Source organism: Felis catus, chromosome A3 (genome assembly GCF_018350175.1).
Source record: "Felis catus isolate Fca126 chromosome A3, F.catus_Fca126_mat1.0, whole genome shotgun sequence".
Classification (NCBI taxonomy): Eukaryota; Metazoa; Chordata; class Mammalia; order Carnivora; family Felidae; genus Felis; species Felis catus.
This window is the reverse complement of record NC_058370.1, coordinates 120,358,799-120,480,694: the sequence shown is the minus strand read 5'-3', so window position 1 is coordinate 120,480,694 and position 121,896 is coordinate 120,358,799. Positions and strand designations below refer to the sequence as shown.

The 121,896-nt window shown below is 49.3% G+C and overlaps 2 protein-coding genes across 4 annotated transcripts; one reads left to right on the top strand and one right to left on the bottom strand.

The window, feature by feature from the left end:
* The first annotated feature begins 1,841 nt into the window (after positions 1–1,841).
* On the top strand, positions 1,842–85,053 carry EFR3B (EFR3 homolog B). 3 transcript variants are annotated; one of them, XM_023252039.2, is made up of 23 exons: positions 1,842–1,982; positions 37,576–37,652; positions 38,651–38,778; positions 46,035–46,185; positions 60,052–60,173; positions 60,986–61,135; positions 62,392–62,526; positions 63,008–63,086; positions 63,839–63,944; positions 64,203–64,364; positions 65,123–65,234; positions 65,626–65,677; positions 67,659–67,831; positions 67,948–68,023; positions 68,658–68,819; positions 70,023–70,154; positions 72,553–72,620; positions 73,371–73,498; positions 74,263–74,354; positions 77,297–77,345; positions 78,632–78,738; positions 80,055–80,104; positions 80,503–85,053. In XM_023252039.2, exons 1-23 carry the CDS (start codon positions 1,898–1,900, stop codon positions 80,606–80,608), a joined length of 2,502 nt encoding a protein of 833 aa, XP_023107807.1. In that variant the 5' UTR covers positions 1,842–1,897; the 3' UTR covers positions 80,609–85,053. The 3 variants fall into 3 exon arrangements, with proteins under 3 accessions (XP_023107807.1, XP_023107806.1, XP_023107805.1); XM_023252038.2 differs by having other exon boundaries at positions 63,836–63,944; XM_023252037.2 differs by having other exon boundaries at positions 63,809–63,944.
* A 2,495-nt stretch (positions 85,054–87,548) lies between these two features.
* POMC (proopiomelanocortin) lies at positions 87,549–90,659 on the bottom strand. Its single transcript, XM_023252035.2, has 2 exons — positions 90,513–90,659; positions 87,549–88,378 (listed from the first exon to the last, which is right to left on the bottom strand). Exons 1-2 carry the CDS (start codon positions 90,642–90,644, stop codon positions 87,734–87,736), a joined length of 777 nt encoding a protein of 258 aa, XP_023107803.2. The 5' UTR covers positions 90,645–90,659; the 3' UTR covers positions 87,549–87,733.
* Positions 90,660–121,896: the final 31,237 nt, after the last annotated feature.

The window sequence follows — 121,896 nt, the reverse complement described above, 5'->3', positions numbered from 1 at the left end:
ACTTTCCTTCCTGCCATACTTGCCACCATGTTTTGAGTTTCTGCAGAATCAGGAAAAGCCTAGTTAGGCTAGAAATCCCAACTCTGACTTTTCGTCCTCACCACAGTTCACCTAAATAGTTGATATCTGCTTGATGTTTTTTTCATGGGCACACCATTCTGGATATCGGGACCCTTGGATTTTACTCTTGTGTTTACACTGTGAGCCAGAAGACTGTGTCCTACCCCCACCCCGCAACTTCCTCATGGGGGTAACACCTGCCAGACATTTCACTCCATGAAGACAGTGTATTTCCCACTGTGCTGCCGACACCAGTGGTTAATGAGTCTCTTTTGTATTGAACAGAATTGTGGACTGGGGGTATCTCCCCGTGTCCACACCAAGCTTGACTCCAAATTCTCCCTTCCCTGTCAGCAGATCGCAAAGCCACCATCCTAAAACTGGAGAATACAGACAGAGCTTCTTTGTGAGTCATCTGGGGGTCTAGACTAAATGTGAGATCTGAGAACCCTCCCGGGATTTCCTGGGGGCGGCGGGGGGGGGGGGACAAAACCTGGAAACAGCAAGGGAGTAGGAGGGGATGATGAAGGCAGAAATAGGAAACATGGGTTTGGGGTACACAGAGAGAGCCCTGTTCCAAGAGTCCAGCAACCAGGATTATCCTTCCAGTTCTGTTTCTGCCCTGGGTGAGGAAAGAAAGAAAGAAAAGAACTGTGAGTTCCCACGGTATACTTTCATGTAGGTTTTCATATAAACTTCCCAATAGTCCTGCGGGAAGCTGAGATTCAGAGAGGGTAGATGACTGGCCTGCAGACACACAGCTCAGAATCTAGGAAAAAGCACACACAAATTAACCACCTCAGGTTGTTACCTCTCTCACTTCTCCTTGTGGGACAAAAAAACCTCAAGCTTGGGGCAAGAGGAGAAACTAAGGAATAGGGTACTTGAAAGGCCAGGTGAATGTGTGAGGCGCAGAGGAGGCTGGTTGGAGAAACCTTTAGGAAGCCCTGGGCTGGGCCAGAAGTCATTAGGGTGTGGGGCGTGAGCGTTCTGCCTCGGGTCTGTTTCTCACGCGGTCACAGAGGGTGAAGCAGGCCTGGGGCACAGGTGAAGGATCCTGCATGCAAATCGTATGACTTACACGTATAATCCGGGAGAGGTTTACAAGCAAGCGGGCTTCCTGCAGCAACTAGGGGGTGCGGTGGGGTGAGGTGCTCTTCCCGCGTCCCAGGCCCAGGAAGGAAGCTCTTTGGTAGCAAGCACCCAGGCAGAGATTGGCTGGAAGGCGGAGTTCTTAGTTCGGGAATGGGGTTTCGTTAAGGGAGCCAAGGAAGAGAGGAGAGTTATTCCTCAATTCCTCTTCCTTGCGCCCCCTGGCTTAGCCTAGCATCCTGGACAAATCTGGGGGAGGGTTGCACCTGCAGCTTCGGGCGCCCCTGCTGACCCTCGGGGCCCATTGGTTAGGGGTGATGTCTGTTGTCGTCCTGCGCATTCCGACACGAACGGGGAATTTGAGTGGGTGACTCCCCCAGCAACGCCGCATCTAGAAAACGCGCCGCCCTGGACCTGGGGGCGACAGGCTGGGAAAGGCGCGTCTGGGGGCTCTGGTTTCTGGCTGGGCTGCCCGGGCCGCTGCAGGCGGTGGGCGGGAATTTGCCAGGGGCGGGGCGGGGCGGGGGTCGGGGCGGCCTGGCAGTGGCCGAGCCGAGGGGGAGGGACGTTCATTAGCATAGCCTCCTCCCCTCCCGGCGCGGCCCTGCCCAGCAACCCGAGCGGAGGCCGGCGGCTGAATGGGCGCTCGGCTCCGGGCCCCGGCCCTCCCGCGTCCCACCCTCGCTCCCGCTCTCGCCCCGCCCCGGCCTCCGCCGGCGGCCGCCATCCGCCGCCCCGGCTGTGAATGAAAGGCAGGCGCCGCCGGCACTGGCTGCAGGCGACTCGGCGACGCGGCCTCCCAGGAGGCGCTCGCCCCGCAGAGATGTACGGTAAGGAGGGCTCTGCCTCCGGGCTCGCAAACTTGCAGGGCGCGGACCATTGTCCTCCTGCGGGGCCCGGCGAGGCCAGGGGACGCGGTCTCGGTGCCCGGCTGCGCTCTTTCTGTCTCTCTGTGCGCGCGCGCGGGTGCGCTGAGAGGACAAAGATGCTTAAGCCCGGGGACCCTGGGGTCCTCGGAAGTCCTTCGGGCCGGTCGTTTGCTGCGTGGGGCGGGTGGGCGGTGGTCCGCCAGGGGGCTGGGGGCTGGGGTGATCCCGAGTGGCTGCGTCCTGGGGAAAGCGGGTCTCCCTTGGAGCCGAGCTGGCAGAGAGCGTTGGTGGAGGTGATCGTGTGACAGCATTTGCAGAATTAACAAAAGCGTGTTGTGCTGGGGAGTTTTATGCGGGAAGCCGGTCTGGAATTGCGGTGAGAGCTCGCTGCCTTACGCTCGCCTCTGAGGATTTGGGGGGCGGCGCCGGTGCAGAGGGCTGGGGCACCAGCCAGTTCTGGGAGCCTCGTGTCGCCGCCCCTGGGTGGACGTGGCCTCTGCCTGTTCCTGCCGCCCGTGGGTCCCAGGTTCCCTAACTTCCAGCTGTGCCCTCCGCAGTGGTGAGGGGAGGAGACGCTGCTGAGGGTGCAGCGCAGCTCTGGGTCGTTGGCCACCTTCTGGCTGCCCCGACCTCTCTGCCTCCTTTCCCCAGCCATCCCCTCAGGTGACATGCAACAGTTAGCCAGACCCTTCCGATGCACTGTTCTGCTTCAAAATTTGCCCGGCATTTCTCTGGTTTGGAGGCAGTGTGGATGAAAAAAAGAAAGCGCTTTGGGTCTCCCATTGCACCTGTAATGAATGGAACACTGGAAACCCAGAGCAGTTTAGAAATCAACCGCGTTGCAAAGCCTCCAGACGCTCTGAGCTGCGGTGTGTGTGTGTGTGCGTGTGTGTGTGTGTGTGTGTGGAGGGGGGGGGAGAGAGATGTGATCCCAATGGACATAAGTCCATCAGCCACCAGAACTCAGGTTCTAGCAGCTATTTAGGGCCAGAGAAAGAACTGGAGCTGTGCTCATCTCCCATCCCCACCATCCCCTCTGCCAGGCTGGGCACCGGCTTAGGTGGCACCTGAGGGGTGAGTGTTGTGAGAAGAGCAAGTTCCCCATTTAACCCACCACGGAGACCGGCTCAGCTGCCTCTCTCTGCACACAGACTGTGAGTCACAAAGTTTGATGGAGGCAGAGGAGGACGCTGAGCATGGTACAAAGGCTCAGCGACTGGTGGGCCTCACTATTTAGAGAGAGAGAGAGAGAGAGAGAGACATTCAGCCTTGTCATGAGTGTCCTTTCCTGCCCCGTTGGTCCCACATCTGCATTTCTGAACCAGGTTGAGACATCAGCAGATCCTCTCCGCAAGTGTTATTTCTCTTGGATGCACCAAAGGGAGGGAGCTCGACCCGAGAGTGTGTTCTGCTGGCCAACGGGGACTCTGCAGGAAAGTAACAAGATGGTTGTTTTATAAGCTAGGAGGTTGTGAGGCTCCCAGAATATAGGTATAGTTTCTTTCTTTCTGTTTCCCTCCCTATTCTTCCCTGCAGACTATGCAGCCAGAAGCTGCAGATCACTTGACAAAAGCATGTGACCGACTGCAGGGCACCTGCAGTGGGGAAGGAGTTAGGATAAGTAAGGCCCATCAGAATGGGTAAGAATTAGGAACCCTGGTTCTGCTGGGCCACCTCCCTGCATTTAGCCTGAGACAGTTTTGAAAACTGATCCCAGATGTCTGGACCTTGGGGGTCCCACCCTGCCTCTGTTGTATGAAGCAGATCAAGGGAGAGTTGGTTGGTACAGCAAGGTGAACTGGGAGGCCAACATATCTGGATGTTATTTTTGGACGCGCCACAGATTTTCATTTCTCTGTTATGTTTTTATTCCTCCAGATGCAAACAGAGATGGTACTTCCTCCTAAATCATTCATAGAAAGATTGGAAGGAAGGGATCCTCTGTGCAGTTGCCTGCAGCAAGGGAAAAATCACGGCAATGCTGGTTGGGAGATTATTCCTGAGTCTTGCTTAGTGCAAAGCCTTGTCTTGGAAGGTGTAAAAGGGAGCCCACTCTCCAAGGGGAGGGCTCCTTGGCCTGGATTTTAGTCTTGTCTTGGTTTTTGTGAAAAGAAAGGGTCCATGTGATACTTACAATCATTCTCTCTCCAGAAGTCAAGAGTGCGATGCAAAAAGGAGGGGACAGGGAGGTTGGAAAGGCAGAGAGTCACAGAATTCTTATAGTTGGTTCTTCTCTTCCCATATTTTCCAAGTGATTTGTCCAAAGTGACACAGTTAGGTGGAACGGGGGAAAATGAAAACCGTTCAGTGCGCCCCCCATGCCTTGGGTAAATGCTTACTAGGAAAATGCCACTAGGAATTTTATTGGCTAATGGGCCGCGAGTCCCCTATGTGTGGCCAGAAGTCACCTAAGCTTTGGATAAAGGTGTGTCTTGACCACTCACCTTGATGACTTGATCCGCTATGAATTCGTAAAACCTGATTCCTGTTGCCACCTCTCAGCTGCTTGGCGATCCTGAGCAGATCTCCCTCCCCTCTCCTCTTCTCCCCTCCTCACCTTACCTTGGACCCCAGCAACTCAGTCTTCCTGTGTCGTCAGTCTCTTCCATCCCCTTCCTTGTGTCTGTGGGAGAATAAAGGCCCCTTGTCTTGGCTGTAGGATACAGTGCCGTCTGGGACAGAAAGACTCCTAGAACTAGGGTCAGACTTTCTCAGTCTAAGAGCCAGTTCATGGCTATGTAACTGCAGACAAGTGGGGCCATCTCTCAGAATTACATCTCCGTATGAAGTGGTGGAATGTCTCCCAGGTCTGTGGTGAGCCTCAAAGCTGGGCAATGGATGTCACGGTGCGTCAAGAGGTTCTGCACTCACAAGACCGGTTGCTCGAGAGCCTCGCCCCTCCAGGTCCTCTTGGCCCTTTACGCTTCTCTCTTCCTCACTGCCAACCCCTGAAGATGGCTGTTTGCATCTCCTCCCACCCCGGCTTAACCACACAGGCCATCTTCCCTCGCTAGCCCCTTCTGCTTTCCCTTCACCAAACTCCACCTCAGCTGCCTTCTCGCCACTCACTCATTCCTAAAGCCCAGTTGCTTTCTGGAAATGGCTCTCCTAAGGGACACAGGTGACTTCCCACAGCCTTGTGTATCTCCATGAACACAGATTGATAAGGAATCTGGAAAAATAAAAGCACTTTGTACTGAGGTAGAAAGGGTGTGGGCAAATTCTCTGAAAAAATGGGTTCCCCGTAGTGTTTCTTTGTGTCAGTTTCCCTATTCCTCTCTTTTGGGATTGGAGCCATGGCGGTCCTGTCCAGGAGTGTCCCACTTACCCACTGAGGGGAGACAGAGCTCTCTGAGAAATGCTACGAGGGCAGTGGGCCGTGGAGAGCAATTGGACAGGATGTCCCCAGAACCACAGTCCCGACAGCCCGATCCCGCCAGAGCAGAAGCTATTCCAACAGCTCACCTCCCATCCTCTAGGTGCTGCCTCATCCTCGACATCTGCCCTTCTTCAGGCTTTGTGATTGAGAACGCTGACTGTAGGGAAGTGAGCAACGGTGCACAACTTTCTGTGCAGATGCCTTACAGAGCACACACATGTGGCACCCATGTGGGTGGTGTGGAGAGGCTGCAGGGTGGAGCTGAGTCCCCCGGAGGTGCAAGGCTCATTGCTGCAGAAAAGCTCCGTAGTTCCTGCTGCTCCGTGTGGTAGGCAACTCCCACAACACACACACACGCACACACGCACACGCGCGCACACACACACATCTGCACACGCATGTGCAACCTCCTCCCCCAAATCTTGAGGCTCCCGCAGCCCTGTGGTGTCGCGTTTGGCTTGGGATGGGAGCTGTGTGGCCCGCCTCCCCTCATGCCCGCCCCCAACTCCTCTAGTCCCCTCAGGAGAACAGGATCTCTCTTGCAGCTCACTGTTCAGCGAATCCAAAAGCAGTTTTCTTTTTGCACATGTATAAAAGTGGAAAGTTAATATTACCTTATAGACAGTCTAGAAAAAGGAGGAGGGCAAAGACTGTCCACAATCCTACACACTAAAACCAACCTTTAAAAAATTACTATTACATAAATTACCACTAAGAGTTTGTACTCACCTGCTTTTGCCCATTCCTTGAGGTTTCTTGCCCCATCCTGGCTGTGTGACCCTGGGCATGATGGTGAGGGAGCACCCGAGAGCCTCATAGCCTGGGTCTGAACTCTGACTCTGCCCTTCAGGCGACCTAGGACCTGAGCCTTCCTGAATCTGTTTCCTGGCTTTACGATGATGACAACGGCCACCCACCTCACTTCAGAGATTAATCAGGATAAGAGAGCTGCCCCCACTTTTTCCTTCCTTTCCCTCAATTCTCTCTCCTGTTTCTTAATAAAAAGGTTGCAGGGAAACAAATATATATGTCCCATAAGCTTAATGTTAGTGCTTGTGAGACCTGTTCCTTATATATATTTAAAAAAAAAAAAAGAAAGAAAATCTAATTTGAAAAGCTTCTTGTTTTTCCTGGTAGTCATCCAATCTTTCTAGAAAATCTGGAAAACACAGTAAACTATAAACAAGTATAATTGCTTTTACTGTTTTGATATATTTCCTTCATGCATTTGTTTATGTGGTTGGAATTATTCATTTTACATATTTTTATATTGTATTTTTTTCTACTTAACATTAGAATATAAACATCCCTGCCGCTCCAAGTTAATGGCCACCATTTTTAATGTCGGTGTAACTGTCCACTGAGTGCAAGTGTCATTTCCTTATTGCACATTTAGGTTGTACTTACAGTATTATAAGCCTGGGAAAGGTACCTGATAACCCAAAGCTTTCTCTGAATTTTGGGATATTTCCCTAGGCTATTGCCCTCCAAATGGGTTGATCAAGAAATATAAACATTTAAAATATTTGTTACATATTGTCAAATTGTTTTCAAATTGTATCAGTTATAATCCCACTAGCATTCTTGAGAGGACCTATCTTCCTGTACTCTCAAAAATATTAAATATTGAAGTTTTTTTTTTACCCCTAATCTTTGCCAATTTGATGGAAAAGTTGTATCATTTTAACTTGTATTCTTTATTTCCAGTGAAGTTAAACACCTGCTGTGTTTTTTAACCATTTGCATTTTGGTGAACTTTCATAAGCGAGTGCTTGATTTATTGAGGATATTAACTACTTGCCTGTCATTTGCTTCATGCTTTGTGTTTTGAAGGGAAATAGGTATAATTTGTCAAGTATTTGTGGAGTGTCAGCTACATATGATATTCCATAGAGCATCAAGGGGGATACAGAAACATATAGAAGTTTTTTCCATCAAGAAAATTGCAATTTCAGTAGGTAACCAAGTGGTAAAACATGCAAAATTGTGAATGATACAAAGGTAGGTTCAGTGTTGCAGGTAGAATGGAGTTACTCGTTAGATGTTCAGCCAGCAGAATCTCAAGGTGGAAGAGAGCACTGCGAGGTGGAGCCTTTTGGGAGGACTTCAGAGGGAGTCCGAGGGCTGGATGGAGAAGAGGGTAAGGGTGTGCCAGGTAGGGGCCCCAATGTGAGAAAGTGCACTGGGGTGGGGAGAGAGCAAACTTATCCAGAGAGAACTTGGGGCAGGTACTAACGAGGTTAGGTGGAGAATGACTCGATGGGTGAGATTTTGTCAGGATAAGGGCTTTTCAATTATCCCTATGGGCGATGGGAGCTGTTGAAGATTTTAAACTGCCAAAAGGCTGATTTGCTCAATTGATCTTTTAGGGAAATAAAGCTGGGGGTACTGCACAGAATGGACAGGGAGATGAGGTGAAAATGAAAAGGAACAGAGGTAGTTGTTGCAACCACAGGTGGTAGCCAAAGGAGTGAGAAAACTTTGGACCAGTTACAATTGTGCATTTTCAATGGAAATGTTTGCCCCTTAAAAAAATAAAATAAAATAAAGGCAGTAGGACTAGGGGTGGGGGGTAGGAGGATAAGGGAATTGAAACTTTTTTTTTGTTAAAGTTTATTTATATATTTTGAGAGAGAGACAGCACGAGTGGGGGTGGGCAGAGAGAGAGAGAAAGAAAGAATCTCAAGCAGGCTCCGTGATGCCAGCGCAGAGCTCAATGTGGGGCTCAAACTCATGAAACCGTGAGATCACAACCTGAACTTAAACCAAGAGTTGCACACTTAACCGACAGTGCCCCCCCCCCCCCAGGGGCCCTGGGAATTGAAACTTAAAAAAAAAAAAAACCATTCCCATGCTTCATAAAATGTGGATTATGTAAGCACACATAGAAAATAGTTTATTTTGGGGCGCCTGGATGGCGCAGTCGGTTAAGCGTCCGACTTCAGCCAGGTCACGATCTCGCGGTCCGTGAGTTCGAGACCCGCGTCAGGCTCTGGGCTGATGGCTCGGAGCCTGGAGCCTGTTTCCGATTCTGTGTCCCCCTCTCTCTCTGCCCCTCCCCCGTTCATGCTCTGTCTCTCTCTGTCCTAAAAATAAATAAACGTTGAAAAAAAAATTAAAAAAAAGAAAATAGTTTATTTTGAAATAGGTGCTAAATCACTTAGGGCTGTAAAGTTATTATAATTTAACTTGTTCTAAAGATGATTTGGAGCATATAATTTATACGCGTACATACACACATATAGATATACCTGTCCTACAATAAATAAAGAGATCAAAGCAAAGAAAATCTAAGAATTATACAGAAAAAAGTAGAGCCAAGTATAAAGTTATTTCAGGAAAAAAAAAAACACATAGCAACAGACCCTGTTGTAAATTCAGTTTTGAGTTTCCTACAGGAAATTCAGTTTTGAGCTTCCTGTAGGCCAAAATAGAGGGGAAAAGTCATTTGTAAGACTCATAGCATCTGTAGGTATTTTTATTGTTGTTCAATTGTCTAGGCCAAAACCAGCTTTTTGAAATGCTGAGATGTGAGAGAAAATCCTCCCTGAGTTCCTGCTAAAAGAAGAGATGTTTCATAAATATTGGTCTAAATTAGATTTTTCTGTTGCAAATATAGTTCCCTTAATCTGCTCTATACCAGTTTGGAGAGTATTAGGACCTGTCCAAATACAAGTTTATGATTCTGGTTCCTCACCTTGAAATTGCTCCCGGCTCTGTCCTCGACTTCCTTCCTGATTTGACACAAGCCAAGACTTGCTGAGGTTCTTGACCCACTTCACGGCTGCAGGTATGAGTTCTCCTTCCATGGATGAATGTGAGTCTTCTACGGGTTTTCTCCCTGGAGAAGCCATTCTTGTCTTTCCAGCTAGAGAAGCCGTCTGGTCACTCTCATTCACGATCCTTAGCTTAACTCCCTGCACAGCTGTTTATCACCATCTAGTATTTCTCTTGTCTGTGCCCCCCTAGACCATCAGCTCCGTGAAAGCAAGGAACTCATTTCTCTCTTTCCCTCCTTCCTTTTTAGGGCATAAGTCACTGCATGGTACAGAGTAAAACACTCAGAAACCTCACTGAATGAATGAATCCTAAGTTAAGTGTCATCTTTTTTATTTACCTCTTTGTAACTTTTGACCCTCTACATGTTTCAGCCTTAAATGTGTTTTGAATAGCAATACAATTACTATTACTTCAGTTCCCATTCATTGGGCACTACTGTGTACCAAGCAGTAGTCTAAGCACTATTTATGTATTAACTGATTTAATCTTCCCCAAACTCTGTGGGTCAGGGATTATTATTTTCATTTTAGAAATGAGAACATGGAGGCATTGAGAGCTTTAGTAACCTGCCCATGGCTACACAGTCATGTGATGAGGCTGGGATTTCAACCTAGGCAGAGTGTGGACTCCCCCTCCCTGACACAGTGCTGTCCCCATAATATTCTGAATGTTTCAAAGAATACAGGCCTTTCCTTTGCAGAGCTCACTCTACCTCACAGACTCATCCATGTGAGTGCAGAGCAGTGCCGGGGAGTGCAGAAGACACAAATGAACCCCTGAGGAGGGTGTGCCTTGTCTTTGGTCCCAGGCCAATCAACACAGATGCTGAGAGCTCTCACTTCTGAGTCTGATCCTCTGCCTCTGGGCACCCTTCTCACCTCCTTTATCATTGTTTTGCTTTGTGGGAGAGAAAGGGCCCCAGGAAAGCCCTAGGTGTGGATAAGTAAGTAAGATAGGAACCAGGAGAACAGATTGGTAAGGGCAGAAGGTGGATACAGGAGCCAGTGATGGCATGAGAATCAAGGAGGCCCGGGCACTCATCTCAGAGAGAGGGGCAGGTAGAGAGTGGAGTGGGGCTCTCACAACCACCACTGAGTCACACAGTGGTGTGGTCTAGAGAACAGAGACTGGGGACCTTCTTTAGCAGGAGTACCTTCTGCTTCTCTGACAGTTTAGCTGAGAATTAAAACTCCTGGGGCACCTGGGTGGCTCAGTCGGTACGTATCCGACTTCAGCTCAGATTATGATCTCATACTTCATGGGTTCAAGCTCCATAGCAGGCTCTGTGCTTACAGCTCAGAGCCTGGAGCCTGCTTCAGATTCTGTGTCTTCCTCTGTCTCTGCCCCTCCGCTGCTCACACTCTGTGTCTCTCTGTGTCTCAAAAATGAATAAACATTAAAAAAAAAAAAAAAACCCTCCTTCCCTGTATCTTCAGGACCAGCCAATCTGGATGCAGTAATCACTGCTTCTGAGGGGTGGGTTAGGACTGAGCTGTGTGTGTGAGAGGACAGTGGCCCCAGTCTCACAGGGCCACTTTCTAGCCATAGGACCCTGGACAGTTCCCCTCTCTCTGAGCCCATTTCCTCCCATGTAAAATAGGGATAATCAGTCTGCCTGATGCAGTGACGGTCAATTTAGGGGAGGTCAAATGAGATAATGTCTAGGTGCATGTATTTACATTATTGGACATTATGCCCATTAAAGGTGATATTATCCCCACCCAAGCAATTCTAATGGATGCTTCTAGGGCATGTCCACTACCTCTCCAGAAACAGTGACCATCCCTGCGTACAAGGATGGAAATGTCATGTTTAGACTGTATTTGTTAAATGCCTTAGATGGAAGGGTCTGATACAAACAGTGTACAACCAGAGAACTGCTTCCTTATTGTGAGCTAGACATCTGTCTCTGAAATCTACCTGCCAGATTGGTCCCCCAAGATGCAACAGCGGTAACACTGATTATATTGAGCATTTTCCTGTCTCCTAGAAGACCATCCATGGATTGGACCATCCATGTCACACTGGTCATGGTCCATGACCATGTCCCTCTCATTCTAGCACCAGAAAGATGAGAAAATCTCTTAGGCCACAAAGAGGATAGACGCGGAACCTTTAGCTAAGTCTTACACTATGCTAAGTTCTTGTGCATTACTGACATTTAGCCATGATTATTCCATGTCATTCTATTCATTACCTCAACTCAGAATAGCCCTTTGGTGGTGGATGCCATTTTCCTGGGGTTGAGCTGACACAGAGATTCAGAAGTCCAACAATTTGCTCAAGCTCATGCAGCTGGTGGAAGTCATTTCTCTCCATTGTCTCCTAAGCAGGCCCTCATAGAGCTTCGTGGGAGATCAAACACTGCCTTTGTACCTGGTGGCAACTAATGTGCCTTATGCCAAACAGCAAATTTCACTATAAGGAAGAATTCCAAACTGAACATTTTAGTAGATTTGGCACAGTTTCGTTGTAGCTTTACATCTAGGACTTTTAAGCTCAGTGCCCTAATGCACATCTTGTGGTCTGACTATACATCTGAGAATTAGGGCTTCTGGGTTCAAATGCTGACTTTGTCATCACCGTACAGAAGAACCCAGATACATTCAAGCACCCGGGAAGCAGGAGTCTTAGATTCTTAACCTGGCAGAGCTCTACGCTTCATCTCATGCTTAGTGAGAAAGACTTTGCTCTGTGTCCCAACTTTCTTTTTAGGTGGATAATGCTTTAAATAACATTTATAAATTGTGTGAAGAAGAATCCCCAAATTACAGGAACATTTATAAAGATCTTGGCAGAGATCCCTTAGAAAGGAAATACCTGTAATAAAGTGATGTCTTCTCATTACTTTGTACAGGAGGGATGCTTCTAGGGAAGAAGCATACAGGATAATGCTGAAAAAATCCAAAGCCGTGCACCCTCCTGCCACATCTTCACTGTATCTTTGCTGTTATTTTTGTTATTTATTTGTCACACTGAATGTCATTTATTTCTTCCTCCACTAGATCTGTGAACCTCTTGAAGACACAACCTGTACCTTAATTTTCTTTATTTTTCCTAGCATCCAGAAGAGATCTTTGGGATATACTATACTAAGAGCTCAAATGTTTGCATTGAACTATAAAATCATTGGATGTTTCATCCATCCATCCATCCATCCATCCATCTAGCCAGCCAGCCAGCCAAACCGAGCAGCCTATGTTTCTAGGGTACGAATGGTAGTGGGTGGGGACAAGGTGGGGGGATTCAGAAAGAATCCTGTAGTGACAGCAACAACATTTCATCATCTTACTTTGTCTTCCCCCATTGGTCATAAGAATATACCAGAATATAGCCATTTGACTTTTCCTCTGGACTTTGATGGTGTTTAGTCATGAGAAACAGCCACTTGACCTGCCTGCTGAAACGGTGAAGGGCAGTGAGAGATACGTTCTCACACTTTTCCTCCTTGGTTTGTGGAGCTCAGAAAAAAATGCCACAGTCTTTTTCTTCAAAAAATGAAGGTCACTTCGTAGTATAATTATGGGTAAATCTTTATTTTGATTTCCATTCATATCTTTTGTGCATTATACTTTCACAAACCAAGGAAGATGAAAAGGCCCTTTTAAAAATTTTTTTTTAATGTTTGTTCATTTTTGAGAGAGAGAGAGAGAGCATGAGCAGGGGAGGGGCAGAGAGAGGAAGGCACAGAATCTGAAGCAGGCCCCAGGCTCTGAGCTGTCGGCACAGAGCCCGATGCGGGGCTTGAACTCATGAATTGCGAGATCATAACCTGAGCTAAAGTCGGATGCTTAACTGACTGAGCCACCCAGGTGCCCCAAAAAGGCTCTTTGAGGCAGAGGCAATGAAATGTCTGTTTCTCATTGCTTGGAAGCACCTGGCCTGAATGTTCCTGGGTAAAGCACTACATGGCCTTGTGCACCTTCAGTCTCAGAGCTGGAGTGTGGAGGCACCGAGTGGAATAGCGGGGATGCGAACCTTGGCTGAGGGTCATCGACAGAATAGAAGGGGAACAAACACCAGGGTCTTCCCATTGTTTCCATCAAACTCCTGAAAGTGCCTGGTCCTATCAGCAGCCTGGCCCAGCCCCTGACAAATACAGTAAACACGTCCGACTGTCTTGAGAAGTTTTGTCCCAAAGCTATTCCACAGCACTGCTAGGAATGTCCTCTTCTCCCCCAGACAACACCATCAGAGAAGAACAAGGGTGAGTGTTCTGGAGAGGAGTGGGTGGTGCTGGACGTCGTACAACGCTTTCCTTCTGCTTGATCAAGGACGTTCACTTCTGTGTCGGGAGGGAGAGCTCTCCATCAGGGCTGATTCTGGCTCTGTGAATTTGAGCAAAATTCTCAACCTCTCTCAGATTTAGTTTTGCCATCTGCAAATTGGGAGAGCTGGCCCGGATGGTCTTTAAGGGTCTCCCAGTTCTTAGATCTGCTAATGGCTTGAAGGAGCTGTCTGTCCCAAGGGCGAGGGAGCAGGGGCTGAGGGTATACCCACAGCAGGAATCTTCAAAAGATCTGGATGGCAGTATAGACACCTGTCTCTGAAATCTACCTGCCAGATTGATCTCAGGTCCTCTATGTAAACTGGCTATGCATCCATTTCCCCATTGATAACATGAGGATAATGATCTCTTTGTTAATCCAAACAGTGTCTGTCTTGGGGTCCTGTTGACTAGGGTGATGCAAGCTGACGAGTATGTTGGGTTGGGTGTGGGTAAGAGCTGTGTGGCTTCCAAGTGCTGGGCGCTACAATTTTGGCTTTATGTACATTCCAATTTCACACAAATCCTGTGTGGGCGGTATTCCTTTCCCCTGGCCCATTGTCAGATAATAATAAGAAAGGTCAGAAAAGGGGATGCCGATGGTCAGTTGGAAGGGCATGGGACCCTTGATCTCGGGGTTGTAAGTTTGAGCCCCACATTGGGTATAGAGATTGCTTAAAAATAAAATCTTAAAAAAAAAAAAGTTCAGAAAATTCAAATGACTTGTTGGAGGTCAACCAGCTCATAAAGTGGCATAGCCAAGAAAAGAACTAGATCTATTTCATTGCAATGTTATTTTCTTCTATTCTGCCTGGATTCTTATTGAAAACACCATCATTAATTGCACTACATCAAAATTTAAAACTTCTGGTACCAAAGGGCTTTCAGTTGCCCGCTCTGAGATGAGCAACAGAGTACAAAGGCAGTCCATGGAAGGGGAGAAAATATTTGCAAATCATACATCTGATACGAGATTACTATCCAGAATATACAGGCAGTGCCTACCGTTCAACAACCACCACAGCAAACTTGTTAGAGAATGGACAAAGGACTTGAACAGACATTTCTTCAAAGATATATAAATGGCAACAAGCCCATGGAAGGGTGTTCAGTGTCACTAATTACTAGGGATTTGCAAGACCACAATGCCATAGCACTTCAGCTCCCTTAGGATGGCTCCGGTGAGAATGTGGAGTGATTGGAACGCCCAGGCGCTGCTGGGGGAATGCAAAATGGTGCAGCCGTTCTGGAAAGCAGCATGGCGGTTCCTCAAAGAATTAAAAATAGGATTACCATACGATCCAACAATTCCACTTCTGGAGATATACCAGAAGAAGTGAAAACAGGGCCTCAAAAAGGTATTTGTACACCCACGGTCATAGCAACATCATTCAAAATAGCCAAGAGTGAAGGCAACCCAAGTGCTCATCCACAGATAAAATAAGGAAAATGTGATGTATACATACAGGGGAATATTATTCGGCCTCAGGCATGGTTGATGACCTGGCATTAGTCACCTGATTGCTCATGGGGTGTAGAGAAAAGGAGACTGGAAACTGACGTCATCATATTCTTTGGATCACTGAAAAACTCCTCCAACTTCAATGACGAATGTTAACTTTTTTTTTTTTTTAAAGAAAGAAGATCTATATAAATAAAACTGAGGGCAGGTCTGTTACTGCATTCGGTGAAAGGGGCTGGAATGGGGACGACGTTTGGCGGACGCGGCAGGGGCCGTCTGCGTGGAGCAAATGTGCATTCACCCGGGTTGGGGGTGGGGGGGTGTCCCATGGAGCTAGCCTCCGTGCTTCTGAGCGCTGAGACTGAAGCTCCGCGAGAGGTCTGGCGGGAAAGGCACACGACATATTCCACAGCGGAAAATAAACAGTGGATTCAGATGTTGACCTCAACTGACCCACAGGGGCTGGCATCTCAAATCGCAGGTTGATTTTTGCCGCAGCCGCCTCTCACACAGGCAGCTCTAAATGGCCTGCTCTGAGGTGAGCGGCAACAATTTTTATTTATTTACAAAAAAGCTTCGGCTCCTCGAGGGAGCCAGCCTATAATCAATGCGCGTGTACTAGCCCTGAAAGAAACCCGCTGGGATACTGACAGTGGTTATTTCTAGTGTGCTAGGATCACGGATGATTTTTGAATCTTCTTTAAAAAAAATATTTTGCATTTTTCACATTTTGTATAGTCAGCGTGTATTTTAATCGCAGGACACAAATATAATTAAAAGCGTTTTTCGGGGCGCCTGGGTGGCTCAGTCAGTTAAGCGTCTGACTTCAGCTCAGGTCATGATCTCAGGGTCTGTGAGTTCGAGCCCTGCATCGGGCTCTGTGCTGACAGCGTGGAGCCTGGAGCCTGCTTCAGATTCTTTGTCTCCCTCTCTCTCTCTCTTCCCCATCCCTGCTCTCATTCTGTCTCTTTCTCAAAAGTAGATTTTTAAAAAAACATAAAAAAAGCATTTGTCATCATCAAAGACCTGTGGATAGTTATCTAGAATCTTCTAAGTATGTTTTAGAAATGATTATGCAAGAATGCACGCAAAAACGATAGAAATTAGAAATCAGATAGTGGTTGGGTGAGGGGCTTGACTAGAAAGGGGAACACTGGGGGATCTGAAATGTTTTCTCTCTTGTTTCAGTGGTGCTTATACAAGTGTATAAACAGTTGTCAAAACTCAGGGCCGTGAACTCTTAAGATCTGAGCATCTCTTGCACGTTAATTATATTGCAACAAGACCATAGGAAACCCAGGAAAAGAAAACACGCATGCAAACAATAGCAGGTCTGTTTTGCATCGCTGGCAGTCGGGTGTGCCAGGAGACAGCCAAGGACCTGTGCCAGCCGGCACCGGGGATCTTACCCGCAGCCCAAGATGGTCCCCAGCACCCCAGTAAAAGCAGTCATTGAGAGCTGCTGGGCAGGGGCGTGTGCTGCTAGACAAAGTACGTGCTGAGCAGAGGGTGCAGGAAGCTGCTCCAGGAAGTCGAGCTCCTCGCTGGCAGCCAGGGAGCTGATGGTGCTGGCGGGGCCGTGGGCAGAGAGCCCACAGAGCGGGGCCAGCTGGTGTAAGGCCTCTCGAGCACTGCCACTGCCATGGCCGACTCTCTGGGACTTTAAACGACAAAACAAAGCCTGGCTTTACCAGCCCTGCAGCACGTCTCAGCTCTGACATAGTCACGGCTGATGGCTGGGCAGGGCCAGGCGTGTGTACCGGATTGATTTTTCCATTTCCTCCGTGGGGCTTCTGTGACCTCACAGCCCACAGGGATGTCTTTTGTCTAAGAATGCTGAGCCTTTAATGGCCTAATTATTCACCTGTTCTTAATAATTCTTAATAATGTGCTGGCTTGTGCCATTTCTGCACAGAGACCTATATCTTCCTGGCTAAAAAAAAAAAAAAAAAAAAAAAATTCTTTGTCTAATGACACATTGAAAGGGATAAACTTCAGTGTCTCCTTTGCAGGCAAAGGTCAGCTGTGAACAGTCAGACAGGCCTGGGTTTGAATTCCACCTATTTCACGTAACAGTTAAATGACTTTGGATAAGTCCCTTAACTGCTCCAAGCCTCAATTTTCCTCATCTATAAAATGGGGGCAGTAGACCACACCTCAATATCGTCGGGAGGATTACATAAAATAATGCATTCGAACCTCTTAACGGTTCCTGACACATAATGGGAGCTTACATGTTAGCCGATGTTAGTGTTAACAGGAGAGCTCGTAATAGATATTTTACTATCAACCTCCTCTTTAGTGACAAGATAGCAGTAACGGGGCCCGGGGATATGCTTCCAAGGAGGCATTCCGCACTCCTCATTGACAGCTTTCTAAGGAGCTGTTCCTTTCCAGCTGGGTTTCTGCTTTCAGAGACGCACCGCACTCTGCTCACCTGCCTTCTTAGCCCACCTGCTTTTTGCTCCATGCGGAGGGCAGAACCTTCTGGAGGGACTTTCTTCCTCGTGCAGGTACGTCCGGAACACCCATGCGCCCTGGAACCGCTTCATTAAAAATGGGTCTTGGCTGTGCTTGGCCTGCTGCTTACTTGGCATTTTTAGTATGACTCAACCTAGTACTTGTTTTGCATTTTTGCAGAATTCTGGTGCTCGCTCCTGATTCTGTTTTGCATTTCAAAAGTGTTGCTTCTGAAATTTCCCTCTGGCAGCGAGACCACCCTGGTCCCGGCTTTATTTTTTTAGCAGCTCTGGGCATGGTGCCTGTTTTGTGTTCTGGCACCAACAGCTCATGCTGTGACAGACTCTCTGATTATATATTTGGACTTTTAAATGATTGATCTTGGATTCATAGCCTTTGAGAGTCTGCATCTTAAATCTGCTAGTTCTTCTATATATTTAGAGCGCTCACACTTGCTCTCAATCAGTTTGGCTCCATAACAATGAAGCTTCCTCTGGTTTCTATATTTGGTACTGTGTGTTCATTTGGAAAGCTGGAGGTGAGTAGCCCTGCTTTTTATAGGCTGCCTGGTGACCGCAGTAGGAAGCTGGACGCATTATGGGAATGGGGAAGGCATACATGTGCCGTAAATCCTAAATCCTAATTTCTAGTTCTTAGCTCCAACCTTAAACCAAACTGCCAGGGAAATTTCCAATATTGTATTGTTTTCATGTAATGGATTCTACTGACTATGTCGCAAGCTTGTTGAGGGCCGGTCTTACTTACCAGAAGGCTTCTTCTCCTCCGTAGTTCACGTGGTCTTAAAAAAAAGAATCAAAGGGTGCCGGGTGGCTCAGTCGTTTAAGCATCCGACTTTAGCTGAGGTCATGATTCGTGGTTCAGGAGTTGGAGCCCCGCGTGGGGCTCAGTGCTGACAGCTCAGAGCCTGAAGCCTGCTTCGGGTTCTGTGTCTCCCTCTCTCTCTGCCCCTCCCTGCTGTCTCTCTCTCTCTCTCTCAAAAATAAACATAAAAAAAAAAAAAGAATCAAATGATCAGTGTGCTGAGTAGTAGGTATTGAGAAGAATACATTTCAGATGAATGAATTCCCACAGTGAGCTCAGAACACCGTGCAGACAGCTACACACATAAGCATTAACTTTTTTTCCCCTTTGCTCTCATTCATGAAGATTCCCTGGGCTTAAAACCGCCACAAAATACTTCCTTCCACAAATGTAACCAGTACACTACTTATACTGATAAACAATGCTAATAAAGTAATATTAAGTACATTGGAAAATAGCAACAATGCTCTGTTAACAGCAATTCTATCATCAAAACTACAAAATATGTCTAGGGTCCTGAGGCCACTTTCAAAGCACAAGGTGTGAGGGTCACCTCAGACGTTGGCCACCTGCCCAACACCCCCCCCCCGCCCCCGGCCCCGGGGGCCTGCACTGCTGATACTGGAGACGGCCTATGGGTCCTCAAGTATGCACACCCGGCAGCCGGGTGGGGGGTTGGGAGGTCATGGCCGGGGGCAGGGGGTGGGGGGAAGCTGCCAAAGCAACACGTCTGCCATGATGGACGCACAGATAGACCAAACATTACTTTTGCTGTTAAGTAAATGACTCATGTAATATTCTAGGTGCTTCTAAATTAGAAGTGAGGGAAGCTGACATTACACCCTACACCTCTTCCTCCCTTCATGGTGGCTGTCCACTTACCCATTGTATTTGAGATTCCACTGTCACCTCTCTACTGAAAACCTGTCCGGAAAGCCGCCAGCAGAGGCCTGACTGCCAAGCCCCATGCCTTTGCTGCCCACTTAACTCTCAGGTTTTTCCTTTCTTGACCGTTTGCACTTCTCGAAACTCTCTTCACCCCCAAACTGGGTGCTCACCTCCGTCTGGTAACAGACGTCCTTGCCTGTCACTGTGCAGATGCTGTGAGGCTCTGTCCTTGCTTGTCTCCAAGGGTCCCCCTGAAAGCCCCTCCACCCCCTCCCCTGCAGCTGTCAACTCCCCTTGGTGACCCCCACGGGGAAAGGGAGGGAGAGAGGCTGAGGGGAGCCCGCATTTTGCCCATCTCATCTCTGGTCCTCCACAACCGCCCCAAATGTCATCACTCGCTCTGGGGCAGGTGAGCCACCAAGCAGAAGCCCTTCCTTCCTCCTGGTTCCCTTTTTACCTGCTCACCACTCCACTGGCAGCGAGAGACTGAATTTGCACACCCGCCCAGTGTGACTCCCCACGTTTGTCACACCTCCAAGTGGGCACCGCCAGTTCACAGCTTGTCTCAATCCTCTGCCTGGGAAGCCTCATTCCGCGGCCGATGGGAGAGGCAGACTGCACTCCAACCCCCTAGGCACTGGAAGTAGATTCCTTACACATTCTACAGCACAATGAAAAGTGGTCGAGAGGTGCTTGGCTGGCTCACAGTCCATGGAGCGTGCGACTCTTGATCTTGGGGTCATGTGTTTAAGCCCCACGTTGGGTGGAGAGATTACCTAAAAAATTTACTAGTAATGGTAATTCTCCCCTTGGCCTGCCATCTGAGGGCACTTCACCACCTGGCCCCTCCCCACCACTCCAGCCACACCAACACTGCCCTAGGTAGACTGGCCATCCCTCTCCCGGAATGCTCCCTTGGACTCGGCTCCTCTGAGCTTTTGCTGATGCTGTTCCCCCTGCCTGGAATGCCCTCGCTTCTTGTCAATGCACTATCTGTGCCTCGTTTCTATTGGGAGGCATCTAAACTGAAACGACATCTCCACCCTCGGAAGTCTCAGCACGCTGTCTCTCTGACTCCAGTGACACTTGTACTTCCTTTTGTTATGGCTGTTTGCATACATGCTTTCACTCCAGGGGGACGGTGCCCGTGCATTCTATTTCTCTTCATCTTCCACCACGTCTAATGTACTCGATGTGTTTGCGTTGCATGCAGGGGTGTGTGCCTGCGTGAGTAAATGAAATAACTTCTGTGTCCTTCATACCAACACTGTGTCAAAATTCTAGCAAGAACCAAGCCGCGCAAGCGCAGAAAAGAGCCCGTGTGTGTGTGTGTGTGTGTGTGTGTGTGTATCTAAACTCTTAGATTCCAGATATTTGAACGGAAAATTATTCTTACCAGATTTGAAAAGAAAATGGAAAAACCATGAAAATTACGTACGTTTATGTATTGCCCATGCATAATACATTTTTGTATTATTGTCATCAACATTGTTATTGGGAGAGGAAACTGAAATAAAAACTAAAACTCTAAGTCAGAGCTGTCCAGGAGAACTTTCTGCGAGTACGTAAATGTTTTATATCTGCGTTGTTTGGCACAGTAGCCACTAGCCACGTGTGGCTCTCGGACACATAAAACGTGCCCACTGTGCCCGAGGAACTGAGCTTTAAATTTTATTTGATTTAAGTAACCACAGGTGGCTAATGGCTTCCATACTGGGCGCTTTGTTCCCTCAGCCCCAGGCCCCAAGCGCCAGCCCCCGTGCTGGAGGGAACCACTGCCAACCTGGCCCTGCCTATCCTTACCGGCCCTTCTTTGCATTTGCAGTCTGTTCTATACACATATTTATGTACATGCTGAGTGTGCTCGGCCTGCACGTGTGTCACACAAACGATGTGATGCCATATGTGTCCTTGTTAATTGGCAGTATGTTTGGAGAGTTACTGGGGCAGCGCGCATAGCCCTGCTTTATTAATTTCAGCTGCTGCGTAGTGCCCACTGCCTGGAGGTCCCCTGGTTTAGTTAGCCAGTTCCCTCTCGGTGAACATTTAGGCTGTTTCCAGACAAAGCCACCAACCCATTCTTATCTGCTCCCCTGTGCATGTGGGCAGATGCAGAGACTGAGAATGGAATTCTGAACCAAGAAGAGGGAAAGTGTCCGCATTCCACCCGTGGTTCTCCCAGCCCTGGCTCTCCTGGACCATGCGGGCAGGGTCAGGGCCAACAGACGGTGCCTAGGTGCCGTTATTAGTATTATTATTATTATTATTGTTGTTGTTGTTATTTTGTAGGAAGCTGGCAGCCGTGTACTACTGTGATCTTTGTTTTCACTGCTCACACCGAGAAGCTGAAAGTTAGATTTTATCTAACAGGTTGTGATGTGCTCTGAAAATACTGAGACATTAATAACAATTTGAAGATGCCACAGACAGCATTCAGCAATATAAGCAAGCTGAGTTCCATGCAGAATTTGAGAAAATTCTGGAATGTTCAGGGCCTCCTTTTTGAGTTAGATTTCTTTTTTTTTTTTCTTTTTTTTTTTTTTCAACGTTTATTTATTTTTGGGACAGAGAGAGACAGAGCATGAACGGGGGAGGGGCAGACAGAGAGGGAGACACAGAATCAGAAACAGGCTCCAGGCTCTGAGCCATCAGCCCAGAGCCCGACGCGGGGCTCGAACTCACGGACCGCGAGATCGTGACCTGGCTGAAGTCGGACGCTTAACCGACTGCGCTACCCAGGCGCCACAAGATTTCTAAACGAGGCAAAGGAGGCCCAGGCCGTGGGAATAGCCAAGAGTCCACGTGAATTAGAATGAGGAGAGAGGCCTTTGTCTGTTCTGGTGGCCACGGTGTATCTTATCTTGTGCTTTTTTTGTTTTTGTTTTCTTTCCCCCTCAATTGCGAAGCATGTTGCAATAAAAAATTGTTTAAGATTCCATGCTAGCTTTTTTTCCTCACTGGTTACCAGGGGTTACTGGTGATTTTAAAGTTTAACCCCGGAGGAGGAACGTGGTGAATAGCAGGTAGCATTCTTTGAATTAGAAACGACCCTCCGCAGCCAGGAGAGGGAATGGGCCGTCCTCCAACCAAGAAGGGAGAAAGGAAAGAAAGTGAGAGCAGGGAAGGGAGCAGCAGCTCTGAGGGAACAGAGCCTGCTAGCCACACTCACAGACCAGCGGAACTGGGGGAAAGAATGCAAACGTCCAGCGTTCATGGCCATGAAAACAGGAGAAGATTCACTGTGGTTTGACACCCCCAACAGGTCAGTCACGTGGTTTCCTTTCCTGAACATCTCCTGTCCTAATTTAATCATAATTTCCAAAGTTTGGGCCATACCGGGGACACACTTTAGTAGGTACCTTTCTCACTAAACACCCCATCCTAAAATGTTTCCATGTTGTCACCTAGTCTTGCAAATTCTGCCAGTGAGGTTTGCACTTAAATTACTTATTCAAATACATTTCAGCCCGCTGGCTGGGTTTCACTCCGAGTTCCTTTGTTTACAAACACCGTGGTGAGCGTGTATCCTGTGCCCCTGATCGGTGGACATCTGGAAAATGGGAGTTCCGGTGCCGAAAGGCTTCCCTCCATTGTTTTCCCTCCAGATTTTTATCAACTTTTAGTGCATTGATTTTACTGGATAGTTTTGAGACTCTGGCCTCGATTCACCTTCTTTCTCATGGCTGATCCCAAACGTCGCGCGTCACTCCGGTGCAGTGCTCCTGAAGCTGTCGTGCCACGGTGGCGGCTGAGTTTCTCACCCTGTTTCCAGGGCCAGTGTGGCTAGTGACGCGCTGCTGGGGATGGGGAGTCCCCACTTTGGTCGCGGGTTCCGAGCGCTGGACTTCCACCTCCACTTCTGTGCTGCTGTCGGCCTTGGCCTTGGGCTGTTCTTGTTGAGGGTGTGGCCCATGGGGCCCTTCCTTTCTCTTCTCATTGCCCTCACCCTGACTCTGGCCCTTATTGTCCTATGCCTTGGTTCCTGCTCCTCTCGATGGCCTCCCTTCTTCTGTTCTCCCTAAACTCAAATTCAACTGTCCGCATTACTGTTGTCGGTCTTCCTAATACACGATCCTCACCCTCTCACACCTGCTTTGCAACAAACCCTCAGATAACTCCTCACCTACGAGATACTTTCTCAATATCTGGGAAACTGTCCTAAGGAAATAATCCAGAAAAGGAAAAAAGCTGCAATGTACACGGACTTGTTTTTAACATTTCTAATAGCATGAAAGTGGCAAGAAGATCAATGTCAAATAATACGGAAAAGGTGCAGCAAATGATTTATTAGATCTTCTCACTGGGATTTTAAGCCACGTTAAAAATGATGATTATGGAGGCGCCTGGGTGGCTTAGTCAGTTTAGCGTCCAGCTCTTGATTTCGGCTCAGGTCATGATCTCACAGTTTGTGGGTTCAAGCCCCACACTGGGCTCCTCGCTGACAGTGTGGAGCCTGCTTGGGATTCTCTCTCTCCCTCTCTCTCTCTACCCCTCTTTGGCTCATGCTCACTCGCCCACTCTCTCTCTCTCTCAAAATACATTTTTTAAAAATGATGATTATGATGACAATTTGGCAACAGGAAAAATGCTTATGAAATAAGTGGACCAGAGAGCTCACATTTATGGAGCACCTACTGTGTGCCAGCTCCTGCTAGGTGTTCGGTTCATCTCTCACCAATGAGGAAACCAACATACGGGCTTCGATGACCTGTGTGAGGTCACATAGTTCCAAGTCTGGGTTTTGCTTAATTTCAAAGTTCCTTGTTTCTATGCTATAAAATACGAAACCGTAGTTCTGTCATGACACAGTTTCTATTTGCAGTGTGCACCTGCTAGGCCCACATCCTTCCAGGCTCTGCCTAAATCCTACCTCCCCCGAGCAATCTTCCTTAACCACTCAGCCTAAGGAGCGTGAACTCTTCTCTGAAGCGCTGTAACATGTGAAACTTCTCTTGAGAAACATCAGTCCACCCAGGCTGGCTTACGTTTTCTTTATTGGTTGTACCTTTCTCTCCAGCTAGACTGTCAGAGTCCCAAAAACCAGACCGGTGTCTTGTTAGCACCCAGGCAGCCTTTGGCAAGGGGGCGGGGCATAGTAGGTGCTCAACATATATGTTGACAAGCCTATTTCTCCCTCCAGTTGTAGCCAACCTAGTGCCGGGCTGGCTGGTCGCTCAGACGGGCAGGGAGAGAGGCTCTGGCATGACGATGGAGCAGATCAGAGTCCTAGGTCAAGGTCCTTTGCAGGTTACCACCTTCATTATATGCCAACTTTTAAAAAACTGCTTTAAAAATTTTTTTTAACATTTATTTATTTTAGAGAGAGAGAGATCACAAGCAGGGGAGGGGCAGAGAGAGAGGGAGACACAGGATCTGAAGCAGGCTCCAGGCTCTGAGCCATCAGCACAGAGCCCGATGCAGGGCTCGAACTCCTGAACCCTGAGTACATGACCTGAGCTGAAGTCTGACGCTCAACCGACGGAGCCACCCAGGCGCCCCAATCTGGATTTGGATTTAAATCTCTAAACAGTTGTTTGTGCTTCACTTCACACTCCAAGTATAAAATAAAACCAAAGGACTGTAAGGGTCAATCTTGCTCTGAAATTCCATTTTAGGGGCACCTTCATGAGTTTAAGCCCTGCATCTAGTTCTACACTCCAGTGCAGAGACTGCTTGGGATTCTCTCTCTCTCTCTGTCTCTCTGTCTCTGTCTCTCTCTCTGCTCCTTCCCTGCTCTCTCTCTCTCTCTCTCAATATAAGTAAACTTAAAAAAGAAAAAAGAAATTCCATTTTATTCTGTCTTGCCTTCTCTCTCCTAAGCTGGGAAAGAGATTTTAATAATGATTAGACTAATGTTGATGATAATACCTAAGAGTTTCTGAGTGCTGTCATATCCCAGAAAGAGTTCTTAGAACTTCACCTGTGTTGGCTAAGCCTGTCTTCACCACAACCCTATGAGGTGGGGTTGTTATGCCCATTGTGCAGATGAGTAGCCAGAGGCACAGAGAGCTGAAACCCCTTGCCTAAGCGTGCACCGCTGGTGAGAACCTGGAACTGGGGTCAGAAACTGGGCTGTCTGGTTCCGGAAAATAGTCAGGATACATTTTCCCGCCCGTCAGTGGTTCCACGAGACAAGGAATGGAAAAACATTCTGTTTATTTTTAATGAATTTCTCACTTGAAGAGCAATACTGAAGCCCAGGGAAGCTTACAGTTAGTAAAGAATGGAAGCCTGACATGAAATCAATTGGACACATTTCTTTTTTCTTTTCTTTCTTTTTTTTTTTTTTTTTTAATTCCCATCCTCAATTAAGGTGGTAATCAGATTAACCAAGATTGGCCGGAAAGCAGTGAGCACGTTGGAGATGCAGGGCGCTCCGAAAGGTCAGGCTGCTGACAGCTATTGGTTTGCTAGACATGGTCTGGCCCAAACTGTCTCCCCAGGGAGAATTCAGCTGCTATTTAATTCTATTTCCAATAAGATCCATCCTGAAACTTGGACCCTGCCTGCTTTCTTAAGCCCGTTTTTGTCAGCACATCCTCTTGGTCTGTTTACTCCCGAATCTTCCTGAAAGCAAGAAGACAGCTCCAGGCCCCTGCAGACCACTCTCCACCGCACCACCAGTCCGGCAGCCACATGTCGCCATTTGATTTCCTTATCGCCAATAAAACCAAACCAGCCTCTCCCTGTGCGATTCCCTGCTTTCATTACCAAGGGCGGATTGCTGCATCATTCAGAATGATGAAAACTTAGGGACAGCAATGAGAGATGATTAAATAAATCTGAGTCTGGTCAAAAGGCGCAGTAGTGAGTAGCTTAAAATGAGGTTCTGAAAAATATTTAGTAAGAAGGTAGATACAATACAAAGAGAAGAAAATAGATTTTAACACTACACAGGATGATCCCAATTTCATGCATATATTTAAAAGTATGCCCTGGGGCGCGTGGGTGGCTCAGTCGGTTAAGCATCTGACTTCGGCTAGGGTCACCATCTTACGGTTCGTGAGTTCGAGCCCCACATCGGGCTCTGTGCTGACAGCTCAGAGCCTCAAGCCTGCTCTGGATTCTGTGTCTCCCTCTTTGTCTCTGCCCCTCCCCATGCTCCCTCTGTCTCTGTCTGTCTCTCTCTCTCAAAAATAAATAAACATTTAAAATAATTTAAAAAAATAAAAATTAAAATATGCACCAACACCAAAGCAAAAACTAAAACACACTAAATTTTAGTCGGGGCGGGGGGAGGGGGAACCACAAACTTAACAGGAAACTGAAAAAAGAAATAAGAGTGAGAATTACTTGCGAAAAATAAAAACATGCAATTGTATCTGCAAGAATTTTCATGGGGCGAGGGGGCGCCTAGGTGTCTCAGTCAGTTAAGTGCCATGATCTCGATGTCATGATCTCGAGGTTCTCGAGTTCGAGCCCCACGTCAGGCTCTCTGTTATCAGCGTGGAGCCCACTTCAGATCCTCTGTCCCTCGCTCTCTCTCTCTATGCCCCTCCCCCACTTGCACACAGTCTCAAAAATAAACTTTAGAAAAAAAGAATTTTCATGGAACGTTACGACCTATCAAATTAAGATGTCCACATTCTCTAACACAAATGAACGGATCTGAGAAAAGGCAGTCTGAACACACCCTGATACAGTGCCACCCAACAGAACTTTCTGTGATGATGGAAATGTCCCGTTATCTCTGTGCTGCCTAATGCAGAATCTACCAGCCACATGAACGCTTAAATACACTAAAATGTTAATAATCGCAAATAGTGTGATTGCAGGTGATATTTCCATTCATCTTTACGTTTTCCTATTTTACACATGTATACGCATGAGCACGTATTCCTTTTAAAATCAGAAACAAGAATAAAAAGGAAAAAGAGAAGGTAGAACCTTTTTGGTTTTCTTACATGTTTCCCCTTTGGACAGCTGCTGAGTTTTCTCTCTGTGGATTCACCTATACGTACCAGCTGTCTCTGCCTCTAGAGATCCAGTTCAGATCTTGCCTCTTCAGGAAGCCTTCCTGGACTCATTCAACTGCCAGAGATTTCTTCAGGCTTATGGACTCCTTTGTTTCATTGTGACACATCATGACCTTTAAATGTGTGTGGTCTCAACTGGAGAGTAAATTCCTCGATGGCAGAAACTATATATTTTAAACTTCCTCCTCTTCCCCACCGCACCCAGCAAGCACAAGTACTGTGCAATGTGCTGGGTCAGTTAGCATCAGCTGGACACAGGCCTGGCCCTCTCCGGAGGCACTTGAGTCTACACCCCTTTCTCTCCGAACTTTGTTCTGTTTCCTCCAATTCATCTGGAAGGGGTGTCTATGCTATCAGCCCTGGGTGAAATTTTATTGTAAATTGCTTAAATAGAATTAGTTTGTTTTGGTAAGGGCGATCCAGGTCAGGCCTTGCCTTTACAAGGGGATTATAAAGCTAAGAAAATAAATATGAACTATTTTGAGCCGAAAGGCATTTTTCTTGGTGAGTGGGGAGAATGCAGTGGATGTTTCTAAAAAGGAAGCCAAGGGCCGGGAGAGGAGGTGACTTCTCTGGGTCTCACGCTGATCAAAGGCATTATACGTCACACCAGCCTTCCTCCAGGCCTGCTGGGCTCAGGATACTGTACTGCAGTCAGAGGAAAGAGACCTGAGGAATTTACAGTTTATCCGGGGGAAGATAATATGAGTCACTGGAATGACTTAGGCTGAGCAAGCGGTGGTAAGAAGAATGTGAGATGGTACAATAAAGCAGCTGACACCGGGGACGGTAATGCCCGGAGCTGGGGTGCTATTAATGGAGGTCATTCAAGGAGGACCTAGCAGGTGTTAGTCTGTGACCCTCCTGCCTCTTCACCATCTCCAGCTTCTGCCCGGTCCTCGTCACCCCAGCCCCCTCTCATCTGCAGCCGTGGGGCTGTCCATAACCGGGGGGCTCCCCCTGTCTGCTCCTCTGCAGACCCCCTCTCTCTTCTTACAGCTGGCATGGCCTCTGGCGGCTGGGCCAAGCAGTCGCAGGAGTAAAGCCTGGGGGAGAGGCCTGCCTACCGCCCCCCGGGGGGGCATGCAGACCAGAGCACGCACCCCCCCCCCTTTATGGGCCATCCTCTGTTGAATACAAAGTGGAAGTGATGACATCTAATGTAGTGGCTAGCCACACTCACTGCTTGGCTGTGAAACTAAACCCAGCAACAATTTGCCTCAAAAGTATACAGAGAATGACATGAAGCAAGGAGACCGGCCAAGTGGCATTTACAAGGACTGGATATCAGATGCCAAGGAGGCATCCTAGCACAGTGGCTGTGGCAAAAGAAAGCACGGGATGAACCTGAGAAATTGCTGAGGATATATTTTAGGGAAAGTGATGGGAGAATTAGAGAAGCCCTATGGCAGAATGTCATGTGCTGTGTTACCTTGGGCAGGGCACTTAACCTCTCTGATCCTGCTTCTTTATAAAATGAGGATAACAGTACTACATACTTTATTGCATTGTTAGGAGTATTATAGTAAATATTTGTAAAGTGCTTGGTGTGGTGCTAAGCACAGAGAAGGTAGTAAACCCTGGTGTTTGTGTGTGTGTGTGTGTGTGTTTTAATATTAAAGATCAGCACATGAGAAGCTGGGGCAGTGATGAAGGACAGGAAGGACTCCAAGGGAATGAACGCTGTATCTCAGGGGGCCTGGCAGATGATTCTGTGTTAATGGGACCCTAGATGTTTTAAAGAATGATGTATTTGGTGTTTGAGGTTTTCTGTTTGTTTCAGACTCCCGATTGCCCTGGTTAGTGGGTGGCCCCTGTCAAGGGGACAGATCAGTAGAGGAGACCGGATCAGGCAAACAGAGCAAAGGAGAAACAGGGCTGCAGAGCGTAGGAGTTGCAGGGACACAGATGCTGCTGGCGGGGAGGTGAGAGGTCCAGAGTCCCCAGAGGCTGCCAGCAGCACTGAGATCTGCCCACACATGCTGGGCAGCAAGGAGCTGGGCCGGTGCTTCTGCCCCTGGCTGTGCGCCCGAACAACAGAGCGACACCTCTGGCCCCTCCTGAGATTCAAAGGTGATTCTGATGAGCAGTCAGGGCTGCAGCCACAGGTCAAGGTGGGGCGGGGGGAGGGGCAGTGTGTGGCAGGGGCAGGGCACGAGGAACCCTGACACCAGGCTGCCCGCCCCCCTCACTACACCCCCCCCCCCCCCCCCGCCTGGAGGGAGATTGGCTCTGCGAGCCTAGCCTCAAGAGGCACAGGCGGTGACAACCCAGAAGATGGGCTGGAGCCAGTGGTTCTCCAACATGCCCATTTCCCTGGGCCCTGCTAGGGAACAGAGGTCTTTTGCTAAATGCCTTGTCCTCTCCTTACTGACTCTGACATTCGGGATTCCTTTTCTGCCCGGTCGCACACTCATTCTTCATTCAGCAAATATGTACGATCATCAGCCCCCGGCCCCAAAAGATTAGACCCTGTCCAGGCTCTGGGATTCAGCAGGGACAAACAGGCAAGGTTCCTGCTCTCCAGAAACTTAACCTGCAAGCGGGGGAGACAGAGTGCAGACACATAGAAAGTGTGTCAATTTGTAACAAGTGTTGTGAAGAGGAATGAAGCAGGGGTAAAAAAATCTGTACAATATGGCTCGTACAGTTAGGGCAGAATGAGCCACAGGGAGATGGCAGGAAGGGAGGGGTAGAGCCACTGGGGCAGGTCTAACGATTCTTAGAGTTTTCAAGTTCGAGGAAGCCACTGAAATCCTGTCATCGGACACTGTTAATCCCTACTGATGTGATTTCTCAGTAACCAGAGCAGCTATATTCTAGTGAAGTTGGCCATATCATTTGTCCTTCTCTTTCTTAAAATAGGTATAAAAATATTAGGCAAGACAGGTCCCAGAGACAGAGGAGGACCCTTAATAAATTTATGTTTAGCTTCGTGTGGTTGGATCTGCTAGACGTGATCCCTGGAGAGTACGAGACAGCCCTAAGGGAAAGTACTTCTGCCTTAAAAATAAAATGGCTCAGAATGTAAAAGGTTCCTTTACAGGCACATGGGGTGCGTTAAACCCCACCTACTTCTATGTACTAACATTAAGAGTAAGTATTATCGGTAGCGGGACTAAAAATATATATATAAATGTGTCACTGAATCTCTCGTGGCAGTGAGCTGTTTTCACATTCTTTTAAACGTCTTCTGTTCTTTGGTTTATTTCCCCAGCTGGGTTGTGGCTACTTTGAATCCATTGTCTTCTGGTTGGAAGCTTTCTAGCGGTGCCTGTGGGTTCCCATCACCCCCTGAGCTGCTTTGGCACCTAGAGGCCAGGGCTCCTGACCAAGCCCCGCCAGCTCTCTCCCTTATGAGAGAGGCGACTTTCATCTCCTGCATTCGGCTCTGATTACTTACCCAGGAAGTGCAGACTGCCGCTCAAGGCTTTCTGCCCTCTCGCTGAGATTCCAAAAAATCTCTTTAGTTATATGACTGGTCCCTTTCTAACCCTGAGCAGATAAGACGGTACATAAATAGCATTATGTTTCTTTTCCTGAGTGATTCTTTCTTGCGTTTCCTCCAATCAGGATAGGGTCAGCTATATGGCTTCAGAGTTGTCCACCCCTCCTCTTTTGAAAGTTACCTCTGGTTGCTTAAAAACAAACAAAAAAGCAATTAACTTTTTCTATACCTCCTCTCTGCCCCAAAAGAGCGAGCCTATTAATTTTGCTTCTCTACCTAATTTTCCTTAAAACCGGCTATGTAAAGGGTTAAAAAAAGGCAACAAAAACCTCCAAGTCCAGCATAGCAGATCAGTTTACAGACACTCGTATACTGGTTTCCTCATATAAACACTCTACCCCTGCGCCATGCCTCCAAGATTCTACTGTTAGAGATTATTTTGTTTAGCTTTTAGGGCTTTTTAAAAAGATGCATATGCCCCCTGGAAGACTGTTCATCAGCTGTTAGCATCTTGTGAATTAAATAATCAGATCACTGAAGCAGACAATTTTGATTTTCAGCAGGGTGCTAATAAGGGCATGTTCCTGGGACCGATGTGAGCAGCCTGAAGGTCCCAAATGCCTTAGTTGGAGGGCTTTAGGGAAGGTGAGAGAAATGAGGAAAAGGTGAAATGCTTTACAGCGAAGTAGAGGGAGGGGAAATAGGAAGAAAGCGTCAGAGGGAAAAGACAAGGCAGCCATCTTCGGGGTGGGGGGGGGCCTGCCTTTTGCTCCTCCTGCCCATTTGCCCTGAGCCATCGGATCCTGTCTGAAAGCGCTCGTGCTCAGGTCTGGGCTGACGAGGCTCCGAGCTCCAGCCTTGGTGTCTCTCACAAGCCCTTGGCCTCCTCACCAACTGCCTGTTAGACGCTGGCCCACCTGATGTCCCCCCCTTCCCTGGCCACAACCACGCGTGTCTTCTCCAGTTCGGTGGAGGGTGTTGCTGGCCTTCCGTCCTTGTACCTGAAAGCCTGCGGTCCCACGTGGTACCATCCACCTCTCCCCCCTGCAGAGCCCCTCCAGTCCGGCTGATTCTGCCCCTCCCTCTCCCATCCGGATAGCATCCCTCGCTGCAGGCATTTACCCTCCAACCTGGGGCGATCCACTCACTCATCTCTGCCTTAAGTCTCCGTGTCCGGTCCTGCGTGCCACCTCCAGGTTGACGGTCACTGTCACCCACTGCTCACTGCTCCCAGAGCTCCCTGGTAACGCAGGCAAAACCTAAACTTGTCGGCCTGTTGCTTAAAGCTGTCCTCAGTCTGGCCCAGCCTGCTCCCCTGTGTCTTTCCCTCAAGGGAGTTGAAGAGAGAGGATGTCGAGGGCCGAGGTATCCCTTAACCCCCACCCCAGCCCCCTGGGAAGGAACCATGACCGTCTTCATTTTTCATGTGAGGAGACTTGGCTTTAGGTGAGGTAACTTATTCAAGGTCAAACAGTCGGAAGTGGGGAGAGCTGGGACTTCAGCCTAAGCCTGTCTGACCCGTGAGCCCAAGTTCTTAACCACTGTGCCCGGGTGCCTTGCAGACTCAAAGTGCGGGTCCCTGGTCCAGCAGCACCGGGGAGCGGTGTGGAGGGGATGCAGGCTTTCAGGCCCCGGCCCCGGGGGCTCAACCAGGATCTGCACGTCTGTAAGTTCCCCACTGGCGTGCACTTCACAGTTGGAGATTTTAGGGCAGAAAAAAAAGCGTTCCTTACCCTCTGAGGCCTGGGTCTGAAAATCAGACAAAGACAGGGGCACTTGGGTGGCTCAGTTGGTTAGGCATCCGACTCTCGATTTCGGCTCAGGTCGTGATCTCACGGTTCCGTGAGTTCAAGCCCCGTGTGGGGCTCTGCTTGGGATTCTTCTCTCTCCTCCCAGTTTCTGTCTGCCTCTCCCCCACTCATGCTGTCTCTGTCTCTCTCAACATAAATAAATAAATAAACTTAAATAAGTAAATAAAAATAAACTGACAAAGATTAGCGGGACAAAAGCACATACGTTTGAAATTTTACACGGACATGGGGGCCTTCACTAGAGAATGCGACCCCAAGATCTGAGAAGAGCAGGACGCTTTCATACCTTTTAGGCAAAAAAAAAAAAAAATCGAACCCAAGAAATTTGTAAAGAATTGACAAGACAAACGGGTCGGGGCTGAAAGTGATGAAAATGGTAAATGGTGAAGAAGTAACTAGGGAGATATGGGTTAGCTTAACAAAGTTTGTTTGCAGATTCCTCTGGTGCCTTCTCCGCCTGCAAAAGGAGACTCTCCTGCCTTTCTGCAGAAAAGGGGGAGTTTTTTTCTACATTTATTGCTTCTTGATTACCTTCAGGTCAAAATACGTTTTATGTCAAAGAGGCATATTTGGGGGTGACGTATTGTGCTTTCCTCCAGGGCACAATGCCTTGGTGGTTCTTCTCTTTCCGTCTAAGCCTCTGGCTCTCCCAGCTCCGTGGCAGTGCTAACCCATCCCCTCCCTGGTATGGTAGTTAAGAACATCGTGGCCTCTGGAGAAGTAGATTTTGGGGGTTCAAATCCTGGGCTGCCATTTATCAGCTGTGTCGCTCTAGGCAAGTAACTTAACCCTTTGCTGCCTCAGTTTCCACATCTGTAAAATGGGGGTAAAATAGTGCCATCTATGGGTTGTTGTAAAGATTTAAGGAGCTAACACTTGTGAAGTGTTTTAGCGCACTGTGCCTGACATGTGAGGAATAAAGCACCCACTGTGTGTTTCACCCCACATCTTGCTTGTCCCTCTTTTGAGAAGCCCTTCCCCTGACCATCAAAGCTCTAGGTGATCTTGCCCTTTCTAGATTTTGTGGCAAATTCCCTAAGAATTGTATCTTAGGGAAAATCTTTTCCTCTTATTATATTGATGAGGAAACAGTCTCACGGATAAAATGGCAGAACCAGGACTTGAACCCAGCACTTTTCAAATCTAAAATTAACTCTGTTTCCAATGTGCTATGTTAATACACTTTCTATCCCATTGTGGTAGGTCGTGCATGTGCCTCGGAAAAAGAATGTTAAAAGTATTCATCAAGGTGATATTTGTAATTGCAAAAAAAAAAAAAAAAAAAAAGAGAGGTTGGCTTGAACATATCTCCACAGATTCCTTTACTTTATGACTTTCCAGAGGCTGCAACAGGCTGATTTACACTGTGAATCTGGAATAGGGAGATTTGGTATGCACACTTTCACATTTCATATATTTGCTCAGTTTCATATATTTATTTGTCCTTAGACCCTTTTTCTGGGGGGTTCTTGCTAGCGTCTCACAACCAGTGTGTCACAGAACATGGTTTGGGGAAGGCAGCTCTGTTCTCCCTCCACCCCATGTGCTTGTCAGTTCACTGAAGTCTGTCTACCTTCACTTCCACCAGAGTGATGCCGGCGGGTTGGGTGTGAGGACCGAGGGGGAGGTCCCGCAGGACCAGACAAGAGGGTCCTTGGCTTCACGCTGATGAGCCAGCAGGAGGCGAAAACAGGCATCTTTATTGAAGATGTAGAGAGAGCAGATATAGATGGACCATCCGTGAGAGTCGGAAAGAAAAGGGGCCCGAGTCTCGTCTCTCTTTGGGGTCTGGGGGTTTTTACTGAACAAAGATGAGAACCCAGGTGTCATTCCTTAGAGCCGGGGGGGCCTTGGCATCGAGATATCCAGCACCTGTGTTCTGGAACACGCATATGATGGCTTCCTCGGTCACCTGGTCCTTCCTTACATGTTATCTATTTCAGAGAAATCATTAACTCTTTGCAGCACAAGAAGGACATTACCTTTGCATTACAAGGCATGTGTGGAGTAGGGTACGATGCAGGTCCTAGCAAGACTAGAAGCCCAAAAAGAAGCCAAGCAAAACCCCAGCCTTTTCTCTCACTTCCCTTCTGTCTTCCTGTCTCAATGCATGACAGTGGCTGTGCTGGTGACAGACCTTCTGAGGCCCAGTCCTGTGCATTCTCTCCAGTGACCCCCTTGCTTGATCTCAGCTGCACCTGACTCTGCTCTGTCGCGTGAGCCTCTGGCATGTCACATCTGCATTGGGGTTTGCAGAGTTAGTGCTGAGGCAAGAAGGTTCTCGGGGACGCTGGCTTTGGGAGGGTGCTGGCAGTCACTAGAGGTGGAGGTCAAGTTATTGTGACTGGCAAATACATAGAGCTGCCTTGGGCAGGTGGTACACGTTTCCGACCCACAGGTCAGTGCGGTTTGATCTGAAGGAACGTGCCTCGAGTCTCACTTCTCAGGCCTTTGGATGTCCGCTGGCCTTGGTCGCTGTTGCTGAGCAAGTGCTCAGCGGGGAAAGCGTGGCGGAAAGCCCCGCTCAGCAAGGGCTCAGCGGTTCTAGGCCCGGGGATGCAGAGGGAAGGACCCTACTGGTGAGCCTGCTGTAAGGGCTTGCAGCCATCAACTCACAACAGCCTTTTGACATTCTCGCCCAGTGTCCTTCCTTGCTCAAGGTCACACATCTGGGAAGCGGCAGGCAGTGCTGGGATTTAACTGGAAAAGCCATGCTGTCGACCACTTTGCCTCATACGCTCTCAAGGAGTCTGAGGAGGTTGGAAAGAAAAAACAGACTAGGAAGGAGCACTAGGGCGCAAGTCAGGAAGCATCCCCGGAGCAATGGCGGCTTTGCTGATAGGGGGTATCTGCTCTCCGCTCTTGTTCTCCGGGCCTCCTTACCTCTCCCTGTCTGGTGGGAAAGTGCCCTGGGACCTTGAATATGACTGGCTCCCAGCGGGGCCCTATCCTGCTGGCTCCTCCAGGCCTTTGTGCATTCCAGGGAGAGGCCCATCAGAGAAGGAGGCACTGAAGCATCCTGAGGTGCACCCCTTCTAGAACACAAAAGAGCAGGAGATCAGCAGGCTGCCTGGTTTCTACTGGGAAGAAACTGAGCCAGCGGGCCTGGCCATGCTGCTGTAGCCAAGACCCCCAAACCCCCTTGGTGCCTCTGCACAGAGGTCTCTACCCTGAGTACCCAAAATGGGTATTTTCTCGACAAGTCAGAGTTTCTAACAACCGTGAGCTTGGCCTCTGTCCTGTGCAGGCCCTGCCTCATCGGTCTTCCAGAAATGTTTGGGGAAGGGACTGACACTGGGGCTTTTCAGTTCTAAGTTCTCTGTGTTGCTATTTTCTCACTCCCTTAAGACACAAAGGGCCCGTGTTCCTGTGTTCCCAGTTTGGGGGGTTTGGGGACAGTGAGGAAGGAGGCTGCCCAGAGAGCAGAGGGCACATCCTGGGGGCATCTTAGGAAGAAGCCTGCTGACAGCTGCACCTGGCAGAGGGCAGGGTGGCCTAAGGGGGGAAGGAGGACGGGTTTAAATCCCGGGCTTGGAGGCTCAAGATGGAGAACGCCACCCCCGGAGCTGCTCCGTCGTGAGAACTGGCCCTGGATGCCAGCCAGCCAGAGCCCTAACGCCTCCTCCCAGGCGTGGGCAGAGAGGGGATGAGGAGATGCCAGGCCAGCCCAGCAAGCCTGACCCGGGAGGGCCTGGCTCTGCAGCCGTGGACCAGTTCTGCTGTCCTCCTGTCCCCTAGCAGGTGGGAGGCGGGGGCACACAGCTACCCGTGGAGTGGGCGAGGGGTGTCGTGACTCAGTCCTTCTTCGGGGTGCCCCTTGGCGTCTCCAAGATAGCACCCATTCCCTTGTATCCCAGTCACCCCTATGGCCCAAATCTCTGCTCCTTCCTCCTCCTGGCACGGCCGCCCTGCACCCCCTCCCAATCAAAATTCCCAGAGAGCCTCTTTTCTCCACAGCTGTAAAGCTCTTTGTGTGATTAAAGTAATTCCCACTAAAGTAAGTCATTCTTTTCTGAATGACCCATAGGCTTGATCCTTCCAGGGTGCATTTGCATTTCAACTGGAGAGTTTGTACAAGCAGAATTAAGCATTAATTAGTAGAATGAGGGAGCAATTATTTTTTGGGGGGGGTGGTGGACTTTCCCAGGCCCTTCCCTTCCCTCCCCTCCGCTCCTCCCCAGAGTGCTCACTCCCCCCACCGGGCAGTGAGGGTTGCGGCTGGGATGCCGAAGGAGAGATCCCTGCAGCCAGAGGAAGGCTGGACAGCATCGGTTCCCAGATGGTTCAATTTCCTTTTCATTGAAAACTTGTTATGACCTTAAAAGAGTCAGTTTTTCATTTTCCCAAGGTTTGTTCTATTATTGCTGATTTCCTAACACCATCATTTGACAGCAGCAAACGACAAAGAGGTCATATCAAACAGTCTTCTAAATGGAGTAGATTCAGCTTTCTAAAAATGTACCACATTGTTCTTAGTCTCTCGTTTAGCCACAGACTGGTGGACTCTTCATGGGGTGGGGGGGCCGGCCTGCAGGACCACCACCCGGCTGGCCCCTGAGGCCCCACCCCCCCGCCCCCGAAACACCATGGTTTTCAAACACCACCGCACACTGCATTAAAGATGCATTTTCAAATGTTAATAATTAATGGTAATGTTAATTTATCATAGTTTCATCTAACATTCTGTAATGGAAATGGCCCCAGGGGACAGGATGGTAGAGGGGATTGAGGAACAGAGAATAAAAGAAGTAGGGAGTCCATGAGGGGCATTGGGAGGAACGAATTCCACCTTCCCAGAACACCGGCGAGATTCTTGGGCTGCGGGAGGAGGTTTATAGTCCTGCCCGAGAGAGGGAAAGAGAGAGAGAGAGAGAGAGAGAGTCCACGTGTGCACGCCTGCCTGCATGTCAGGGAACCGGGGAAATATATGTAGGGTAGCACCTGACCTTTGGGGAAGCTCCCACCCCTCCAAATGCTCCTCCACGGCCTGGCTTCGTGAACAAGAGCTGGTGTGCTAGCATCACGCTCCCATATGCCGCTGTCCTTGACCCCCAAGCAAAAGACACGAAGCGGAAAGGGCAAAGGTTTGGAATGTGTGCCAGTCGTGGGAGACGCCCAGCGCAGGGGCCCTGGCACTCTGGGGGAGGGACCTTTCTGTTCTCCACCTGGGTCTGGCTCCTTACGAGCCGCCTTGGCCTGGTCGCCAGGTCCCTTCAGCCTGCCTGGGAGGCTCTGCTCATGGGTGTTTCTTGCCATTACAGGTGTGTGTGGCTGCTGCGGTGCTCTACGCCCCAGGTACAAAAGGCTGGTTGACAACATCTTCCCTGAGGATCCCGAGGTGGGTCCCACCTCCGCCTGGCTTCACCCCGCGCTGTCTCACCCCATCCAGGGCTGCGAGGGGGAGGCGGGTCTCCCGGGCCTCCTGCCGCTGGGCCTGCTCAGACCCTGGTCCGTGGGGAGAGGCGGCCGGGGGCCTGCAAGCAGAGGAGGTCTGGATCTTTCTGGAGTCAGGATCTGCAGAGGGCTCTGGAAGCTTGTTTTGGCAAGCTTTGGGCCTTTGCTATACAATTGAGACGTCTTTCCCACCCATGTCTATCTGAGTGATGGTTCCTTGAACCGCTAACTCCCTTGATGGTTCTATGTCCCTGCCATTTAGCGTGAGTACTTCCATTCTCGGGTTTTGGCTCAGGAGCCCATGTCTTCTCTGTGGCTCCCTCTGGTACCTGTCAGGTGGTCTGGGTGTATGCACGCCAGGGGCCTGGCTTACTGGCTTCCAAGCTGCCACTCCCCACTCAGGCTGCATTACGGGTCGTGTGGTTTTGGAAATGTCAGGATGTGACATATTCTCGACTTGCTCTCTGGAAATCAATGACAGCTTCTTGATAGACAGCTGAAGGGTCACATTTCCAGCATCCTCTGGAGAATTCCCTAATTGCTGCTAAGCTGCCCCCTCTTCCCATTCATGCCTTGGTGCTGGATATCCAGCATATTTTAATTCTGAATTGCTTTCAATGAAGCCTTATTATTCATACACACATGCATATTTATACATTCATGTATATATATACACATGCACACGCATACACATACATATGTACACTTATACCACTATTCTCATTTATAGCTGGCATATTGTGGGCTAAGTTGTGCGTTCCTGGAAGGCAGGAACCATGCCTTGATCATCCCTGTATCCCTGAAACCCACACGGGGGGGTTGTCGCATACATAATGGCGCTCTGCTAAATGATGATTAAGTTGGCATATTATTTACTTTTAGACTTGAACCCTTCTAGCCATGGAACGGCCACAGTGACACATGAGGGCCTGTCTTTTGCAGGATGGCTTGGTGAAGACCAACATGGAGAAGCTGACCTTCTACGCCCTTTCAGCCCCAGAAAAACTGGATCGAATTGGCGCCTACCTCTCCGAGAGGCTCATCCGCGATGTGGGTCGTCATCGATACGGGTAAGAAGTGTGAGAAAGTGAGACGGATACTTTCAGAAGTGATATTACGTTTTTAAGGCCAAACACAGGGTCCTTTTATGAACATGACGTTAGACTGGGTTATCGAACAGACTGAGAAAAAGGGGCCTGGGACTGAGGGATGGGCTGCATGGGTTCTTCCAATGGCAGGGTAAAATCTGATGCTGTTGCCAAGATGCGGGAAGAAGATGTAGACTTCCTAGGAGCACCTCTTTTAGCATCCATGTACCCCTTGGGTCTCCATCTAGAAGCCCTCACGCGCAGTCTGGGACCTTGAAAAGTTAGTCTAGTCCAGAAAGTGCCATTATTCTCATTCAACCGATCAACCTACTGTCTTAAAAACCATCTATGGATGAGCCCTGTTGTATGGAAACCAATTTGACAATAAATTTCATATTAAAAAAAATAAATAAGCATTTGTAAAAAAAAGAAAGAAAGAAAGAAAGAAAGAAAGAAAGACCATTTACATTCTAGTGAAAAGGCAAGGTTAAGGGTAATTTGTCCGTTAAAAATACACTTAAATGAAATATTTATCAATCTTCTGAGAGGGAAGACTTGCTATGTTTAAAAGAGAGAAGAGGGGCGCCTGGGTGGTGCAGTCGGTTAAGCGTCCAACTTCAGCCAGGTCACGACCTCGCGGTCCGTGAGCCCAGAGCCCCGCGTCAGGCTCTGGGCTGATGGCTCAGAGCCTGGAGCCTGTTTCCGATTCTGTGTCTCCCTCTGTCTCTGCCCCTCCCCCGTTCATGCTCTGTCTCTCTCTGTCCCAAAAATAAATAAACGTTGAAAAAAGAGAGAAGAAATCTTAAATGCAAATGATCAATGGATTTAACTGTTTAAAAATTTAAATATTTTGATGTCAACAAAGAAACCATCGAAATTTAAAAGACAAACAACAAAAAGATGTGTTTTGAAAGAGGTGGGGAAGCTGAGAGGCTCAAAAATGTGAAGCAAGGGCCCCAAAAAACCAACCCACAGAAGAGGAAATAGGAATAATAATATTCAATAAATTTATAATCAAAGATGTGCCTTGAAATACTAAGATACCATTTTCACTTATAAACTGGCAAAAAAGTATTTCCAGTATTAACCAAGGAATGGCGACATGAGACGCACTTTGATACTTTTCTAGAATGAGTGTGAATTGATTGAAACTCTTTAGAAGGTAGTTTTGAAATATAGGTCAAATCTTCAAGAACTTTTATGCCCTTTGATCCAGTAAATTCGTTTTCTATTCATCTATCCCAAGAAATCAATCTTAAGTTATAAACTAGCTTTACACAGAGAGAGATTCATTATGGTGTTTTTTACAAGAAAGAAATAGTGGAAATTAATGTCCAATAAGAGGAAAATAGTTTAGTAAATGATGATGTTTATCATTTGGTGAAATATTATCTATCCAACAAAAATGATGTTTATAAACATGTTTTCCGTATAGTAATGAAAATGCCATAAGTACATGAAAAATAGAATACATAATTATGTATACAGTGCTTTATAATCAATTTAAAAAATAAACAACAACAAATCTCAATCCCTAGAAAATATAGTAAAAACAAATATGCCATAAAAGTGAAGAGTGCTCATTTTTTGAGCAGTGTGGCTGGGTGTGTGTGTGTGTGTGTGTGCGCACGCGTGCTTTGTTTTGTTTTCTATCTACCCTTTTTGTGTGTTTCCTAAATGTTCTCTGTTGAGCATGTGTTACTTTCCAATGAAAAAAGTGAACAGTAGGACCTGCCCTTCCCACACCACAGTTTGGAGCAAAGCTGAATGTAAGAGAACCCAAAGATGTCCCTGGTGATGGGGCGAGGGACGGGGTAGATCCACTGGGCACCTGGGTGGCTCAGTTGGTTAAGCATCCAAATTTGGCTCAGATCATGATCTCGAGGTTCATGAGTTCGAGCCCCACACCGGGCTCTGTGCTGACAACTCAGAGCCTGGAGCCTACTTTGGATTCTGTGTCTCCCTCTCTCTCTGCCCCTCCCCCACTTGCTCTCTCTCTCTCTCTCTCTCTCAGGCATAAATAAACATAAAAAAAAAAAAAAAGATGGGGTAGATCCAGAGCAGTTGTTCCTAAGTTCCATTGCTTCTATTCTCCACAAAGTCCATCCTGTACTTTCCTCTACTTCTACCTTTCTTCTGTTGCAGACTCCAGATTACGGACGGCAGCATTAGAAATTGTCTCCCTGCCCCGTCTTTCCTGTTCTGGTCTTTCCAGTCGAGAACTGCTAGCTCTGATCTCCAAAACACAGACCTGAAGCTGTCCTTTCCTGGCTCCTTTAGAATAAAATCCAAGCTCCTCAGCTTGACCTCTGGAGGCTTCTAAACCTGCCCCTAACTCACCACTCCGCCAGCCATGCTCACCACACCTGCCCTGCCTGCTCTAGACCCACTCCACGTGGGCTGGCTGACACTCCTCCCTGGGTCTCTGGGCCTCACACCTCTGGGTGCAGCGTTGTCTCCCCTCGACCCCCGTCATGGGCCCCCACCGCTGCGCATCAGCCCTACCACCCGCCAAGGCCCCTTCTTCCTGGTGAAGCCGGAGCAAGAATTGGAGTAAAAAGGTTTACATTGTGCTTATAGGGTGTAGACGTCCCACCTCTGCAGGACCCACCAACAAATCTGAAAGCAAGCTATCCCGAGGATAAAAGCAAGACCAAAAACAGTACATCCCTGTCATATTTATTTTACTTTTATAAAATAAAAGTAGGCTACATGCTCAATAAAAAGGGCACAAATACACTGTACATGCTGATTATATAAATCGCCTTGACATATTATAAAGCATATTCAGGCAAGTAAAAATGACTTTATCCTAGACTGAATCTAAAACTAATATGCTAGCAATAACATTAAGCATTTAATACTAATTTTATCTTCCCTCTCTGCAGTGATGGTTCTCTTGGTAAAAATGTGCTGTAGCCCGCCCAGCCACTTAGAATCATTCCACTGCCCTCAGAACTACAATTCAAAATTGGTGTCGTTCTGTTAAAAATAGGCATTGCAGCGTCTAAGTAAAGCCTTGAACGCCTCGTTGGAAGCTTTAATCATAAACATTTGGAGAAGAATCTGTTAGATCTGATCTCCTATTCTCTCTCCTTGCCCGCCCCGTCTTTCCCTACCCAGTGCCGCACTCATCATTATTCTCTTCCTTGTCATTAGTATCTTCCTGATGGCAGCTTTGGAAGGGCAAAATATTCACATGCAGACAGTCTGAGGGGTTGTGTCTCCCTGTCGTCATGCACGTGTCTGCGTTTGCTGTTTGATTTTACGGACGTGAACCTTGGGTGTTCGACCCAAGTCACAGAACCATCTTCTACCCCACGGCCTCCCCGCTTTATCACCCCGCTCCAGTTGTGTGTGAACTCTGCCTTAATATGTGTTTAGCATCAGGGGTGATAACGAAATGTGGGCAGAGAGGGAATAAGGTGTGAATTCTAAGGTGCTGCTCACTGACGTGAACGATGATGGGCAGAGATGTCTGCCTTTCCTCTCAGACCACACCTGGTTCCCAGGCTCTGTGTACCTACTCCTTCTTGGTTGAGCACAAGGTGTTCATGCAGAACGAGCTGCCCCTTCTGGAATTCAATAGGAGATACTCCTTGCTTCATTCCCTGTATATTTTCCTCAGGTGTTGTAACTCACCTCCTGCCATGGGCCTTGCCCCGGAGTTTCTGTTATTATAACCCCCAAGTGTCCTCTCTTGGTGTTGGTTGCTGTCCATGAACCCAGTTCTAGCCCAGACTCCTTGGGCTCTGCCTTACTCACCTGCCTTACTCACCTGACGGCTCTGAAGCCCTCCCAGTACATCCAGAACTCTTGCTGCTGTTGTCTGTACCTCGGGCTCCTGCAGCGGGCTAGTCTTCACCAGCACCTTTCTGCCTTGACCCACTCCTAGTACTCAGACCGGTTCAGTTTCCTGGACCTATTACTTCCCTGGATTCCTTCCAGGACACTGAGTCCAGATCACCCAGGCTGACTGGCCCTGGTGCTGTTGAGCAGACATCACCCTGAGAAGCCCACACTTTATTCTCTTGGAGACTATAGGCCCGGCTACAGGAGATTCCTAGGGAGGTTAAGGTAAGGTAGGACCAATGCAGAGAACCTTGGACTAGGAGGTTCCAAGGTCCCTTTGCCTTCTAATCTTCTAAGATGCTTTGAAAAGCTCAAGTTCATCGTTATAATCCTTCCATCCTTAGTATGGGGGCCCAAGATGGGGAACAAAGAATAGTATATTCAAAGAACTAGGCCTTAAACTTCTTGACTTTTCAGTTTCTCTTCTACCATAATTTCCAGTTTCCATCAAAATCTCCACTCCTGGTTAGTAGCCAATTTTTTTTTAACTTATATTTTTTAATCCATTCATTCATTCATTTTGCTAGCAAAGGATGGCTTTTCCTTTTTAGGATTTTCTGGGAATTTTTTTTACAGGAAAAGGAAAAGCAGCAATCTAAACTCAGGAATTTGGGAAGTCTTCTAGTTTCTTCTCTTGCCAAACCCCACTCCACCCCTTCCTTTCCCTCATTTGAACTCTGTGAGCTAATGGTGAAGCCTTTCCTACATAGGGTGCTGGGATGATTCATAGGAGAATAGAGTTCTACACTGCTTGCCCCCGTTTTCCCACCCGCCATGTTTGGTTGCTCAAATGTGGCCAGGTTTGTCTGCAAGGAAAGCCTGTTTCTTTTGAAAGGGCCCCAGCCAGGCTGCTTCGCTGACCAGGACAGCCAACCTGAAACATGCCAGGACTTCCGCAAGGCATGGCAGCTTTCCTGGGCTGTGACTACGATGGCCTCTAAAGAGCCAGGAATGGCCAGCACCTCCCCCACCCCCGCGCCCAGCAGGACATGGTGGTTCTGATTCACCCGAAGGAGCTCAAAGACCCAATGCCGGCTCTGTCTTTGAAAGACATCCTGTAAATAAGAGCATGGCCTGACCCATTTGTAAACATGCCCAGAGATAACTATGTAATAGCATTTAATGATATTAAGTAATAATTTAATAAGAGTGGACTCAATTCACCTAACATTTTAAAAAAGTGGACAGGATAATGTCAGAGAGGCTGTTTTTCTTATGATTGCTCAACATAGAAGTTAGCTCAGAGGTACCTAAGAAATGGTATCTGATGTCTTTTAAAAGATTAGGAGACGCCATGACTGCTGTTACTTTATATATTTGGATTTGCAAAGCTGGCTCGCGCACCGTGAGGCAGTTTGGACACACAACGTCTGAAAGCGAACGACTGCCAGGAGAAGCATCGTGCGCCTTGTGCCCTGTCCGCCTGGCACCTCCAGAATTCGCCTTGTCGCCATGCTTCCTGTGCTTTCTTTTTATTTAACCAAACTTTGTTTTAACAAGAAGACAAATGGGGAAAGGAAGGAAAAAGAAACTAAAAACAGAGAGCGAGGCAAACCATAAGAGACTCTTTTTTAAATATTTTTTTAATGTCTCTTATTTATTTTTGAGAGAGACAGAGACAGAGTATGAGCAGGCAAGGGGCAGAGAGAGAGGCAGACGCAGAATCCGAAGCAGGCTCCTGGCTCTGAGCTGTCAGCACAGAGCCCGACGCGGGGCTCCAACCCACAAACCTCGAGATCGTGACCTGAGCCAAAGACAGACGCCCAACAAACTGAGCCACCCAGGCACCCCTTAATGGGAACATTTTAATCATGTGGCCTGACCTAGCAGCAGAAGGGGCTGGGAGATGGTCTTGATGAACAGCCACGAGCTCAGTTAAAATTCTAAATTACTAGGGAAAAAGAGGGGAAAGAGATTCCGGGGGAAACTCACAGCATTCTGCCTCAGATACCTAACTCCCTAAAGAAAACTACAAAGATCTGAACTGGAATAATTTTGGACAGATTTGCAGCAGCTTCCTCAATAGAATTTAAATGATAACCTATCCCAGTAAATGTCTACTCTGTTTTCTTTAGTATGCAAGGGCCTTGCAAGTGGGGCATGCACCCCTTCATGCTGTGTCTTACCTGACCATAGGCTCCTGTCGCCACTGTGGAACAAATGTTGGGTTTGGGCTCAGACGTGCCCTCCTAATTCTCAGCAGGAATTTGATTCGTGGCACTTTTCCGGGGATTGAAGAGAGGGGTTGAAGAAGACAACCACCAGGATAATCAGGGGTTGTCCTGCGAAGGCCAGTTTGGAGAGGATTGGGTATTTTGAGCATAGAGAAGAGCAAGAAACAGGAGATTGCTGCATTCAGGTGGTTGAAGGGCTTAGCCCTCTTTTATAACTGCTCCCAAAAGTAGAATTATAAATACAGGATAAAGGTATTAAGGTTTAGCTTGAAAGATAAAAGAAGTTTTCATTTAGTTGTCAAAAAACAGGATGGACTGACTTACTAGTAAGCCCATTCACCGTTGGATGGTGAGTATTTCTGGTTTCAGAAGATGTTCACTCAGGTTTTAGACTTTAGAAGAATTAAGTAGTTAGGGCCTTAGAGTTGGCATAGAACATCATCTTCATTAGGTACAGTATGCATTACCTAAATATGGTAATACCATGAACCATATTGTGTGACAACCCTAGGACTTCTGAGGTCTTTAAACACAATACGTGCAGATTTTATATTCCTTAACCTTTGCAGTTGACTGGTCCTCAGGCCCATCTCAGATTCTTCATAAACATTCTTCCGAAAGTTCTTCTCTTCCTCCCACTAGGGCTATCTCTCTCCTTCTTTGGAACCCTTGTGAGATGCCCTGCATGATTTTCTTGTAGCGTTTCTTTTTAGAGGAGGTATCTGTGTGTTTATCTTGTCCATCCAACTCCAGGCCCCGTAAGTTGAAGGACTTCCTCCTTACATCCCTGCACTGACTAAGACAGAGCTTTTCTCCCGCGGGTGCTCAACAAACACTTCCTGACCTTGGATCAAATGATTCTCTGATCTCATTGGGGTTGGGTTCAGAATCTGCTCTTCTGAGCATCAATCCTTTCTGGTTGTATCTACTCACGAACTGGTACACCTCACCTGTCCTCGTGTTCTTCATCTGTGGAGGGAGGGGCTGGGGGGCGGGTGTCTGGGCTCCCTTCTGGCTCCGGTTCCTTCTGACTCTTGTGCTGGGCTGGAGTGGGCACTGGTTGGAATGGCTGTGCAGATGCTGGCCGCCTACGGAAGAGCCTCATTCCCCAGATGCTGCCCAGGTGGCCACTACGCTGCCATCTAGATTGTCCCAGTCACGTGGTGAGGGTGGAATGGGTGTGAGGCCAAGTGATGGTGTTGCTTTCCCCAGGTACGTGTGCATCGCCATGGAGGCACTGGACCAGCTGCTCATGGCCTGCCACTGCCAGAGCATCAACCTCTTCGTGGAGAGTTTCCTTAAGATGGTGGCCAAGCTGCTGGAGTCGGAGAAGCCCAACCTGCAGATCCTCGGCACCAACTCGGTAAGGAGCTGCCCAGGCGCTCCGGAGTGGGGAGTGGGGAGCATGGCGGTGGGGCGCAGAGGACGTCTGGGTCAGCATTGTTATCATCCAGTCCCGTTTGGTTTCCGATCCTAAGCACAACTCACCTCTTATCTTAGTGTCTGTCCCTCTGAATAAAGGGACTTGTCTGAATAAAGGAGTATTTGGGGGGTTTCTTTCATTTAAACAAATATATGAGAAATAAAGTAAATTTTAAAAATAAAATTCACCATAGTAAAGCATATGATTCAATGGTTTTTAATACGTTCACAAGGTTTTGCAACTATCACCATCTACTATATTTATCTTTAGATCTGTGATCTTGAAGCTTTTTTTCTAGCAATAGATTTTTCCCTTAAATAATTTTAAGTGGAGCCCCAGTAGATATAAAAATAGATGGAAAAGGAGTCATTCCTTTGAGGGCAGGGCGTGCCCTATGCTTGGCCCCTGACTCCATAGGGCATACTTTGAAAGCTGTCCAGCTTGTACTTCTTTCAAAGAAGCATAGCACAGAGGCATCGGTAAGTGGAAAGATCATGCAAAAACAGGAAACAGGGCTTCTGGCTTAGTTCTGCCCTTACCTGGCTGGGTAACTTTGACTGGGCTGTCTTTTATGGACCTGTCTTTTCATCCATACCATGAGCTGATTGAACTTGGTCCAAACACAGTGATGCTGATCTCTGTACAAGAGGCTGCTATCTTGATAGTTACGGCTTGGGGAGAGAAGGGCTATTAGATGTGTCAAGAACTCCCTGCTTCATATTTATCTATATATACTTGAATATCCTGGTGGCTTTCTTCAATGTCTTGCCCTCTGCCTTATTCCTCCCCCTTCAGGGCATACTTTCAGCTCCAGGTCTATAGGCAGCTTGGTGTTAAAAGCCCTGATAGGCACCTATTTTACAGACATCACAAAAGAAAAGCTAAAGGTTCGCTCCTAGCATTCCCAGCCTGACATTTCTGAATTTTTATTGCACGGATCACAACTGCTCTCCTGTTCTACCTAAGTTGATTTACCCAGAAGAAGATAGTCTTTAAATTTTAACTTTAAGGAGCAAAAGTGGCAACTATTCCCTTCTCTTTCCTCTCCCTGTGAGCCAGCTGCCTTTGACAAATTTCATATACGGTAGCTGAGGGTGAAGTCTTTTGTCAAGTTGCCCTGGCAACAGCTTCAGATACTGTTTCGTTTGCCCTGTTAAGATAACTCTAGTCTAGGAGAGAACATCTGAATGGAAAATAAACCAGTCATCAGGCATCCAGAGGGCCTCTCCCCATGGGGGACCACAGAAACAGGTGGCTGCCAGGGCTACCTTTCCCCATAGCAAGCCCTGGCCCGGGGTAGGCGATTGGTTAGTTCCTGCCTTGTAAATTCCTAGATTCCCATCACAGCCCATCAGTGCATCAGCAACAGATGAGAGTCGGCTAATGATTCCTGTACTGCAGACAATGAAGGTTATATAAGGACAAGCAGTTATGAGTAAGTTAAGTCGAATAACTAGTAGATCCAGAGTCCAACTTTGGAGGCAGCTTTTGCTAGTGCTGTCCCTCATCCACGTGCTCTTGCCAGCTCTCAAACCCCGGGGACGTCCACAAGCCTCCCTAAGAATCATGTTCTAATGCTCCTCATTGTCTTAGAACCGCCAGCATGCTAATACTCGATGTAGTCTTAGAGAGTATAGAGTAGGAGTTTCAACTGGTTTTCATGGGGGTTCGAGGCCTCGTGGGGGCAAAGGAGGACCTGGAGGGAGGACTAGAAAGATCCTATGTGGAGGTTTGCAACCTTTCATTTGGATGAAGGGTTTGGCTGCTAGGAAGTTAACAGAAAGACAGGGAAGGAGGGAAAGAGAATATAAGAGGAAAAGAAAAGGAAAAAAACCCACTGAGCTCATTTAAAACCTTCGTTTTGCTGGATTTCTCTGCTTGGAAAAAGAAGCCCCAAAAGTCGGATAGCTTGTCTGCTCGCACAGCTGAAGCGCTGGCTTTAGATGGTGATTTATTTAGCCCCGTGCCGTGTTCTGTCCCTAGAGTGCACTCCTGTCCCTAGAGTTCTGCTGTGCCACCAGCCTCCCTGTGGCCAGGCCAACTCCGTGACAGGTGGCCCACTGCCTTGTGGCTGAGAAGTTGAGAGAAACCTTCCCCCTGAGCCAGCTCTGCCTCCCTGTACCTTTTCCCTCAGAACTGGCTTTACTGCCTGAATCCACTCAACAAACCTCCACCTTCTGCAGAGCGTCTCTTCAGAAACCCTAGACACTTCAAGGTCCCAAACCTGGCCAATGACAGAGTCTCCTGCAGAGCTTTGGAAACCTACAGATTCCCAGGTTTCCACCAGACTCACTGACCAGCATCTCTGGAGGGGGCACGTGGTCACCTGGGAATCTGCATGTTTTCACCTCCCATGTGATGCTAGCAGTGGATTTGGGGACCACTGACACACTGTAGTCTTCAACCTGTACAGGGTTTCTCTCTCCCTCCCCACCTCCATTCCTTTCTTCATCCCTAATAGATGTTTATCTAGCTTGTAAGAATGACCTTGGGTTGACACTTGTCACAAAATCCAAATTTGCTAATACCGCTCCTGCACATTGCATGCAGTAAAGTGTAATTTTTAAAAATCTACCCTCAATGAGAATAGCTGAGTTTTGGAAGCTGATAAGTGACCAGGAAAGTCTGGAGAAGTCAGGGAGCCAGGGCCAGCTAAGCTCGCTTTACTTGTTTGGGGATTTGCATTTGTGCCTCTGCCTCATTGCCCGTGGGGTCTAAATGTGTGTCTCAGGGACAGCACAGTGACCATGTGTCCTGACCTTTAAGATTACTCACGAATAATGGGCGCCTGGGTGCCTCAGTTGGTTAAGGGTCCGACTCTTGGTTTTGGCTCAGGTCATAATCTCATGGTTCTTGAGTTTAAGCCCCAAACTCTGCCCTGACAATGTGGAGCCTGTTTCAGATTCTCTGTCTCCCCTCCCCCCACCTCTCTCTGATCCTCCCCCAAAACAAAATAAACATTTTTTTAAAAAAAGATCACTCACTAATGATAAACTGAAAATGTTAAGTCTGAAGATGCCAAGTTCCCCTACATAACCAATCTACTCTATTAGCCTATATACAAATAGTAAACTCTTATGAAGATTCATGGATTACAGTTTGCACTTTTATCCCTGCCTCACAACATATACAAAAATTAACTCAAAATAGACCAAAGACCTAAATGTAAGAGCTGAAACTATAGAACTCTTAAAAGAAACTAGAGGATTATGTGTTCATGATCTTGGATTTGGCAATGGATTCTTAGGTGCAACATGAAAAGTAGAAACAACAAAAGAAAAAATAGACAAATGGACTTCATCAAATTAAAACCTTTTGTGCATTCAAGGACACTACCAAGGAAGTGAAAAGACAACCACAGAATTGGAGAAAATATCTACAACTCACGTATCTGATAAGGGTCCAGCAACCAGAATGTATGAAAAATACTTACAACTCAACAACAAAAAGACAACCCAATTAAAAAATGATTAAAGGACTCGAATAGGCATTTCTCCAAAGATATACAAATGGCCAAGAAGCACATTAAAAGATGGTCAACATCACTAATCATTAGAGAAATACAAGTCAAAACCACAAGGAGATTCCACCCCACACTCACTAGGATGGCTATTAAAAAAAAAAAACAAACAAACAACCTATAAATGACAAGTGTTGGCAAGAATGCATAGAAATTGAAACCCTCATATGTTGCTAGTGGAAACGTGAAATGGCGTTGGCCCTGTGGAAAACAGTTTAGTGGTTCTCCAGAAAGTTAAACATATAGGATTACCATATGACTGAGCAATTCTTCCTAGGTATATACCCCAAAGAGCTGAAAACAGATACTCAAACAAATACTTGCGCACAAATGTTCACAGAAGCACGATTCACGATAGCCAAAAGATGGAAACGACCCAAAAGATCACATAGTGTGTAATTTCTATGAGCTGTCCAGTCTAGGTAAGTGCATAGATACAGAAACCAGAATAATGGTTGCCCAGGGCTGGGGAAGAGGGGCAGGAGAATGATTGCTTAGTGGGTACAGGGTTTCCTTTGGGGATGACGAGATGCTTTAGCTGCACAATATGAATGTATTCAATGCGACTGAATTGTGCACTGTAAGAGGGTTCACTTTCTGTTTTGTAAATTTTACCTGAATTTTTTTTCTTTAAAAAAAATTTTTTTTAATGTTTATTTATTTTTGAGACACAGAGAGAGACAGAGTGCGAGCAGGGGAGGGGCAGAGAGAGAGGGAGACACAGAATCTGAAGCAGGCTCCAGGCTCCAGGCTCTGAGCTGTCACAGAGCCCGACACGGGGCTCAGACCCACAAACCATGAGATCATGACCTGAGCTGAAGTTGGTCGCTTACCTGACTGAGCCACCCAGGCGCCCTGAGCGTCTGACTCTTGATTTCAGCTCAGGTCACAACCTGACAGTTCATGAGACTGAACTGCATGTCAGGCTCTGTGCTGACAGTATGGAACCTGCTTGGGATTCTCTCTCTCTCTCTCTCTCTCTCCCTCTCTCTCTTGCCCCATCCCAGCTCATGCGAGTGTGTACCCACACGCGCTGTCTCCAAAAAATAAACATAAAACAAAATTCTTAAAATACATTTTTGTCTTTGCCATGAGAAATCTGGGGAAACCAGGCAAGCAACCCATTCCCCACCCATCTCTCAGCTGATGTTTTATCTCAGGTAGCATTTCTCCCTGTTGACCACTCTTCCTTCAGCCCCCCTTGACATCCTGGTCCCATCACCCCAGCTCTTCCCACCTGGTTCATCGTTCTTAGTTTCTGTGGTTGGCTGAGTAATGGTCCCCCAAGGATGTCCATGCTCTAGACCCGTGAACATTACCTGAAATGGCAAAAGGGACTTCGCAGATAGAAATCAGGCTGAAGATCTTGAGATTGGGAGAGTCTCCGGGATTATCCAGGTGGTCTGAGGTAATCACAGGGATGCTTATGGGAAGCAGGAGGGTCAGAGTCAGACAGAAGGTGCAATTTTGATGGAAGCAGAGGGACAGAGGGAAAGATTTGAAATGCTACTCCACTGGCTTTGAAGATGGAGGAAGGCGGCCATGAGCCAAAGGATGTAGGTGGCTTCTGGAAGCTAAAAAAGGCAAGGAAACGCTCTCGTGGAGCCTCCAGAAAGCACACAGCCTGGCAGACCTGTTTTAGGCTTCTGATCCCCAGAGCCATAGATAATAAATTTGTATTGTTTTAGACCACTAAATTGTGGTAATTTATTACGGCAGCAATCGGAAATGAATATACTTTCCGGCAATGATTCTCTTCCTCCACACGCCCCTGAAATGTTTGTGGTCTCCACGGTTGCTGCCCCATCTTCTCAACCCGTGTGCTCCCCCTGGACCATTCATCAACTGTTGCGGTTTTGACTGTCATCTCTAGACTAGAAACGCTCCCGTATCCAACACCAGTACAGAAACCACTGCTGGAGGTGGGCTCCCCGAAGGCGGATTGAGTCTGAACGGCAAGGCCAGTGTGCAGCTTAGGTCATGGGGGTCGGCACCAGCAAATGCTGGGGATCCCTCTAGAGCAGAGGCAGCTGGTGCTTTCCTGGGTCTGTGTTTACCCGGCCGGCACGTGGGGGCTGCTCAGGGCCGGAGAGATCACCTTCCCGGGCAGCAGGGACCGGGGCTTTCCCAAAAGACCTTAAAACCGAGTCAGTTTTGCAAAGAATCTTGAAAAAGAGAGGGCATAATGTGGGTGGACAAGACAGGATGTCCTAGGTCTAGGGAATGACGGAGCCTCCTCTGGCCTCAGCAGGACATGATCGATCACATCACAGTGGGGCCGTTTCTCTCTGGCTTTACTGAAAAGTGCTCTGGGAAGTTGCTGTCAGCATGAGCAGCTGGCCGTCGGGGCAGGGGGTGTTACAGTCAAACCCGTGTGGCTTACAAGGTCTGCTTCCCAGCGAGGATTTGTCTCGGTGAAGCTAAGAAGCAGTTCCCGTCTCTCCTGGTGGAACAGCCTGCAGGCCTAGACCCCTGAGAGAGGTGGGCTCCTCTCTGTGCCCAGCGTTCCAGACTGCGGTTCTGTTGTTGATGGCAGGAAGCCGCGAGGCTCACAAGCCTCTTCTGCACAAGAGGGAAAGGCTCACTTCTGCTTGGAGACACTCTGTTAGCACAGACGTGAGGCCAACCAGCTCAGCTTCCATTTTCCACATGGGGTGGGGGTGGGGGGGAAGAGCTGTTTTTACAATGTCAATATTTGGAGATTACTTTCCCTTTATTAACTCAGGCCCTTAGTAACTCTCAGTATTTGCATAATTGTGGCTCCCCCCCTGCCTGTGCGGAGGGTCGTGATCTGCTCGGGCAAGCGCGCCCTTTGTTGTGTATAAAGAGCTGAAACTTTGATCTTGAAAGGGTGGCCCTAGCCTTGCCTGGAGCCTTTGAAGTGTCATGTGCTCAGAATCTTCCGTTTGTTGCTATGGAGACCTTCCTCATCATTACTATATCTCAGAAAAATAAAACCAAAAGCAAACCCAGCTTTATTATTTCACAATCTTATTCATTAGGCAAGCAGCATTCTAACAAAAGCCATTTGTAAGGTATGAATTAGCAATCCTGGGAATGAAGCAGACAGGAAGTCCCTGCTGTCTCATGCTTTATAAAAAAGAGCCACGGCCTCACAGGTAAGGTAAATGGGCCCAGTGGGAAGCCAGGGAGTGTTCAGAGCGAGCCAAAAGTGCACTGAGGGGAAAATGAGGCTGCACTGTCAACTGGGGTGGGTTGGTCATACCAAGTTGAAGAGGCAACTGCTCTCCTTAGCCCCATTTTACAGATGGGGCAACTGAGGCACAGGAAGCTTAATTAACTTGCCCCAGATAAGCTTCATAAGTAGAGGAGGTGAGATTCAGAAATGCAGCCTGGGGGTGCTTGGGTGGCTCAGTCGGTTAAATGTCCAACTCCTGATTTTGGCTCAGATCATGATCTCACAGTTCATGAGTTTGAGTCCCGCAGCAGGCTCTGCGCTGACAGCATGGAGCCTACTTGGGATTTTCTCTCTCTTTCCCTCTCAAAATAAAGAAATAAAAGTTTAAAAATTAAAAAAAGAAAAGAAAAGAAAAGAAATGCAGACTGTCTCCAGACCCCTTCTTATCACCATAACGCTGTGCTGTCTCTCATTAGAGGGACGAAGGCCTTACTCACTCTAAAGCCCTAATATTCCAAACGCATGTCTACTGGGCCTTGGCATTGCCCAGGCGGACTTCCACAGTGGGTGTGGTGCCTCGACCAGGGACCCCACGAAATACCCCGATCTGACCTTCTGAACCACGGTTACAGAAGGTTCCTGTCAGCCCCTGGAAGACTCAGGAGCAGCTTAGGGTGGGCAATCCCCAAGGGACAGCATAGGCCAACCCTCCCTGACCGGGCAGCCATACTTTCAGACTTGAGAGAGGGAAGCTCCTATCAAGCCATCACACCAAGGGTTCCTAGGGATGTTCAGAAATCTTGGTACCAAAAAGTTACCTATTTTACATTTATAATGCAATAAGCAGGGCACACACCCTCTGCGTGGGAGGTTCAGGATGGGCATTAAGTGCATTCTCATCATCAGACCTCTTAGCGGGGCGAGAGTCCTGGCACACATGGGAATGGAATGGTTGACAGCCTAAGTCTCAAAGCTGTAGCCCCCAGGCCATTCTGGGCCCCAGAGACGGAGCCAAGGGGAGCCAAGGCTGGGTCACCTATCCAACCCTTGGTTTCACCCCAACGACTCCAGTTCGAAGGAGATGGTCTTAGAAGGAGACGGCCATCTACCCAGCCTTGCCTGACCTCCATTACCAAGGACAGGCTTCTCTACATTTCCCAGCATCCTGCATAAGCGGGCTCCCTCCCAGCCTGACTGAGAACATTTCCAGATCTACGGGTCCAGCTTGCCAGTAAAGGGACAAAGGACACAGGGTTCATAAATCCCCTGCCCCAGAATTTCCAGGGGGAGAAGTCGGCTGAGGGATGGCTCTTCAGAATGCAGATACCCGGGCCCTCCTCCCCAGGTAGTCTTGTTTACCAGGCTTGGGGTGGCTCAGAAGTCTGCATTTTCTACAAGCTCCCCAGGTCATGCCAATGCACATCAAAATTGAAAAACCACAGGTGGGGATGCCTGGGTGGCTCAGTGTCCGACATCGGCTCAGGTCATGATCACATGGTTCTGAGTTCAAGCCCCACCTTAGGCTCACTGCTGTCAGCACAGAGCCCGCTTCAGATCTTCTGTCCTCCTCTCTCTGCCCCTCCCCCACTTGCATGCTCTCAAAAATAAATAAACATTAAAAAATAAAATAAATAAAATAAAAGCCACTGGTAGAGGGTGAAGAGCATCAAAGTATCAGAATTCCCAAGTATGGAGCTTGGTGGCCCAGCTCCACCTGTCACAAGCTGGTTGACCTGAAATAATTCCCTTGCTCCCTTACAGCCTCAGTTTCCCCATCTTCACAATGGGAGCAATATAATCCTGCAAAACTCACTGGTTTGCCAAAAGTTACATTAGATGATGCATGTTTTGATAGACTGAAAAATGCCCACTGAAGGATGTCCACGTGCCCGTCCCTGGGACCTGTGAACATCACAGGTTTATAAGGAAACAGGGTCTCTGCAGATGTGATTAAGCTAAGGATAGTGAAATGGGGAGATTATCCTAGATTAGCCCAATGGGCTCTAAATGCAGGCACAAGGGTCTTATAAGAGAGAGGCAGAGGGAGATTTGACCCAGAGGAGAAAATAATATGAAGACGAAGGCAGAGATCAGAGTGACGCAGCCCCAGAAAACTAATATGATGCGTAAGCGGCAGGTGCCATGGCAATATTTAATGTGGTTAACTAACTAAAATTGAATTTAAAAAAAGAAAAAGAGGGGCGCCTGGGTGGCGCAGTTGGTTAAGCGTCCGACTTCAGCCAGGTCACGATCTCGCGGTCTGGGAGTTCGAGCCCCGCGTCAGGCTCTGGGCTGATGGCTCAGAGCCTGGAGCCTGTTTCCGATTCTGTGTCTCCCTCTCTCTCTGCCCCTCCCCCGTTCATGCTCTGTCTCTCTCTGTCCCAAAAATAAACAAACGTTGAAAAAAAATTTTTTTTAATAAAAAAAGAAAAAAAAAAGATAGAGAATAAACTGAGAGTTGATGGAGGGGGTGGAGTGGGGGGCGGGCTAGATGGGTGATGGGCATTGAGGAGGGCACTTGTGATGAGCCCTGGGGGTTTTATGCAAGTGATGCATCACTGAATTCTACTCTTGAGACCAATATTGCACTGTATCTTAACTAACTAGAATTTAAATACAGGTGTGTGTGTGGTGGGGGGAAGGAAGCATTTACCGTCGTCATGACTTAGATCAGAGGTGTTAGCTGCTTCTTTTGCATACCGTTGCCATCCACACCCCACGGGAAAGGTGGCACGCTGGGCCCGGTGTGACTCCACCTGATACGAATGCCTACCTACCAATAGCTTTTACTAGGGCCCGTGCCATTTGAATATTTGGAGGACCTCCGACAGAACAAGGTATGAGTTAAACCAGAGTTCCTGTTAGGCCAGGCACTCAGGGAGCTTTTCTTAATTATCTCTACTTTATTCACATCCCTAAGAGATGACGTGTGCATTTGCAAGAGAAGAAAAACAACGTTTGGCCGATTTGTTCCTGGTCTTGCAGTGATGGCTGCTGGATGTCCCATGCCAGCCCCACCCTCTTGCCCCTGGGAGCTGTGCTCTGTCCCACCTTATTGCACTAAATGACCTCAGTCCCTGAATGGTGCTTCAGGGGGCCTGGCTTGGGGGTGGCTACGACTAGGTTTCTTCTCTCCACATCCCTAGACATCACATTCGAGGAGTGTTGCCTGCACGGTCCATGCTGCCCATCTGAGCTCCTCTTCTGTGATTGCCTGGCTGGGCCTGTGTTGGTGACACAAAAAGGACAAGGGTCACACTGCCTAGTCCTGGGGCTGATGGACCAGACCGTACTCAGCTGCTGTCACCATGGTCACTGCAGCACTGTTTCCCGAGCACTCCTCCGTGCCAGGCACTGTGCTGGTCACTCGGCATACGTCCCTTCATTTAATCCCGGTGTCTGCCCCGTGACACAGGTCCCAGTGTCTCTACTTTACAGATGAGGAACCCGTGGCTCAGAACTTACACAACTTGTCCACAGTCACACAGATGACAGGAGGCAGAGCAAGGAGATGGCCGTCCAACAGCGGCCCCAGCAGCGTAGGGGGGAGACCGTTGTCTACTCAAATGGGAGAACTGTTATGTCAAAAGCAAAATTTGAGAAGAAGATTCAAAACTAAGTTTTGGGGAAGAAGAGTGCAGAAGAGTAAACATCCAGGAATGCAGACAACCCCAGAAGGGAAGAGTGAGGGACGTTAAAAGAAACCGTTCAGAAGAAACTGTTAGCCCAGTCTAGAAGGCCACCCGTGGTTGTAGAAACGGAATCTCCATGCGTGTTTTCTATCCTGTGTTGTCTCAGCAGCTATCATGGAATTTTCTATTTTTTTTAAGTTTATTTATTTATTTTGAGAGAGAGAGAGCGTGAGTGTGCGTGGGGAGGTGCAAGGAGAGAGAGAATCCCAAGCAGGCTCCACGCTGCCAACACAGAGCCCGAGGTGGGGCTTGAACCCACGCACCTTAAGATTATGACCTGAGCCGAAATCAAGAATTGAACACTTAACCGATCAAGCCACCCGGGTGCTCCTCAATTTAAAAAAATTGATTGCAATCTCAATTCTCACCTTACAGCCAGTGAGTACTAGTCAAAATATTTAGCAGCCTGTACAGGATGGATAACAGCCCGTTCTCAACAGAGTCTGGGTGTGAACAAGTGCTCAGGCCGTGCCCTTGACCCGCCGGCTGTCAGTCCTGCTCCTGGCTTCATGGCGCTTTGAAGAAGAGGAAGGTCAAAGTTGCAAGTGAAGGGGAACTGGCTGTCACGTCCCACAGAGGTCAGGAACGGCTCCAGAGCAGAGTCAGTGTCAGGAAACGGGGCTGGTGTGCTTAGAAGACACCCAGGTGGTCTGTCAGTGACCCTGCCGTATTTCTCAAATGGGGACTGTCCCGTCAGGTTTCCTGGGTGGGACCCTGCTCAAAGGTAAACCCCTGGGGCTCCTCCTAGAGTGACTCAGCACGTCTGGAGCTGGTGGCAGAAATCCGTGTGGTTACCGAGCCCTGTGACTCTGTCGCACAGGAATCTCTCTAACTTCGAGTCATTCTGAAAATTGAAAGAGGTGATGTGTGTAAGATGCTTCGGGGGGTACGGACATGCCTGAGCTTCTACACGCTCCTCACCACTGGCCCCCAAACTCCCAAACCAGTGGACGTGAAGTCTGGGTATCCATCCTCCTGACATACATTTGAGTCCCCGCAGTCAGTAAATGTCGGAGACAAAATCTTTGACTATTTCTCCCTCTATAGTATGGTCTCTTTTTTTTCAGTTTTGCTTTAATTATTTTAAATGCGTTTTCTCTTGCATACACTCAGGTTATGTTGTTTGCAGCTGCCTCATCATATGTGAAGTAGATACAGTATGCACTGAAAAATAAAGAATCTTAGTGAATGAAGACCGTGGGAAAACCAGAACATGAGGGAAGTGACATGTCCCACTTGAAAGCCACACCGCCAGCGAGAGGTCGATCTGCAGTGAGAACTCCCCATGGTTGCGTGTCCCCTTTGAGTAGATGAACATTTAAGAACTGTCTTGAGAAGTTCACATAGACAGGGGTGCCTTGAGTGGCTCAGTCGGTTCAGCGTCCAACTGTGGCTCAGGTCTTGATCTCACAGGTCGTGGGTTCAAGCCCCACGACGGGCTCTGTGCTGACAGCTCAGAGCCTGGAGCCTGGTTCAGATTCTGTGTCTCCCTCTCTCTCTTTCTGCCTCTCCCCTGCTTGTGCTCTCTTTCTCTCTCAAGAATAAGTAAATAAACATTTAAAAGGTGGGGGGCACCTGGGTGGCTCAGTTGGTTGAGCGTCTGACTTCAGCTCAGGTCATGATCTCACAGTTTGTAAGTTCGAGCCCCACATCGGGCTTGCTACTGTCTGTGCAGAGCCCTCTTTGGATCCTCTGTCCCCCTCTCTCTGCCCCTTCCCTGCTCATGCTCTTTCCCAAAAATAAATAAACATTAAAAAAAAAAATTCATGTAGCCAAAGGCTGACTTGATTGTTGTTTCTAGACTTCCTGAACTCATGTCTAATCGGTGACCATGACACCTCTTGTGCAGAACCACATTGATAATGCAAGCAGTGCCATTTGGATTTATTGCTAATATCAGAATATTCACTTTCAAATAGATGTAAACGTTTTAGATGTTAACTTGGCAAGAAAGATCTCCTTATCTGCCTTGTATGTTGAGATTCTCTCAGTCGGCAGAAAATAAATGCATATTTATTAGTGAAAGAATAACTAATGATTTTGTGGAAGTTACTAATTGTCATCCAGGAAAAGGTAACAAATTTTTCATAGTTAAATAGAGAAATAGACTGGCAATCGATCATGAATATTATGAGTGCACTAACTGGGTAATTTTAGAAATAATAGCATATCCTTTTAGAACCAACAAATGATGGCAAAAATTAAATAACAACACAAGACAGAATAATGGAGAATAGATTTTATTATAAGTGTAACCTTTTGAGTCGTTCGCAGCACTAAATTTATAACATTAAACGAAATAACCTATAAGAATTATGCTTAATTTTTAGCAATTTAACTCCACTTAGTCCAGGATCCTTGCTTCTCCGTGAGATTCCCTTGAAATTAAGTCCCTATTTAGAATTGGAAATGTGCAGCCCGGGTGACGGCAGGAATCTAGCGGCTGATAACCCTGAGCAAGACTTAACAGAACTGAACGGGCAAACTTTAAAAATGTGCTCAAATTTTAATCAATAAAACGGAATGACATTTTTAACATTTGTTTATTTATTTATTTTTTTTTCAACGTTTATTTTATTTTTGGGACAGAGAGAGACAGAGCATGAACGGGGGAGGGGCAGAGAGAGAGGGAGACACAGAATCGGAAACAGGCTCCAGGCTCTGAGCCATCAGCCCAGAGCCCGACGCGGGGCTCGAACTCACGGACCGCGAGATCGTGACCTGGCTGAAGTCGGACGCCTAACCGACTGCGCCACCCAGGCGCCCCAACATTTGTTTATTTTGTAGAGACAGAGAGAGACAAAGCATGAGCAGGGGAGGGGCAGAGAGAGAGGGAGACACAGAATCCGAAGCAGGCTCCAGGCTCCGAGGCATCAGCACAGAGCCTGACGCGGGGCTCAAACTCACGAACCGCGAGATCATGACCTGAGCCAAAGTCGGACACTTAACCGACTGAGCCACCCAGGCGCCCCAATGGAATGACATTTTTAAATCACATTTCAGATTTGTTCTTGATTCCCCAGAATTCGCTCTAAAGGGTTGAGGTATGGTTTGACCATTGGCTTTGGCTGTTTCGGTGACTCCCTAACTGCTTTCCGGCCTCTGTGTGTTTGGTGCAGCTCTGGATGCGGATGGGGGCAGGAGCTTAAGGGAGACGCCTTCACGTCCTCACCTCTTCCATCCTCTGCTCACCTCAACAGGGAAGGGCCAAGAAGGGCCATGGGGTCCAGTCTTATAGTGTAGACAGGAAGAGCGAGCAGGATTTGGAACCCATAGAGGTGTGCAGGCCGCGTGTGCTCTGGGAAGTGGACCAGAGCCAATTCCTGGAATGCATGTGTCCCGTGGCTTTACTAGGGCAGGGGGCCAGGGGACAGCAAGTCCCAGAGCCTAGAGCCCGAAGTGCAGAGCGCACTGGGTCACCTCTCACCTGTACTTCTCTCTCTCCTCCCGGATAGTTTGTGAAGTTTGCCAACATCGAGGAGGACACCCCATCCTATCACCGGAGCTATGACTTCTTTGTGTCCCGCTTCAGTGAAATGTGCCACTCCAGCCACGATGACATGGAAATCAAGACTAAGTGAGTAGGGGAAGTGAGGGGACCCCTCAGCTAATGACAAAGGCATCAATGGGTCTTACAGGGTTCCCAGCCCATAGTTTGCGGTCTGATTTCATCAGTATTTACCTCTGCTCTGACGTTTCTGGGGAGGAAGGGAGCACCTGGCAGGGCTTAGTGGGGAAGTGGGCAGAGATGGGCTCCCAAAACAGCCTTTCAAAGGAAAACCTTCTGGGGCACAAAAGAGGATCAGATGGAAAGTAATGGTCCCGGGAGCCAAATTGGAGAGCCAGCAACAGCACACACATATACACGTGCACATACCTGTGTTCTTTCGTTCAGAAGTACATGCATTTAGACACCCAGAAACACACCCACTCACCACTCTCGATCACAGTATATACTCTGTGCCCAGAGTCTGGCAGCTCTGTGCCTCTCCTTCCAAACCCCCTCCTCCCCCGTCAGTTGCTCATATCCCTGCATTCTGCTTCATCAGTTCTTGACATACTTTGAGCCTTTATATCCCGGGCTCAAGCTGGAACAAACCCAGAGGGGTGCTAACGAGGAGGAGATGAAGCCCAAGTGGTACTGGGCAAGGGCAGTCTGGCAATCTCCAGGATAGGCCAGGGGTCGTGGCTTCCTGGGCTCACGCCCACCAGCACAGGAAGCCAGCCAGCCAGGGGCTGGGTCACACGAAGGGTAGAAGGTGAGCTCCGTCCTGCCTTTGGGTGGACGAATGCATCCCACCCCCCATGCCCTCGCCTCTCCTTACCGCAGACACTGGGCTTCTCGGGGCCCGGGAACTACCTGGCTGCATTTTGCCCCTTTCCTTACAGAATCAGAATGTCAGGCATCAAAGGTCTGCAAGGGGTGGTGAGGAAGACGGTGAACGATGAATTGCAGGCCAATATCTGGGACCCACAGCACATGGACAAAATTGTCCCATCACTGCTTTTCAATCTGCAGCACGTAGAGGAGGCAGAGAGGTAAGCAGGAGAGGCTGGAGCTTGGGCAGTGACACACGCAGCCCTCCCAGGCTGCCTTTCCCATCTGCTTGGGAACCACACGGCTCGGGCTGGTCGTTAAAAGCCTAGCTAAAAGGCCAGTGATCTTGGCTTCCGTGGCTTGTTCTGCAGTGAGTCCAAGGCCGGCTCCCTAGGAGCCTCGGGTCTGGCCTGCCAGCTTGCTGCACCCCCTAAAATCTGCATTCATGAAGGAAGGCTAGTACCTGTGCTGGGCTCTCTGGGGGTGAGTGTTTCCTGGTAGGAACACGAAGGACCAAGAGTCGGGTTACCTCTGTGCCTCTGAAAGCAGCAGGCCAAGGAGGTTTTTACATGCTTTTCATGGCTCTAATTACTGAGGACTTTCCCTTCCTGACCTTCCTTCCTCCCTCACTTCCTAATGCTATTTCGGGCCCTTAAAACATGCTTCACCAGCCAGCAGCCACTGGACACAAGTGGCAGATACTGGGTTTTAATCTGGGAGCCCTCAGACGTGGGGTTCATTCTGTCCCCGCCCCTCGCTCTTCCCATCTGTAAAACGGGATGCAGGGAAAGACTCCTGTTGCTGTGCATCCGGGCGGTGCGTGAGGTTGTTTGAGGTCCTCTGTCCTTTGAGCCTGTGGCAGGAGACAGAGGGGAGGGAAATAACGTGCCCCCTGGTGGCTGTTCCTGGAATCGCACCTCACCGACAAGCTCCCTCTGTGGTCTCTGGTGGTCTCAGGGCCCAGAGGCCTGGGGCTCCTTCTTCTGTCCAGATCTGAGCCCAGCCCCTGTGACTTCGGTACCACTGAGTCACATCTGAGGTAACCACCATGCCTCTCTCTTTTTCCTCCCTCCTCTCGCCCACTTTCTTTTGCTTTCTCTTACTCTGTGTGCCCCATCTTTTTCCTTCCCAAGCTTGGGGGCACGGAGACACTCGTGGTCTGTGCCTCACCAGGCCCATGGTGTGCAGGGTATCTGTCCTTCCCACAGGGGCACATCAAGCCTGTCCTCATGGATTTCCAGAAAGAGAATCTGACTCCTTCTCTCATGATCTTCCTCCACCCTGGGCTTCTTTACCCTATTTAATCTCCGACGGCCACGAAGTCTCCCTCGTGGAGCTACCTCACGTAGCCCACGTCAAATCCCTGCCTGTCCTCCTGCCACCGCTTGCCAGGATGCAGTGCAGATACTCAGGCTGCGCCAAACCCGACTCCGGCTTTGCCTCCTGTCCCTGACCCACACACCGCGTGTTTCCGCAGCCGCTCCCCCTCGCCCCTCCAAGCGCCAGAGAAGGAGAAGGAGAACCCAGCAGAGCTGGCCGAGAGGTGCCTTCGGGAACTGCTGGGCCGGGCCGCCTTTGGCAACATCAAAAATGCCATCAAGCCTGTCCTCATGTGAGTGACCCCTGCCCCCAGCCCCAGCCCTCAGAGAACCGGTCGGGGTCCCGGCATCTTGCTGACTCGGAGACAGGGGAAAGAGGTGTTACGGTTGTGGTGCCGTGGCTAAGTCGGTCCCTTGTCTGTGTCTGCGTTCCCTGCGCCGTGACAGCAGAAGCCATCACACGGTGGCCGTGCGCAGTGTCGGGGACAAGAGTTGGTAGGAGGCCCCCAAAACTGAAGCTGGGTGCCTGGCTTCATTCCCGAGTCCACAGCGGTGGAATTCTGTTCCTCGGCTTGCCTCCAGCTCTTGCTGTGGGACTGCCCGGGGGTCCCTCATTCCTTCCGCTCGCTGCCACCTACAAGCCCTTCCTCACTTACCGGGGAGCCCTGCGTGGGGCTGGGTCTCTCGGGAGGCCGCTCCGCCGGCAAGTTTGTCTCTCCTCCCCAACGTTGCTTTGCATTTCATAGTCGTCCCCCCATGTTTTCTCCTGCACAGCCATCTGGACAACCATTCTCTTTGGGAACCCAAGGTGTTCGCCATCCGTTGCTTTAAAATCATCATGTACTCGATTCAGGTACGGTGGCTCCCTGTCCAGCCTGTCCTCCTGGCCGAGGGCGCCTCTGGGAGCAGGACAGTGCACCAAAGGAGAAAGCCAGCTGTCCTCTGTGACTTCTCCTGAGCCCCTAGGTGTCTACACGTGCTGCTCGATCTAGCTGAGAGGAAGGGCAGTTTTCGTTTTCTTTCTGATACAGCACAGATCAATACTGTCTAAAATACAATTAGTGAGAATTCTTAGAAAAAGTAAATGAAAAACTCATGCAAAATACAAGCCCACAGACCACACTTGGCTGCCATGCATGGCCTTCTCACATCGCTTACTAAACACTTACTCTCAATTTCTGTACTATCCCCCTGTAATTGGGCTACGCTTCGTGCAGCACCGGACTAAATAAACCCTGTGGCCTACGGTGGCCCTTATCAATATAACCTGGGACCCGGGAACGAGGAAAAGGAAGACAATATTTTAAAACTGACTTTTGACCCACTTGAGGCGGAAGGGCCCAGGACAACCGTGGCAATCCAGGTGGCCACCGGGACTGGGCTCTGCTCCTGTTGGACCAAGGGAGAGGGACTGAGGAGAAGGAACCAGGGTATCTGGGCACCACCTCCAGTGCCCGCCCGCCTCAGGACCTCACTTTTGTCCACCCCGGCCTTTGGGTCCCAGGCGAGGGCTGCCCTGGCGCAGAGGCCGCGTGGGGGTTGCTGTTTGGGGCCAGCACGTCTTCCTCCCCCCAGCCGCAGCACTCCCACCTGGTTATCCAGCAGCTCCTGAGCCACCTGGATGCCAACAGCCGCAGCGCGGCCACGGTGCGGGCGGGCATCGTGGAGGTCCTGTCGGAAGCTGCCGTCATCGCCGCCACCGGCTCTGTCGGTAAGGGGGCCCTGGGTGACAGCGTGTGGGGGCTGGGAAGCCTCCAAGGACAAAGAGCTGCCCCTGGCAGGAGGCTGCCTCCCCTTCCAGAAAAGGGCCAAGGGAGCGCAGGGAGGCGTCAGAGCCGGTTTTCTTAGAAAGCAGTCAGCCGGGGCGGGGTGCAGAGGAAGAGGAAGCCCCTGGCTGGAACGCAGGGCAGGGGGGAACGGGCCGAAGGTTCCAGCCCTGGATCTCGGGTCTCCCACCCACTGTGCTCAGGGCCCACCGTGCTGGAGATGTTCAACACTCTACTGAGGCAGCTGCGGCTCAGCATCGACTACGCCCTGACCGGGAGCTACGACGGGGCCATCAGCCTGGGCACCAAGATCATCAAGGAGCACGAAGAGCGCATGTTCCAGGAGGCCGTCATTAAGACCATAGGTGGGCGCCGGGACGGGGCCTGAGTGGGCGGGGCCCGGCGAGGGGCGGGGCCTGGTGGGCGGGACCGGGCGCCGGTGCGGGGTCCGACCGGAGTCGGGTGGGGCGGGCGGCGGCCTCCACCAGCGGCGCGCTGGGGCGCTGGGAAGAGGGTCACCCGCTCCTCCGGGCAAATCGCGTTATTCGCGGACGTTGGAGAAAATGGAGTCGGTCAGCGGCGCGCACGGCTCACGGCCTGGCCCGGTTCTGGCCTGAGGGAGAGCACAGAGCGATGTCCGTGGGTTGCTGGGCTGGGCTTCAGATCAGAGGCTGAGAGCGGCGAACTCTTCTGCACCCCAGTCCCCGGCCGGCCTCTCTGATGCTTCCCCGTTGGAGCGATGGGAGGGGAGGCGAGAAGGAAGAGAAAAGGCAGGAAGGAGGAAAGGGGAAAGGCCACGGATGTGCACGTGGTTGCCAAGGGGAGAACCGTAGGGTCACCCCTCCGGCTCGCAGGGCCCATCACTTCGGAGCCTTGCTGGCTTAGCACCGTTGGCTCCCCTCTCCTTCCCAGGGACGCTAGCCAACCGCAGCCTGGGCGACAAGTGAAGGAGCTGGAGTTAGGAAGAGCCCCCTGGAGTCATCTGGGTTTCTCCCTCTGCTTGCCTTACTTCTCTTCCTTAGAGACACAGCCGCTGCACTCTGGGCGGTAGTTTCCTCATCTGAGACCCCGGCAGCTGTGGGTCTCACCTGGGCCAACCCCCTCCACCATCTCTTTCCTGCAGGCTCCTTTGCCAGCACGTTGCCCACTTATCAGCGCTCCGAGGTGATACTCTTCATCATGAGCAAGGTCCCACTGCCTTCCCTGCATCATCCCATGGAGACCGGGAAGACCGGGTAAGCCTACCAGCCGTCCTCCCCTTTTCCTCTCTTGCCCATTCCACCCCAGCTGCCCTTCCAGTGTTTTCTGGCTGAACCCTTTCTCCACTTTGACTTTCCTGGTTATGCCCTCACTTCTCTCCTTCTACTCTCAAATCCCTCAGCAGCCCTTAGTGGGATCCTTGGACCCCACAACTGTTCCTCAGGCTGCCCCACCACTAACTGCCTCCCACCTTTGGGGCAAGCCATTAATTCTCTGGTCTGCTTCCTGGCTCTGCAAGTCAACTGTCCTGAGTAACTCAACAAGATAAGCCTCATGGAGAATCTAATCACAAGGGGAACTGGGCAGGCAAGTGTGGGGTCTCTGCCCACATCACCATCCTGGTGAGTATTTGTGTCTGGTCTACAGAGAGAACAGGAACCGGCTGACCCAGATTATGCTGCTGAAATCCCTCCTTCAGGTGAGCCTCTCCTGTCCCCGTTCCTACTAAGCCTCTACAGGAGGCAGCTCCTTCCCAAGGGACCAAGAGAAGGCTACCACATACAGCTGTGCAGGTTGCACACTGCACAAATGTGCCCAATCAAAAGGGTGAATAGGGGGCTGAAATCCAGCCTGTGTTAAACTCACTAGCAGTCTGGGCATCCACAGACCTGGGTCATCCAAGGCAGGCAGGGCATGTGTTCCAAATTTTCACAAAGGTTCCTTATCAGCTACGGATCGCCTTGTCACTCAAACATTGTCTCTGTACTGGGTTAGAATCTATTGGTTCCTGCCTTTTTTCTTCCCTTCCAAATACCTGCCTAGGTCCCTTCCACCTATTTCCCCCTCAGCACTTGTGCCCATTCCAGTCTCCCAGCCACTATCTTTCCTTTCATCAGTGTTTTACATTCCTCTTCTCTACATCCTTGCAGCCATCACCGGAGTCCAGATTCATTGTTCTCAAATGCCATCTCCGTGACCAACTTGTTAAAATATATAGAGCTTCCCTAGAAACGTTGAGCCCTCAGTCTGAGTGGGGTCCTGGAATCTGTATTTGTAACAGGCCCCCCAGGTGTTCTCATGCACAGTCCTGCCTAAGCTCTGGACATCTCACAACTAGATTATTCTCATCATTGCCCTTATCTCCATCTGTCCTCACCAATCATAAATACACAACCACAACAAGGATTTTCTAGAAATACTGTTCCCCACATGTTGCTCCTTTCCAAATAGTAGGTCTCGGCTTACAACTGATGTGCCTCTAGGTTTCAGACTTCTCAGACTAAAGGCAGCAAATCCCCAGTCGCCGGGGCGCCTGGGTGGCTCAGTCGGTTAAGCATCTGACCTCCGCCCAGGTCATGATCTCACAGCTCGTGAATTCAAGCCATGCGTCAGGCTCTGTGCTGAGCCTGCTTTGGATTCTGTGTCTTCCTCTCTCTCTGCCCCTCTCCTGCTCCTGCTCTGTCTCTCTGTCTCTCAAAAATAAATAAACACTAAAAAAAAAAAAAATTAAAAAAAAAAATCCCAGTCACCTTTCCCTCTCTTGACTCGTCATCTCATCCCTAGCCCCAGTTTCTGTTCCAGCCACGCCAATCTGCACAGCCCAGTTACTCTCATTCATGCCTTGCCTTCCCTCTCCCTAGCCCATGCCGTTCATTTCACTAGGTTTTTATAAGGGCTTTTCATGCCGACACCGCCCACATCTGGTTACCTCCTCGGTCTGTGTGCTCCTGCCATTCCTGCTGACTTTACTCTCATTATCTTCATTGTACCCAGCACCTTATCAAGGTGACGGTTTGCCCTCACACACACCCCCCCTTCAGTGGATGTTTACTGTTGACGCCACCAGGCTCTGCTAAATCCTCAAGGGCCTGCTGAGTCATCAAAGGCATCATTTTCCAATACGGACTTAACAGTAAACACAGTTTTGCGGCTTTTGAATGCTTTGACAGCATCATGTGTGATGTGTCTACTGATGCCCCCCGGCTTTCATCAGAAGACCCCCAGTATGGCCACATAGAAAAGATGGAATGGAATGGTTGTTGCCCTTGTGTGGGTTCTGGTTCCTCAGCCCAGCTGTGAGTTCTTCCACCGTCTCGCCATGTCTTTGCGACTGTCCTTGCTCTTAATGCAACGCTGTGTTCCTGGCGGGTGTTCATCAGCTGAGCCCTGACGGCTGGAACATTAGGTTCAGAGGCTCCCTGTTCCCCGCCACCCCCCCAAAAGTGCTTAGCCCTTGCTTGCTTTTAACAATTTAAAACTTGTCTAGGTGGTTGTTGGCATGTTCAGAAAAGTTGCCACAGGCATTCAGGGCCTAGGGTGAAGGCCAAGGGGAGCTGGACCGAGTGATGGCTAGAGAGGTTGGGTGCTTTAAACCCCACTTCTGCTGGCTGCTCCCCATCTCCTCACTGCATGGAAAGGGCCAGCCTTCCTGAGCACAGCCGTGCTGGGCTCCCTTGCAGGTATCCACAGGTTTCCAGTGCAACAACATGATGTCAGCCTTGCCCAGCAACTTCCTCGACCGCCTTCTGTCCACCGCCCTCATGGAGGACGCAGAGATCCGTCTCTTTGTTCTGGAGATTCTCATCAGTTTCATTGATCGTCATGGCAACCGCCACAAGTTCTCTACCATCAGGTGAACTTGGGGGGTCTCCCCTCCAGTTGGTGTGTGATGGGGCAGAAGGCTCCCAATAAGTGTCACACCCAGGTGAGAGGACAATGCCCATAGTAGCCGCTTGTGTCCCCTCCCAGTACCCTTAGCGACATCTCTGTCCTGAAGCTGAAAGTGGACAAGTGCTCCCGACAGGACACCGTCTTCATGAAGAAGGTTAGCAAGTGTGACCGTAAGGCCCAAGGAACCCCAGGTGGGCCAGGCTCTGTGGACTCCCACCTCCCAAACCCCAAGTCAGTGCTGACCCCTGTCCCCAGGCCGGCTCTCTCCCTCTTTGAGTTTGCTTAGTGGGGATGACCAGTTGACCCCTCGGGGGATCAAGCCCACAGGGTCACGCTCAACACTGAGGCCGGAGTGAGGAGCACTGCTGGTGAGCCAGTCCCGGGCTGGGCTATGGACCTCTGCACACAGCTGGATTTGGGCAGCAGCTTCTATTGCTGGTTTCACTGCACTCACCCTTCCTTAGACGTGTCCTCCTGCACAGTGGCTTCCACTGGGGTCTGCTCTAAAGCCGTGCTCTCCCTGGGGTGCCTGGCTGGCTCAGTTGGAAGAGTGACTCTTGATCTTGGGGTCATGAGTTCGAGCTCCACGTTGGGCGGAGAGATTACTTAGATAAATAAAACTTAAAAGAGGGAGAGAGAGAGAGAAGGCATCCTTTCCCGGAGGGTGGAGGTGGGAGGGGCACCCAGCTGTGGCACCGCCTGCAGATTAGTCCTCCTCCCCGATCTCCTTGCCCCTCCTTTCTCCACCCACCCACTGTGCCCTTGCCCCCACCCTTCCCCCCACCCAGCACTCCCAGCAGCTCTACAGACACATCTACCTGAGCTGTAAGGAGGAGACGAACATACAGAAGCACTACGAGGCTCTCTACGGCTTGCTGGCCCTCATCAGCATTGAGCTGGCCAATGAGGAGGTGGTGGTGGACCTCATCCGCCTGGTGCTGGCTGTTCAGGTGGGACCTGGTGTGGGCAGCGCATAAGGGTTGGGATCAGGGCAGGGGACCGGTTTGGGCCGAGCACTCATGACAGCACCAAGTAGAAGTGGCTCAACAGCGATCCCCAAGCCTGGGAATACGGCACCCTTGGTTGGCCCTTCCTCCAGAGACCACAAGCCGTGGTTCTGTTCGGGAAACCACCAAAGAGTGCTTCAGTCATGGCTCAGGCTAAAGGAGACCCAGGGAACGGGGTCTTTCAAAAACACCCTTTAGCCCCTAGTGTTTTGAGTCTCGCAAGGTCCGAATGAGACCCCAAGGACTATCAAGAGGGCGCTCATATAAGCTCCGCGTGATCCCAAAACAAACTTTGTCTAAAGATTGTCTGATCCCCAAGCCTGGCTATGCCTCAGAATTACCATAGCGTTTATTAAAAATACATGTTCCTAGTTCTACCCCCAAGCCCTGGGACCTGGAGACTCAACAAGGCTCCATCACGACTCTTAAGAGAGCCATGCTTCACCACAGAGGGCTCCAGACTTGCAGAGTCTTTCTGGGTGGAAGTATACTGTCAACGATGCTGGGATCTGGGGTGGGTCCCAGACCTCAAAGGACCAGGGTCTCCAAGGTCCTGCAGCTAGGTGGGCATCGTATCCCACCCTAGGAGCACGAATTATGGCAAATCTGAGAGTTGAGTGGTGGAGAATCTTAGGCCACCAGTGCTGCCTTGAATCCTGCAAGGCCAACCCAGCTGCTATGATGGTGTTCAGCCTAGAATCTGAGATTCCTTTGTGTCCCAATCCCTAGTAACTGTTGCTTCTTTTTCAACTTAACATATGGACCCAGTTTAGCAATCCAGTCCAGTCCCCCAAGAATCATTCAAGGTCTATATTGAAGGACACAGCATCCTAGAGGTAGGATTAATGATGAAGGTTTGGACAGTCAAGGTCACCAAAGCTGGAACTGCAAAGTGGAGAATGAAGTCAATACCCCTCTCCTCAAGTACTTATGAGCCTCCAGCTCATGGATCGTTCTAGGGATGATTCACTTCAGCTGTAATGAGGATGACTTCTGTCTCTCAGCAAGTTATGGGGCAAATGCTGGCAAAGGCTTAGTCTAGAGAAATGGGCCATCTGTAAAGAAGGTTGGGGGAGGTTGGGGGAAGGGGGGCACCGGTATAATTTGTCAGTTAAGAAACTCCAGGGCCCCTCTGTGTTGCCACAGGATGTGGCCCAGGTCAATGAAGAGAACCTGCCTGTATACAACCGCTGTGCCCTCTACGCGCTGGGTGCAGCCTACCTGAACCTCATCAGCCAGCTCACAACAGTACCTGCCTTCTGCCAGCACATCCATGAGGTTGGTGTCCTTGTGACCCCGACAGCTCAGGAGCCCCTCAACCCTGGGTTTCCCCAGAATAACTTTTCCTTAATTGTATAAGCCCTGTGCTCAGTCCAGGCATTGAGGAAGGGTTGACGGAAGAACTAGGGACAGTGAGGAGTTACTAGAAGTAACATTTCCTCCTGGGTAACATGACATAGCATGGTGGGGTCGGCCACAGGCAAGAACCTATACCCCTTCCTCACCTGCTGCTACCTGCCCACCTTGACTTCCTGTCCCTCTGTGCTGCCCTCACTCCCAGAGACATAGGTACACATGCCTCTCATGTGATTTGGGACTAAAACTACTTAAAACAATTTTTTTAACATTTCTTTATTTTGGAGAGAGACAAGGCATGAGCGAGGAAGGGCAGAGAGCCAGGGAAACACAAAATCTGAAGCAGGGTCCAGGCTCTGAGCTGTCAGCACAGAGCCCGACATGGGGCTCGAACTCAAAGACTGTGAGATCACGACCTGAGCTGAAGTTGGTCACTTAACTGACTGAGCTACCCAGGTGCCCCTGAAACTACTTTTTAGAAAAGTTTTATTCTGAAAGTTTTCAAATATCACAAAAGCAGTGTGAGTAGAACCATGCAGATTAAAGAGTTATGAAGGTTTTCCCATGTTTGCTTCATCTATCTTGTTTTCTTTTTCTTATTTTAAAGCAAATCTCAGCTATCATGTCCTTTCACCCCTACATATATCAGCATTGTGCCTCATGAAAATATGGACACCTTCCAACATCATTGCCATGCTATTAACAATACCTGATTAAGTTCTCGGTAATGCCTTGGTGCTAATACCCAATCTATAATCACATGTCCTCATTTGTCCCCAAAAGACATTTTAAAACACACTGAAGTATTGGGGCACCTGGGTGGCTCAGTCAGTTGAGCATCCGACTCTTGATCACAGCCCAGGTCTTGATCTCAGGATCTTGAGTTTAAACCCTGCATTGGAGCCTACTTAACAACAACAACAACAACAAAAGGTGCCTGTGTGGCTCAGTTCAGCGCCCGACTTGATTTCAGCTAAGGTCATGATCCCAGGGTTGTGAGTTTGAGCCCCACATCGGGCTCCACACTGAGTGTGGCACCTGCTTGGGATTTTCTCCCCCCCCCACCCCTTTCTTTCCCTCCCCTACTCATGGGCTCTCTCTCTAAAAAATAAAATAAAATAAAAATTTAAAAACAAACCAACAGGGATGCCTGGGTGGCTCAGCTGTTTAAGCGTTGAACTCTTGATTTCAGCTCAGGTCATGATCTCACAGTTTGTGAGATCGAGCCCCACATTGGGCTCTGTGCTGACGGTGTGGAGCCTGCTTGGGATTCTCTCTCTCCCCTCTCTCTCTGCCCCTACCTTGCTTTCTCTCTCAAAATAAACTTAAAAAAAAAAACAAAATAAGGAAAGCAAACCACAATGATAAAAACCACTGTAGTATTTACAGGTGGAATGGGATAGTGTCTACGATTAACTTTATTTTTTTTTTAATTTTTTTTTTTCAACGTTTATTTTTGGGACAGAGAGAGACAGAGCATGAACGGGGGAGGGGCAGAGAGAGAGGGAGACACAGAATCGGAAACAGGCTCCAGGCTCTGAGCCATCAGCCCAGAGCCCGACGCGGGGTTCGAACTCCCGGACGGCGAGATCATGACCCGGCTGAAGTCGGACGCTTAACCGACTGCGCCACCCAGGCGCCCCAAACTTTAAAATACACTAGCAAAATGAAAGAAAATGGGAAACCTCCAGTCTCAGCTGGCTTGGGGGTGCTGGGGGGATGGGGGAGGGTGCTGTGTCACTGTGCCGCCCAGCATGGGCCAATGAGGGGGTGCAGGAAAGGCAATGCCCTGACATCCTCTTCATTAAAATAGCAGCATCGTGGCTTCCTCGCCTCCTGCACAGACTTGTGCACCTGCTATCCTCCCCCTGCTTGCATCTTGGTAACTTCCACCTTTACCGTCAAAAATTTGCAAAGGGTACTGAGGGAAACTCCTCCTGTGACTGTCCCTCAGGATGTTTTTGCAGTGCACCTGGGTTGGGGGGGATGGTATGACTTATCCCCCCTTTTCCTGTTCACATAGAAAACGGAAGTAGGGCACAGGAGCCAGAAACCGCAGTCCCTTGGGGGGCTAAGCACCTGCATTTGCAGGACACTTAATGCATATATGTTGTGTCATTGGGGATAGCCTGAGCAGTCTGCCTGCCCTGAGGACCCCTGTGGATCTGAGTTTATCCCTCAGGAGCCTATCGGTAAAGGGCTCCGCCAGGGAGTTTGCTGGAGGAAGCAACTGCTTGGAGGGAGAGCGCCGTCATTTGCCTATGCAGAGCTCCCCCTCCCTGGCAAACCCAGCTCTCATGTGATTTCCTCCCAACTCCAGGTGATAGAGACCAGGAAGAAAGAGGCTCCGTACATGCTCCCTGAGGACGTGTTTGTGGAGAGGCCTAGGTGAGGAGCATACTTGGGACATGATCAAGGACACCCAAGGTAGCTGAGTAGAGGGTAAGGGGTCTGAAGCCAGGAGCTGAGGCCTCTATGGGCTCAAGGGCTGAAAGTGGACCCTGCCTGTGGCCCAGAAGTCCTGGGTCAAGTGTGGCCTTCCTCACATGGCCGTAATCCACGCCTCGAGCCATGTCGGTGCGTTGTGCGATAGAGTATGTGACATGCCCTCTGGGAGCCTCGCCCAAGCCCATGGGACGTGCATCTTGGAGGAGCCATTCCTACAAGACACTGGATCCATCCAGGTGGCATTCTGGGACTGAAGTCTGTGGGCCAGTGTCACTTGAGCCTCAGAGGAACTCAAGGAAAATACTGGGAAAAAAACAAAATGTCCAACAATAGGGGTTTATGATATTATTAATATAGCTTTATGGACCGTGGCCTTTCCACCGCAATGTTTTGGAAGAAAAGTTAATGGGAAACAGGTGCTGTGTAATCGGTGGATAAAACCGATCACAGAACAGGAACTTAGGGGGTGGGGTGGTGTCTGTGTGTGTGTGTGTGTGTGTGTGTGCATACAAGTACGTGGCTGAGGGATTCTGCACAACATGTAATGATGTTGTCTCTGAAGGGTGGGACTATGGGTGGTTTTCTTTTCCTTCTGCTTCCCTGTCATTTTGTATGATGGATGTTCCTTGTGTAACAAGGAGAGTCATTAGGAAATCACTCTGGTTGCCTCTTTCCTTCTTTGGCTCCCAGGTTGTCTCAAAATCTTGATGGAGTAGTGATTGAGCTCCTCTTCCGCCAGAGCAAGATCAGTGAAGTCCTGGGGGGCAGCGGCTACAATTCAGACAGGCTTTGCCTGCCCTACATCCCTCAGCTGACAGGTAGGAGCCCCGTGCGAGGACTTCCAAGGCTGCCTCTGCCTCTTCCCCACCAGGAAGGGTCCTGAGAGTGAGGGACTTGTGTGTCCGTAGGTCGCCTCCCCGGCACCTTGCGTGTCACCCAAGAGCTGAAAGACACAGTGAGATCCTCTTGATTCCCCAGCCTCTTCTCCTCAGGGCAGGATCCCTGGGGAACGTGGCCCACGAGATAGGCTGGCCTGTGGCTGAGAGAGGCCCCATTGAGCCGGAAAGTGCCCACATGGGCTGTGCTATAGAATCAGAGACCCAGTTCTCTGCAGCTCACTTCCTGAAAAATCTTAGACAAGTCTCCTGGCATCTCTGGGTTTCGGGTTCCTTGACTATAAAATTGGGATTAACCACACCTGCCTTAGAGGGTTGGTGTGAGACGTGCGTGAAACAATAAAGGCAAATGCACTTTAGCAAGTGCTTCACCAGTGACAGCTAGCTACTTGAGCTGTGAGTGGATGACACTTACTCCAGGTGACATGTGCTCTCTGGTCACGAGCAGCTTCTTTGTGCTCATTGATGATTTCAAAATCTTAGCCACGAAGAACTAAACCCACCACCCTAAGATGAGCAGAGGAGGCCGGCAGCCTTCGATAAACCAGCTGTCGCCTTGGTGTATACTGAGCCCTCAGAGGACTGTGGGCCAGGCAAAGGTGGGGGCGGGGGAGATGGTGCTAGAGGTGTGACCCTGGCTCACTCTGAGCCCTGGGAACTCTAGCGTCTGGGCTTCCCTTTCCCAGATGAGGATCGCTTATCCAAGAGGAAGAGCATTGGAGAAACCATTTCCCTGCAGGTGGAGGTGGAATCTAGGAACAGCCCAGAGAAGGAGGAGGTGAGTGTCCTCTTCTTGATATATTGTCCTGCATCCCAAGGGGAGGGGACCTGCTCTTGCTTCCTATGCAATCAGATGCTCCATGTTCCAGGCTTCCTTAACTGCATAACCCATTTAAAGTTGCAGGGAAAGCAAATTTCTCAACTATCCCATTTTCTTACTGACTCATCATATATGTCATAGACCTTTCCATCTGGAAAAATTACATGTGCGCCCCCCACCCCCGGTCGCACACTCCCATGACAATGTCACACAAATCACCCTTGAAAGGCTTTCTGGTAGTTATTCCCCATTTCCAATGGAGGCAGACATGCACCATGTTGGATATTGGAAGGCCTAATAGGAGAGATGGGGGTGAGAATAGTTTTCACGGTGTTTCTTCCAGATCGATCAATAGAGGTGCTTTTTTAAAGACCAAGTTGCAGCTTCAAGATGTCTCCTCCACCATCTCTTGGGGGCTGTGAATATCTAACTTCTGTTCAAAATAACTTGTGGCATCTCCCCTGCCCTTACTTCCTCTACCTGAGAAAATAAAGCAGATGTGCCCATGAGTCAGCGAGAGGAAGGAATCACAATGAAAATACCCAACTTCTGCAGAAGAGACGAAAATAGGAGAGGGGCAGAGGGGGAGAGAAAGGGGTCATGAGGGAGGTGAAGCCGTAAGACAAAATACACTTGTGTTTAATGGTGTCTCCTGCCATGAAGGGAATTGATGGAGACATGGGGAAGCTTCAGTGAGAAGCAAGGAGGATGTTCATTGGGGGTGGGGTAGGCCAGGACAGTTTGGGTTGGGGGGGGGGGGTATGCATTCTGCCCCTTGGGCCTGGTGTAGCCATGGAGGACAATGTCAACCCTGAGCCTTTCCTCAGATGCACTGGAGCAAGGAGAAGTCACTGGGGCCCGGACCGAGCCTCCCTCTATGCCCTCAGCTGCTTTCTCAACTCTTCTCTCATTGGGGCACTCGTCTGGAACTTTCCTATGGAAGGAAGGAGGCTCTGACTCACACTAATTGGAAGAGGGGAATGAGGCTGAACCAAGTGTCCTCCAAGGCCTCTGGCTCTGCAGGACAGGGAACCTCAAATGTGTCAGGACCACAGCATGAGCTGGCTGCTGTTTCCTCCAGAGTTGTGGTTCTCCCTTCCCGGAAGTTAACAGAGCCTCGGGAATCGAGGAGTAAAGCGAGGTGGAAGGAGAAATGCTGGCATGTGTGCAGAGCTTCCTACTCTCTAATGTCTCCTGGGCCACCAGAATGGGTCCCTTTCCCTCCTGGAGAGTCCACCTAGCTCGGGGGGTGACTTGGTAGCTGAAGCAGGGGTGTGGGGGCCTCCACCCCATGACCTTCTGCCAGGCTACCCTTCTTTCCACCTTCAGCGCACCATGCCCCACCTGAATCCTGTGCTGGCTCCCTGTAGCCTTCTATGCCAAGTTCATAGCAGTTGATCAATAAATGCAGGTTTAGTCAAGCCCCAAACCCAGTACCTGGCATTCAGAGCCATTTATAGTCTGGACTGGTCCTACTGGATCATGTTACTTCCCTCTCCTCTGTGGCAGAAGCCACTGTGTCCCTGGGGCTGGTCTGCTCGGTCTCCCCCACGTGGTCCCCTTCAGCTGCCGGTCTTTGCTGTAATCCCCTGTGTGAGTCCCTTCCTCCGCACCTTTGTTCTCATGAGCCACCCACTCCTCCGTGCCCAGCTTGTGTCCTGTTTTCTCCATAAGCCTCTCTCTACCTGCCCTTAACCAGTGACCTTCCTTTTCTCTGTTGCCACCACCCAGTTCCCTAGCACCTCACACGTTGGTCAGTGCTGAGTGGCTGCGTGGATGGATGTGCAGGGAGGATGACTCCTGAGAGTGACCGATGGCACAGCTGTCTCAGGCTCATAATTCCCGAGCTAACAGATTATGCCATTTCTACTGAGGGACCAGCCAAGAGTTCTGCACAGACTCAGTGTTCACTGAATATTTCCTAAATGACTGTATCCCAATACGTACATCTCTGGCTTTTCCAGCCTCCATTGAACACTAAACAAATCAGAAAAATACAGTAGCTCAGTGAATTTTCACACAAGGAATGTATCTGTGCAATCACACCCAGATCAGGGAATAGAACATTGTCATTGCCCAAGAGACCCCCTTCGCAAAGGGAGCCACTAGCCTGTCTCAGGTCACTTCCTGACCTCTGTGTCAGTGAAGTCATTCTCTTCTGTGTCTCTTTCTTCCACTTAATGTAATGTTTAAGTGATGGGAGATGAGTGAATCATGGGGCCCGCCTCGGGCAGCTCAGAGTCTACTGGGGACTACCTGGGACTTAGTACAAACGTCTCATGACTTTCAGCCTCTGGCCTGAGGCGACGATCCATGGGGTAATCCTTCTTTGGGTTCATTATTTGCCACCTCCTTTAATAGGCTCTTTGAGGACTGAGATCCTGGGACCCAGGTCCTTGGACCAGCCCCAACATGTCTTACCTTTAGTAAATACTCAAATCACCTCGGAAGATAATTTTATATCCTAAGCCTTCAAAAGTGTTATCCAGTTCTTGAAATTTACATTTGAGATATTTGCCAACTGCTTCCTCTCGCTGCCAATATTTTCTGTTACATTCTCAGATTTTTTTGAGTTTGGCAGTGTTTTCTTCCCACGGGGCTTAATGCGACCAGCTAGGGGTGAGGGCGGTGAGTTCTTTTAGGTGATTCTCAGCACTCTGAGGAGGAAGGGACCTTCCCCCTCCATCTCACTGCAGCTCTGTCCTTCAGTGGGGAGCTCTGCGCCTGCCTGCGTGGGGAGCTTCGGGGACCCTGGTGAGCAGGTGGTGTCCTGGGGGCGTTTCCCCCCATCGGGACGGTCTTTTGAGAAGCAAAGGGGATGCCAGATAACTGAGGAAGCCAAGGCTGCCTCCCATACCTCCAACCCCCTTTTCTGAACACTTCTGTTCCTTCTCCCTCAGCGAGTGCCTGCCGAGGAGATCACCTATGAGACGCTAAAGAAGGCCATCGGTAAGTTGGAGGGGATGCTGGGGCTGGGTCCTGGGGGGAGGCGTGGGTGTGGGCAGCCTGATGCAGGATTCAGCCCAGAGGTACAGGGAGGCCGGCGGCTTCCCCTAAACTCTCAACAACTACAAAGCTGCAATTATCAATTCTGCTTTCCGGATGGGGATCGGTAGTGCTGATCGGTAGTGCCCAGCATATCCACGTCAAGCCACCCTTTCTCTACTGACAGCTCGCTGCCTGTAAAAGTAATCAGCGGAAGGGTGCCTGGGTGGCCTAGTCAGTTAAGCGTCCCACTCTTGGTTTCGGCTCAGGCCAGGATCTTGTGGTTTGTAAGACTGAGTCCTGCCACAGGGCTTTGCGCTAACAGCTCAGAGTCCGCTTGGGATTCTCTCTCCCTCTCTCTCTGCCCCTCCCTTGCTTGCTCGCTCGCTCTCTCTCAAAATAAATAAACTTAAAAAAAAAAAGTAATCAACTGAGGGTTGCAGACAGTTAGGGAAAAAACAATTTTGTATAAACACTTTGACTATTTTTTGGTGGGTTGTGTTACAGAAGAACGGGCGGACCAATGAAAGATATTAAAAGCAAATCAATTGATATTTATTGGCAATAGATCTTAAAATGTAGTACCTCATTTATCTGGATTATTGGGCAATGCAGTATTCCAAATAAGAGAATTTTTCCCAAAACTGATAATAAATTACTCTCAAATGTCAAACGGTTTTAATTTTTGTTGTCTTTGAGGGTATTCTTTCTGAATGTGCATAAAGTGTGAACATACTTGACCATCTTCATTTTTGCCGACTCATTTTGGATACTAAAAGGAATATGTAGAAGCCTCGAACTAGACAGCCTCGGACTGCTGGGCCATAGGGACCTAACTTTGTATTGCCTCTTGTGACCTGTCTGGCTTTTCCATTATTGATGTCCCTTTCAAATTAGCACCAGAGTACTTCTTGTTCCAGGAACTCCCTTTGAGAGTCCAAGTGGTAATGCCACTCAGGGCTTTAAAAGCCCAGCTTAAGGGTCCACTTACCTAGTTCTCAAACTCTTTCGTAAGGAAAGTGGCTGAGCTCTCAGGCTGAATCAGGAAAAGATCTAGACCTCGTGGGCCAAATAATGGCACCCACCCTCCATGCCCCGCTATCATCCTGCCCACCAGCAGAAGGCAGAGCCTGAACCACAATCACAGACAGTGCTCCCCTGGAGGGGTCCTCCCGTCTTCCCATCTCCAGCCCTTGCCCCCACATCAGCGGAGCAGGACCTAGGGGCTGACTCGGCTCTCTGTACCACAGTGGACAGTGTGGCGGTCGAGGAGCAGGAACGTGAACGGCGGCGACAAGTGGTGGAGAAGTTCCAGAAGGCACCCTTTGAGGAGATTGCAGCACACTGCGGGGCCCGGGTGAGTGAGGCACAACAGGGGTAAGTCTTTGGGGAAAGAACAGATACTGGCTTTAGGTCCAGGATGGAACTGAGCTTCTAGGAGACTTGGCACTTTTGTTACCCAGAAATTAGAGATTCGGTCCCCCCAACAATGCCCTGGCACTACATTGTTTCCCCCCAAACCAAAAGGCTTGGCTATTAGCCATACACTCCTTTAAACCTCACAATCTCCATGTAGGGAAGAAGTCCTGACCTCAGGAGCTCCTGTGTCAAGCAGACTGTAAAACTTATAATAGCAAGTAGGCAACTAGCACTTAGGCACACACCCGAGCATCTTCCATTTATTAGCTTATGTCATTCTCATGACAACTCTGTGAGGCTGGTGCCTTTGTGCTCACCTCGTCATGGAGTGGCGGGGAAAGGAGCCATGGCTTAAGAGAGATGGCCAACATTTGCAACACAGGGTTCCGCTTCCAACCAGGGGACCCCAGCAGGGGAAGTGGAACAGCCTGGCCCTGGAAAAGAGATTGGAAAGAGAAGATGCCAGATAAGTAAAAAGAAGGACTCATGTCTACGTCTGTACTTAAGGGAAGAGCACAGACTTTTCTTGAAATTGACTATAGGCCAGGATTTGTTACTCACAGTGGCCATCTTAGTGACAGTGAAACATAACTGTAAGCATCCAGAATCCACAAATAACTTCTATTTTATTGTAATTTTTCCTCTCAGTAAAAATACACGTTATTTTCTTTTCTGTTACATATGTGTCATATATTTCTAGTATATCATAATACATAATAATAACATAATCGTTTATGTAGATACATATAGATTTTCCTGGGCCTATGTTATTCTAACCTCATGGCCCATCTCCAGAGGCAGGTGCTGCTGGTTTCATGAGCTCAGAGTTGAGGTCCATCCCTGAACACGTACACAGCCTCACTGTCTGTGCACGTGGGCTTAGTTGGAGCCAGAAGGGACCGAAGACAGCATCCTCCCTAATCCAACTGTGCACAGCTGCTCCTTGGAGTTAAGGGAAAGTCTGAAACCAGCTCTGAGCCTCCTGACAATATGCCCACCAAGCCTTACTGCCCCGCTCGGAGGAACTCGGCCCCTTAAGGGATGCCTGCTGAGGTCCTTCTGGTGGTCCTGGCCTCTGTGCTTTTGTTGGGTGGCCCTCCCTGATCTGAACCCGCGGCCAGGATCCGCAGATAAGTGCTGTCGATGAGCTCACACCAGTTCCCTTCCTAAGACGGGACTCTGGACGGGTGGGCTCCCAAGAGCCAGCACGGGTGCGAGGGAGCCCCCAGCTCACTTCCTTCTGTTTGTGTCTAGGCATCACTGCTGCAGAGCAAACTCAATCAGATCTTTGAAATCACCATCCGGTAAGTGGCAGCCCTGAGCCGGGCCCCCTGCTCCCAAGTCCTCCCTCTCACCCCTGTCTCCAGGCCTCCCTGTCTGCAGCCTCTGTCTCCAGGGCTGCAGTCAGCCGCCAGCTCTCCCGGACAAGGAAATCGAGACAGCTCAGTGAACCCCACAAAGAGCCAGGGGCCCCAGGGTCCAGGGCTGGTACTTCCTAAAACAATGATGTCGTTGTAAAAAAGCCTTCAGTAAAACTAGACTTCAAGCTGGATCCTAGAACTTGAAACCTAGGAACCCATGGAGTGACAGTCTCTGGTCCCTGTGCGAAGAAAAACCCAAATCAGCTACTCTTTTTGACTGCATGGGTTGGGACCCGGAACCCGCTTCTCATGCCTTTGTCCTCCGTGTGTCCCTGCCTCAGCCCCCCGCCGAGCCCGTCAGGCACCATCACCGCAGCCTATGGCCAGCCTCAGAACCACTCCATCCCTGTCTACGAGATGAAGTTTCCGGATCTGTGCGTATACTGAATGCCAAAAGACAGAGCTCCTCGTAGGGGTGGGGTCTGAGGGAGGGGCTCGCCCTCACAACCCACCCCGGGGACATGGGAACTGAACTGGGATCGCAGAGAAAATGCACCTTGGTTGGCAAGCACCTCCCCAGCTGAGCAAAATGGAGTGGCGGAGGGGGGTGGGGGGCTCTCTCGCCCCTCCCGGCCCTCCCACTTCCTCCTTGTCTTCCCTGAGGGAGATCAGCCTCCTGCCCCTCTGGGGCCAATAAGCATCCCACCTGCCCTTTGTTTCCTCCTTTGTGTCAGCCTGGAGCCGGCCGCCATGGGGGTCTTTTCAGAGGGAGGCTGGAGTCTCCAGAAGCTCCTCCTTGGTATAGCATGGCAAGGGCTCTCATGGGGACGGGTCCGGGGAGCAGAGCCGCCAGTCCCCCGGGAGGGAACTAGACAGAGCCAGGGTCAGGCAGAGGAAGGCACAGACTGCAGTCCAGAGGAAGCGGGGGCAAGGCTCCCAGCTCCTCCTGGAAAGTGGTGGCATACGAGGCTGGAAGATGGCTGCGCTCTTCCAGAGTATTCCCTCCCCTCAGCCCGGAGGCCTCCGGCCTCTGGGTGTCCCTTCCACTCTCCTGCTCACGCTGCCAGTTGTGTCCTTGTGAATCTTTCTAGTATTAGTTCATATCGAGCCCTTCCAACAGGAGTCCTTCCAACAGGAGCCCTTCCACACGGGGCAGGAAAGGATGAAAAAGAAGGGCGGCAGGCTGGCCACAGAGAGGGCTGCCCCTCCCCAGGCTCGGCCTGCCTCCTGTAGAGGAGCGGGCGGGCGGAAGTGGGCGCAGTCACGCCCTCTGTGGCATCTTCTCACTTCCTTCGTTCAGAGGGAGCTTGTTGGGTCCACCTGTGGCCCTCTCCCTTCCAGACGTTTCTCTGAGTGGAGCTTTCTCTCTCTGATGCCTTTCTTCCTGAGGATCCTAGCATGTTTCTACAGCCTCTGGGTTGCGGGAGGGCAGAACGAGAGAATCTGGTTCAAGAAGATCTGGTTCTGCATGGCACGAGAGGAGCCGCAAGGGCCCGCAGGCCTGCCCACATCACTTTCTTTGGGAGAAGCTCCCAGCCTGGTCTGGGGAAGGGGCGGGGGAGGGGGTTATGGGGAGTAGCACTTTGCATCTCAAGGATGTCAGGAGTCAACCTAGTGGATATTTCGTTCAAGGAAAGAAGGACCCAGCACCTAATACTGGAATGATCTCTTCACTCTTTGGATGACGTCAGGACATCATCACTGCCAGCTGGCAGAGCTTGAGGCTTGGGGAGAGGCAGTAGAGACCCCTTTGGGTTCTGGGTTTCCATTTTCCCTGAGTGCCATCCGTGTGCAGAGGAGGGGCTGCTGCAGAGCTGGTAGGCCGCTGTGCTCCCCCCCTCCCCCACCCATCCTCCCTCCAGGGGCCTTTGTGCCTCCAGAGTCTCCTGGGCCCCCTCCAGCGGCAGAACCCCATGGTCCAAAATAGCCCTTTTCTTCTCTTCCAGGCAAACGTCCCCTAACTTTTCTGAGCCGATGTAACTCACAGTAAGGTGTGAATGGTCAGATGATCCCTCCCTGGAGAATTTGTTTTTTAAAAAGAGGGAGGGTGAGTAGATTTCTTGACCCAAAGGAAACCCTTTTGAAGGTACAATTTTAGGCAGTGCGGGGAAGGGTCAGAAGCGGGATGTTTCCGCCGAGGGGAGGGCAAGCTTCTCGGGCCACTCTCCGGTCACACCCGTGCACACAGCCCTGTGCAGACACACGATGAAAGCCTGATTAGTAGGACAAATCTGTATTTTCCCAAACTGGGAAAACCTTAACATACGCACTTTCCCATTACATGTGCAATAAACGGTTTGGGTGGAGGGGGCTATCTGACTCTCTTTCCCGTAGTTTCTACCCTTGGTCGGTGCCCCTGTGCTGTGGGCCTGTGGCTTCCAGACAGCCTGCATGATTACAAGGCCCAAGGAGCCTGGCTCCCGCGCCCCACCCGCATAGCTTCCGGCTGGGTTCTATGGCTCTTGGCTAATGCTCAACCCAAATTTCTAAGCATGAACTTAGATTTCTCTTTACCTTACTATCTCTTTATTAGGAAACAAAGTCTAAAATAAAATGTGAAGGCAAATAACCTTTGGAAGAAACTTGAGAGAAAAATCTCAATCTTGAGCCACACACGTGTCTTCCCTTACTGGATCTTTCCATCTTTATCCCCTACTTGACTTTGATGAGAAACCTGGTTTCTTTCTCGCGTCTACTTGACTTTAGGGTCTACCCCATGACAGCTGCACCCTGAGCACTGCCCTTTGGGGTCCTGGTCCTGGGGCTTGGGCGTCGCGACCCCAGAGCCTCTTTCTAGAGCCAGCCCCAGAACCAGAGATCGGTAGTCCCACTCAGATGCCTCCCCCTCTCCCCACCCTGGGAATAGAGTGAAGAAAAAGGTACAGGGCTCTCATTCTTCCTACACTCAACCCTGTATCTGTCTGAAGCAGGCCTTTCTTTACATCACGGCTGCTTAGCAGAGATGTGCTTCTTTTGGAGAACTAGCCATTTCTCGAGTGCTCTCTTCTCAGTTTCAATTTAAAAACTTACACTCACTGGAATATCGGATTGCCTGCTGACATGAAGCAGAACCTAGATTCTAGCCAAATATGCCTCAGAGTCAGAAAGTGTAAGGTGACTGTTAACTCAGACAATTACTTGGTCAACACAGCAGCGTCCTACACACACACACACACACACACACACCCTTCCCGCAGGCTCAAGGAGAGAGGCAAAGCAGAGTGTGGGGGGCGCTCAGACCCTTGGCTTAGAACCACTGCTTACTGCCTTCCAAGCCCTCTGGCGTCTGGCAGTCCTTTGTCACATGACCGACCCTTTTGGCCACCTGTCTCTGTTCTGATTGTAAGCCAGCAAGCCCATCCAAACCAGCTGCTCCCCAGAGCCGCTGAGGACTCTTGCTTCATGCCCAAGGGGTAGGTTTGGTTAGCACTCAAGGCATGAATGTATTTGAGATTTGAAGTTCTATTAATTTGGTTGAGTCATGTAAGTGGATAAGAAGCCGGTCCGCAGAAAGTACCGATATGATGCTGGAGGCTCCTTGTTTTCCTTGCAGTGGGGTCCCCAGTGCCCTGTGCCTGTTCCCATTTTCCTCTCTCTGAAAAGCAGAGATAAGTGGTTTCTTGACTCCTAGATGCCTCCTCACCAAAGAAAGAGCCCAAACAGGTGAGAAGAATTAGAAAAGCCCTCACTCAGAGGCTGTCTTCTGTCCAGCCTCCTATACAAGTATAAACGGATGAGCAGTGAAAAGGTGGGACTGGGACCACCTACAGTACTTGAGAAGTATGAGGGACATATACATGCTGCCCTTTGCCCTGGGTGTTCTGGGTCCCATAGGATGTGTTTCAGTCTGCCTAAGAGTCACAGCAGTCTTGGGGTACCGTTAAACAGTTCAAAGACCAGACTTGTGGGCTTCCCTGGGGGGCCCCTGGGTCATGATAGCTTCCAGTTGCTATTACGTGGTCCCCAGGCCTTCTGTCCTGGGCACAGAGAGTGTCACTGAGAAGCGAGACCATTTCTCCCAATCTTTCTCTGTGACCATAAAATGGCAGCTGGCCTATGGGGGTCTGTGGGAAAGGACTAGACCTGTGTGTAAGGTTGAGCATTAAGCTTAAAGGTAAATAGGGAGGACAACTCATCAGAGAGGTCATGCCTGCTTCCCCTAACCCACAGACCCTGGAAGGCACATCCTCCTGAAACAAGGTGTCTTCCTGGTATCTGAGGAGGTTTAGGACCCTGTGCTGCCTCTTCATCCCCTAGAAATCTTCTGGTTAGAGTGACCCTAGGTCTGAAGATTGGGCCTGGCCAGCTGGGCACGTGGGGAGGAGGCGGGGACTGTGAGCAGGGTTCTGTGGCCTGTTGGAGTCAGAAGGCAGTTTTCTGTGCTCTCCTTTAGCATTGGCCGGGTTGGCCGGGTTTTTTCTCCTTCAGAGGACCTTGGGGCCTCGGGCGGTCACCTTCCCCTTCTGAGCTCTTCCTCCATGAATGTCGATTCTGGCCCGTGGAGTGCAGAGCGGCAAATCCCCGAATGCCACAGCATTGCACAGATTGTAACGTGTCTGTGTCCACTCGGACCTTCGTGACCTGGCTGAGAGTGTTATGTGCCCACCTGCACACATGTGTGTGTAGTGTAGTTCATAGTTGGCAATATATGTACATAACAGCTGAATTATTTACATGGGAGTGCAGAATTAGTGCCTGTGGCAGTGTTCTGTATTTTAAACTCATTGAATCAAATTAGTTTTATTTTAAGAAAGGGGAAAGAGGCTAGGGGTTGGGGGGGGGGATTGTAGGAAGAAGAACTCTTAGCAAGATCGTTCTTTAGGATTATTAGTCATGGTTTCCCAATGAGTCTTCATGATGCCCTTTGCAAATAAATGTTAATGTTGTCACCACACAGTTGTCTATTTGATTTCTTTAAAGTAAATGGTTTTGGGGGGATGCAAACAATCCGAAAATACCAACATTAACAACTGACATTTAGCCACCTCCGCCTACCATACTTTACTCACCTAACAAGGAAGGAGAAGAGGAAAGGATGCTAGCAAGATGTAAACATAAAGCTCAGGATTCCCAGCATGGGAGCAGCATCTTCAGATGGGAAAGCCTGGGCCATTTCTTCATCACCATGACTAGACCCTAGCCCCATAATATAACCCACAGCGGGGGAGACTTTATCTTAAGAATCTGGCTTTCTGATTCCCTTTACACAGGGTTTCCTGGGAAGCATTCAGTTTTCTTTAATCATGAACTCTTAGAGCATCAAAATATGGGGTTATATGTGCAAGTGCCCTCCACAAATGTTTCCCAGTTGGATTTGATCTATGCTGCCCACTGGTATTAGAGCAATTGACACGTATGTGTATCTCTGTGTGTATATAAGCATTTGGGGGTTTCTTGTGAATTGTAAATGTGTGTGGCTGTAAATCCATGGCCTCGGCATTGTACAAACACCATGGGGACATATAAAAGAAGCATAACCCCTGGCCTCTGCCCTTTGGAGCTTAGAGTTTCCCTAAGGAGAACACAAGACATACGCGCAGCTAGAAACTTGCCACTCGAGCTGGTCTGCGTGCCCTCCTGTGCTGAGAATGAGGAGGCTCGGCTGGAAGAGATCACAACTTTCCCAGCAGAATTGGACTCAAGTCCAGGCTCGTGTTGTAAAAAGAGTTTCAAAATGGTGGGGGAAGGTGGAGAGTTCGGGCAAAGAGTGAAGGAGGAAAGGAAAAGAGAAGATCAGTAGGTGGAAACATGGGAAATGGGGTTTGGTAAGGAGAGTGAAGCTGATGGACAAGGGTCCTGCATGCCACGTCCCAGAATTGGACGTCGATGGAATTGACTCTTGAACCAGGGAATGTGAGGAAAGCGAGATTTTATATACATTAATATGAAGAACTTGTGTGTGATGGGTTGGGGAGGAGAGGGACTGAAGACAAGGGCACCAGTTGGTTAGGAAACTGCTGGATGATCAAGGCTGAGCACTGAGAATAACGAGAAAGGCTGCAGCTAGGCAATATGGGGGGGGGGGGGGTGCAGTTTGGGAGTAGCTAGAGGAAAAGGAAAGAGACACGAAGGCTTGAGCCTGAGGGACCGGAAGAAGCATCTGTGTATATTGTGTTGTATTTATGCAGGCGTGTCTCTATGGCTGTGTGTGTATGCAGGTGAGAACAAGTGTTTGAGAGTATCTGTGAGTAGCCTGGAAGTGCAGTGAAATCTGAATTAGCAACCCTCAGCTGTCACACGTAGCTTCTCGGTGATAAAAAGACCACATCCATATTCTCAGGCCTACAATAGCCCCCACACTAGGAAGGGAGGGACAGCTGGATGAGAGCACTAAATCTTGGGAGAAGTTTAGTGACTTGCCTGAGGTCACACAGCTAGCTAGATCCAGGGAAGCGTTACCATAGCTTCCCACCCACAGCCCACAGGGGGCCCCCCAGTTGCAGCGAGCGTCAACCAATGTTGGGCTTGCTCTCGGAGGTGTTAAAAAGAAAACCACAGGCCCAAAATGGCACCACTTAGGCCATGTCACCAGGGCTTAATACCTTACCTACCTGCAGTTTCAACCTCCCTAAGAAATGTAAGTCTAATTCCTTAATCAGGCATTTCCTGATGAGCACCAATCAGGTCATCTATCACACAGGCCCTTTCCATTTGCGCACAGGTCAAATGCAGGCCTGCGCAGGCGCACGTGTGGACACCCTCCCACCCCCAAAGGTCAGGTGATCAGCATAAGACTTCCTGCTTTTCCAAGGGCAAGACCCTGCCTGGAACAAGCCTTCCTTTTCTTTTGCTGGTAACTTTCTTGCCCAACCCTCCTTCCTATAAAAATCTTCCATCTTGGGGCACTTGGGTGGCTCAGTCAGTCAAGCGTCCAACTCTTGATTTCTGCTCAGATCATAATCTCCCTGTTTGTGAGATCTCCCTGTTGTGAGTCTAGTCGGGCTCTGTGCAGATAGTGGGAACCTGGTTGGGATTCTCTCTCTCCCTCTCTCTCTCTCTGCCCTTCCTTGGCTCGCACTCTCTCAAAATTAAAACTAAAAAACCAAAAATTTTAAAAACCTTCCGTCTTACATAACTCCCCTAAGTCTCCCTCTACTTACTAGATGGGATGCTACCGGACTCATGAAGTCACTTAATAAGACCAATTAGATCTTCAGATTTACTCGGTTGAGTTTTTGTTCTTTAACAGAGGGGCGGTGGGGAGACCCTGCACCCTTCCCTTTAAGACCCACGGAGGGATGGGCATTTTCATTCCCACCATGACCTATAAAACGTACTACCACGTGGCCACACGGCAACCACTGTCTCTCCAATATATGCTTTTTTTTTTTTTTTGGTATATGGATTATGTATTTTTATTTCATTCACCCAACGGACAAAGTCGGAGTCAGATGCGAAACTTGAAAGGTTTTATTTCCTAACTACAGGCAGCTTTAAGAGGCTGACTATCTGGGGCTATACCCGGCCTGAGCGAGTAGCACACCCAGGCTGGGAGGCGGCAGGAGGGCAGGGGAGGAGAAGGGGCCTTAGGGTCGACTTCCTGGGAAGAGAAGCCTCTGGCCCCGCTGCACGTCACTGGCCCTTCTTGTGGGCGTTCTTGATGATGGCGTTTTTGAACAGCGTCACCAGAGGCGTCTGGCTCTTCTCCGAGGTCATGAAGCCGCCGTAGCGCTTGTCCTTGGGCGGGCTGCCCCAGCGGAAATGCTCCATCTTATAGGGCCCTTCGTCCTTCTTCTCGGCCACCTCGGCCTCTGCCACCAGGCCGTACTCCAGGTCGGGCAGGGCCGCGGCGCCGTCGGCCGGGCCCTCGGGGCCGAGCGCCGGCTCCGGCCGCTCCCCGGCCAGCTCCCTCTTGAACTCGAGGGGGAAGGTCTCGACCGACTCGTCCTCGGCGCCGTTGGGGTACACCTTCACGGGGCGTCGCTTCTTGCCCACGGGCTTGCCCCAGCGGAAGTGCTCCATGGAGTAGGAGCGCTTGCCCTCGCGCAGGCCCAGCTCCCCGCCATCGCCGCGGGGCCCGGGGCCGCCGTCGCCCGCCGCGACCTCTTCCTCCTCGCGCTTCTGGCCCGCGCTGCCATTCCGGCGGCCGAACCGGTCCCAGCGGAAGTGGCCCATGACGTACTTCCGGGGGTTCTCGGTCAGCGGCTGCTCGTCGCCGTTGCCGGGGAGCACGGGCGTCTCGGCCGAGAGGTCCGGCTTGCACGCCCGGATGCACGCCTGCGGGGAGGGCGGCGAGCGCGGGGTTAGGGCGGTCCCGCCCTGCAGCCCCGCCCCCGCGCGGCGCCTGCGCGCTCCGCCCCTGCGCGCCCCAGACCCTGGGCACGTGTGGGCGGGTGATAGGCTAGGGCTTTGGCGGCCGTGGCCTCCTTGCCGAGGACCTGTCCTCATGGCGCCCGCGGACCTCCGACTCGGCTGAGGCAATCGCCTCTTTTGTCCCCTGGGCCCCTTGGTTCTTCTGCCTCGCAGCCACTAGAGATACCCCATCCCATTCGGTGGTTTACTTATCCCAGGGCTTTTGTGAATAGGGTCAGTTCCTTACCGTTATATGCGTGATATATAGGAATTGATCAATAAATGGTAAATCGGAAATAGTTGTTGGCATTTAATGAGTATTGAATAAATAAATATGGTTCAGTTCACGTCTGGGAAGGGCATTGGGCTGAAATTGGGGGCAGAATCTATTCAGGTGGGAGGAATCTGGCCTCCAGAGCCTATATTTTCAGTTATGCCTCAACCTGACCCCAGTGATCTGCAAACCTAACTCATGCCCTACCCCGGCCATCTCCCTATGCATGCGTCAAATGTTTTCCCATGCTATCTTGCACTTTTTTGCGTGGGTTTTCTTTTTTTTCAAGTCTTTTGAGCTGATCCTGCACTTTCCCCAATCAGTGAGCTTTCGGAGGGAGTGGTTCACTTCCCTGTCACCTCATTCTGATTGGAGGGAGGGGTAAACAGCCAGGATTGTTTCCATTGCTTGGGTCATGGAGCCTATGTCTCTGCTCTCTGTAAGCAGACAACTAGAGTACAGTGCACATTTGCTTGGGAAAATGACCTGTAGGCTGCAGCCTGGAGTTCTCAGTTATGTGGGACTGCAAAGGAGGAAACAGAATGATCCCCACCCCTTCTGTTGAGTTGGGAATTTCATACTCCAGAGATTCAGAATTATGAAACTGCAGAACATTAACAGTGGAAAGTAAAAACTATCTCATGCTCCTCCCCCCTGGACACATAACAAAGCAGGAGGCTCAGGGACATGAAAGGAGCTTGGCCAGTTCCCACGACTCTTCGGTGGCAGAGCTTAGAACCCACGGGTTCTGACCACGCTCGGAGCTCCTTCCCTGGTGGGCTCTCAGCAGGAGAGGCTGCGCGGTGGGTATCTCCCACCAAGAGTCTCTTGGGTCTCTCCCTGAACTGGAACTCACAGAATTCCCTGGGCCCATTCTTTCTATTTTATTGTTTACTATTTTTCTATTTTAATTTTTACTTTCTATTATCTTTCTATTTTGCATGAAACACATGCAGGTTGCCCTGTGTTTTTGAGTTCTCTCTCTCTCTCTCCACCCTAACTAGCTTCTCCACTGACAAAACACACTGAATGTAATGACGTACAGTCCACCCTCACGAGGCAGGTGCTGGCAGCAGGATGGAGCTCAGTCACTGACACTGGCAGTGTGTCTTTTAGTCCTTGGCTTGGTATAGCTTCTCATTTGTGCCACACACACACACACACACACACACACAATTCCAGCCTGGCACAAAGGGCCTTTACATGCTTCTGGAAAGGCCAGGGAAGGTCAGTCCTCCAGAAGAATCATGAGACATTTGGCACCAGTTAGAGGAAAATGGCACCCGGGTTCTTCCTTCTCCCTCTAGAGATGATTTGCAGTACTACCTAGCTGCCTTTGTAATTGATAGTAGATAGAAAGGGAGTAAAAATGGAATGAAAATGGCAAGGGACACGAGGTTATTTAAACAGGAATAAAAAGGCTGAAAGGTTGAAAATACAGAATCAATAGAGCGATAATTATTATTACTGTTACTATCACTCTTATTATTTTAATGGTGATATCTCGAAATAGCTTAAACGGAGTGGGGTCTTCATACAAGAAGACAGGGCAGGAAGATAATCAAGTGGAAATTGTGGGCCAGACCCATCTCCCTAGAGCTGCTTCCTCCCCTCCTTGGCTCAATTCTGGCTTCACCCTAGAGATCTGTTTCTGCCCTGAGCTGAGTTACCCATATCTCTGGGAATGAATTTCCCCTTCCCCACTCCCCTTTCTTTTGTGCCTTCCCAGTTCCAGCCCCAGTCCCAGCTGATGCCCAACCAAGATGGCGGCCATAGCCCACATACCAGCAGGTTACTTTCCGTGGTGAGGTCCTGACACTGGCTGCTCTCCAGGCACCAGCCACTCACTTCCATGGAGGCCTGAAGCAGCAAGGCCAGCAGCAGGGCCCCTGGGCGGCTGCAGCACGATCTCGGCATCTTCCAGGCAGGCTGAGGCTCTGCAGAGGCAAATAAGATTGGTGGGACCCCTACAAGGAGCAGAACAATGTTGGCCACTGACCAGGAAGGACTGTGAGCCAATATTAACAACACATTCACTTGTGGAGCTCAAGGCTTTTTGAGGACAGGAGCAGTTCAAGGAGAAGTTTGGTGTGAGTTGTGGTGGAGAGGAGGGGAGCGGGACCTGGGAAATCGATGTGCAATTTCCCCTTTGTCTCTTCTTAAAATCAGATCCCAAAGGAGGTTAGGGCTGGAAGCTGTTTTAGAGATCATTTGGTCCGGCCCCTTATTTGAGAGATGAGGAAATCATTATCTCCTCTCAGAGAGAGATAATAATTTGGGTGTTCATGACAAGGCAAGGCTAATTGTCCTGTTTCCCTGAACTTTCCTATTTCACCGTTTTCATGAAGCTCCAGTCCTAACATGCCAGATTCAAGGAATAACTTGGGAAAGACAAAGGATTCTGAAATTCCTGCTCAAGATGGTCTATTTCCCTCCTGCTCCACCAGGATCCTGTCATTCTTCAGAAATTGTTTCCTACAAATAGTAGGTTTGTATAAAGGCAAATAAAACCCCTGGTCAGTGTGGCCAAAACCTAAGCTAACCTAATTGGATGTCTTGTGCACAAATCACTCAGATGATCACTATTTCTCAGATTCCTGCCGCTTTGAGATTTATTTTTAAAGCAGAACCCCATTGTTTTAAAACTGGCTCATCTTCTTGAACATATACCAGACCTCCTCTTGTTCTCAGAGCCTCTCAGATGCAGTCTGAAATAGCTGGACTTGAAGACACTATAAATGTAGAAGGGAAGACGATGGACCTACAAAGCAGAAGGGCACTACCCACCCCCCATTGTGAGCACCCACCAAAGACACTTTCCGAGAAGCCAGAAAGTACCTGGGCAGATGCTGAAGTCAAGAGGTCAGGATGCAGTAAAGGAGAGAGCAGTGATGCTGCCTTTTGCCCCCTGTGCCCAACACTTTCCTCTAGCTCTCCCACTGCATTGTCCCCCCTCACCCAAGTCAGCTTCCAGAGTTGACCCCAAGTTTATTCATTAGCTCACCACCAACCCACAATCATTTTGGATTTCAGAAGATCTCTTCAACCAGCTGTAGAAAGAAACCTCATGAAATGAGAAAAGTAATTCACATTAAGGGGTGGATGACTAATTTTCTTATCTCTCTTAATGGACATTTGCATTTTAAAATGTTTGCCTAAAAGAAACCTCTCATTTGTGGAAGGGTGGCCAAGGCTTTTTTATAGAGAAGGCTTTGGAAATGAAACTTCTCTCTGGCTCTTGTTGTCTACTTTAGAAAACCATTTCCTTTTCTTTGCCCCAGCCCCACTCCCCTCCACCCCCCACCCCCCACCCCCAAAGCTGAGCTAGCTCATGGCTCCCTTCTTGAATGATTGCCAGGCACAATCGGAGTGTTTTCAGAGCAGCCATTAGATGGCGCTGGCAGCCAGTGAGCTGGCCCATCAGCACCTCAGGCTGAAGGAGCAACTGGGAGAGCATTGATCCACCTTGGTGTCCAGTCTTGACCAGGGGCAGACTGCTCCTGTTGTAGAATGTTGATGCTCTAGTTCAATAATGGAGCCCTAAGTTGGTGGGCAAAGCAATTTAGATTAAAGCTCTGAGACCACACAACACATTTGGGCCATAACGATGCCAAGATTTACAAGAGAAGCAGAAAAATGGTAATTACAGGGGCACCTGGGTGGCCCAGTCAGTTGAGCATCTGACTTCAACTCAGGTTATGATCTCACAGTTCGTGGGTTCAAGCCCCACGTTGGGCTCTGTGCTGACAGCTCCGAGCCTGGATCCTGCTTCAGATTCTGTCTCCCTCTCTCTCTGTCCCTCCCCCTGCTCGCTCGCTCTCTCTCTCTCTCTCTCTCTCTCTGTCAAAAATAAATAAACATTAAAAAATTTTTAAAGAAAAATCATAATTACATATCACTATGGGCAAGTGTCAAATAACATATTCATAAAGAAAGAAGTAAAATCATACAGATCTGGCAGTCCCCTCAACTATACTTCAGTTCTCCTCAAGGTTGGTCGTTCTGGGATGATGATTTCCATTTTCTAAAAACACACCTCATGATTTCAGGCCTACCTGAAAAGCCCCCAGAGAGCATTTCCTCTCTCTCTACCCCAGTGACTGTCTGTGTTGTGCAACATGGTAACATTCTCACTGCCCACCCTGTCAGAGTTCCATTCTATTGCTAAAAAGTTAGTTTTCTGAAAGCAATTTGTTTTCTTTTTACTTATGTGTATTTTCCATTTTCTACAATGAGCAAATATTACCTTGTGTTATTTTTTTCTTACAAACAATAAAGCAATGGGGAGATGTCGAATATCGTGCTTTTTGTAGGTAGGGAGAGTGTTATATGTAATACAATAATTGAAAACCTTGGAAAAATAAATCGAAATTTGTAATTTACTAATCTTGATATTAACTTTATAACGGAACTATACTTATTAGAATTTCATATGTGTAGATGAACGCTCTTTGAGCTAAACAAAGCATTGTGTTTGTCAGTCTAAAGCTGTACACTGGCCATGCCTTTCTGTAAAGATCAGAGAAGCAGAGATGCAGAGTTTTCTCCTTTCACCATGATACACAGGCATCCAGTCCTAAAACAAAGTGCCAACGGCATATTAAACCATCAAATAAGGTGTAATCTGGACATATCTTCACAATGGACAAAATAAGTGCACACTTTACTTTCCTTGGCTTCTTCCAGCAATTCTGTGAGAACCACCACCTCCCCATTTATACATGAAGAATTCGGGGGATCCAAATGCCCTGCAGACTCTCCCTGTTTCCCAGGAAACCTCCTTTGCCTGAGACTCCATCAGCTCAAAGGGCTGCTTCCTCCCTGCAATCTAGGGTCTTGGGGCTGGAAGATCCACTGTGCGGTCCCGTGGAGGGCACACACACGAGGTGGTTCAGAACCTTGGACAGTTCCCACACAGGCCACCTCTTTTTAACCCCAGCTGGGTAGAGGAGACCCGTGTCTTGATGGGAGCTTAGCCACATCGGGTGCGCTAAGGTGGGCAGGGAAACGGAGACTCAGGGCTCTGAATCCAAAGACCTGAATGCAGGGAGTTTGTTGTAACTTTTAGCCTTTACTCTCCTGCTCCCATACCCAACGTTCATCTGCGCTAGAGTATATGGTATCTTTTAAGAAGTGACATGTACCCAAGAAAATCGGGAGGAAGAGGAGCCGAAAGACCGGGCTTTGCCTAGATCTCCCCAGAAGTTTGTTGGAGACTCAGCGGTCCTAGCAGCCCAACTCTCCGGAGAAGGCGAGGCAGCAGGCTCCTGGAAGGCACTCACTGCTTTCAGCGTCGCAGCCCAGCAGCCGAAGCCTGGCCCTCTCTGCTCCTCTTTGGGCGGCTTCCCACGCCGCATTCAGGAAACAGAAAGTTTTCAAGAAACTCGGGACCGCCACGAACCTAAGGCTCCTCAAGTCAGCGATCGGAACCGGGCGAGAGCATCCCGAGGCCCCGGGGCCGGGGGTTCCGGGGTAAGAGCGAGGTTCTGCGCCGCTGCGCGCTTACCTGTGGTGGAGAGGCTGCGCTCTGGGCGAGTCCCGCTGCGCCGGGCGGGGATGCTCCTCGGCCTCGCTAGGTCACTTTTCTTCCTTCCTTACTCCCCGTTCGCCGCCGCCTGGTCCGGGTCGCTCTCCTCGGTCCTTATATACCTGCGGGGCTCGCCCGGGTGGGCAACCGACGTGAACTTCCCGGCAGCGTAACCAGCAACTCCCGCGACCATGAGAAGGGGGGGCCATGGGGAGTTCCAGGTAGGGGCTAGCGCGAGAGCAGATGTGCCCGGAAAGGGGGCTGGATCTCTGCCTCCGGAGGCTGGAATTAACACTGTTCCGCTGAAGGGCGCACCTGGCAGCCATCAGGAAAGAACTTAATTAAGGATGGTGTTGGGTCTCCAGGTAGGACGAGCAGGCGGCTTAGCACCCCGGTGTGGGGCAGGCCTAGGGCGCCTGCTGAGATCGTTGAGGAGAGGGTGAAGTTACTTGTGTGCGTGCTTGGACGGGCATCTGCCTCCTTCGCATTTGGAGGTAAATATCACCGCAAAGGGGAGTTACGTCTGTAATGCCTCAGATTTCCCCATCGTTTGGAAACTGCGGTGAAGATGTCATGGGGAATCACAATCCCTCTGTTCCAGGTTAGGGGTGTGGTTGGGAGTTTGGGGGGTAGGGGAAAGGGGGGGGGGGTCCAGAGAAGGTCAGAAGTCACTCACCTGAGGCCCAGGGAAGGCCACCTTCTTGGGGGTGCAAAGTCAAGTTGCACTGCCCCTCCTGGGTCCCAGTCCAGAGCAGGCTCCCTCCCGCGCCCCAAATCCCCGGGGGGAAAAGGTGCTGTTCCCTTTGAGTATTAATGAGGAGTGGGAAGGAGTTGCTCTGTGAAGAGCAGGCGAAATACTTTCCCTGTGGCCTCTACCTTAACCTGGAGTAAAGAAGCAGAAAAAACTGTGAGGAGTCATGGGAGTGGAAGGGAGTGTTGGAACTAAACAGAACTTCCAGTCAAGGCGCTTGTTTTATTTTTTTAATTCTTTTATTTTTCAAGGAGCTTGCTTTAACCTGCCAATCGCAGGAGCTTTCTTTCTTCCCGGTCAGATGTTCTTTCGGATTCCCAAGACTCCCTTGAGAAATTCTGGTTGGTGACCTTGGCTTTATATGATTCCACAAACCTTTCCTTTTGGGACCCAGGAAAAAAATCTACGCTCCTAAACAGTAAACACTGTACTTTATCAGCTGGTCTCGCCCTCTTTCCAGGGTCGTCTCCCACCTGTCCATCTTGCTTCCTCGCATTTCAGTCATCCACAACGTCCCCATTCTCATGAACACTACTTTCTCAAGCCGTCATCTCTCTGTCCGTGCCGCTCCCACAACTGGGACCTCCTTCCTGTCTCCACCCGCCCAGGAAAATTGGACTCTCCTGCGTTAAGATTTACCTTGTCAATTATCACCTGTTATCTGAAGCCTGACTTGGTTAATTGTGCTACCTGGGGCATGAAACACGGCTTTCTCTGCTCAACAGAGACTCCCATTCCCACCCCACCTGTACGCATGGCCTTTATTGCTAGAACAAATTCCATGCTGTCTTCCGTCTCCCCTCCCACCTACTCCTGTCCCTCTACCACCAGGCTCGTGAGTACTCTAAATCAGATTGTGATTTTCTCTTATTGTTCTTTGTATTATTTCATAATACAATGAGAGGGAGCTGGTGGTAGCAGAAAAGCCAGACCAAGAAAAGTTCAGACTGACCCAGCTTCTGTCCTCCTTTGTTAGCTGGAGTTCTTAATTCCCTGTAGCAGAACTGAAAGACCGCTGAATTGCATATAGAATCGCTGGGCGGGTTGGGGAACCAGGATCCAAAGGTGGGGGTGGGGGGGCAAAAGTTGGCTGGAATCAAGACCCAAAGCAGGCTGCTGATCAGATCCAATTAGAAAGAAAACCAGATCACTCCTGAAGTAGGAGGTTGCTGTTCCCACTTAAGCAGATCCCACCAGGAAGGACTGACCTGTTTCTTTAGCACTAGCTTCTCTTTGAAAGCCTAGAACAGGTCACTTTGATTGAGGTGACAATGTGATTCTCCCCCTTTACTGTGACAATGTGGTGAATGACATCGCTGATTTTTAGTGTTACACCAACCATCTACTCCTGGATTGAGCCTAATTTAATTATGCTGTGTTATCTTTATACAGCACTGGGTCAAATTTGCTAATATTTTATTTAAGATGTTTTATCCCTGCTTATGAGCTTGGCGTGTAATTTTCCTTTCTTGCAGAATGCTCGTCAGATTTTGGTATCAAATTTAAGCTGTCCTCATAAAAGAAGCTGGAAATCTCTACCCGCCACTCTTTTTTTATAGTTTGGTACAATTGGTAGTCAATGGTGTTTATCTCTTCCCGAAATGGTTGAGATAACTCATCAGTAATATCATGTTTGTTTGTTGAATGACTTTGAATTACAGATTCAATTACTTGAATAACACTATGCTAATAATCGATTTCTTCTTGTGTCAGTTTTAGCAGGATGCATGCTTCTAGAAATGTATCCATTTCATCTAAATTTTCTAATTTATTGTCTTAAATTTGTTTTTTATATCTTCTTATTATCTTCTCAGCACCTTTGGACTCTCTAATTATGGTCCCCTTTTATCTCTAATGTTGGTAATTTATGGCATCTCTCTTTTTGCCTTGACTAGTCTCTTAGGAGTTTATCAATTTATTAGTGTTTTTAAAGAATCAATTTTAGTTTCATTTATTTTCTCTATTGCATGTACACTTTTATCTATTTCTGAAATTTCTACTGTTATTACTTTTTGCTTTCTAATTCCTAATTAGTTGTTCTTTTTACCCTCTTGAGTTAGACATTAAATGAATGCTTTTACTTACATAGTTGATATTCAACCTTTATTCTTTTCGATATTTTTGTTTATGCTATAAATTTGTTTTAAAGTATGGCTTTAGTTTAATCTCACAAGTTTTGCTATGTTGTATTTCTATTGCCATTTAGTTTAAAATATCTTATTTTCATTGAGATGTCTGAATTAACCTATGGGTTACTGAAAAGTGTTCTGCTTAACCTCCAAACATTGGGGATTTTCTAGTTATGTTCTGAAACTAATGTTTAGCCTAATTACCCTGTGGTCAAAGACCATGCTCTATTTTATTTCAGTCCTTTGAAATCAGGGGGGGTGGGGAGAGCTGCTTAATAGATGGACATATCCCATTTTTATTAATGTTTTGTATGCACTTCAAAATAATATGTATTTTATGGTTGCTTAAATATTCTATATCCTTTCTTTTTTATTTTTTAATTTTAAGGAATCTCTACACCCAACGTGGGGCTTGAACTCATTACCCCAAGATCAAGAGTCAAATGCTCTACTGACTGAGCCAGCCAGGCACCCCTCTATATCGTTTCTAATTATTTGTCATCTTATTTTATTAGTTACTGATAGAAGTGTGATTTTTAAATCGTCCCATTATTTTCATGGATTTATCTTCTTCTCCCTTTAGTCCTGGCATAAAAACAACTTTCTAAAAATCAAATGGTGACTATGGGGCAGTGGTAGAGGGTAATATAGGATCAAGGATAAAGAGAGCAGAAAGATACTGAAGCATGGTTACATGCTGATGGGAATAGTCCAGTGGCGAGGGGGAGATTAAGAGGGGGAAACCAAATAATCCAAGCCTTCTACGAATCCAAGTATTAGTAAGATGAGATCCAGAGGAAGAATCTGACCTTGGAACAGTAGAGGGTCTTCCTCTTCCACAATAGTGGTGGAGGAGAAGAAGGAGGTATAGACACAAGTAGACTTGTAGGATAAGCCATAGGAAGATGAGTGGACTTCTCTCTGAACCAAAGCCTTTAGCTTTTAACCCGGTATTTCCTGGGAATTATCCTGAGGAAATTACCTAACAGTTACACTAAATGCCGTTCAAGACTATTCATACAACATGGTTTATAGTAGCAATAAAATAAAATAAAATAAACATCTATAATGGGATATAGTTATAAAAATCATGGCAAAGCCATGTAATGAAATACTTTGAAGCTATTCAAAACAACGTAGATATTTATTTCCAGACACAAAAAAAATGGCCACTATGTGTCGCTAAGTGGAGAAAGTATAGTAAGATATAGATATAAATAGAGACAAAGATAGGAATTGAGCTAAAGATGAAAAGATTTCAAAGTGTTGGGGCATCTGGGTGGTTCTGTCGGTTAAGCACTGACTTCGGCTCAGGTCATGATCTCACGGTCTGTGAGTTCGACCCCCGCGTCAGGCTCTGTGCTGACAGCTCAGAGCCTGGAGCCTGCTTCGAATTCTGTGTCTCCCTCTCTCTGCCCCTCCCTGCTCGTGCCCTGTTTCTCTCTGTCTCTCAAAAATAAATAAACATTAAACAAAAATTTTAAAAAAGATACAAAGTGTCAGTAGTGGTTATTCTGGTTATCTAATTACAAACCACTCTCAAAACTTAGTGATTTGAAACAACACTGATTTTGCTCAGAAATCTGCAGTATGATCAGGGGCCGGCATATCCCTGCCCCACTTGGCATCAGCTTGGGTAGCTTAAAGGCTGGTGTCTATGATTATTGAAGCCGCTCCTTCACATGACTGGTTCCTGGGCTGGAAAGAAACATCTGGGGGCAAGAAGAGGTGGGGCTCCTCAGACACTCCTTTCTGTCTCTGTGTCTCCTTGCCACGTGGTCTCTTGCATGTGGCTGCTTTGCGGGGGCTGGACTTACACAAGGCTCATGCCTCCCAAGCATGCACCTGGAGGTGGTTTGCTCTGCCAGGTAGAGGCAGTGGGGGTGGTCAGCAAGAGCTCCCCAGAGAAGCAAATGCTGAGTCGGGCCGAGCCTTAATACAGTAGGTCACCAAGACGAAGAAAGGAAAGGCAATCCAGACAGAGGGAACAGCATGTGCAAAGGGCTTAAGGCAGGAGAAATCCGGTTATGTTCCTGGCACTCTGGGTGCCAGGTAGCAAAGGGAGAGAGAGAATACTGGAAACAGAAGCAGGAGGGGAGGAAGTGAGGACCATTTATGGACCAAATGTCTATGGCAGTGAGGATAATCAGAGGGGAGGGAGCCCGGAGACAGTAAGGGATGATCAGAGAAGTCCAGTGCTCTGCTCCAGGGCCTGGAGACCAGCGCAGCCAGGAGTGGCAGCGGGGAGGGGGGAGATGAGACAAAGGCGAGGGCATGAAGCACAAAGAGGTACGTCAATGTGGGGGAAGGAGTCACGGACTCTTCCCTGTCTAAGGTTGTTGTGGCTGCGTGGCTGGCACAAGGCCATGCCGTGGCTTTACAGCTCCACCACCAGGCTCCCTGATCCTAACCCCCCTCAACGACTGCTGAACTGTGTGACTCGCAGCAAATTCCCACCCTCTCTGTGCTTAGTTGTCCCATCTGTGAAACGAGGGAAATGGTTGCGCGAACCCATGAGGCTGTCATGTGGATGCAATAAGGTAACACACGTAAAGGTCTTAGAGCAGAGCCCGACCAGCCCTTCGGAGTGCTAGCCCTTGTCCTTATTATTATAGAAGCGCTGGCCCAGGAGGACCCGGCCTGGGAGGGGGAGAGGGGAAAAGGCAAGAAAGAAGGGAAAGGAGGAAGGAGCATACAGGGGGTCTCTGGACAGGGTAGATGAGGGCTCCTTTAGAGACGCGGAGTGTGACGACCCTGGGGCTGAGGTGACGCACCCACACCTGGCGGTGGGCACAGGGCCAGAACCGCTCTCGTCATCCCAGCTTTTCACCTTTGAGGGTTTAATTGAAAAAGCAGTGTCACCAGGGTGTGAGTGCGTTACAAAGACAGGTGCAGGGGTGGCCTCCAGGGGCGAGGGAAGAGCTGGGAGGACAGCAACAAGGATGGGTGGCTGGGAGCCCAACACGGGAGGGTGGCCTTGCCCTCAGCCTCCAGGCACTGGAGCCAGGCAATGGGGGACATTTCCCTGGGAGAAGAGGAGCCTCTTGGGGGGGGAAGCCAGGGAGCAGGACCCCCGCCAGGCTGGTGGACCGGCCCTGTGCTGCAGAGAGGAGGGTCTGTGAGAAGGTTACAGCAAGGTGGATGGGGTGACCAGGGTGGGGCGCTTTGGGCGCATTCTGCTTCCCTCCCCCACCCAGGAGCGGAGGAGGGAAGGGAGGGCAAGGAGTAGGGGGAGAGGCTGGGAGGGTCACTGAAGAGTCAGGGTCTGTCCTGGACTCTTAGGTTAGGACAGTTAGGCTCTGATTGGATGCAGGGTTTGCGGAGAGGGAATTTGGGCAGAATTTAGGGTGGGGCTGGGGGCGGGCAGGCTGGGAGGACTAGCAAGGGAGGGGGTTGGGGGTGGGGAAAGGCTGAGACATGCCCACTCGGAAGCAGCTACTGTCCAGTCTGCTCTCTGCCCCAAACCAGGCCCCCCAGGCCCCCGTGGTGCCCACACAGTGCTCCCTCGGAGGTCACCAGGTGCGGTGGGCAAGTGCTGGCCCGGAATGCCCAGATCTGCTTCCATCACTCATTCACTCAACAAATGGCTATCGACCCTCACACGTGCCTGGACAGACCTCTCCTGTGGGGGATTCAGCTCTAGGGAAACTGAAAAAAAGTAGTCAGTATTAACCTGAAAAACAGACACTGCCAGGGCGCCTGGATGGCTCCGTCGGTTGAGCGTCCGGCTTCAGTTCAGGTCATGATCTCACGGTTCGTGGGTTCGAGCCCCCACGTCGGGCTCCGGGCTGACAGCGCGGAACCTCTTGGGACTCTCTTTCTCCCTCTCTCTCTCTCTCTGCCCCTCCCCGACTCGCTCATGCTCTCTCTTTCAAAAATAAATAAACTCTTTTAAAAAAGATAGGCAATGGCTGTTATTTTGCCAGCAAAAATGGGTTTATTCGGGGGAGGATGGCAACCCAGGGCACACAAGCTGCAGCAAAACCACAGGCCAGTCTGAGGAATAAAGGAGAGGCGTGGTTTTTAAGGACAGAACGGGTGAGTTGGGAAAGCTGTTATAAACTAAAAGGACACTGGAGTAAACTGGGACTTTGACGGATGACTTTTCCCTGGTAGAGCTGTTGTCCTGGGTGATGAGAAAACCTTCTCTTCCTCCAGCTGGAGTAGTAGAGTAGTATCCATGTGCAAGGTCAGGTCTAGGTAAGGTCAAGTCGATCTCTTCCTGTCGCCAATTGACCACAGGTGGGAGGGCATGAGAGCTCCCGACTCCATTGCAGTGAGGTTTCCCATTACTAATTTTCACGTCCATAAACAATTACGAGTTGTGATTAGCACAAGGCAGGCAACTGAGTGGGAGAGGGGAGGGCAAAGCTCCTTAGCAGAAGCAACGGCTGGTGCCAAGACCCCGGGGCAGAGGAGATAAGAGAGTTCCAGGAGCTGCTGGAAAGGGAGGAAGGGGAGGAGGGCAACCCTCGGGACGGAGGGACGTGAGGGCACAGGTCTCGAGGACTGTGATGTCGACTTAGATGACGACTTAGATTTTATGCCAAGAACAGAGGGACACCAGTGCGGGCTGTTAATCAAGGGAGGAACTGGATCCTCTCGAGTTCCTCTAAGACATGGTCCCGGCTGTTGTCCGCAGAACCAAGCAGAGGGCGAACAACCAACGGCTTCCGTTTAGAGTCAGGATCAACAGGACTTGGAGATGTGGGAGTGAAGCAAAGGGAGAGCTTAAAGAAGTTTCCGGATTCTGGTCGTGAGTCGGTGGGAGCTGGGAGCCTTCAGAGACATGGGGGGAAGACTCCGGGGGCGTGGAGGAAGTTTGAAGGAGGAAACCTCGAGCTCTGCGGCCTCAGGCAAGTTACTCCTCCGAGTTTCCCTGGGGACTTTCAAAGCCCCATCTCCTAGTGCTCACGAGGGTTCTTGCACACCGAGCAGGTGTGAGAAATGCTAACTACCAGTAGATTCTCGGCAACTGAAACACTAAGAATTCTCCAAGGGGAGGGGGCAAAGAGCTAGCCTCCACAAAGGGGCCCTGAAACCTGGAGCAGAGCAGAGGGGAAAGTCCCTGGTGCCCCCTGGCCCAGGGAGTGGGGAGGGTCCCGCTGCCCCCCTCTATCCCCTGCCACCCACACTTCCCGGCCCCCAGCCCCTTTCACGGAGCTGCCCATTCAGTACAGCAGCTGGGCCACTTCTCGGGCCTTCAGTTTGACCCCAAGGGCAGAGAGGAATCAATTTGTGCAGAGAATTGGAATGAAAGCGATTTCAATTGACCTTTGAGTGGGGTTTTAATTTGCTTTATTACAGCCAAAGGGGCCTCATGAAGAGACCCTTGAGACTGCTTTTATCCACTAATGCGTGCATTAGCGCAGCAGCCTGGGCCTCGTCTGGATGCGGGGCGGGCAGAGGGGGAAAAGGCCAGAGAGGGCCCAGGAGCCAGCGTCCACGCCCCTCCCAGGAACCGGTTCGCAGGCCCCTCAGGGTCCAAGGCAGAATCACAAGTGGAGGAAGAGGCAGTGGAAGGTTCCAGCCCCAGGTCTGCTGCTGGGGCGCCTCGAGACCTGGGCCGGCACCTCCGGGTTGGTCTCTGAACAGTGGCAGGGAGGGGACTTGTGGAGTGGATGGCCCCTCAGTCCCGGCCAGGCCCGATGTTCTGTGGTTGTAAGCTCATATCTGCAAACTCTGGGGTAAAAGTAACTGGTTTTATAGAATGTGGCCTCGAATGGGGACAGCAGAGCCTGCTGGGCTAAGGAGCAAAGCTCTGTCCTTCCTCCTCATAGGTCGCTGTCATGCTCTTCCTGGTTTTCTTGACATTTCTGCTCTAGTCCCCTCTATGGGCCAGTCAGATCTCTGTTCTCTTCTCCCCCAATTCCAAAGGAAGCCAAGGGGGTGCCTTGATGAATTCCCTTCTCCTCTACTGGGCAGAGCCCTGCAGGCAGCTTCCTGGGGGGGGTCCAGGTGGCCTACAGAAAGCCAGCCCCAGAGCAGAGAGCCCCCTGAAATTGCTTCTCTACACAGGGCCAACGTCAGTGCCACCGGGTAGGACAGACGCCTGTGAATTCATATTTACGGTCCCACGTTAGAAATGTCACCCACTCTGTACGTGAGGATGTGGCCACATGGAACCATGGGTATGTTCTTTCAGAACCACTCCCTTATCCTAATCCCTTTCTTCAAACTGAGGGCTTGTTCCTTTGCAGTCGAAGTGGACTTCCCGGGGGGGGGGGGGGGGGGTGCCTGGGTGGCTCAGTCGGTCAGGCATCTGGCTTAGACTCAGGTCATGGTCTCCCGGTTGGTGGATTTGAGCCCCACATCAAGCTCTCTGCTGTCAGCACAGAGCCGGCTTTGGATCCTCTGTCTCCCCCTCTCTCTGCCCCTCCCCCGCACGCACGTGCACGCACACGCTTGCACGTGCGCGCGCATTCTCTCTCTCAAGAATGAATGAACATTAAAAAAAAAGTGGACTTCCTGGAGGTGGGGGTCTTAGTGAAGATGTCACCGACATTAAGGGGACACCGAGCTCTCCTACGTGATGCCCCCCTGCAGCCACCAGTTCCAGACAGAGCCCAGGTGCCAAGAGCCACCATTCTGATGCAGTGATGGTCAGAATGGTCGTTTTGTAGGGAAATGCCTTTGTTGGACAGCTGCTTTTCCAGAAGAATGCGGAGTTCTCTAACCAGGAGTTGAAGTCAGGAAAGTGACTCGGTGGCCAGGAAGGACGCTGATAATGCACATCCATTAGCGCATCACAGGAGAGGCATTCAGAAGCCCGGAATTGTCCTCCTCCTCCAGATCCAACAATGGCTTCTGTGGAGGGGCTTGAAGTGGCCTTTCTACAGGCACTCAGCTCAGCCCCCATCTCTGAGCCCCACCCGCTGGTGCTCCGCTTCCATTTCAGGCCCTGCTCAAAGGAATGGAGGTCCAGAGAGCCCACGCCCTGCCCTCAAGTCCCGTTGCCCTGGGAGAGTGACGCCAGGCTTGGGCAGTGCCGGTGCACCATGACCTGATCTGCCACAGCGCCAAGAGACTGCTATTCCGCACATGCACCTGAACCTGGGTGTGCACGTCTTGGCGGGGGGGTGGGGGGGGTGGCATGCGGGGGTGGAGGAAGTGAGCAGTGCAAGGACATCTGGAAGGTAGTTTGATCTGGTTTTTAAGAAACTGCCTAAATCTTTCTGTCCAGATGAAAGTGATGCCCTTGGGGCACCTGAGTGGCTCAGTCGGTTAAGCATCTGGCTTCGGCTCAGGTGATGATCTCGGGGTTTGTGAATTCGAGCCCCACGTCGGGCTCTGTGCTGACAGCTCACAGCCTGGAGCCTGCTTGGGATTCTGTCTCTCCCTCTCTGCCCTTCACCTGCTCACGCTCTGTCTCTCTCTCTCTCTCTCAAAAATAAACATTAAAAATATTTAAAAGAAAGGAAGGAAGAAAGAAAGAAAAGAAAGTGATGCTCTTCAAAGCATTCCCCCTCTCGTTCTTGATCCCTGTGGTGGGGCCGGGGCTGGGACTTCCTGCAGACCCCTCTGGAAGAACTGCCCCCAACACCAGTTTCTAAGTCACCTAAGAAGGCCAGTCTTCTGACTCCAAAGTCACATTTTTAAAAAATGTTTATTTATTTTTGAGAGAGAGAGAGAGACAGAGACAGAGAGAGACAGAGCTCAAGATGGAGACACAGAATCCTAAGCAGGCTCCAGGCTCCAAACTGTCAGCTCAGAGCCTGACGCGGGGCTCGAACTCCCAAACCGTGATCATGACCTGAGCTGAAGTCAGACGCTTCACCGACTGAGCCACCCAGGTGCCCCTAAAGTCACATTTTTAAAAATGCACCCATTATATTCCTCTTATTTCTCCTTTATATTATAGTTAGGTCTGTATACTGAATTTTTTTCTATTTGTGGTGGATGTGGGAAGGTTATATTATCTGTGAGTTTCAAGGTAGTAAATAAGATCTTACAGAATATTTCCTTTAGAAGGGAGTTTTGCTGCTGGTGGAAATGTAAAATAATGGAAAATAGTTTGAGGTGCCTCAAAAAGTTAAACATAGAGTTACCATATGACTCAGCAATTCTACTCCCAGGTCTATATCCCAAAACTGAGACACGAATGTCCGTAGCAGCATTATCCATGATAGCTAAAAAGCAGAAACAGCCCAAATGTCCATCAACCGAAAATGGATAAACAAAATGTGGTGTATCCTATACTGTGGAATATTATTTGGCAATCAAAAGAAATAAAGTACTGACAGATGCTACAACACGGAGGGATATTTAAAACGTTTTGCTAGGGGGCGGCGCCTGGGTGGCTCAGTCAGTGAAGCATCCGACTTCAGCTCAGGTCATGATCTCACAGTTCGTGAGTTCGAGCCCCGCATCGGGCTCTGTGATGACAGCTCAGAGCCTGGAGCCTGTTTCAGATTCTGTGTCTCCCTCTCTCTCTCTGCTCCTCCCCTGCTCATGCTGTCTCTCTCTCTCAAAAATGAAATAAACATTAAAAAAAAAAAAAAAAGAACAGGCGAATGCATTCAGACAGAAAGTAGACTAGTGGTTGCCTAGAAGGTGTTGGGGAAAATGGGGAGTGACTGCTTATGGATATGGGAGTTCTTTTTGGAGTGACGAAAATCTTCTAAAATTGTGGTGATGATTGCACAGCTCCGTGAATATAATAAAAGCCATTTTATTGTACACTTTAAATGAATAAATTATGAATTATATCTCAATAATACTGTTATTTAAAAGGGGGTAGTCTTTTGAGAGACAAAGATGTGGCTACAGAGAAAGGCATGTATCAAATCTTTTTTTTTTAATTTTTTTTTAACGTTTATTTATTTTTGAGACAGAGACAGAGCATGAATGGGGGAGGGTCACAGAAAGAGGGAGACACAGAATCTGAAACAGGCTCCAGGCTCCGAGCTGTCAGCACAGAGCCCGACACGGGGCTTGAACCCATGGACCGTGAGATCATGACCTGAGCCGAAGTCGGATGCTTAACCGACCAAGCCACCCAGGCGCCCCATGTATCAAATCTTTCAATGTAACAAAAGAGGAGGGTATCCTGCGGGTGTTAGGCTGTGTAAGCCACCCTGACCTACTATCCCTTTGTATAACAAAAAACACCCAGTCTTTCCTCCTGTGTCTTTGCTGTGTATCTCCTCACTCAGAACACTCCACTTCTGACATTTCTGATCACTTTTTTTTCCCCACGTCAAGGAATTTTCCATAACACCAAGCGGGTGTCCTATAATTTCACTCAATTCTAACACTATCTACCTGGTCAGATCCCACAGGCTAAGGGTCCTTCCCAGAAGCCTTCCCCCCACCCCACTCCAGATGCCAATCGCACATTGCAGATACCCTGGTTACCCCCGACTTCTGTCTGATTTGGCTACAAGTCGGAGGTTCCCATGACCCTTTGCTCAGGTTGGATTAATTTGCTAGTGCAGCTCACAGAACTCACGCATATGGTTTTTTCGAGGATATGACAGAGGATACAGCTGAACAGAGGGCAATAAGTATAAAGTAGAATAAGGTCTCTGACTGCCTCTGGGTGTTAGGGAAAAAGAACACAATACCACTTGAAACTGAAAAATCAAGTAACGGATGTTTATTTCCATTTACAGAAATAAAATCCTAAGCAGCAAATTAGTGGGCAAGAGAGGGAGAGAAGTAGTTCACGGTTAATGCCAATATGACTCCTATTGGGAAACCAAGAGACAATATCTGAATCTCTAAATAAAGAAGCAATGAAAGGTCTTACATAATAAGAGTATTCATCAGTGCTAATCACTGAACAATAACATACACCTTGTTCAACACCGCAGAATGAGAAAGAAAACATGGTCCATCTAGTGGAAAACTCTATTTGGTAAGTATAACATACCGTGTGAATTGAGGTATCGTGTGAAATATAAAGCAATATGACAGGGGCGCCTGGGTGGCTCAGTCAGTTGAGTGTCCAACTTGGGATCAGGTCATGATCTCGCGGTCTGTGAGTTCAAGCCCGGCGTCGGGCTCTGTGCTGACAGCTCAGAGCCTAGAGCCTGCTTCCGATTCTGTGTGTGTGTGTGTGTGTGTGTGTGTGTGTCTCTCTCTCTCTGCCCCTCCCCCGCTCATGCTCTGTCTCTCTCTCTCTCTCTGTCAAAAATAAATAAACATTTAAAAAAAATTTTTAAAAAGCAATATGACAAACCGGGACCCAGTAGAGCATATTTATATATGTAAATGGACTTGAATCATCTATAAGGAAAAAATATTTTTAGATAGGTTTAAAAAATCCAGTTGATTGCTATATAAAGGAACATACATGGGGCACCTGAGTGGCTCAGTCGGTTAAGCGTCCGACTTCGGCCAGGTCACGATCTCGCGGTCCGTGAGTTCGAGCCCCGCGTCAGGCCCTGGGCTGATGGCTCAGAGCCTGGAGTCTGTTTCCGATTCTGTGTCTCCCTCTCCCTCTGCCCCTCCCCCGTTCATGCCCTGTCTCTCTCTGTCTCAAAAATAAATAAACGTTAAAAAAAAAAAACTTTAAAGGAACATACATGTAGGGTGCCTGGATGGCTCAGTCAGTTAGGCATCTGACTCCTGATTTCAGCTCAAGTCATGATCACAGAGTTCATGAGACCGAGTCCGGGATCGGGCTCTGCACTGACAACAATAGAACCTGCTTTGGATTCTCTCTCTTCTCTCTCTGTCTCTCCCCAACTCGGGTGCACACACTCTCTTTGTCTCTCAAAATAAATAAATAAACATTAAACAGAAAGAGAAAGAAAGAAAGAAGAAAGAAAGAAAGAAAGGAAGGAAGAAAGAAGAAAGAAAGAAAGAAAGAAAGAAAGAAAGAAAGAAAGAAAGAAAGAAAAAGATGAAACAACAAAAAGTGGAGAGGGCATCATTTTGGAAGAAAATTTGTAAAAAATTATGGTGTATTCCTAGAAGAAAATACCACTTGAAAAAAGAACAAACCACCGATACAACGACATGGATGAATCTCAGAAACATTACACTGGGTGAAAGAAGTTGGAAGCATTCGTGATGTATGGTTCTGTTTGTATCAAGTTCTCCAACAGGCAAAATGCATCTAGGGTGACAGAGGTCCCATGAGTATTGACCCTGGCCATGGCGAGGAGGGCTGGCCAGGAAGACACTCGAGGGAACTTTCTGGAGTCAGGAAAATGTTCTAAGTCCTAACGGGCTGTGGGTTACACACGTGTCTGCGCTCGTCAGAAGCGAGCAAAAGGTATACTCACCGCGTGTACAAGTCTTGGTAGGTAAATTATACCCCAATTGGAAAGAGAAGGGACTGGTGGCCGTGTTTACCCTTAAAGGGTCTCTGGATTCTTTGGCAGCCCCGACTGAGCAGGGCAGCGTTGCCCACACACCCAGCCACCCGAGCAGCACAGGCTGTCTGCGGTGCTCTGGTCCCCAGGGCTGCTGGTGGCCTGGCCTTGAGAACACCGGCCGGCTGGCCGGAGACAGTCATTGAGAGGAAACAATTGTTGCCTTTTGAGCGGAAGCCCGGGGTGGGGGCAAAAAGAAGGTCTGCCAGGCTCTGCCTTTCCCTAACAAAGCCGTGACCTCTTCTTGAGCAGTTGCTGCCTGCATTCTGCAGCCTAAATAGGGAGAGGAGGAGAGGGAGGTTGGAATAAAAGGGGGTAGTCACATCTCCGTCTCTTCCCTCTGCTTTTAAAAAGCTTGAGCTACTGCGAGCAGAAGTGATTTGCTGGGTACCGGGCTGAAGAGGCAGACTTCCCAGATGGAGCTGCCGGGGAGACGAACCCGGGGAGGGGAGAGGCTTTCAGGAGGGCATTGGCCCGGCTGCATCCGCGCAGGCAGGGGAGTCACGGGCCTTTGTGCCCGCGGCCTTCAGCCCATGGCACTCACGGTAAAGTGGCTGCAAGACAAAGGCCCCGGAGCCCCGTGACTTTCTGCCGGAGTATGTTTCAGATACTAATGACGGCCAGACCCCGGTAATGGGATGTGAAGGGCGCGGAAGGGGGGAGGCCGGGGCAGGGTGCCTCTCACAAGTTCTCGGGGGGCCTGGGCTCTCTCCTCCACAACCGGCCCCTTCTGCTGCCCATGCAGGGGCCTACCTGGCCATCTGGAATGACAGACCCGAACCCCAAGGCCCACATGCCGTCGTCAGGGGTGTGCCCTTCATAGTCGAGGAAGGGACAGGGATGCACGCTGTCCGGTAATCCTGAGATTGGCCGGAGCGTGTGACCCAGAGGGGTCGGCGGGGGCCAGACGCGAGAGGGGCTCCTTCCCACATGAGCACGCAGAAGCCTCTCCCTCAGATTGATGGCATTGAGTGCCTCTAGTTGTAGTAAGGTGCGTCGTGATGTGAAAAGATTCTCATGCTATTATTGCGTGATAAATGGCAGGCCGTAAGTCAGTGTCTGTGGTCTGAGCCCATATTTGCTGTTTTCGAAGAGTGTAGACAAGAAAACTTAAAACTCTGAGGGGAGGGTGCCGCATGTTAGCAATGCTTATCTGGGGAATACGGGGAAGTTTTTCTTCTCTTTTTGCTTGTCTCTACTTGCCAGACTTTCTGAAATAAGCATATAGTCCTTCTGTAAGACAAAATTTTTATTAATCATAAATTTTAGGGGCTTCTGGCTGGCTCAGTCGGTAGAGCATCCAAGTCTTTTTTTTTTTTAATGTTTTAATGTTTATTTTTTTTTAAATTTTTTTAACGTTTATTTATTTTTGAGACAGAGAGAGACAGAGCATGAACGGGGGAGGGTCAGAGAGAGAGGGAGACACAGAATCGGAAACAGGCTCCAGGCTCTGAGCCATCAGCACAGAGCCTGACGCGGGGCTTGAACTCACGAACTGCGAGATCATGACCTGAGCCAAAGTCGGACGCTTAACCGACTGAGCCACCTAGGCGCCCCATGTTTATTTATTTTTGAGAGAGAGAGAGAGAGAGAGAGAGAGAGAGAGAGAGAGACTCTTAAGCAGGCTCCACATTCAGCTTGGAGTCAGACACAGGGCTCGATCCCACGACTGTGAGATCCTAATCTGAACCAAAAATCAAGAGTCAGAGCCAGCCGGGCGCCCCTGAGTTGGCTCTCTTTTAAGATGAGGAGACGGTTTGGAAAGACGGTCTGTTCCCTAACGGTCTGTTCCGGATGGCAGGTGTGCCCAGAGACGAAAGTGTTGGCAAGCACTAACAAGATGGGTATCAGAAACAAAAACTGACTCTCACTCATAGTTCAGGGAATGTAAACTGAAACAAGTTTGCTGGGTGGTAAATCCGGATTTATGTACCCGTCCTGTCAGCATACCTACCTGTCCTTTACCACGGCAACCCCGTCTCTGGGATTTGTCCTAAGAAAGTGCACGAATCGGTGCATGGAGATCTATGCAGAGGGGTGTCTGTATTTGTAAGAGGAAAAGACAGAAACAACGTGCATATCCATCAGCTGGGGATTGCTTTAATAGGTCGTGGTGCTTTCGTATGCTGAAGGGACGGCGAGCCTCACGAAGCCGGCGCGGTACCTGCCTCTTCAACATCACATCAGACCGTGTGTGGCACATCCCTTCCTTTGTTCGAGGGAGGAACAAATGAGTGAGCAGACAGTAGCTATTTTAGAAGCACGACACTGAGGTCTGCTACTGCAGATGGGCAAAGGCAGCCAGTGCATTGCTGAGTGGCAAACACGGGTCTCAAGCCAAGAAGGCGGGTTTGCACTTGCGTTTGTTTAAGTCTGGAAGAATTTCCCTGAAAGCAAAACACAAAGGGCTTGGGAAGGACGCGCCGCAGGTATGAACAGTGCTTATTGACAGATGGATTGGATTATAGAGTCTGTTTATTCTTTTTATTTATCTTTTCCGACTCTTCTGTAATGGCCACGTTTCAGTCTTATACGAAAAAGCACAATGGTAAGTTTTATTTTTTTTTAAGTTTATTTATTTATGTAATCTCTGCACCCAACGCGGGGCTCAAACTCACATCCTCCAGAGATCAAGAGACGCGTGCTCCTCTGACTGAGCCAGCCGGGCACCCCACAATGTTAAGTTTTAAAAACAATAATGTGGAAGTGAATTCCTGACCCACAGAATCCTTGACTGTAATAAAATGGTTACTTTGAAGCTGCTAAGTTTGGGGGATTGAGCTGTTACAAGAATCAAAACAGGGGCGCCTGGCTGGCTCAGTCGGAAGAACACGCAACTCTTGATCTCAGGGTCATGAGTTCGAGCCCCAGGATGGGCATAGAGATTATTAAAAAATAAACAAAGTTAAAAAAAAAAAAGAATCAAAACAACGGTGATCCGGAAGAGTATTCAGCCTTTATCGCTTATGGTTTCTAAATAAATACTATTCCATGACAGAGACAATTCTACAATTTGTGCAACCAGCCAGCCACTGACAGCCACATATATTGTGAGTTTTTACTGTTCATTTATTCACTACATATGTATTGAGGATCTATTATGTGCCAGGCATGCAGTGAGGTGCTGGATATTGGGAATGCTCTGGTAAACAAAGAGGGTTTGTTCTAGAAGCTTACGCTCCAGTGAGAGACAGACACTTAAGAAAGTAAATGTTCAAATAAATGGATAGTTCCAAATTGTGAAACATACTACGGAGGGAAAAAGATAACTCCTAAGAATCTCTAATATGGTGCAACATTTGAAACTTATAAGGATCAAGATAATAGTGATAAACGGTGCCGGGGGCGGCACAAGCAATTAGCACTGGGAAGAGCCGAAAGCTGTTTAAGGAAAGAAAGATCATCAGAGTGCAAATTCGTCTCTGCAGAGAACAATATTTACATCGTCCTGATGATTTCACTCAATGTAAAATATAAGTTTGGGGGTGATGGAATGGAGGTAGCAGGGTCTGGGGAAGTCAGCAGATGCTTTAAATGGGTAACTTGGAACGAGCAGTGGTAGCATGTTATTTAGGGAAATGGAGTTACTACCAAAACACACGGTGAAAAGTGGTTATTTCTGAGGAAGTGGAGTGGAGTGTGTTGGGAAAGAGGTGAGCAGTAGACTAGTTGCTTTTCATTCATTCACTTACTCAACACATACTTGCTGAGCTAGTTTGGTGCAAGGCCTTGTTCTAGGCACTAGGGATACAGAAATAAACAAAACAGCTAAAACAAAAATAAACAGCTAAAAGATGGAGTTTATATCCAGAAGGGAAGACAATAAATAAAATCCTTACTGTGTTACAGAATAGTAAGTACTATGGGTGGGGGGGGGTGGGGAGGAAGAGGAGAGAAGGATGGGAGGGGGAAGGAGTTACAATTTCAGATAAGTGGGCCAGAGATGGCATCGCTGAGTGACATGTAAGTAGAGGAGTGAAGAGGGCAAAGGAGACAGCCACGTGGACATCTGGGAGAAGAGCATACCAGCAGCGGGAACAGCAGGTGCAAAGGCCCTGGGGTAGGAGTGGTCCTGGTGGGTTTGAAGAACAGTAAGGAGACCTGCGAGGCTGGATTGGAGTGAGCAAAGGAAGAGAGAGGTAGGAAACAAAGTCGGGGAGTTAATTGGCCACCAGATCAGGGATGGCCTTGTGGGCCACTTAAGAGTTGAATTTTCTCAGTGGCTCAGTCGGTTAAGCATCTGACTCTTGATTTCAGCTCAGGTCATGACCTCATGGTTTGTGAGTTCAAGCCCCACGTTGGACTCCACGCTGACAGCAAGGAGTCTGCTTGGGATTCTCTCTCTCTCCCCCCCTCCACGTCTCTCTGGCCCTGCCCCACTTGGGCATGCAAACAGTCTCTCTCTAAATAAATAAATAAATGAATAAATAAAACTTTAAAAACAGAGTTGAATTTTCTCACCATATATATATATATATATATATATATATACATATGGCTTTGATTTAATTTTTAAATGTATTTTAAGGAAATAACTCTGCTAGAGAGTAGATTGGAGAGAGCAAGACTGGAGGTGGGGATCCCAACAGAAGACCGCGAAGGCCGTTCAAGCGAATGGATGGGGTGTTGGCAGTGGAGACGGACGGATCGAACCGTTTGGGATCCAGCTGGGAGGTTGCACTGAGAGGTCTTGTCGATGAACTGGGGTCAAGAACGTAGGCAGTTTTGTCCCCAAGTGTGTGGCTTGAACGGTTAGCTGTGTGCCTTGTACCAAGACAAAGGAGAGAGAGAGTGTTCACATGATATATTGACTCACTGAGTCTCACAGTCCTCCGGGGCCTCTTGGGGGAACCTCTAAAGCCCCGTGGCTGAAACTCACACATTACCCACGGGAATGGAAAATGGTGCCCCTGCTTTGGGAAGCGATTTAGCAGTTCCTCAAAAAGTGAAATGTAATTCCATTCCTGGGTGTCTCTCCGGGAGAACTGAAAATGTATTCACCCAAAAACGTGTACACAAATATCCATAGCAACACTCTTCATAATCGCCCCCGAATGGAAATAACCCAAATGTCCGTCCATGAACGAATGGATCACCAAAATATGGCGGTATAAAGTGACATTTTATGTGAACACAAAAAGGAATGAAGCGCTGACTCACGCTACAACACGGATGAGCCTCGGAAACAGGCTCAGTGGAAGACGTCAGACGCAGAAGGCCGAGTATTGTGTGATTCCATTTATAGGAAACGTCAGCACCGGCAAATTCACAGAGACAGAAAGTCAACCCATGGTGGCCTAGAGGCTGGGGAGAGAGGGGAATGGGTAGGGACTGCTTGTGGGTTGGGGTTTCTTTTGGGGGTGATAAAAATGTTCCAGAATTATCCAGTGGTTATAGTTGCACACCCTTGTAAATATACTAAAACCCACTGAAATACGCACTTCAAAATGGCGAATTTTATGGTATGTGAATTATATATATAAAAAAAAAGACAGTTGGCTGAACGGGACTGGGGCCATTGAGAGGTTGGGACTGAAGACCTAACAGAGGGAGAATCAGCACAGAGAGGACATTTGCAGCCACGGGAACTGAGAGGTGCACCAACAGAGCACATAGTGGGGAGAAGTGGTGGGAGCCTAGTGCCCCGAGAAAGAGCCCCATTTAGAGCGTGCGTGGCAGAGAAGGGGCCCATTAGAGACCCAGAAGGGGAGGCCAGAGAGGGGGCAGATCAGGAGCCCGTGGAGCCACAGGCTGCAGAAGTCATTTTAGACGGTGCTATTTCAAAATACGGTCCACCAAGCGGAGATGCCCAGGTAAGAGTCTCCACCTGTTTCTCTAGGATAAATCCTAGAGGCAGAACTTCTGGGTCATATGACCTGGGCCCTTGTAATTCTGAGAGTTCTTGTAATTCTTCCTCTCATCAGTGTTGAGTGAAACATTAGTAATGGGCAAAACCTATTTCTGTTCTGGATCGGGGAGTGAGAGAACCAGGGTGCCCGCCAAGTAGAGAGAGGACCAGAGCCGGCTCAGGGGCCTGGGAGAACAAGGCGAGGTTTGGGTTGCTGGCCATGACCTGGCCCAGAGGGCAAGTACCAGAGTAACTCGCAGACCTTGGGAACCTTGGGGGCGAGGTGATTTGTACTGTGGGAACAGAGCCCATCTGAGAGCCCAGGAGAAGGAACAAAGCAGGAGGGGGCACACAGTACAGGGCAAGAATCCTCATCCCGAAATCCCGGGTGGCCACTAAGCCGCTGTGTGACCGTGGATCAGTCACTTGACCACCCTGGGCTTCAGATAACTGTCAAATCTGAGTTCTGGCCAGGCATTTCTGGCCACAATCCTATGCCCTTCAGAAATCTGTATTTCCTTTTTGAGAAGAAGGACAAATCTTCCTTTTCACCCCAATCACCAAAATCAAGGCCATTTTTCCTTCAGAGATTTTACCCTTCCAGTGGTTTTTCCGTTCTCTGTAGGGGGTCAGGAGGTCACTGATTTTGAGCAAGCTCTATTCGGAGCAGCTCAGTCCAATTCAGCAAATTCAGTTTACTGCGTGTCCCAGATGCAAAGCCACCACCATCATTCGCCGGGATGGCCAGTCTCCCTGCTGCCACCTGGTGCCTGTACAGACTATTCTCAATGCAGCAACTCACGCGGAGCAGAAGGCAGAGTCTACAAGAGCCAGCCCACGGGATCTGGGGGATCTTGTACCCCTACAGGACCCACACCTCACACACACACAGTCCCGGCTGAGCAAACACATTCCCACCTGAACACGCTGCCTCAGGGCCTTTGCTCTGCCTTCTCCCAGAGGGCCACTAGTCTAGCTCCCTCATTTTATTAAAGTCTCTGCTCAAAATCAACCTCCTGGGGTATTTCCCCGATCTCTTTGTACAAAACAGTACCCCAGCCTATCGCCGTCAATCCCCTTCTCTTGCTTGTTTTCCTTCAGAGCACTTAGCACCACCTTCACATGGAGTGCTTGTCTGTGCCCCCAGCCACCACCAGACTTGTGAGTTTCCCGAGCACCTGGTCTGTTGCTTCCCCAGTACCCGGAGCAGTGCCTGTGGAGACGAGGCAGTTGGTGCATGTTGGGGGGAGAATGAATGAACCTGCCCACAAGCCCCAGCCACACACAAGTCAGTACCGCCTGCTTTTTTGAATGGACACCCAAATAAAAACACAGGTTTCTAAATAAGCTCTTGACTCTTTTTGCAAGGCTTAGAATCTCTCCAGGCCTGGGTTTTGCTGTGTAAATCTGAAGGTTAGCAAGCCGGGGACAAGCTCCAGGAAGGTAGAGCTTGAGTCCTATTAGCAGAGAAGACACTCGGAGGGGCTCAGCACTCAATAAAAGACTGGTTCAGAGGAGGTGCTGGGCCAGTGGAACAGGTTGTGTTCTTCACACAAAAGCAAAAACAAAAAGAGAGAGAGAGAGAGAGAGAGAGAGAGAGAGAGAGAGAGAGATACTTTTGCCTCCAATCTGGGGAACTGAGATCTAGGTGTGGGGGAAAATGGGATTGATTCCTCTCATCAGAAAGGTCCCCAGGCACGTAACTAAGCCTGCACGTTAAAGTGTTTAGAAGAAACTTGGTCTGATGGGTATTGAGGAGGGCACCTGTTGGGATGAGCACTGGGTGTTGTATGGAAACCAATTTGACAACAAATTTCATATTAAAAAAAAGAAGAAACTTGGTCTGGCGGGTACAATCCCCAACAGTAGGGCAGCCCTGCCCTCTGGTGGCCACTTAGTGCAGTGCCACCCCGGAAAAGCTTAGACAACCATTGGGGGAATTTTTTTCATCGCAGAAGTTGCTGGACTCCCTCGTAGACAACCGAGAAGTCCGAAAGTAAGGGAATAAAAAGTAATCACGTACCCTTAACACCTCTGGTGCCACTGGAGTTTCCAGTCCTGCCTGTTTCATACCTAGTTCATTCCTTCAATCAAGTATTTCACGGCACTTAACCTCCCGGCTGTAATCACTCTATTTTTTATCTTGATATGCTCACTTCTATCGTAACCTGTGTTGCCGCACGGCCTTCGTAAAGATCACTGCAGATGGCTAGACGGAAGCCCACTGAGTTAATGCCCTCAGCCATCGGTCCAGTATGTGGGTGGCTTCTTCTTCAAAGCAGGGTGAGGCATATGAGAAGCTTTTAGTGTCTTCGTCACAAGAGTGAGGTCCCACTGGCTGAGCGGCCTCAAATGCCACCCATGTGGGTTTTGACTGTCTCCGGGTCCTCAGTCCTGAATGGGTGCTCTATCTAGACCCAAAGTGAGGGCACACAACTGCTGTCCAAATACCTGCCTTTGCTCAAGGACTGCCACCTGCTGGCATTATTCTAAAGGCTGGGGGTGCAGCTCTGGAAAAGGCAGGCAGAACCCTGTGCCTCCTGGAGAACGGTTCTGTGGGAAGGGGGTGGGGAACACATCATCACAAGAATAACTCTAACTCCGCTGTCATACATGAAAGAATATAACAAGTGTCCCTACTTAATCTGACTTCATCAGAGGGGTCCACTTCCCTGGGGAGGTCTTTATTAAGCTCAGAACTCATGGATATACAGTAATCAGGCTGGGGCCAGGCAGAGGGAGGAAGTGGGGAGAGGGATGGCCAGGCCAGATCTCCCGGGAGTCTGTAAGCCGGTGAGCAAGTGTGGGGTTTCTCCCGGGGCTACAGGAAGTCACTGCCGGGTTTTGAGTGTTTTGAGCAAAAGACTGGCCTTTTAGAAAGATCCCCTGTAACAAACATAACCAGTTCGAAAGTATAACTGAAGACAAGAATCTATTCATAAGAATAGCACAAAGAAGAAACTATTTAGAAAGCCATTTATCAAGAAAGATGTAATACGGATCTACAGAAAAGCCGCGAACGTTCCTGAGAGACAGAAAAGACTGGAATGAATGGAAAGACGCATTTTGTCTGGAATAAAGGACAGTATTGTGAAAACATGATGTTTTCTTAAATCTGCCTATATGGGTGCCACATGCGTGTCATAGAACTCGGATCCCAGGGCCCCTGTTTTACGCTTTTCCGACTTCCGGTCCTTTCCCTCCACAACACGTATGCCGGTGCGATTAGATTATTTTTGTAGATATGTGTTTCGGCTGCCTACCCGTTACATCGGTAAAAAGAACACTAAAATTCATCTGGAAAATGCGCGAGTGAAAATAGCCAGTAGATTTCTTTAAAAAAAAAAAAATCTCACCAGGTAATAAAATATGTTATAAGGCTGGGGTAAATGAGCAGCTTGCACACACAAATACAAAAATTGGCAGAATAGAACAGTATAGAACAGAATAGAACAGTAGAACACAATAGAGAGACCAGAAATGGACCCCGACTCTACGTGGAAATTTAGAACATCATAAAGGTGATACTACGTCAGTGGGGGGGAAGGATTCTTCAGTAAGTAGCACTGGGAAAATGGCTTGCCATTTCGAGAACACTTAAATGTGGATCCATATCTTTCCCTGCACCCAAATAAATTGCGGCTGGATCAAAATTTTATTTATTTATTTATTTATTTATTTTCAACGTTTATTTATTTTGGGGACAGAGAGAAACAGAGCATGAACGGGCGAGGGGCAGAGAGAGAGGGAGACACAGAATCGGAAACAGGCTCCAGGCTCTGAGCCATCAGCCCAGAGCCCGACGCGGGGCTCGAACTCACGGACCGCGAGATCGTGACCTGGCTGAAGTCGGACGCTTAACCGACTGCGCCACCCAGGCGCCCCTGGATCAAAATTTTAAATGTAAACACTGAACCATGAAAGCATGAGAAGAAAGCATGCATATATTTCTATCGAACCCCGTAGAAAGGACAAGCAAGACGACACATAGCAAAGAGATTCGTGTGGATAACATATTAAAAGCTTAGCCTAACTCAGAATTTAAAAAATAGAAATTAAAAAAAGGAAGTTGCTATTTTTTCTGCGGCGCTTGGGTGGCCCAGTCGGTTAAGCGTCCGACTTCAGCTCAGGTCATGATCTCGAGGTTCGTGAGTTCAAGCCCCGCGTCGGGCTCTGTGCTCACAGCTCAGGGTCTGGAACCTGCTTCGGAGTCTGTGTCTCCCTCTCTCTCTGCCCCTCCCCTGCTTGCGTTCTCTCTATGTCTCTCAAAAATAAACAAACGTTAAAAACATTTTTTCAAAAAAAATGCAAGATGCAAAAAAACAGCAAAGGTGTAGAAGTCTGAACTGTTTGTTTTTTGAGGTCGCACACCCACACATCTAATTATCTATATCATTATGTATACACACATAGATGAAAGCATGTATATGCTTTGGAAAAATTTGGGAGGATACACATGAAACTGACGGCCTCTGGGGAGTAGGCCTGGAGTTCGGGGGAGGGGGGGAGGGGGGGCGTCTATCTTTCACTTTCTACCACCTTATAAACTCCTCCACCAGCTGAATTTTCACACTGAGCACGTATTACCTCCGCAATAGTACCAACATTGTGGCTGCTGTTGTTTTAAGATCCCCCAGGCTGCCATGCAATGAATGAACTGGTCACGGGGGCCGCGGGGGCCTGTGGAGAGACGTTTGGCCATCCAGAGAGGGCACGCCGGTGGCAGGGGTGGCCGTGGTGCTGAGAGATCGGTGGATTGCAGACTTACCTAAAAGGCAATGCTGCCAGGCCGGTGAGAGTGGGGTCGTTCTGAGCCCCCACAGACACTCTGCCACCCCTCAGTTCTGCCCTACGACAAATGTCATTCCCCACACACACACCACACACACACACAACACCGGACTAAAAGCTCTGTGAGGACAGAGACCATGACTGTTATGTTCTCCACTGCAGGACCCAGGAGGCCAGTGGCCACCAGCACTGGCTTTAAGAGCTCAGAGCCTAAGTGGGAGGCACCCACCCCACCCCCAGGGAAAGCAGGGAAAGGGTTTGAGCTGGTTCTGCCCACCGACCCCAATGACTCACACACACACACACACACACACACACACACACACTTTCATGAGTACAAGCCTCAGCGCCCGGTAGGAGCCTGCTTGGCACCCGCTGGATAAGTATGTGAATGGATACCACCTATTCCCGATCCAGAAGGCTGTGCCAGCAAATATACCCCCTACCCCCTACCCCCCACCATTCGCTGCCCCCATGCCTGAACCCTGCTTCCTGCCCAGCACAGATTCTTCTGGCTGGGTGGACTTGGTCCAGGAGAAGGCTGCCCAGACTCCCACCTGCATTCCTGAGCCCTGGCCCCACACTCCTTGCCCCGCTCAGGCCCCCAATCCACTGAGCAGGGAGCCACAGATTTGTCCCAGGACCCCCAGGAAAGTCGGGGTGGTGTCTCTGAGGAGGCAACATCTGAGCTGGGCCTTGAAGCGCGAAGAAGAACGCGTTCCCACCAGCTACAAAGGAGACAAGAGGATGTAGGTGTATATGGGAGCCAGCGAGCCGCTGCAGGGAGGGCTGAGGGCCTGGCCGGGCTGCAGTAGAGGCAGCCAGCTTGGGAAATGCTTGAGGGGGGTCACACTCATAATGGCCACCTCATGCCCCGATGGGCCTCTGTGCCCCGCTGTGCCCCCTGCACGTGCGGCTTCTCACATAGCTGTGTGTGGGGTGCGTCTTCTCTCCCAGACTCTGAGGTCCTCAAGAGAGGACCTCGGGTTTCATCTCTGTGCCCAGAGTGCCCGGCACAGCCTAGGGCACATGCTCAACGAATGTTTGTTGACCTGAGAAAAGGGGGGGGATATTTGTAATTGTGGCAATCACCCAACTGTAGACATAGGTCAGAACTCCATGGCTGGTAGATGAGTTGGTGGACGTTATTGCTTGTGAATTACAGCCCAGCGTTGGGTACGAAGCCGAGCAGACGGGGCATCTGTCTTTGCAGTTCACCAGACACTTTCACTTCACTCATCCTGTGTCGCCCCAGCAGTAGCCCCATTTCACAGATGGAGAAACTGAGGTGTCAGTGGCTTGCCCATGTCCCACAGTGGCCAACCTGGGCCCCACCCTCAGAGCTTGGTGCTCACAGGATATGAGTCTGACGGACATTTTTAGAGGATGTGGTCCAGTAGAGGTTATAGAAATTCAGCGTGCAGAGGTTATGGCTCCTTCTGCAGGTGCCAGTGGGCCCCCTTCTAAAATCCGGGGGGCGGGGAGGGGGCGCCTGGGTGGCTCAGTCGGTCAAGCATCTGACTCTTGATTTCGCCTCAGGTCATGATCTCACAGTTTGTGAATTCGAGCCCCGCGACGGGCTCTGTGCTGACAGCTCAGAGCCTGGAGCCTGTTTCGGATTCTGTGTCTCCCTCTCTCTCTGCCCCTCCCCCATTCATGCTCTGTCTCTCTCTGTCTCAAAAATAAATAAACGTTAAAAAAAATTTTTTTTTAGATAAAAAAACAAGACAGAATACTTGGGACATATTTGTGCAAAACAAGATGTATTAAACAAGAGACACATATGCTAAAAAATTATCCATTGTTTACCTAAAATTCAAATTAAACCGGGCTGAATGCATCATGTCCTGTATTTTATCTGGCAATCTCGAATGCATAAAAAAATTAAGCTAATAAAATGTAAAACTAAAATGATAAAACAAGGCGATAAAATAAAATATAAAAAATAAAGTAAAATAAGATAAAATTTAAAGCTGATACGAAATAAAATATAAAATTTAGAGAACGAAAATAAAATAAACCAGATATAATATAAACATTACAAACTAAAGGTAAAAAAATAAAATGTAATATACATTTGTTTGTTTAAAATTTTTTTTACGTTTATTTTTGAGAGCGAGAGAAAGACAGAGCGTGAGCAGGGGAGGGACAGAGAGAGAGGGAGACACAGAATCCCAAGCAGGCTCCAGGCTGTGAGCTGTCAGCACAGAGCTCGACATGGAACTTGAACTCACGGACTGAGAGATCATGACCTGAGCTGAAGTCAGATGCCTAACTGACTGAGCCACCCAGGCGCCCCTAAATCTGTTTGTTTAATAGGCGGGTGGAGGCCTGTGTGATCCCTGGTGCCTTAACTGTCCAGCAGGTTGATGGTGGCCCAATGCCACCCTGCCTGGCCCTTCAAGCCCCCACCTGTGACTCCACACAGCTCACCCAGCTCTCCTGGGTGCCTCCCAGGAAAATAGGGACCTCTCACTCAGAGTCCTCCCTATCAGGTGGCTGAAGGATGCAGCATTTTCTCCACTGGTTTTTAATTTTTTTTAATGTTTATTTAATTTTGAGACAGAGAAAGAGAAAGACATAGCATCAGCAGGGGAGGGGTAGAGAGAAAGGGAGATATGGAATCCAAAGCAGGCTCCAGGCTCTGAGCCGTCAGCACAGAGCCCAATGCAGGGCTTGAACCCCTGAACCATAAAAGCATGACCTGAGCCGAAGTCATACACTCAATCGACAGAACAACCCAGGCGCCCCTCTCCACCATTTTTTAACTGAACCCACTGTGTTCTAGAAAAGGCTGTC

Bases quoted from the DNA above. Each gene is read 5' to 3' on its own strand.
- EFR3B (XM_023252037.2), top strand. From the start codon at position 1,898: ATGAAAGGCAGGCGCCGCCGGCACTGGCTGCAGGCGACTCGGCGACGC. The intron at 61,136-62,391 runs GTAAGCAGGAGA...GTGTTTCCGCAG, and splicing joins CACGTAGAGGAGGCAGAGAG to CCGCTCCCCCTCGCCCCTCC. The intron at 68,024-68,657 runs GTTAGCAAGTGT...CCCCCCACCCAG, and splicing joins ACACCGTCTTCATGAAGAAG to CACTCCCAGCAGCTCTACAG.
- POMC (XM_023252035.2), bottom strand. From the start codon at position 90,644: ATGCCGAGATCGTGCTGCAGCCGCCCAGGGGCCCTGCTGCTGGCCTTG. The intron at 88,379-90,512 runs GTATGTGGGCTA...CCCTCCCCGCAG, and splicing joins CCACGGAAAGTAACCTGCTG to GCGTGCATCCGGGCGTGCAA.